The sequence below is a fragment of the Canis lupus genome, chromosome 10 (genome assembly GCF_003254725.2).
Source record: "Canis lupus dingo isolate Sandy chromosome 10, ASM325472v2, whole genome shotgun sequence".
NCBI lineage: Eukaryota > Metazoa > Chordata > Mammalia > Carnivora > Canidae > Canis > Canis lupus.
The window spans coordinates 2941412-3085590 of record NC_064252.1 but is presented as its reverse complement, the minus strand read 5'-3'; the positions used below and the strand labels follow the sequence as shown (position 1 = coordinate 3085590).

General features: G+C 39.8%; 1 protein-coding gene and 1 long non-coding RNA gene across 3 annotated transcripts; one reads left to right on the top strand and one right to left on the bottom strand.

Moving 5' to 3' along the window:
- Window positions 1-47291: 47291 nt before the first annotated feature.
- LRIG3 (leucine rich repeats and immunoglobulin like domains 3) lies at window positions 47292-95653 on the top strand. 2 transcript variants are annotated; one of them, XM_049115103.1, is made up of 19 exons: window positions 47292-47383; window positions 52286-52357; window positions 52545-52619; window positions 75121-75252; window positions 75795-75938; window positions 76952-77095; window positions 77410-77553; window positions 78019-78162; window positions 79328-79408; window positions 80316-80387; window positions 82874-82945; window positions 83441-83604; window positions 85609-85929; window positions 87135-87416; window positions 88565-89017; window positions 89781-89939; window positions 91578-91721; window positions 91814-92089; window positions 93312-95653. In XM_049115103.1, the coding sequence occupies exons 2-19, from the start codon at window positions 52329-52331 to the stop codon at window positions 93554-93556; spliced, it is 3081 nt and encodes a 1026-aa protein (XP_048971060.1). In that variant the 5' UTR covers window positions 47292-47383; window positions 52286-52328; the 3' UTR covers window positions 93557-95653. The 2 variants fall into 2 exon arrangements, with proteins under 2 accessions (XP_048971060.1, XP_035551976.1); XM_035696083.2 differs by lacking the exon at window positions 47292-47383 and adding an exon at window positions 49571-49828.
- A 4538-nt stretch (window positions 95654-100191) lies between these two features.
- LOC118350023 (uncharacterized) lies at window positions 100192-142714 on the bottom strand. The gene is made up of 3 exons (XR_007413341.1): window positions 142533-142714; window positions 107178-107311; window positions 100192-100295 (listed from the first exon to the last, which is right to left on the bottom strand). It is a non-coding gene; the product is annotated as an uncharacterized LOC118350023 (long non-coding RNA).
- Between the last annotated feature and the right edge of the window lie 1465 nt (window positions 142715-144179).

The window sequence follows — 144179 nt, the reverse complement described above, 5'->3', positions numbered from 1 at the left end:
CAGTAACATAACCTTGATATCACGTTAATTAGGCAAATGAAGCTGCTAGGATTGCTACAAATTACCCCTGGTGAGTGAATGTTCACATCAGTGAGGTCTTTATACCAACAAGAAATAAAGTGCATTAGAAGAACAGCATAAAAATACCCTTGTTTAGATCATTCTTCAAAAGACTGCAAGGTTCAAAACATCGACCTAGAGACAAATGCAAATTATTATTGGTATTTGCTAGCTTTGTATTTCTGCTTTCCCCTTTCTCATTATAGTTTCGAACTAAATTTGTTCATAATCTTTGGGTCTCTCCCTATACCACTCCCCTTTTTGTAGTACAAATCAGTTTCCATGTGGTACATGCAGCCAGGACAGGAAGACCTTCGGCTTCCCTCAGCTTTCTGTGTTCTCCTGATTGTTACAAACTACCCCAGTGAACTGGATTCCCTTGACCTTTAACTTCTCTCTTCCTGGTCTCCGAAACAGAATCACTTACAGATGAAGCGAGGCTGAAAAATTGCAAACATTTGGGTGCTAGGATGGCTGAGACTCCTTCCACAATAGTTCAGTATATTGTGTTTTCTTGTCATCCATTTGATTTCCAGCCCCTGATCTGGCCCAAAAATCACAAAAGGAAGCCAAGTAACTTAACAAGGAAAGCTGATTTCATTTTTAGGAAAGAAAAAGATGCTATTACATCACAGTGTTTTATTTTTGAAAATTAATTCACAAGCACTTTAGATCTCAGGTCTCAATAAAGCTTATTCTTACAAAAAGAACCTCAATAGGGCAGCCCCGGTGGCGCAGCGGTTTAGTGCCGCCTGCAGCCCGGGGCGTGATCCTGGAGACCCTGGATCAAGTCCCACGTCAGGCTCTCTGCATGGAGCCTGCTTCTCCCTCTGCCTGTGTCTCTGCCTGTGTCTCTGCCTCTCATTCTCTCTCTCTGTCACTATGAATAAATAAATAAAATCTTTAAAAAAATATTAAAAAAAAAAACAAAAACAAAAAGAACCTCAATAATTAAATGTAACAAACATTTAAAGGGTACCTAATTTGTGCAAATCACTACACTGAGTATTGTGGGAAGACTGTCAAATAAATAATACATAATTAATGCTATTTTCAAATTAGACTCCAGTGGTAGAGACAAATGCACACATGGAAAAAAATTCACATATTACGCTGAACAAATTCATCTTTTATAGAGTCCTGTGTGTTGTAAACACAAGTACATACACACATGCATACACACAGCTGCACATATATGTGTATGCACTAGTGCACGATTGAAATTTTCTGTAATTATCATAAATTCCTTGCAATACTCCATGTTATTATTAAACAAGAAGCTTAAGAATAATTTGCCCAAGGTCACACAATAAGTAAGCTAGTATGTGTCAGGGATAGACTTTGAAGTTCAACCTCCCTAATACCAAAGTCCATGCTCTTTCCACACAGCATCCAATCATAAGCAGTGTGCATTATAAAAGCCCAAGCAAAGTCAGATGAAATTGTAGGGGGAAAAAAAAATACAAAGCAGAAACAAACTACTATTACATAAAGATAAGGAAATAATTGATGTTTATGATGAATCAAAAACACACACAAAAATCCATTCATTCCCAAGTTCTTAACCTTTACCAAGCCAAGTAGAAAACTAAAGAAACAAGAAATTAGAAGACTAATTAATTTATTATTCTCACCTCACACATTTCAATTCACACTAAACATAAACTATCCCCTCAGAATTGTGGTGCTGGTCACTGGCTCATTCTTAATAAATTATTTGAAACTTTACCATAATTAAATATCCCTGACATAATATATAACCTGGAGCCAATATAAATTATAATGGATTCTTATGTGATATTATTTTGTGGACTAAAGTACTAATATTCCAACAAATATGATGTTACTCATCGTTCTCCTAGGTGAACTGAGGACTCCAAAGTTAAACAGCATCTTTTTTGACATTTTAAATAGGCCCACCCTAAATAAGAGGCCATAACTATCTCCTACCTCAAAAATCAGGTCTCCACTAACACAGAAAAATTAGGCATCGGAGCACTTACTGGAAAATTCAGGAGAGTCTGGAGAAGAATACATCCCAGAAACTAGGTTCAAGCCGATCTCAACCACGTATGTATGTGGGTCAGACATTCGATGCCTTCAGTGTTCACATGGATCCTCGAGAGAGAAATCTCCATGTGGCCATTTTCCTAGTCACCACCAATTATTCCAAATGAACAACTATCTATACCTACCTCTTTCCAAGTAACCACAACCACCTGATCAACTTAAGGACAGAACAAAAAGCCAGAACATTTAAGAAGTTTAAAAATAATCTTCTAAGACCAAAGACCATGGCTATTTGGATCCCTTATGGCTAAAGCTTTAAATGTTGATTCTCTCAAGATCAATAGGGTAGAAATATATACTTATCTCTATATATATATAGGAGCTTCAATGGCTCAGAACGCTATGGAGCCATTTGAAGAACACAATAGCTTCACGGAGCCTCAGTGGATGTTCCCAAAGTACTCATTTAGACACAAAGAATGACAAGGCAAAGGGAATGAAAAATTAGTTTGTCCAGTCCCAAAAATTCACTTTGAAAGCAAGGATTCCCTTCAGAGATGCACCAATAAACATAACAGCAAATCTGTGTTGTAACCTTAACCATATGGCATTGCCTCATGCTTAAGCTTCCCCAAAATATGAGTTTCATGTTAGTGCTGGTTTTCCCTCAATGCAAAGCCTCCTCAGAGGACATGCAGCAGGGCAGTCACCCAGTCTTACAGGAAGATCCCGTAGTGGAGAAACTCTATGAGATTGTTGCCTGACATGTCTTGTAGCAGAGGTTGGAGGGCAGGACATATTTCAGAAGGACCTGTTTTGTCACTCTCTGGGCTTCCACCAGGTTGAGTTGCCAATACATGCATCTACCGATAACAAGAAGGACCTACAGCTTTGGTGAAAGGGACAATTTTGTCCCTTTGAACTGAGCAGGGAAATGGAAAGTGCAAAGATAAACTTCCATGGAGACATCATAGCCTATTGCCAGAACCAGTGTTTCAGGAAAAGGAGAGGATTTATTTTGATAAAGGCTGAACAGTTACCTTCCCAATCCAAGGCATGTCCCCTTAGCCAAGTTACCAATCTGGTGTAGATCCTTTCAAAGTTTTTCCTATACATTTGCATACAAATATGAAATCACCAAGTATATATGCATTTTAATCAAATATCATATAATTTATTCTTACTTAAATATCCTCACTTGATCATATATCATGGATGGATTTACACGGCTAGAGTACATTATAGTTCCTTTATGTTTAGACACTCCCCTACTGATAAAATAGTTTCAGTCTTTCAATTAACTGCTCAGTGAACATCTTTGCAAATGTTTCCTTGTTCAAATCTCTCTGATGTCTACTGAGAAGTAAAACTGGTGGCTCAAAGGTTATGTGCAATTAAATGTTAATAAATGGAGCCACATTGCTCTCTCGGCTGTGAGTGTCCATTTCCCCACACTCTTCTTAAAATATGCTATTAGCAAATATTTAAAGACTGCCCATCTGGCAATTTAAAAGTAGCAGCTAGTTTCTGTTTTGTGTTTTCTTGACTATTAATGAAGTAAAAATATTTCTATGTCTTTATTACCTTTCTATACTTCCTTTTCTATACATTGACTGCTTATATATGTGTCCATTTTTCTACCAGCTAGTCTTCTAGTGAAATTTGGGCGTTCTTAAAATTTAAAATATAGACACCACAGCTCTTTGCTATGTGTTACATGTATTTATCCCATCTTTCACTTTTTTAACTTTATTTATTATTTATTTTTTAAATTGATTTTCAACTTCTTTATGAAAGCCTTCACTAGCCTGAGGCACTGATACTATTCTGTATCTTTTTCTTGAAATTTTTAATACATTGTATTTTTATTAAGTGTGGGAAATAGAAACACAGTTTCTATTTTCAAAGTAGAGTTATTCCATAATACTTGAAATGCCACATTTATCATATATCAAATCTGAATATACATATTATCGATTTTGGTGATTCTTTGTATCTCCCTGATTCATCTGTCTAGCCCCACACTGTTTTAGTTACTATTAACTCTTTGTATAGGTTTCAGTATATGGTAGAGCAAGTGTTTCTTTAGTCTTCTTTAAAAAAAAATGTCAATTCTTAGACATTTTCTTTTCTATATAAGACCTGGCTTGTGATTTCAATGAAAAAACAACTGTGAAATTGTAATATAAATAGTATTTATTTTAGAAATTAATTTAGGAAAAATTCACAACTGTTTCATGATTAAGACTCTATATCTATGATCATTATATGTCTCTGTATATTTAGATCTACCTCTCTAAGCCTTTATAACATTTAATTAATTAATTGAATCATTAATTTTCCATTATTAATATCTGATAGCACTGGGCTATTTCCTACTACTGCTCCATTGCTATTCTTCTTCAAAATTTTTCTACCGGTTCTTGTTCACCTATTTTACTAAATAATATTTAGCATACTTTCATTCTAAAATAAAAACTGTACTTTACCTTTCTCATTATGAAAAGGCACACATATTTCAAACAGAAGTGAGACATTGGGAGGAGTACATTCCAGTAAAGAGAAAAGCTTGTGCAGAAAGAATAGAATGTGACACATTGGTGATTAAGTGTGATGTTGGGAGCACAGGTTTGGGGAGTGGGAGATAACAACAGGAGGTCAGACTACAAATGTAAGAGTGTGTCAGCTCATGAACGACTTGCAAGTTCCACAGGATTTCACCAAACACTATTTCCTTAACTATGTGATGGCACAAATGTAAAGCTAGAATTCTATCACTAGCATAAAGTCACTATATGTTGAGATGTGATTTAGAGATTCCTAGCATAGATGTGGGTGGGATGCACACTCTCTGCAAATTAGGAGTGTGCTGGGTTAAAAGATCCATCTCAGGAAGGATGTGTAAAATTGGTAAATGACCATCATCAGAGAATGGAGAATGAATCAAGTCAGATGGATGGGCTTTTTTCTTTAATTATAGAAATTAGAGAAATAAATGCCCTAAAGATTAGCAAATAAGTTTATCCTGAACAGCAAAAGCAAATAAATTTTGAAGAAAGGCAAAGGTGAAGAACAGGAAGATCAGGGAATTGGGGTAAGACCAGAAGTTTCTGAGAACTACGGGGCAGTCAGAAAACTCAAGGGTGCACAGGTAGCCTCTTGCTTTTTCCACTTCCCTTGCCCTCCCGTAGGTGATTACTTCCACTTGTATCTAGGTTTTCTCTTGCCTCATGTTGCTGTTTGCCCTGACGCTGCTCAAGCAAAGTACCTTTCTTTACTTCACCCTTCTAGAGAAAAAACTCCTGGTCCTTTGTTATGGATTGTGTTCTCTGCTAGATGGCAATAAGTGGTAATCTATCCAGTAGATGAAGAGATCTTACTAGTGAATGATTTAGTTCTCTATGGCTGCTTCTTGAGACTTTTACAGTTTATATCAGATCAAATGTCCATGTTCAAGGACTCCAGAAGACAATTTTGGTCAGGGAGGCTTTTAGCATTGCTGTAATCAAAATAAGCCACTCAGCAGACTGGCCCTGATAGGAATGTTTGTACAGAAATATTGTCATGAGGAAAAAAAAAAAAAAAAACCCTGAAATCTAAGACACTGTCTTGCCTAATGCAGGACATCTGGTTACCTTATACTAATGTAGTCAGTACATAAGAAGAATAAAAAATGCAGCATACTGGTGGCCCAGTTAACTTTGCCATATGAAGCTTAACCCTGGAATTTCCTGTATTTGTATTTCGATTATAATTCATTTTCTAGGTTTATCCTTCTCATTCTCTGAAAAGAGGTGATGGAGGGGCAGGGAGGGAGGACAGAAAGGAGTGGGGAAGAAAGAAACAGGAGAAAATCTTTAAAAGATTTGTGAAGCAGGGGGACTTAGGTGGCTCCTTTGGTCAAGCTTCTGAGTCTTGCTTTTGGCTCAGGTCATGACCTCAATGGGTTGTGGGATAGAGCCCTGCCTCAGGCTCTTCACTCAGGGGACAGTCTGCTAGAAAGATTCTCTCCTTCTGCTCCTCCCCACATTCTCTCTCTCTCTCAACATAAATAAATAAATCTTTAAAAAAAATTCATGAAACTAACACTTAAGGCTCATTCCCTCTCACAAATGAGAAAAAAAAAAAAAAAAAACCCTTGGCCTGAAGAAGAGGTATTTTAAGCAGACACTTAAGGAATACCAGCAATCCAAACAGGTTTCTATGTGTTTTGATTATAGCAAACACCATAAAACACTGAAATGAAAACTCTCATAAATAAGACTACCAAGTCACCATTATCAGTTCTGTCTTCAGGGTGTTTCCTATCAAATGTCAGGATAGTGGTTTTAGCTCCTCTTTGGTTACACACATAGAAATAAGGCTTAATTGGACCAAGAGTAAGAGAGGGGATCAGACTATGTTAAAACATTACCTCAAAAGGCACCCAAGTCACCTTGCATGGCCCATAGGAGCAATGTCCTGGCTCCCAAATTTATTTTCTTCACAGTTATAAGAAGCTGAACTGGCTAAGATTTACAGAGTTGTGTTCATTCAGAGTTTGAACAACAGAACACTCATTATTCACTTGTGGTTTCTCCGGTTTGGTATGCCAAATAGCCTAGGAATACTCTAACTTCTTATAGGGAAGCCCCTTACACACATAATTTTGATCAAAAACACACAATTCTTTTTTTTTAACACACAATTCTTAAGAATCCGATTTATAAAAAAGTGGTAAAAAGCCTTTATCAAAAAAAAGAATTACATCTTGATCTTAATCTTCTTTTATAAAGAAAGTTTTTCTCAATTTTCTGAAGTACATACACAAGGATGTCTGTGAAATTCCTGCACTTCTCTGACTGAACCTGGGAAACATGCATTTTCTTCTCTGTTCATTAATCCGTGGCCCTAACTTTGCCCCTTGTTCTTCCTTGTTCCCCATTCATGTCACAGGCTTCATCAGTGTTGGGATAAAGCTTGCTTGTACTGGCTCGGGAGAGCTGACCTTGCCACAGCTCTTCCCAATTCCATATACGTAACCTTTGTAGTTTGACATCGGCCATGGTGGAAATATTTACACCACAGACATGGACAAACACTACAAAAATCAGAGTTTTTCTCTGGAGAGCCAGCTGTTAAATTTTTATCACACAACTGACAATGAAGTATGGTATCTGTATTCACTGTGTGCTGACAAGTTTCAAATATACTGTTGAAAATGTCTGACTTTGCTATTTCCTATATAGTTTGCAACCATTCTGACTTTGAAAGTGATCACCAAAGCAATCCACATGTTTATTTTATTTTGTTTATTATAAACCATTAAGACCATTATGGAAAACCACTAATGAAGAACTTGATTCCCCATTATTTTTTAAAACAATTTATTTTATTTTTTTAAAGAGTTTATTTGACAGAGAGAGCACAAGCAGGGGGAGTGGCAGGCAGAGGGAGAAGGAGGAGCAGGTTCCCCACTGAACAGGGAGCCCAATGCAGGGTTCAGTCCCTGGACCCTGGGATCATGACCTGAGCTGAAGGCAGACACTTAACCAACTGAGCCACCCAGGAGCCCCTAAAGCAATTAACTTTAAAATTGGGATTGATCTCAGACTAGGATTTAATGTGAAGTGACATGTGTACTTATTATCCATCTGGCCCACCATAAAACCCATTTACTTCTCAGTGTAATGGGGGATTTACTGATGGTGTCATTAAAGATCCTTAAAATGTATCTCACCCTATGCCTTTAAGGGTTAGTTAAACCTGGCAAAAGTCCCAGAAGGAGAAGCTAGGAAGTTTGTAGTATAGTTTTGAGTTTGGCTGGGTAATCTGCTTCTCTCTCTTTGGTCAGCAAGGATAACAGAATGGAACAGACCACTGTGGAATGACCCCACCTTTGTGCAGAGCTACAGGATATTCCTATGATCAGGACAAAAAGAGGGCCTCCTGAAAGGAATTGTGTACTTGCAAAACCACAAACCATGAACTTGAGTCTGTTTATATTAGAGAATTCTCTTCCAGACATTATGTCATTTTATTTTTCTTTTAATGTTGTTTATGAACAGGTCTGTAACTATAGTACAGGAAATGTGTTGATTATACTTATCACAATGAAACTGTTTTCCAAACACTTAACCATTTTCTTGCCAATAAAATAACTTAGAAGATCCTGGGTAGATAGACAATTTACTCATTAAACTGTTTATATATTATGTATAAGGTTATTTCCTATGTCAAATATTCAAATCTCATAATTAAACTATTCTCTCCCTTGGGATTAAAGCAGTCATTTTATCTAGTTTAGAAACACAAAAATGAAAATATATCAATTTTTCAAAGAAATGATCAAACTGTGTGAGGATACTTACAAATTACTTTTTCAAGCTGAAAAACTGAATCATGAAGTATTTCCTGAATATTAAAGGAATTTAAGTATATTTACATATGGTATAATAGCAATACAGAATCAATGGCTTCATCAATATAAAGAATGAAGCCTCAAAAAAAAAATCAAAGAACTACAGAATTCAGAAACTGGACCTTAGAAATCACGTCTGATTTCTTAATGTAACAGATGAAAGAGCCAAATGGTAAGATTCGTTGGGCACACACATCTGATTGGTGGCTGTACCCTTGGTACTAAATCAGGCATTCTCATTTTCAAGAGCATTTACCTTGGCACCACAGTCTTTCCAAGATATGCACTAAACACTTCAACGTAGCATTTGCAGTGTCACAGCTGCCCTCCATTTCTTCAAAGGAACTTTAGTAGATTTCAAATAAATCAGTTTACTTGGTCTCTTCATTCTTTTTTTTTTCTCAAGATTTTATTTATTCATTCATTCATTCATTCATTTATGAGAGAGAACTTTCAAGAGAGTGAGAGAGCAGAGGGCAGGGCAAAGGGAGAGGGAGGAGGATAATCAGACTTCACCCTGAGCGTGGGGCCCTTCTTGGGTCTGGATCCCATAGCCCTAAGATCACAATCTGAGCTGAAATCAAAAGTCCTATGTTTAACTGACTGAGCTACCCAGGTGCCCCTGGTGTCTTCGCTCTTGAAATTATACTTTACAATGAAGCATCTTTATATAATACATATGCTGAAATATGAAATTAACTCTTTTAATTTAGCCATGTTACATCCCATTTCCCAGGGGTAGGCATTATATTTCTGGAGATATGTTTTATTTTGTTCTGTTTTCCATGCTACCGTATTTATCTTCCACAGTTGCCCTGCAAGAGCTAATAACTCCATTCACTTCTGGCAAACCAAGAACAGAAACATTGGTTTTAAAAAGAATGAATGCATCTAGAGGGTGCTTATGTATCCTGAAGGCATGACAATAAAGCTCCTTATGGTTGGTCACAACCTCAGCCCAGAAGGTACTTCTACACCTTCAAATATCAACATTTCTGGAAAATTCTGAGGAAATTTCTCCTGATAGCAGTTCTTTACCCTATGCCTTCAAGGGCTAGTTAGATCTGGCATACGTTCCAGAAGGAAGGAAATAGGAAGTTTGCACCATTGTACACAAACCTTCGCCTTCCCAATCCTGGGCCTATCAAACAACTAGAAAGTAGCTTCTCTTCACTGAGCAGTGCAAAGGAACTTCCAAGCTCAAGTTGGAAAAGAGACAGGAAAGTGTGTGCTTATAGGTTAAATCCCAAGCATCACTTTCAGAGCCTCTGCTATTGGGGATACATTCTGAGTCAAGTATAGGACAATAAGTTTCAGTAAGAATTAGGATTCACAGTTAGAGAAATTATGCAAAAAAGGTAACTTAACATAGCCGAACCACAGTCATAGAATCAGATCATTGCTTTCTTTCAAATTAGATTGCTTTCCACTAAAGTGCACATCAATTTAATTTTTAGTAACACAGAGGAAAACCACAAGATCAACTCAGTGGCTCTTCAAGGGCTCTAATATAGGCTTTATACGGGGGGAAGCCCCCAGTATAATGGAGATATCACATTCTGAATTCAGTCCTCATGTAGGAAAAAACCCTATTACTCTCTAAGATGGAGGTTACTCTTTGAAGAGCTGACCTTTTCCAGTCTTTGAACTCTGTCCAAATCCCATATTCATCTCTTATGTGTGATTATTTTACTTGTGATGTTCACTTATTAGTTTTAGACTTTTAGAGTTGGAAAATGTCTCAAAGATCCTGCCTAATGCAGGATTGTTTGAGCACTGCAAATAGTCATGTGGTATCTTCTTAAATATATATATTGAGAGAAAATAACATTGTCCAAAATCTTACAAAGGTCCCATTGCAATGGAATAAGAAGGGTGTGTGTGTCACCTCTGCGGTATACTTTTCCCAAATTCATAACACCAGTCTACTTATAAGAAAACATCAGATAAATCCAAAATGGGGGATATCCTACAAAATACCTGACCACTATTTTTTTTTTAAATGGCAACATCATGAAAGACAAGGAAAGACTGAGAAACTACCACAGATTGGAAGAGACATGGTGACTAAATGCAATGTGGTATTGTGAGCTGGGTAATGGAACAAAAAGTACATTACTATGAGTGACATCATCAAGACGTCATAGGCTGTTTCTGACTTCACTCTTCCCTCACAAGAAGAACTAGTAACAACTATTCAAGAACAGGACACCAGTGAGGGAATCCCAGAACATGGCACTGAGGCTGAAGTACCTCCTGCACCATAAAGACCAAAACTAACTGCATTAAAAGTGTCAGAGAAGCAGCTACGTCTTGACTGCATTCTCCCTCCCCCAGAGCACCACACAGGGAGTCTCCCCTGGGCCTCCAATTTCTCCAATGGGAAAAAAAAAAACCTGCTTGGACAACCAACTCCCTCCCTGCAGCACGGTGGGCTGATTCATGAGAGCCCCATTCTGATCTCATACCACAGGAATGCAGGGGAATCTGAGGGACCCAACCACAGGGAATCTGACTACGATGGAGAAGAGGGTAAGAGTTTGCAACAATCAGCACATACATCTTGTAGACCAAATTCATACCTGCAGTGCTCAAGGGGTAATGCCAACTAGTGCCTTTGCTCATCTATAAAACTAATTGGGGGCACAATTCAACCAGGGAACTCAGTAAGGTGAAGATCTGCCTGATTTAGATCCTCAAATGAGGTTTTCTGACAGCACCAGAGCCTGATGCGCCAATACCAAGGCAAAAAAACTGAATCACAGGCCCACCTGCTGTGGAAAGTATCACTGGACTCCAATCTGACAAGAAGGACTGTGACAACTGGAAGCAAAGCAGCCCAGTGGCACTTAAGCTGAGATGGGGATCCCTGGGTGGCTCAGTGGTTGAGTGTCTGCTTTGGCTCAGGCATGATCCTGGAGTCCCGGGATCGAGTTCCACATTGGGCTCCCTACATGGAGCCTGCTTCTCCTTCTGCCTGTGTCTCTGCCTCTCTCTCTTTCTCTCTATCTCTCTCTGTGTATGTCATGAATAAATAAATAAAATCTTAAAAAAAAAAAAAAGCTGAGAGACAGGTGGGCAGAAGTGATTGCCCCCAGAGCAAAGCCTTGCTACACACAGGTGGGGGGATTAATTCATAACCAAGGCTGAGGGTAGCTCCCAGCCCTTTCTAACCTGAAAGCTTGTTTGGGAAATTGATAGTAAGTCTAGAATAACTCCTTCCTCTCCTGCCCTGGCAAAAAAAGCTAAGACACAGCTCCATCCCCTGTGGAGAGTGTCTTCCCACCCCATCTGACCAGAAGAGCTGGTGACAACTCCTGGAAGCTACACAGCCCAGTGGTACTTGAGCTAAGGGGTGGGTAGGCAGAGCTGATAGTTTGCAGAACAAAGCCAGTGGCCTTGTTCAGTCAGAACACTTGTGGTACAGGTCAGCTTGAGTTAACATGGCAGGGTTTTTTGTTTTGTTTTGTTTTGTTTTGTTTTTAAAGATTTTATTTATTTATTCATGAGAGACTCAGAGAGAGAGAGAGAGAGAGAGAGAGGCAGAAACACAGGCAGAGGGTGAAGCAGGCTCCATGCAGGGAGCCCAACATGGGACTCGATCCCAAGTTTCCAGGATCATGCCCTGGGCTGAAGGTGGCGCTAAACCACTGAACCACCGGGGCTGCCCAACACGGCAGTTTTACCAGCTATAGAGCTGGTTCTCCCACTGCACCTGGGCAAGGAATACAATTCATAGCCCCACTCATTGTTGAATAAAGCCTTCAGCCTTTCCAATTAGGGAACCTGACCAGAGTACATGGGAAGCTATGTAGCACATCCAAAAGCCCTACATACATACATACATACATACATACATACATATGTACATACATACATAATGGCACTTGAACAAAGAGTACAGCTCACAGGCTTCCTCCATCTTCAAAGCAAAACTAGTGGCCTCATCTGACCAAGGAATTCAGTGCACACTTTGGCCTGATTTGGATCCCCTAACAATGAGCTGTATAGACCCTGAGTACTGAACTGCTGACTTGCCAAGTCAAGGAAGCTAATTCATAGCCCCATGTACTACCGAATATAGTACCCAGTCCCATCTAGTGAGCCTGATCAGAGAATCCAGGCAACCTTAGAGCCTATCCTACAGATTCACTTGGGTTGGGAACAAAGCTACCAATCTTAACCAACTATTCTCAGCCAGTGGCACACCCTCCATCTCTATCCTCAACCTTGCACAGTTGCCTTGACCAAAAATAGACCACAATAGGAAGCCCAACCTGACCAAAGACATTACCAACAGACACAACCAGAAACCCAAACTGAGCAAACTGGTGAAGAACTGTCCCTGCCAAAGCAAACCTGCTAGGACTGGAAGAGGAGACCAATTATTCAAATGTATAGATGCCAATATAAGGATCATAAAAAGTCAGGTAAATATGACACCACCAAAGGAAACTAATAAAACTCCAAAAAGTGACCTTAAAGAAATGGAGACCTATGAACTGTCAAAGAATTCAGAATAATTCCCTTAAGGAAGTTTAGTGAACTACAAGAAAATACAGACAACCAAACAAAATTAAGAAAAAAAAAAACAAAAAAAAACATGTGAACAAAATGGAAGTTTGACAATGAAATAGCAACCAAAAAAACAAAAAACAAAACAAAACAAAAAAACTCAGAAATCCTAGACGTGAAAAATAAAATGAAGGATTCAATAGAATTTCAAAAGTAGACTCAACCATGCAGAAAAAAAATCAGCACCATGGAAGATAGGACACTACAAAGGAGCTAATTAGAGGAGCAAAAAGAATAGAAAAGAGTGTAGAAGACCTATGGGAGTTGTGGAGCACAGTAAAATAAAACAAAACAAAACAAAACAAAACAAACAAACAAAAAAAACCAATATTCATATCATGGGAATTTCAGATGGGGAAAAAAAGCAAGAGAAAGGGACAGAATGTATATTTAAAGCAATAATGACTGAACCTAGGGGGAGAACTGGACATCCGAATCCATGAGGTCCAAAGGATCCCAAAGAGGTTGAATCCAAATAGGGCTTACAATGGGACATAGTATAATTAAACAGTCAAAAGTCAAAGACAAAACATAGAATTTTAAAAGCAGCTAGAGAAAAGAGAGTAGGCATGCACAAGAGAAGCCTCATAAGATTATAGGCAGATTTCTCAACAGAAACTTTTTAGGCCAGGAGAGAATGGGATGACATAGTCAAAATATTGAAAGAAAAGAATTCTTAACTAAGAATTCTATATCCAGCAAAGCTGTCCTTCAGAAACAAAGGAGAGATAAAAACTTTCCTGAACAAACAAAAGCTGAAGGAGTTCATTACCACCAGACTTGCCTTACATAAATGCTACAGGGAGTTCTTTGAGTGGAAGTAAACAAATGCTAATTAGCATTATAAAAACATAAAAGATGGTGTAAACCTTACCAGTAATGGTAAATACATAATCATAGTTAGATTCTGTAATATGGTAATAGTGGTACATAATTAATTTACAAATCTAGTTTAAAATTAAGAGAAAAAATGTAGTATAAATAACCATAATATATTATTAGTTATATAACATAAAACATGTAAATTATAATAGCAATAACTTAAAATGTGAGAGGGAGAAGTAAAAATGTAAAGTTTGAAAATTATGTTGAAATTATTATCAGCTATTATCGGTTATTATCAGTTATTATTATAAGGTGTTATAAGTTTAAGGCATTTTTTGTAAGTCTCATGGGCACCACAAGGAAAAATCCTATAGCAATTATACAAAAAACCATGACAAAGAAGTCAAAACAAACAAACACCAAAACATCAAAATATTAAAAAAATAATAGGATAAGAAACCAGGATTGATGGTCCTACAATAATCAGTAAACAATTAGCAAAATGGCAATAGAAAGTCCTTACCTACCAAGAATTACTTTAAACATTAGGGGATTGAATTCTCTAATTAAAAGACATAGAATAACTGAATGAATTTAAAAAAAAAAAAAAAAACAAGATCCAACAATATGGTTGGAGCCTCGAAGACACACATTTTAGCATTTTAGCCTTGAAAACACACATAGACTGAGAGTGACGAGATGGAAAAAGACATTTCAAGCAAAAGGTAACCAAAAAGCAAGGACAGGTGTAGCTATACTTATACACAATAGACTACAAATGGTTAAAAAAAAAAAAGGCAAAGGTCATTATACAATGAAAAAGGGGCAATATATCAAGTTGTAACAAATGTAAATATTTATGCACCTAACATAAGAGCTCCTAAATATATAAAGCAACAACTAACAGAACTAAAAGGAGATATTAACAGTAACACAATAAAGATGGAAACTTTAATACCCTACTTTCAACAGTGGATAGATCATTCAAACAGAGAATCAATAAGGAAACTTTGGCTATGAACAACACTATACACCAAATGGATCCAATAGACATATATAGAACATTCTATGCAACAAAAGCAGAATAAAAATCTTTCTCTAGTATACATGGAATATTTTTTCAGATAGATCTTATGATAGACAACAAAACAAGTTTTAGCAAATTCAAGAAGATTTAAATCATACCAAGTATCTTCTCCCACTATAATGGCATGAAACTAGTAATCAATAATAAGAGGAAAACTGGAAAATTCACAAACACATAGTAATTAAACAATACTCTTCCAAACAACCAATGAATCAAAGAAGAAATTAAAGGAGAACTAAAAAGGTTTTTTGAGACAAACAAATATAAAAACATAACATACAAGAACTCCTGGGGTGTAGAAAAAGCAATTCTAAGAGAGAAGTTCATAGCAATAAACATCTACATGAAGAATCAAGAAAGATCACTAAAGAGTCATCACTAAAGATAACTACACCTAAGGAACTAGAACTAGAACTGGACAATCTAGAAGGAATGCAAAAATTCTTAGAAATATACAACTTATCAAGAATGGATTAGGAAGAAATAGAAAATCTGAATAGACCAATTACTAGTAAGGAGATTGAATCAGTAATCAAAAATCTCCCACCAAAGAAAAGTCCAGGACTAGACAGCTTCACTTGTGAGCTTTACCAAACATTTAAAGAATTAACACCAATTCCCCTCAAACTTTTCCAAACAATCAAAGAGAAGGGAATACTCCCAAATTCATTTTATGAAGCCAACATTATCCTGATACCAAGACCAGATAAGTACACTGTTAGGAAAGAAAACTATAGGCCAATATCTCTGATGAATACACAAAAATTCTCAATAAAACACTAGCAAACTAAATTCAGCAGCACATTAAAAGGACCATGAAATGCATCCCTGAAATCCAAGGATGATTCAATATAAGCAAATCAATCAATGTGATACATCACATTAATAAAACAAAAGAAAAGAATCCTAAGATCATATCAGTAGATGCAGGAAAATCACTTGATAAAATTCAAAATCCATTTAGGATAAAAAATCTTAACAAATTAGGCATGAAAAGAACATATCTCAACATAATAAAGGCCATATATGACAAACCCACAGCCAACAAAAGACTTGTTATAGTTGACAGTGAAAGGTTGAAAACTTTTCCTCTAAGATCAGGAACAAGACAAGGGGGCCCATTCTTACCACTTCTATTTAACACAGCAGTAGAAATCCTAGTTAACCCAACATGCGAGAAAGAAAAGGTATAAGGATTAGAAGAAAGAAATAAAATTGTCTCTATTTTCAGATAATATGGTTTTATATATAGAAAATCCTAAATAAAGACTTGGCCAAAAAAGGTGATCTAATCCATAAATTCAATAAAGTAGCAGGATAGAAAACTAACATACAAAAATCAGTAGCATTTCTATATACTCACAATGAATTTTCTGAAAAAGAAATAAATCAATTCTGTTTAAAATAGCATTGAAGACAATAAAAGACCTTGAATAACCAAAGAAATCCTAAGAAAAAAATAGGAGGTATCACATTTCCTGATTTTAAGCCATACTATACAGCTATGGTTATCAAAACAGTATGGTATTGGTAAAAAAAAAAAAAAAAAAAAAAAAAAAAACGATAAATAGACCAATGGAATAGAATCTAGAGCCCAGGAATAAACCGAAGCATACACAGTCAACAAATATTAAACAAGGGAGCCAAGAATACTCAATGGAGAAAAGATAGTCTTTTTCAATAAATGGTACTTGAGATAATTGGATAATCACATGTAAAATAATGAAAATGAACCCTGACATGGGCCTTGGAAATGATTTTTTGAATATGACACCTAAAACACAAGCCACAGAATAAAAAATAAACAAGTGAGACTACTTCAAGCAAAAGCTTATGCACAGCCAAAGAAACCATCAACAAAGTGAAGGAAAAGACAACCTAAGGAATGGGAAAAAATACTTGCAAACCATATATCTCATAAGCAGTTAATATCCAAACTTTATAAGAACTCACACAACTCAAAAATAAACAAAAAAACCCAAATAACCCAATTTAAAAAATGGGCAAACGACCTGAATAGACATTTTTCCAAAGAAGATATACAAAAGGTCAACAGGTACATGAAAAGATGCTCAATACTACTAGTCATTAGAGAAATATAAACTAAAATCATAATAACATATCACCTCACCCCTGTCAGAATGGACATCATAAAAAAGATAAGAGATAATAAATGCTGGTGTGGATGTGGAGAAAAGGTAACCCTTGTGCACATTTGGTGGGATTGTGAATTGGTAGAGCCACTGTGAAAACAGTATGGAGGATCTTCAAAAACACAGAACTGCCATGCGATCTAGAAATTTACTTCAGGGAATACATCCAAAGGAAATAAAAACACCCCAAAAGGTATCTGTATCCCTATGTTCAGAGTAGCATTATTTTCAATAGCCAAGATAGAGAAACAACCTACGCATCCATCAGTGGATAAAAAGATAGAGAAGTTGTGGCAATTATGAAATATTATTTAGCCGTAAAATATAACAAGGAAGTCATCATTTTAACAGTACTGCTGTACCTTGAAGGTAATATGCTAAGTGAAATAAGCCAGAGAGGCAAATACAATACGATCTTGCTTATATGCAGAATCTAAACAAAATGCATAAAACTCATAGAAAAAGAGATACAGGAAAATTTTTAAGAGTGTCGATCCTGTAAGATCTCATGACAAGGAGATTTTTTTTCCTTTTTTTTTTTCATTTTTTACTTTTAATTGTATCTATATGAGAAGATGGATGTCAGCTGAACCGACTGTGGTAATCATATCACAATATATGTAATTCAAGCCACCATGCTGTATGCCTTCAACTTATATAATGATATATTTTAATTATTTCCCAATAAAATTGAGAAAAAATACATTAATGGAAAACCTGGGGAAATCCAAATGGCAATTTCTTAGCTTTTGTGAATATACCAAGGTTATATACAATATTTCCACTAGGTATTCTATTACATAAGCTGTTAACATCAGAGGAAGCTGGGTAAAGGGTATATAGGAGGACTGTCCTGGCTTTGGAAAACTTCTCAAAGTATTAAATTATGTTAGAATAAAGATAAGTAAGTAGTATCCTACAAAGATATTATTTCCATTTTATGGTGAAGACACTGATTGACTAAGATGAGAATTAAAGAGTGAATTTTTAACTTCAGCCTTCCCTTATCTTTTTGTGTCTTAGTCATCAAATTCTGTTGACAGGCTACATAAGAACGAGTGTGCAGAGGCTTGCTTCGACCTCTTTGACCAGTTTCTGCTACTTACGAACTTAGGCAGATTTCCTGGGATATAAAGTGTCAGGGTGATTGGCACAACATGTGAGCTCAATAACTTAGCCACCTACTGCATACCCACTGAAGGCCCAGAAGCTGACTTAGCTAATATCCAAGCAGCCACTTTAAACAGCAGTTCCCAAACCTGGCTAAGCATCAAAATCAGCTGGAGAACTTTTGAAAAATATAAATTCCCAGGCCCCACTGCATTTTTATAAATCTCCCCCAGGTGATTCAAATGTGTAGCCAAATTCAGGAGTCATTGCTCTTTAGTATTTAGTGACTCACCGAAGGGAGTTCTTTACACAGAGTTCCTTAAAAGTCAAGAATTTAAATAGAAAGCTTCTGAATAAAGAACCAATAGATCCTTCATAATAGGTAACATTATACATAGTTCTACCTTCCCTGAGGGAGCATTGGAAAAGGGGCATTTGTGTGTTATTTAAGGAAAGGTATAACTGCAGGAACTTAATCTCCTAGCCAGTCCTAAGTGCTATTACATATTGATGTATTCTCATTGTAATCATTTTGTATTTAATCCTCTCGCTTTCATTTTTTTTTCAGTTTACCAGAGCCAGGAACATGTCCTTTCATTTAGCTTGAATTACTTAGCTGTCATCTTTCAGAAAATAGTCGTGACAAATTTGGGTCCAGGGGGGAAAACTTGCCTGGGACACAGGACAGTAAGAAAACACTGAATGAGGGAAGAGAGGGAATAAAGACAGGACACTGAGTAATGATTATATTTTCAGCTGGAGGTCAGGACTATTGGTTAATAAAGACAGCATATATTTAAATATCTGCAAATATGTATGTGTGTGCACATGTATGGCTTATATGTATAGACACACATCCATACACATGTGTACGTTTATATGTAAATGTATACAGGTATATAAAAACCTACATAGAACCAAATAAATGGCTTTCTAGCTTTTAGAGTCCAGGGAAGGATAGCCAGATAGAAAATATAAGAGAAGGCAAAGAAGAGAGCAGCATGGTGGTTTAGTAAGATTGGAGTCAGGGGGTGGGCCTGATAAAGCCAGGATGAACAACAGAAGTGAATCCCTGAGCAAGAATACAACAAGGAGCAGGTGAGTTACCAAAGGAAGCAGACCACATTTTGAGCTACTAAGTCACAACAACACAACATTAGACCTACTCACTTTAGTGGAACTGGCTTCTGCTGTGAAAATGCAGATGTTTGTAGAGAGCTCATTGTGCCTTTACTTCATAATGTATCTTCAAATTCCCTTATTCATACTAAACGCTACTTTAGAACAGAGTTCTATTTTTTGTTATTTTACTTTCATGTTACCAAGAGGTCTTTGTGAATTGTGATTAAAAACATTACATGTTGTGATTTTAAAGCATCTATATAGGTTTCGCAATCTCTGGCCTAATTTCTTTTCTTTCTGCTTGCCCCTAAAAAGCTGCTCTGAGAAGACAGCTTATTCAAAATCAATGGGCAATCCATGTGTGGATTAGCTCCAGGGGTTTCTTACAAAGATAAGGCAGTGGCTTAATAATGAGCAAAGGTCAGCCTGGAGTTAGAGAATGGCTTCCCATTGCTTGGACCCCTGCCTTCTCTCATCACATCATAAAAGCTTCTAAGATGTAGGTACTACCATTAATTAACTTTTAAAGAAGACTTGGAGTTTATTTGTAGATGTAATTTTTCTCCAAAATTGACTTGTACTCATTGTAATTTTAAAAAGTGTGACATTAAAATGTCTTTGTAGCAAGCTACTTCTGGAAATCTATCCTAAGAAAATGATAAGAAATCCTAGTATTTATGTAAATACTTAATATTTATGTAAGTAACTTAATCATAGCATTATTTTTAATATCAAAAAATCTGTAAATAACCTAAATGCTTCTCTTAAAAGGATATAGTCACATAACGATGCATTAGGTGACTAAATTATGTTTATGAAGAAATTGTTAACATGGGAAATCCTTGTGATTATACATTTGTGGAAAAAAACAGATGTTACATTGCTTCTACAGTATAATTTTAATTAAATATAAATGAACATATATATGAGATAGCAAAGGATAATGCTTAAATGTTCTGACTCTGGGGTAAGGCTGCTTAAATTTGAATTCAAATACTCCACCACTTGTACTCTGTATGCTCTTATGTGAGTTACTTAGCCTCTCTGTATTTTAGTTCTCTGTAATATGGGAACAGCAATATTACCTACCCTATAATATGCTTGTGAGGATCAAATAAAGAAATTTATACAAAGCACCTAGAATGTATAAAGCACTACTTTATGGGCTTATATTAATTTCTTCACTTGAAAAAGTCAATAAGCAAACTATGAATTTATTGGTTCATAATTCTCAATAAATGTTATTATAACTATTGGCATTGTATTATTATATTACGATGATGATTAACTTTTTTAAAAATCTAGGAGAAAAGAAGACCCAAATGGTTACAGTGGTTACTTCTCCACAGTAGGTTTAATATGGGACTATTAGTTTCTGTTAGTATTTTTCTGTTTTTTATAAATTTGGGACAAGATACATGCAAGTCTTTTGAAACCAAAGAATAAAAGCACCTGATATAAACATGAAAAAAATATCTCTGTGACAATTTTCAGGCCTTGAAATGCCAAAGTCCATGCACTATAGTGATACCCATTGCAAGTAAGGATCACATGTCAGAACTTCTAACACAATAGTGTTATTTCTAAGTGATGGACTTCAGCTTCTTAAAGTAAGAAGGGTTTTCCCAGCTGCTGCTGAGCTATAATTTAAGCCTGCTCCTGCCCACATAATTGTTAAAGTTAGACCAGCCCATTCCTAATTGATAAACTTTATATCTTCTCTTTGAAGGAATACCCTTAAATGTAACATAGGAATGAGTATTGATGGGTTTTACTTAGTTGTTGCTCTCCCTCTAGCATCAAAAAATATCATTAAAATGAAAGACAAAGGTCCAAGGAATAGAAAAGAACTTCCAATTCTGAAACAAAATGCCGTCAACCCAAACTAAGTAAGATTATTACCACAGGAAAGCATCAAAAAACTATCCTGGGATTTAGATACCCATAGTGACATATCTTAATTTGTTTTACACGCTGCCACCCTCAGGAGTGTAAATAAGATGTGATAAGACCTATAAGCTTTCCAAGTCTGATTTATTTGTCCCTTCAGTCCAACCGCCTGGCAGTCTGTGAAAGGCTCAAATTTCCACTCTGGGAATCCCATGTCATGTTTAATTCAATTGACACATGCAGAACCTCCTCCTCTAAGAAAATCTTAAAGGCTCAATTTTCAAAAAGAATCTTTTCACATGTTTTATATTTAAACCTATAAAACTAGAACCAACCAAATTCTGGTGACAAATCATATCAATTCTAAGGTAGAATCTTTCTTTTCTTTTTTAAAGATTTTATTTTCTAAGTAATCTCTACACCCAATGTGGGGTTTGAACTTATAACTCTGAGATCAAGAGTCATATGCTCTACCAACTGAGTCAGCCAGGCACCCCTCATTTTAATTTATGTGTTACTCAGGATATAGCACATTGTACCATGCAAATGGTAAAGCTGAAGACGTCCTTCAAATCAATCCTCCCAGCAGAGAATTGGGATAACTACAAAATAAAGCACTCACAGCTGGCTTATGAGATCACCAGGAAGGCAGGCCGAAATGGTTTTTCATTTATTTGGCAGCCACATCCTGTCACACACACAGGTAACAGAACTTTCAAGCAGACCTAAATCAGATTACCCAGAGCCATAAGAGGACGTGCCGGGATCCCTGGGTGGCGCGGCGGTTTGGCGCCTGCCTTTGGCCCAGGGCGCGATCCTGGAGACCCGGGATCGAATCCCACATCAGGCTCCCGGTGCAGGGAGCCTGCTTCTCCCTCTGCCTATGTCTCTCTGCCTCTCTCTCTCTCTGTGTGACTATCATAAGTAAGTAAGTAAGTAAGTAAATAAATAAATAAATAAATAAAGAGGACGTGCCTACTGTTGGCCACGATACAATAAAGTATGGATATACTCTTAGAGGAAAGGGTGAAAGAACAAAAAAAAGCATCCACATGTTTCATATAAAGTGCTGTGTGCCACAGGATAAAGCACTAGAATTCAGGGCAGGAAGCCTCATCCAGAGCTCCTGTTGCATCATTAACCAGCTCTAGGACCTCAAACAAGTTACCCTCATGCCTCCAGATCTCTCAGATTTTTCTTCATTCTGAAAATGAAGGTTTGGGGCAATAGATGGAAAATATGCAATATATGCTTAAAATACACAGAAGTGAAATTGATTTTTTTTTTCTCTACTGCTGCCTCGTGGATTTTCACTAAATTTGCAGGACACTTTGGGGTGATCTGACTTAAGATATAAGCTCCATGGAATATACATTGAAGGCCCAGTGACATCTCAAAAGGAAGGCAGTCTGCACTGCCAAAGGATTGAGCGGAAACAGACTGTGATTTCAAAGTCAAAAGGACAGACGATCTGAATATCAGGAGCTGATTATTAATAGAGCTACTTCTTACTTGGGTAATTCCAATCGCTAGCTCAAGGGTGAAGAGTGGTAGGAACTTATTAGTTTGAAGATTGCTAATTATTTTTCTGGAACAATGCCAGTCTAGTTGTAACACAGATTTAAGTTGGCACGGAGAGAGAGGGAGAGAACTATTGTTTTAACGTGTGTTTGCAAAGCACTTCAGGGTGGTCTCCTCAGAGCATCACGTATCACTATTCCCTCCATGGCAACTCCATCCCCAGTCCACACACCGTCTCTAGAACCTACTACTATTCTCCATATTGAAGTACTTTCAACCATTCTTTCTTCTCTGACTCCTTTTTAACATCCTAAAAACATGCCATTCATCTCTCCCTCCGTCTAAATGACTTAACACCTTACCTCTACCAACATTCTTAAGGGAGTAGTCTGTCTTTGCTTTTGCTACTCCCACACCCCCACTCACTACTCAACCTAACACAACTGACTTTTGATCTTCTACCCTGACCAAAGCACCAATGACTCTTCCCACAGTCAAATCAATGGTCACCTCTCAGCCCTTATCCTGGTCCTTTCGGCAGCATTTGATGCTGTTTGACCTATTCTTTCTGGGATATCGTACCCACTGCCATGATTTTCACCATCTCCACATTGGCCTTCATCGTCCGCCCTGACCTCACTCGTGTCAGATCTATCTGCTGACTGGCTAATTCCCCCTGGTTGGACCATAGACATTTAAGACTCAAAATCTAGATCCATGAATTTTTGCTAAATCTGCTCAGCCACTTTATTCCATTAATCATTTGGCAACACCAGCATTCATTCAGTTACTCAAACCAGTAGGTACTTTGAAGTTATCCTCATTTCCATTCTTCATCACCTAACACAATTCTACACCTAAATCATTTTTACTTTCTGTGTCAACCTCCATTCTCAATGTTCTCAGTAACTCACAGAAGAAATATAGGACCAGCCTCTGAAATGGACTCCATGCCCCCAGTCTTACCCGTTCAAATCCATTCCTTACACCTGAGTCTCTCAAGGTTCTGTTGTTGGCTCCTTTTTCTCCCTGAAACCTTTTTCCTAGAAGACTCCACTCTCAGAATTGCAGTCATTGTGTATCAGCAGGTAGCTCTCTCTTTTTTTTTTCAAAGATTTTATTTATTTATTCATGAGAGACACAGAAAGAGAGAGGCAGAGACACAGGCAGAGAGAGAAGCTGGCTCCACACAGGGAGCCTGACACAGGACTCGAACCCCGGTCTCCAGGATCACGCCCTGTGCCAAAGGCAGGAGCTAAACCGTCGAGCCACAGAGGGATCCCAAGCAGATAGCTCTCTTATGGTAATTGCACCCCTAACTTCTGTTCCAAACATTAGTATAAAATTCCAGTTGTCTGGTGGATATTCAGCATATAACAAATCAATGACAAAAACTTAACAGATTTTTCTACAGAAATCTCTTCCTCCTTCTCTTGCTAATCAATATTTGGGTTAATTGCAACACTCAACAATGTCCAAACTGAACTCAATTATCTTCCTCCCAAACCTGCTCTTCCTTTTATTTTGGAGAATGCATTTGACTCTTCAGAAAAACTAGGAATCAACTTCAGTTCCTCCTCTTTGACCATCAATCACAACTACAGGTCAAGAAACCTTGTGTATAACAGGCTTTAAATGTCTCTTTCAAATATATTCTTGCTTTTCTGGTTTGGTGTTCTATTTATTCATTCTTTTCTATTATAAAAGTAATTAAACTACATTATTTAAAATTCATAATTACAGGAAGAAAATATCTTCACAACTGGACAAAATCATTTGTTAGTTTTTGATGTATTTTTGTATTTTTAAAGGAGTGCCTTTAAAATATAGCATAATTATAAAATATATGCAACTTATAGTCTGTATATGCTAATTATTATTTTTGTCATTTTTCTTTATGATGCTACATAGACTTTATCATCTTAAATGGCTGCAATAATTAACTTAGTACCTAGTCTCACATTTATTTTACAGCTTCTCTAAAATGAATTCTTTTGGGGGTACCTGGGTGGCTCAGTGGTTGAGCATCTGCCTTTGGCTCAGGGCATGATCAGAGATCCTGGGATTGAGTCCCGCAGCAGGCTTCCCGCAGGGAGCCTGCTTCTCCCTCTGCCTGGGTCTCTGCCTCTCTCTCTGTGTCTCTCATGAATAAATTAAAAATCTTAAAAAAATAATAAAAAATAAAATTAATTCTTTTAGGACATCTTTATTCTTATAAATTTTATTCTGAACCTCCATAGGGAGTTGGAAATCTGACAAATATTCATTTTAAAAAAATCATTAGCCAACAGATAGAATATTTAAAGAATGTTTTCTTCAGCTTATCTAAATTATAACAGGCAGTGTTTCTTATCATAGTTTTCTGGTCACCCAGAGGACATAGATATTCCACTACATCCTCAAATCAAACTGATCAAGGTTAGTATCAAATGAATACTTAATCCTGGTCTCACAGTAGGATCTCCTATGCTGGGAGTCATTTAGTCTTCTTTTTACTCCTGAACCACAGTGAGAGATTGAAAATATAGGCTACGGAATCAGAGACCTAAGTTCAAAACCTAGCTAATTCATTCACTTAGCTTTTGATTTCAATCCAATTTATTTAGCTTCCTTTGGCCTCAGTTTCCTCCTCATACTGTGGTGATAATAAAGTAATTACTATACAGTGTTATCAGGAGGGTCAAGAGATGGTATGAGAGATATAAAATTCCTAATCAAGTTCCTACTATATCATAAGCACTAAAATGTATTGGCCATTATAATCATTTCTCAATCTTGCAGAGTGAAGTTTGGACTCTGTCATTTATGTTCCTATGGCTGTGGAGTTAATAAGCCTGAGCCTCTCTCTCATTTTTCATCTCATTTTTCTTTATTTACTAAGACACTCTTGGGTTTTCCTGCCTGTCATATTCCTCCATCCTTCACTGAGGACAGTAAACGGTCTGAGTGAACAGGGATTCCAGTTCAGGCCACAGCTCACCATTTCTTCTGTGGCCCATCAGAGAGAGCTGTGGGCATTGTAACCATCTGATCCACTTTCATGAGGATGTGTATCCTACCAACCTGACACTAAGATTGGCTCCTGTCTATATAACTCTTAAAAAAGCAAAACATGCGCTCAGATCATTTGTTTTAATTCAAAAGAAGTTAACTGGATCTTGCCAAATGGATTTTTTTTAATTGCTCCGATTGAATGCATCCATGCTTCTCACCTATACAAACACTGAGTTGGTCATCACCTAGCTTCTCCTAGTTCTGAAGGAAGTTGTGAGATACTATTGTGAAATTTTTCTAATGAATGCATTCATTGGCAAAAATGTCTGTTATTCCATGTGTATCTATTTGATCTTTTCCTTTTCTCATTAATTACTTAGCTTGTCATGTGAAAACCTATGTAAGAAGACCAAGTGAATGAAAACAAATTATAATTAGAAGTGATCGACCTACCACTACCCTCCCTGCACCCTCCAAAATTGCAAAGTCAAGTTACATCTTCAAGAAAATCTTATGTAAAACATACCAAAGCTACCTGCAAATTAGGTACTATATAAATGTTAGTTGGCTGATTAGTAAGTTACTATTAAAATATTATAAATATGATAAATAATGGATTACCTATTGGATCAGTTTGAGAAAATTACTAGACAGATTTTCAAGTTTTTCATAAAGAAGCAAAGTTTCCATTTCCTTTGTCTTTATTTTCTTTTAAAATATTTCTGAAGTTAACTTCTTAGAGTAGCTGTGTATAGCCCCAAGCTTTAAATAATCGAATTCAAAAGTCAAGTGAGATTGAAATAGTATCTCCATAAAATATAATTAATAATTTAAAGGCAATATTTCAAGTTTCACCTTGAAGGTTGTATGTTTTTCTCCCAAGGCAATGCATATTTTAAAAAACCTAAAGTAATCCCCATTCATGTAGCTAAGACATGACTTTATTGTACCTACTATTAAGTGGGGTAAAAAGTTTTGAGCCATTAAAGACTTAATGTTTCCAATAAAAAATAAGGCAGGAAATTCAACGCTTATCAGCACAATTTGAGTTGTATAGGCAATTGATTTAAATTATTCACTCTAAACGGTGACAGTCTTCCTTCTTTTGCAAAGACTCTTACTTTCCTCCCTTCACACATTCTATTTTTTATTGTAACTGAGCTTCCCACAGGAAAGAGAAGTTTACAACTCAGAATTTAAATGCATGTAAGCCCAGCTTTTACCCATTTATCTCTTGCAGAAGACTAGAAGTGAGGTGTCTGTTCAATTTTTTTCTCTAAGGATACACCCCAAATCACAGAAGTGTGAGATATGTTCTGTGCATTCATAACTAGTCTTACTCAGTGAATTCGTCCTTTCCAAAGTCACTGAAAGAAAAGTAAATGTATCAAAGTATGAACTAAAATAAATCCAGTGGTATTATCCAATGTTTCTTTAAAGTGATGGAGGAAAAGAATAATACCAGCAAAGCAGCAAAGCCATGTGGCTGATAGTTCCACTTGTAAAAAATATTATAAACACATCCAGATAATGTTAGAGGAAAAAAGTTACCAGTTATTTCTTTAAAAAGACCTAGTTATGTTTTTAAAAATATCATATTTTTGTTACCTGTCATCTACCAAGTTTTTATTGTGTGCAATGCAATACGGTAAGCTCATAAGAGCATTACATTATGCCCCACAAGCATTATCTGAAACAGATATCATTATATTCATTTTACAGATTGGAAAATCAGCTTTATAAACATTAAAAATGCTGCCAAAGATCATTCAGAATTGGAAGCCATGCTCTTAACCAACATAGTAAGATGATCACATTTCTTCACATATTTCTGTGTTCTAAGCAGCTACTATTTGTATGGAGCCAGAGGTTTGTTATTCATTAAATAATATGAACATGTCCTATTCTTTCATTATTTTATATCAAAACAAATGCTGTTCAACTCTACTTGGGACTTTTTACAACAAATTTTTGTTTGTTTCTATTTTGTGTTTTTTCTAGTAAACATTTCATTTAGACTCTTCTGGGGGAAATTACTCGGTTTATTCAAAAATTCTTCAATAGTTTTTTCCTTGTTTTCTTAAGTATTTATAACAGGTGCTCAGAAAATATAGACGAGAACCCAATTGTCAACAACACAACATCAACAACAAAAATTCACTAGGCTTATCCATCCTTCCAGTCCCCTCCGCCCAAGATCTTTATGTCTGTTCCCTATGCATGCAGTACTCTTAACTAATCCATCTGATACTTCTTCCTCCTCTCTGGTTTGTCCTGAGTACCTCCACCAGAATAATCTTCCTGAAATATTACCTAACTTGACCACATGCTGTAGTTTTTGTTTGTTTTTTAAGTAGGTTCCATCTACTTGTAACTAATGGAGCCCATGCGAGGCTTGAACTCATGACGCTGAGATTAAGACTAAGCTGAAATCAAGAATCGGATGCTTAACCAACTGAGACACCCAGGTGCCCTGATCACACACTGTAGTTAAATTGATATTTTATTACAAACTACCACATAGACAACATACACATTTAGCACTTAATGAATAAAATGAAACCTATCCAAAAGATCTACCAACTGATTTAAGAAATAGAGCAGCCCTAGTGCCTTAGAAATCCTTGAATGGCCTTCCCAGATCATATCCTGTCCCTCCTGAAAGAGGTGAACACTATCCTGCATTTTGTATAATCATTCTATTGCTTCTTAATTTTGTCACCTCATGGGTGATTCTAAAAAAGATATGTGTTTAGTGTTGCCTCTTTTGAACTTTATTCAGATGCGGTCATACTGTATTCTTCGGTGACCTACTCCTTTTTTTCAACACTATGACTTTGAGATGCATCCATATTTTTTCCTCTAGCTGTGGTTTGTCCATGTTCTCTGCTATATAGTATTTCTTTGTAAGATTATTTTAAAATACTCTACATTACAGATGTAGTAATGGACTCTTCTGTTATAATTTTAAAAGGTTCATATCAACATATGCTCCCTTGTGATTTCCCTTTTCTCTATACCAGGGGTCAGCAAACTACAGCCCACAAGCCAAATCAAACCAGTTATCTGTTTTGTAAATAAAGATTTATTGGAACACAGTCACCAATTGGTTACTTACTGTCTGGGGTGGTTTTTGTGAATCAAGAGCAGAGCTGAGTTGTTATAAGAGACCTTATAAACTGCAAAGCCTAAGATATCTACTCTCTGGATCTTTACAGAAAAGTTTGCCAACCTCTACTCTATATCCTTGTAAACACTTGGAATTTTCTGACTTTTAAAATCCTTGCTAATTTGGTACATATGAAATGTTTCATTGTGGTTTAACATATAAATATACTAAATTGAATTTTATTTCATTACTAATGATGTTTATTATCTTTTCATATGCTTATGAGCTTTTCCTGTTTCCTCTTATGTGAAATGTTTATTCATGCTTTTTGCCAATTTTTCTATTAGGTTTTGACGGGTTTTCTTCCCAATTCTCTGAGCCAAAGGAACACATTAGCAATCATTTCTCAGTGATATATATTGGAAACATTTTGTCCCAGTCCCTGGCTTATTTTTTACTATTTTTATTTATGGTATCTTTTGCTAAACAAAAGTATTTAATTTAAATGCATATCAAATATCTTAAGAGATACGCCATATATCAGAATATAAAGATACCCTGTTATACTATCCTCTCAAAGTATTTGTTTCAAATATTGCCTTTCACATTTAAGTCTTTAACCCATCTAGAATTAATTTTTGTGTTTGGGAGGAGACAAGCTCCAATTTTATTTTTTCCACAAGGAATTATGACTATGCCCAGCATCATTTATAACATTGTTCCTTCCTTTCCCATTCATTTACAGTCCCTGTTCTTCCAAAGGTCACATTCCAATTTGGAAAGGATCTGTGTCTAGATCCTTTATTTGGTCCATTGGTCTAACAGTCTTTCTTCTGTGACAATATATATGGTTATAACATCTGGTTGTGCAAGTAACATCACATTGCTCATCTCTGCTCTTCCACAGATATTTTAGAATTAGTTTATTCAAGTCTATAAAAAATCAAGTTGGAATTACTTTGAATTTTAGATAAAATTCAAGAGAATCCACTTCTTTATAATATAGGACCTGAGAACATGGTGTGTGTGTTTCTATTTTGATCTTATTTAATATCTTACAATAAAATATTATAATCTTCTCCACAAAGGTATCATATTTTGATAGTTTTTTGTTGTTGTTGTGGGTAATGGTGGTTAGTTGTTGTTATCAATTTAGGGATATTAGAAAGAACATGTTTTTCCATTTTATTTTAATTGCTTTCCTGATTTTTGTAGGTACATGGATACAGAATTGAGTTTTGTATTTTGATTTTCATACCAAATAAACTTGTAAAATTCTCTTACTGGCTTAACATTGGTTAGCATCAATGATAGTGGCCATCTTTGGCTTGTTCTGGATTATTTAAAAAATGCTTCTTACATTTCACGTTGAGTATTGACACTTGCTTACACTTTTGTATATGACATATTTCAGGTTAAGGAAGCTTCATTTTATTCCTAGCTTGCTAAGACCTATGATCATGAATGAATATTGAATTTTGCTAAACTTTTTTTTTACTATTTTTATTAATATAAACACTTTCTCTCATTTAATCTGTTAATGTAGTAAATCACACTGATTTTCTACTATTAAACCATCTTGTATTACTAGGATAAACAATCTAGCTCATTTATTTTGAGTTCACTTCTGATATAAGTATTTATGGCTATAAAACCCAAACCAAAAGTTACTTAAGTCTCTACACCAAATTTTTATTATATAGTATTTTTGTTACCAATTAGTTCTAAATATTTATAATTTCAATTATGATATTTTTAAATCTATTAGTCCTTTGAAAATGTGTTTTTAAGTGTTTTGTTTTTCTCCTAGATTCATACTTATTATCAATTTCTAACTTCATTGGATTTAGGAAATATGAGCTATATTATATCAATGTTTATTTTCCAATTGTAGAGTATAATGCTCCCTCAATGTTTAACAGATTAAACTTGTTAACTTTACTTTTCAATCTTCTATTGCTTTGCTGATGTTTTTGTCTGCTTTGATCTATCAGTTACTGAGAGATGTACTATAAGCTCTCCTAGTGTAATTTGAGACTATATTTTTAGGTGCATATAAAAATAGAGCTGTGAGGGGCACCTGTCTGGCTCAGTTGGTAGAACATGTAACTCTTGATCTCCAGGTCATGAGTTCAAGCCCCATGCTGGGTGTAGAAATTACTTTAAAAAAATAGAACTATTACATCTGAGAAGTGACTTGAACCCTCCATACTTAGGAATGCTTCTTGATTTTTAATTTACTTTTTCTTACAATAAAATAACTACACCAATTTTTTCTGTTTATCGCTAAATAGTAAATAAGATTTTTCTGTCCTTTGACTTTAAATCTCCATCCGAATGTTTTAAGTGTATATCTTATGAACTGAACGTGTCCAATTTTTATATTTGCTCTAAAATTCAACCTGAGATTTGTTTTTAACTGGAGAATTTAACTTATTTACATTGATTATGATATTATTACTACAATGTTTGGATTATTTCTATAATCTTATGCACTTTCTACTTTTTTTACTTTTCCTGTTTCTCTTCTTAAGGCAATCGACATTACTGAAACTTTTAAAAATAAAAAGAAATTTCAAAATTTTTTCCATAGGCAAGATATGCTCATCACAGAAAATAAGAAAACACAAATAAGAAATAAAAATTTTAAAATTCAATCACACTGGGTGTTATGCTATATGTTGGCAAACAGAACTCTGATAAAAAAATATACAAAAATATTTTTTAATTAAAAATAAATAAATAAAAAATAAAAAATAAAATGCAATCAAACTTTCCATATTCATTACTTTTGTGTATACCTGTTCAAAATTTTATTATTTTTCATATGTTCAATTAGATTGGGAATGATGATATCTGTACACATATATAGTGTTGAAGTTTTTAAGGTTGAAAATTAAACTATGAAATAATGTTTAAGATTTCCTTAGCAATATAAGATAGATTAGAGGAAAGAGATTAACATCATAAAATGCAAAATAAAAAGACTGCCGTAGCTTCTGAGTGTAAGATAAAAGCATGGTTAAAGGTACATTTGAGCACTCAGCATATACTTATCTTTGATAAATATGCCACTAAAATAAAAGCCAAAAAGTCATGCTAAGTTTAAAAGCAGATCTTCATATCCCCACCATTATTAATGTAAGACAGTGTTTTAAGTCATAATTCAAGCATAGTTTAAAGTCATTGAACCTTGGCTCTTTAATGATACCATAAATCTCAGTTGTGTGAAATAGAAATCAGTTCACTTTTGCAACATCTTGACAAGTGATTGGAAGGTGAATTAGTTAATCTGAGGTCTGTTCATCTACATGTCGCCAAATTAAATTGTGGCAATCGTTTCTCAATTAACCAGTTGTTTAAATGTTGCATAAATACAGCTCTCGTTTTAAAATTAAGACCTGGCAGCATTTCTTTTGAAGGTTGCCAAGTCTGGAGCTATTAAAGGCTGTCCCATCCCAAGAACTTTCCACTTGTAGCTGTCAAAGATCTTTTTTCTTAATTAAGTCCAAATAGCTTGATGTCTGAGTTACTTCCTGATTGCAAATTGTCTTTGGAAACTACTCTACATCTCCCAGGCCTAGAGGCCAATCCATGGTGTTCTTAAGATTTATGTGCACTCTAGTGGGGAAAGTAGGAGGGGATACCACAAGGAAAAAATGCACTGGGCAGTGAAGGCAGGTGGTACTAAGCAGGACTTAACCACAGGAGGATATGTGCCCATTGCTGGGTCTGTCCCTGTCACAGGCAGTTTCTGGAAACTGTCAGGCCAGCCCTGTTTCCACTGAGTGAGGAGCTTTTAGAAAGGCAGCCAAGATCCTTACCTTGCAGAGCTCACCATCTTAATCCTGAATACCCACCCTGATCTGTCCTCTGTTCACCAGCCCAGTTCTTCCAGTTCAGGGGTCCATGCAGTTCTCTGAAAATGGCCACATACCACATTTTTAGACCTGATGCACAGCATCCTTTTTATTTCCCCACTTCAAGTTTCTTCCTTTCCCCTGTATTCATTTCAACACACACACACATACATACAATCCTTTTCAGCATATATAATATGTTAGGTGCTAGACACATGGCCAAGTTCAGGAGATATCATGATAAACAATTTAGAAATAATGTATGCATTCTCAGAGCTCATGACTACATAAGCCCAGAGCATAGATAGCAAAGGCATTTTCCACATTCACTCTCAAGCCTTCAGCCTTCCTGGATAACCTTCGCATACAAACCAACCCAGGAAGCTTTATTTTTGCAATGAATTGAATAAATAGTCTTTCTGCAAAATGTGGGGAACCAGGATCCAGACAGACAGATGTCTTGGGCAAAGGCAGCAATCTGCTCAATCACATCACATCAGATGTGGGGGGTACAGGTGAAGGACTCTGAACATAAGGAGTGATTTCACTTTCTCTATGCCAAATACAGCTGCTTATATTCAGCGGCTGGGTGTTGTTTTTCTTTTCCCATTTTGGAAAGCTCTCTCTCTTCAATGAAAATTCAATGGTGAATCATCAAGACCCCACAAGGAGAGAATTGTGCTCCATGGAGGACACCTGGGGAGAGGGCCACCATGGCAGTTCCCCACAGAATGGGTCTGCTGGGCACACAGCCATCCCCCCCAGGCCGGCTCTGACCCAGGTTACAGTAATGCTAACGATTTGCTTTAATCCAACCAAAATAAGAGTAGGCAATCTTAAAGCTTTTAAAGAAAAAAAGTCTAGCTCTACCTTTGACCCAGGCTATTTTTCTTCAAATATTTAAAGTTCAAAGGCACCATGTGCTTATACTTTTATTTCAAACTAGAAAAATGACTCTTATTGTATTTGATCATCCTCTTAATTTGCAGACTTGCTTAATAATAAAGCATGTACTGCACCTTAGCCTAATATATCATGTATATAATAATATCAGAACCTTTTTTTTCACTTATTAACTAGGAAATACATAAAATACTGACCTTGTGGGTAAATGTCTTTAGCATCCATTTTTAATCATTATTATTTTATGAAAGAGTGGCAAGAGTGAGGTTTTAACATGGCTCCTGGGAGAATTATACCAGTCTTTATGGAACACATTGCTCACAGCTGTGGTGAAATAGCCATCACTAAGAATCACAGCACTTTTTATTCCATGTCAATGACATCATTGGTACAATTTAACTATAATTCACATGTGGGAAGCAGTTGTCTACCAATGTGAAATTATCCTCAAACTGAATTATAAGTGGGAGGGTGGGAGAGGACTGTAACATAAAGCAATTTCATTATTTCGCTTGCATTAAACATTAACATTATTTCCCAAACATTGTGGATAATATTATCAGAAGCCATACTTCCCCTCCTATAATAGCAGATGATATTTTTCAGATACTTCTTAAGGTATTAATAGGAAGACACCTTTCCATAAGACCACTGTACTGCTTGGGAGTCTTCAGCTTTTCAATAACACACATTCTAAAAGTATCTGTTCCATAAAGATAGACTTTCTGTTTAGAAATGTGACAATGAGGCAATTAGTGCCTAAATCTAAACTGGCGTCCTCAGAATCTGATAAGAAATCTGAAACATGTAATGGGAAGAATTGCAATAACAGGTGGATTATTATACAGAGTATTTAGATTCTCATTGGCATAAAGAGAGAAACAAGTGACAAAGGCCCATTATTAAGTCTCTGTTGTCTTATCTCTGATATTGCCTTGCTTCATGATAATTTGAATGTCACCATATATCCTTTCATTGGGCAAAATTAATTTTTAGATTATTTTATAGGATGAAATGAGCCCCAAATTGCTTTTTACTTAATAAGAACTAACTTCTCCTTAACTCTCTTTCATCTAAACAGGAGGAAACAGATCTGTTCTGATAGAAAAATATGATCAAGGAGGCAGAGGAGAGGACTAGATAAGGGCACTCATCTGCAAGGAGCACATTCTGCTTAAGGGGAATATTTGCAACTGGAAACACAAAGCTTCTAATAGTCATTCAGTAAGACACTCAGGTCCATATACAAACCTCTAATTATCTGATCTCTCTGGAGATACATTTAATGAAATTTCACTGATTACCATGTCATGCCAGACTTTGTTCCAGGCATGGAGTTTTAGTGGTAAACAGGACCAAGTTCCCATTCTGCCAAGAGGCTTACCTTCTTTTTTTCTTTTTCTTTTTTCTAAATTGTGTTTATTTATTCATGAGAGAGAGGCAGAGACATAGGCAGAGAGAGATGCAGGCCCCACTCAGGGAGCCCGATGTGGGACTCGATCCCAGCACTCCAGGATCAAGCCCTGGGCCAAAGGCAGGAGCTCAACTGCTAAGCCCCATCCCCGGGCTTACCTTCTGGTGGAAAACATAAGAGGAAAGAAAGAAGGAAAGAAGGAAAGAAGGAAAGAAGGAAAGAAGGAAAGAAGGAAAGAAGGAAAGAAAAGAAAGAAAGAAAGAAAGAAAGAAAGAAAGAAAGAAAGAAAGAAAGAAAGAAAAGAAAGAAAGAAGAAAGAGCAGAGAGAGAGAAAGAAAGAAAGAAAGAAAGAAAGAAAGAAAGAAAGAAAGAAGAAAGAAAAAGAGAGGAAGGGAGAAAGACAAAGAAAAAAGTAGAGAAGAGATGAGAATGTAATTTCAGGTAGTGATAATACAAAGAAGTAAAATAACAAGGGCAAGAACTAGAGCTTATCAAGGGGCAGGGAGGGAGGGGAGGGAGGTGATTCTGAAGCTGTGGAAGGGAAGTCTCTCTGGGAGGTGAAATTTGAGCAGAGACCTTAATGAGGCGAGAATGAGCTAGGGGGTGATCAAGGAAGCACAGTCCAGGCCCTGCTGAATGAACAGTTGAAACTATCCTCAGGTAAGAATAACTTTGGTATGTTCCAGAAACAAGAAGGAGACCAAGTGTGGTGTTGCCAGAGGGAGAGCGATAAAACTCCAAGCAGGGGAGTGGGAGGTAAGGTTGGGGAAGGAAGGGGCTTTGCAAACCACACCACGGTGAAAACTTTGATTTAGTTTCAAGTGTGAGAGAATCTGCAGATAGATATTGAGCAGAAGAGTAAAGGAGTCTGGTTTATGTTCAAAAAGATTTGGGCTGCTTTGTGGAGAACTGATAATAGGAATTCAAGAGCGGCATCAGAGATTGGGTAAGAGGTTTGTCTCTTACGAAGAGAGAAAGACAAAGAGAGCTGGAATAGGGTCGTGGGAATGGAGGGGTGGCAACTGCTGAGAATCAGCATATATTTCAAAAATAGAACTGACAGGACTTGCTGACGTGGGAGGCGAGTTGCAAATTGTGCGAGAAAGAGAAGAGTGGAGGAGAACCCCTAGTGACCAGGTGAGAGGTGATGCCACCAGCTGAGATGGGTCCTGGAGACAGTTCCTGTCCTCAGGAGACTCAAGGAGCTCACACCACAGAGAAGAAACCAACACACACGCACCTGACAAGTGTTGTAACAGAAATATGCTCAGGAATTTCCCCATCTCTGGATTTTCCATAACTTTTATTTAAGTGCTTCTTCTTTTGCCTTTAGCATAAATAGGTCACTGAATAGTGTGACTTGTTGAGATATGTGGCATTTCAGTGCTGGCTGATTATACAACTTGATTTGTACAGCAGCATATTATTTATAGTTACATATCACATATCTATTGCTTGGCACCACGGAAATAGCCTTCTTGTCCACGTAAATATATGGGAAAGTATGCCTCTTTTTTTGCCAAATTTCCATACTGGTCCTAGGCAACCATGATAACTCAAGAGAGAATCATAGTATCCTTTTCTGTATACTCCAGAAGATTCATCTATATTTGGCAGAGCAGGGTAGGAAGAGAGAGGAGCTTTATGCACTCATGGCAAGGATTTCATCACCCGTGGAAAGAAACTATATGAAAGGCTACATGGTAGTAGGAGAATTAATCCCTCACAATTCCAGAGTAGCAACTTACAAATTCCCAAACTTTGGAGGGTGTGTTAAAATGCAGATCCTGGGAACCCATCTATAGAATTTCTGATTCAATATGTTGAGAAAGGGGCTAAATAGTCTTTTTGTTTGTTAAGCCTCCCCTGGGTCTGATGCTAAAGTTATACTGATCACCCTTGGAGAAACACTATCATCTATAAATACTCTTGTTTTATCCTGTGCCTTCTAAACAGTACACAGAGGAATCATATTCAATACAAAGTTTTAGAACTAAGGATGACAAAAGATGAGAGATGTCTTAAAGATTCTCTGACCTAAACCTTTTCTTTTTTTAAAATATCAGTCTTAAGAAACAGCTCTTAATTTCAGATCTAGTCACACATAAAACACATCTTAAAGAAGTAACTATAGTTAGCAAATATGGATTGCCTTAGGATATTTTAGTTATTTTTAATGGAGGCAAGCATGCTACATTTGAGTGATTTTATAAAAGCTGATTTATTTTTTTTTTTTTTTGCCTAGGGCAAAAATTTTAGAAACAGCTTTTGTGACTGCAATCAGTATGTTCAAATTATGCATAATTTTGTTTCCAACATTCTCGTCTTGGATCACAAGAAGTCAAGTATAATTACTAACAAGATGGAGAATTCCACTCTCACCTTGAGACATTTAGCATGTACTCTCATTAAAACTGTAGGAAAAGATCCAAAGTTACAAGGAAAAAATATAGTACATTTTATTGTTCCCTTTACAAGCATATCAATTTCAATGAATAATCACAAACTTCAGGAAAATGCTCATCAACTTCTAATGCTACAAAATCCTTTTGAGACAGACCCATCAGTATTTATTATAATTAATTATTCATGTTTTCATTAACTTCCTATGGTATATACTCTCATTAGGTGAAATAAAGATTGTGTCCAAATTCCTGTTCTTAAGATGGGACTTGGCTTTTAAAAATTTTACCACTGCATCAAATAATTTAATGTTCTAGGAAAAACTGTTCAAATAAACTTTATTTTTAATAACATATTTAAGAAATGCCTGAAAAAAATCAATATACTTTTATGTGAATTATTTTTGTGTAAAGACTCATAAAATCATAGATGAGAGCTCTTAATATTAGATAATAATAAGAATTCAAAAATGAACTCACAACTTTTAATACAGGGGACTTTGTGTCAATATTAGAAAATATAGATTTTTATCAGAACTCCAGTAAGTTCATTTTCACGATGTCTATTACATTACTCAGAATAGAAACCATTTGTCATGGTGATGGCTTAATAAGTGGAAATGAAGACCATGAAAGTCCCTCTCTCATAACTTGAGTTGGGTCTTTGAATGTGAGAAAGACTCTAGCTCAAGCATCACTGAGAGGACTTGCACACAGTCCCCCACAGACTTGCACACATTGCCCACACAATGCTGCTGGGGCAATGGACTTGAAGGGCACCCTTAAAAAAAACAAGCTGTTTGGGAAACCAGAATTCAAAACTAGCCAATTTGGGACACTTTAAGAAAAGTTCTCCTTACACCGTACAAGAGTTAGAAAGGCATAAAAATTAGTGGTATCTAATAAACCAAAAGCTAAAAGAAAATTCTGCTACCACATGTAAAGCATCTCAACAGCTGAAATATAATCTCTAGTGTTAATATTTCATTTCTCTGGGCTCCTCAGAAAAATGCATTGCATTCATGGTTCCTGTAATTAGGTGCAGCCCCAGACAAAATTATAAAGAAAGCCAAGCCTGTCTCTCCCTTTCTGTATTTTTACCCTCTTCTGATTAGCAATCACCTAGGTTCTCCTGCAAGCCATTTGTACTTTTATAGAATACTGACTCTAAAATGCCAATGACACCTTATGTGACACTCCTGGAGGTGAGGTATACAGACACTGCAGAAGAGAACTTTAGGAAGACAGTCATGCCTGAGGCACATAGTTCATCTCTAATGGTTTGATTTCAAGGAGCACTTGGATCCCAGGCAGGGATATTAACCTTTATGAATCAGAATGTAAGGTGACTGATTTATACATCTGCATAAAGATGAATATTTTTTCCTAAACTTGGATCAATGAAGAAAGGAGGGGAGGAGGAGGAAAGGAAAGGAGGGGCAGTGACTGCAGTCAGCCACCTTCAAGAATTATCAGGCAAATTCCATGCATGCTGCCCCTGTTGATCCCAATCTACCACCTAGAAACCCCTCTCTGGAGCATTTGGGAAGGCTTTGGAAACTTGCTTCTTCTGACTCTAGTGGAAAGCAGTGTAGCATAGTGGTTAAGAGAGAGTACCGGGGAGTATGTTTGACTGCCTTACAAGCCCAACTCCAACAGGGGCAAATCCCATACCTCAGTTTCCTTGTCTGCAACATGGGGAAGATATCATCCAGGGTGATGGTAAGTAATAAATGAGTTAACACACAACAAATGTTTAGGGAATCTGAAGGATAGTGAAAGCTCAACAAAGGTTGAATATCCTCACTGTGGGGCCCCAGGAGTCTCTGCCTTCCACTTTGCCATACTCACCCATGCAAGGCAAATAACCAGAGAGGAGATGTGCTTGATCCTGAGAAAGTTAGAAAGAATTGCAATTATTTAATTTGCAGAAAAAAAAAAAAAAAGAAAGAAAGCTAAGGAATATTTCTGGGAACAGCTTCTATTCTGCCCAGAAGCAGCAGAAAACCTCAAATGACAGCAAGAGAACAGGAGAAATTTATTTATGTGGGCTGTAAAGACAAATGCTCCGACTGAAGAAAGGTGTTGGAGTCTGCAGGAATTGCCTTGGGAGTGGAGGAGGCTGCCTACCGCAGACACGGTGCGCCCGGGGCAAGAGGATACGCAAGGTGCCCTTGAAAGCTTCCTCAAGCACTAGGTCAGTATTTCCGAGGAAACCTTTGTGTATGGATGTATACACATGCTAGAAATGTGGAAAGCTGTGGGCTAAAACCTAAAGATTTTAGCAAGAAAGTATTGGTTCTGTCTTTACTGTGATGGGGGCACAGTGTCATGTTGAAACTCACCCCCTATAACCAAAATGCTTCTTCACACTCTATTTGAGAGTACCTGTGATGCGTAATGACATAGTGAACACTGTGGCTTGATAGAGATATACTTAGAGAAGCAGAGTTTTTAATGCAGGGGACTTGATTTTGAGAATATTCAGGACCAAATCACCTTAATAACTTGATAGACTTGGGTAAACATGAAAAGTGTAAGAGGAGGGCAGCCCGGGGGGCTCAGCGGTTTAGCACCGCCTTCCTCCCAGGGCCTGATCCTGAAGACCCAGGATCGAGTCCTACATCAGGCTCCCTGTGTGGAGCCTGCTTCTCCCTCTGCCTATGTCTCTGCCTCTCTCTCTGTGTGTCTCTCATGAATAAATAAATAAAAATCTTTAAAAAAAAAGCATAAGAGGATGAATCCATAAATAAAAGCAACAAATAACTCATTTATGAGTGCTCTCACAGTTTGGAAATGCAAATTAATTCTTAGAATACTGTATAGGCCAACTGTTGATCCAAGAAGTGGAAGAAAAATATTCTGTTGAAAACCTCCCGGGAGGCATATATGAGTCCTTTTAGTAAATATGCCTAATGATTCTTTTTGACCTCTTGGTATAAATCGTAACAAATTGAGTTCTGCAGTAACTTTTTGAGATGGCATAATAAAAGGCCCATTAAAAAATCTCAGGGTATGTGTAGTATGTTGTCATAACACAAAGATTAAGGATCTTATATTAAGGCTATAAAATGTTTTCTGTTTGTTTTCCATTTTAAAATTAAATATTATTTTCCTCAGGACAAATCGTTGAGGGTTTCCTTAATTCCAACATTCCATTGGTCAAACACCCAGCAGAGGAATGTTTCTCCAGTGAACTCCCTTTATCTCCCCGAAACATGAAAAGAAAACAGCAACTTGGGAGTTAAGTAACAGGAACTAGAACCAACACAGGACTTTGTAGTCACGCAATACTACTGGTCAGCAATATGTCAGTCTCCACCTGTTTTACAGGCCAACACCATGAGGTCATGTATGACCTCCCTGTCAGACGTGTGATTACCCCGCATCCTCCATAACAAACTCTCAATCACTTGGATTTCTGCATTTCTGACAGGGTGGGCTATTTTTTTTTTACGTGTTGAGATTCCCAGGAGAGTCTCACTTGGTCTTACTGCTGGCTACAGGAAAAGAAGGGAACAGACACTGAAAGTAAAGAATGTGCCCTGAAGTCCTTAAAGTAACCAAGAAACTGGAGACCGCTGGAAGGTTCTGTTGCTGGGGAAGGACACACACCACTGAGAAGAACCTGGGGAAGGCCACAGCCCTGAGTCTTCACCCATCCCGCACCCCCACTTCAGGGCTCCACCCCCCCACTGGCTCCTGGCTACACCTAGGTGATTTCCAGTGTATCCAGTTTTGTCCACCATATGAATTCTCCTCAGAGCACACATTATTGCCAGCGAGGGACTGGAGAAATGGGTAAAATAAAAGACAGCATATGTGTAATTTGTGGCTAAACGAATAGAATGTTCAGATAACATTGTTTGTTTTCAATTATAGTAATATCGCACAGTTGGCCAACTTGAGAGAAACAGATGGGTGGTTATCTTCATTTTTCTAACTGTTTTCTAAAGAGTTAAGACATGTTCGTAGCAGGGCTTTTATAAAGTAAGATTCTATTCTCCTGTTCTCTAAGTAATGCATTGCACTTTTTGTGAGAAAGAGAGGGTTATCTATTTCTTCTAAAATGCCTTAATGAATGGGAAAAGATATGGTTAGGTTACAGAGTACAGCAACATTTGCTTTTGGCATCATTATCTGGGGATTTTTGTGCTTTTCTTCCTCCTTTGCCTTATCTCTTTTCCCTTTTCACAGTTCACACTTACACAAACTGTGTCATTCATTGTAATGATAAAGCAAGTACTGAGTGTTTAGCTTTCATTCTTGCCCTGGGATGTTAAAACTGACAGCTTAGCACCTCTATTACTTTTTATCGGTGAGTCATTGCCCTTGCCAACACTCAAGATAAGAAAGTCTCACACTTGCCAGAGAGAGAGAGAAAAAAAAAAAAAACAGGAAAACTGAAAAGAGAACTGGGGCTGGGTTATACTAACCACAAAATGGGTGATAGGAAACTGTTATAAAATTGGATGGGAATTGCCATTCACCAGGACAAAGCTATTAATGAGAAACTGTCTGGTGTGATTTAGGTCATTTCCAATAGAGTCAATTTTCAACTCCCCAGTTTAACCAGTGTAAACCTCTGAAGCAGTACAGAAAGCCACCACTTGATCTCATTTTACTGCGAACGTTAGAAGACCTCCGTTCAAAATGAATCTGGCTACTTCACACTAAATCCTTATTTATAAGAGATTAGCCACAAGAACGGAGAAGCAACGTTTGATACTACTGTAGTAGTATGTGTGGCTGTGTGTGTGCGTGTATGTGTGTGTGTGTGTACACACATATAAACTACCTCATGAGAAAATCAGAGAATTCAAGGACACATTAAAACTGTTGATAGATCACTGTTATTCATTGATAAATTTAAGGAGATTAAACAGAATTTTATGTTCCTTTTCCACCTCTATTACAGACCCTCTTTCTTGGCACTCTGCCCCCATCCCTATTGTCTACATACTTAGAAAAGAAGCTGCACAGGGATGTAAGGAACCTGCTCATTCAGTAGACACCCCATGGAAGTTCCATCTTGTGGTTCATAAAGGGTTTGAGAAGTCCGTGAAAATATTTATAGTGATTTAAAGTTCCCAGGAAGAACTAGTTCCTCTCTCTATTGACTGAATGGTTGAGGTCATATTGAGATGAAGAATAGCCATATTTAATGTGTACTAAAACCATTTCATGTCATCATAGTTTGCTCTCTCAATGACCGTGTGAAGTTCTGAGCAAGCATAAGCCACATCCATAAAACATCCTCTGCTGATTGATTCCCAATTACAATTACTTTGAAGTGAAATAAGAACTTAAGGATGCTTGCAAAGCAATCTGTGTGAAGAAATCTCCTAATCTACAATTTCTCCCCAGTTATTCAATTGTCTTGCCCACAGCTAATCTGATAGCAGTGTTTTAGTGATTATCTTTGAAGAATCTTTCCCAAGCTAAAAATTCATCATTAGCTATCATTAAGCTATCAAATTCATTATTCATTATAAAGAATAAAGCTACTTTCTGGTTGTACTCAGATTTATTTAGTTAACATAATATTTAATTCACTTGTGTAATTATAGAGGTAAACAAACCTGTAACTACTATGCATCAATATCCTAATAGAAGGAGCAAACATGCAAAGGATGTACTAGGGAGGGGCCGGTAGCCTCTAGATTTCAGCTACTCGTAGGTATTAGTCAATAAATCTTACAGGGGGAATAAAGAGTGACAGCTAATTCAGTGAACTGACAGTGGAAATCTGACTTTAAAGATCTTTATTGTATCCCCAACTTAGAGATGGAGAAACTGAGGTACTAAAAATTTCAGTAACCTAATTAGCATCCCAAATCTGGTAAAAATCCTTAAAGGATACACAGGAAACATGACTATGTGGAAATTCTAAGCATTATGTAGAAAGTAGCAGAGTAAAAATGACCAATTACATTCCAGCGAATATCGGATGTGCTGGAAGTATGGAGGGATGGTTAAAATAGGACTCGAGGAAGCCTTCTCCAAAAGAGGAATGCCTAAGTTGAAGGGCAAACCAGCCAGACAGAAGAGAGACAGAGGCCCCAGGGTGTGAAGGTTCCTGGGTCAAAGGCAATGAGGGCAGCCTGAGAAGAGAACTGCCAGTAGTTTCTAGAATAAATGGAACATGATTAAATAAAATGAGTTAAAGAGGTGAGCAGAGGCCAAATACGAAGACTATGATATGCCAGAGAAATTAAACTTTACTCTGAGAACAGTGGGGATTAAGCATTTGAGTCGCAGGCTCAGATTTGAGCTTTTGGCTTATCACACGAGTGCACTGTGGAGAAAAGGACTGCAAGGCCTGACGGGAAGGAGGCTGTAGCAGTAATCCGAGCAAGAGCTGATGGTGGTCTGAGTTGGCGTTGCATCTATGGAGACGCAGAGGAGACACACATTTAGTTACTAGCTTCTTTAGGACTTGCTAATTGACTGAACGTAGAGGTGGTGGTGACAATGGGGCAATATTAAGGGCGAATGAGGTTTCTGGGGTAGATGTCATGTGGATAGAGGGAGGTATCATTCCTGGAGATGGTGAACTCACAATAAAAAGGATTAAGGCTCGGGGGTGATGACATCTAATTCTACACATGTTACATTTGAACATCCAGTTTGAGGTGACCTATTATGAGTGGTTGAGTAGGGAAGTCTAGAGCTTAGGAGAAAGATGTGGGCCAGAAATACGGATATGGTAAATATCAGCACATAGGTGTAAATACAATTCACGGAAAATGAAATAAGTGGAAAACGGGGAAAGAAAATGAGGGGATCCCTGGATGGCTCAGCGGTTAAGCATCTGCCTTTGGCCCAGGGCGTGATCCTGGAGTCCCGGGTTTGAGTCCCATGTCAGGCTCCCTGCATGGGGCCTGCTTCTCCCTCTGCCTATGTCTCTGCCTCTGTGTGTGTGTGTCTCTCATGAATAAATAAATAAAATCTTAAAAAAAAAAAAAGGAAAGAAAGAAAGAAAATGAGCCACACTTTCCCCAAATGGTAGCCCATTTCTGACTATTTCTGTCAAATGGGTGATATGTCAATTAGCTAGTCACCATGCTTATCCATACAGGCATGTGTGTAATGGCATACTTTCTTTTAAAAACTCCTAGGTGCACTAAGCCTGACTTTCCTTACATGCAATAGATGGAGAAGACTAACGGGAAAACCCATAGCACAACTGTGGTGTTTCTGGACCCCTCCAAACAGGAAGAATATCATTCAAAACCAAGGTGCCATTATTATGAATATTTCCTAATGTACATCATCAAAAAAGTGGTGGAGTTGACACTAACAGTGGCTGGAAGGAAGAGGATGGGATATCATATCTAAAGTGTCCTTCACCTTCGAAGTGAGTCTTTCTCTCCCACAAGGATGGGAGTGCTTCTACAGGTGATTTGCGATAGTAGAAATCAAAAAGCACTGGGATTGGAGTTAGAGTCTCCACTCTACAAACTATCTCCACTCCTCAATAATGAACAGGAGTGCTTTGGCAGACAGCATAAGAAACAGTGACTGCAGAAGCCAAAGTTTAAAGCAAGCTTTCTTTTTTTTACCATAAACAGGTTAGTTCCTCTGGGTCTATGTGCTCACCTGGAGGAGCAGGGTGTTCACTGATGAACTCTGGGGTTTCCAATCTGCTGTGGCCCCGATCACCTGCAAGAGTTAAGTCAGAATACAGAGTTCACTGGGAAGTCCCATATCCCCAACTCCACCCCCATCTGCCCCCGGGCCACCCCTTCTCCCTCCACCCCCAAGCAGGTAAGCAGGTAGCATTTCTAGCCTGGTAGCATTTCTCAATCAGAATTTATCATTACTCAAAGCCCAGGGAGACCATGGTCCCTACATGAATCTTTTCCTTCAAGGCCCTGCTTTTCATTTTGCCTTGAAATAACTCTAACTGGGCAGCCCCAGTAGCTCAGTGGTTTAGCACCGCCTTCCGCCCAGGGCATGATCCTGGGGTCCCAAGATCGAGTCCCACGGCGGGCTCCCTGCCTGGGGCCTGCTTCTCCCTCTGCCTGTGTCTCTGCCTCTCTCTCTGTCTCTCTGTCTCTCTCTCTCTCTGTGCCTCTCACGAATAAATAAATAAAATCTTAAAAAAAGACAGAACTCTAACTACTCTTCTTAGAGTACGGCATACACTTTATGATGGCCATCACGGTTTATTAGGTCATTGCACATACCCCCCTCCCCAGCTCTATCCAGCGCACTACAGCTGGCTGTTCGCAGCGCAATACACCATTTCCGTTTACCTTTAATTGTTTTTATTTCTTGAGCTGATATATATGGCCAAAAAAAAAAAAAAAGACCAGTAAGCATGTTAGAACTTTCACTGAAACCACTGTTTCATCTGTGGAGGGTAGGATCACGTCTGATTTTCTTTTTCTTTTTAATTTGGAATTCAAAGGCTCCCCGATAGCAGCGCTCACTGGACTTGCCTCCCGCGCGCCCCGCGCCTCCCACCCCGAAGGCCGCCCCAGGACGGGCCCGGCTGCGCGCACACCCGCCTCCTCGCTTAGCTGCGTCTGCTGTCGGCTTCCCAGGACGCGGCGGCGGCGGCGACGGCGGCCCGGGGGGCGGGGACGGGACCCTCGGGGCGGCCGCGCTCGGCTCCGCTCCCCCCTGCGCGGCCGCCGGGGCTCCGAGCCCGGCCTCCCCGGGGGCGGGGCGACCCCGGCCCCGCCCCGGCCCCGCCCCGGCCCCGCCCCCCGGCCCGCCCCGGCCCCGCCCCGCCCCCCGGCCCGCCGCGCCGGGGCTTCGCGCAGCGCCGAGGGGAGGAGGCGGAAAAGTTTGTTCGCGGGCGAGCGGGGCTTGTGCGCGTCGACGCTGCCCGCGGCCCTGCGCGCTCTCCGGCTCCGGCTCCGGCTGCGGCTCCGGCTGCGGCTGCGGCTCCCGCTCCCGCTCCCGCGCCGGGGCGTGCACCGAGGGCTCCCTGCGGGCGGCGGAGGGCGCAGGCGGCGTGTGCCGGGGCGCGGGAGGCCGGGGGCGCGCGATGGGCGGCCCGGCGGTGGCGGTGGCGGCGGCGGCGGCGGCGCTGGCCCTGCTGCTGGGCGCGGTGCTGGGGCGCCCCGACCCGCCCCCCGGGGCCGCCGCCGCCGCCGCCGCCGCGCGCCGCTGTGCCGCTCCGTGCCGCTGCCTCGGGGACCTGCTGGACTGCAGCCGCCGGCGGCTGGCGCGCCTGCCCGAGGCGCTGCCGCCCCGGGTCGCCCGCCTGTAAGTACCCCGCGGCCGAGGGGCGCCCCCCGGGGGCCGGAGCGGCGCTCGCTGCGCCCCCGGCCGCGCAGCCGCGTAGCCCCGTAGCCCCGTAGCCCCGTGCGCCCGCCGCACCTGCGCGCAGGTGGGCGGGGGAGCCCCGAGCGCCGGCCGCCCGCCGCCAGGTGCGGGGCCCGCCAGGTGCGGGGCGGCCGCTGACCCGCGGAGCCCCTGCCACGCGGAACGCCGCGCCAGCGGGCCTGGGTCACGGGCCTCGCCGTCGTAGCCTCCCGTTGCTCGCTCGCCCCTGCGCCTGCTTTCGCCGCAGGAAATCCCGTAAATGCGCGTCCACCTCGCAGCACGTCCTGGTTCCGGGGACGGGGAGGCGAGGCTGGGCCGCAGGGAGCGGGGGACGCGGCCGCGGCTGCTGAGGTTTCTGGGCGCACGGAGCAGGACGGAGGGCTCGGGACAACGGCTCGGGACAAGGGCTCGGGACACAGGGCTCGGGACGGAGGGCTCGGGACGCAGGGCTCGGGACAAGGGCTCGGGACACAGGGCCTGGGACGGAGGGCTCGGGACGGAGGGCTCGGGACGGAGGGCTCGGGACGGAGGGCTCGGGACAAGGGCTCGGGACAAGGGCTCGGGACGCAGGGCTCGGCGGCCTCGGCAAGTTGTTGGACGGGAACGGCAGAGTCTGAAAACCCGGAGCCCCTGCCAACTGCACGGAGGAACGAGGAAGGGAGTGCAGTTGAGTTGGGGAGGCTGATTCTTTCCAAGTGTCATCCCCTGCTCCCCAGCCCTAGTTGTGTTAAAAGTGGCAGACTTGTGGAAAATGTAAACATCAAAACTAGTGTATTTAAAAAAAAAAAAAAGTTTTCTAAAACAAAGTGCAAATAAATAAATAAATAAATAAATAAATAAAAGGGTCCATCCTTAACCCTTAGATTTGGGCCTAGCAGGCTTGCAGTGGAAATTCGACATTCTTAAAGCAATTCTACTAGACTAGCCTAATAATAGGAGGAGGAGGAGGTGGTTTGGGTCCATAGTTGAAGAAATTGTGTTTTTTTTTTTTTTTAAATCATCGTACTCTTTATTTGTGAATTGTGGGATTGTTGGCCTATTTGTGTTAATAAACCTTAGTTTAGTCCAAAAGTAGAATCAGAGGGTTTTTTTTGCAACCTCACTGAGGGATGTCTTATTTAATAGTTTTTGTTTTTGTTTTATAATTGAAGAGGGAGATAAGGGCTTTAACCTGAAGCAGGAAGACTTTCAATTAGTTGTGGCTAATTCTGTTCAATTGCTTCTTAGGGAGGTCATGCTGCCTTATTCATGAAATGTGAATGGCTCTATTGACAACATATGGAACTGAACATGTGAATGACTGGAGGTGAACATGTATGAATAATAGAGAGATGAGAAAAAGTAAATGAATAGCTCTTCCTGGGGTGTGTTAGAAAGGCTTGACTCATTCCCCAAATTTAGCTTATAGTCGTAGTTTTTCATTGTCAGGTAGCCCATCGGGTCACGCCAGTGTGAGATATATGTTGTTGGTGTGAATTTGGATGTCTTAAAAAAAAAAAAAAAAACCTATTGGTCGTGATTAGAAGTTGAATTAAACCAGAAGGGTTTTGAATACCTATTGAAATGTTGTCTTAAAAGTAGCTGACCTAATTAGGATTTTGTTTTGCAGATAATTTGGTGGCACACTAAAAACAAATTACAGTTTATTTGGTTAGCACAATCTTTAATTACATTTCCGCCAGCAGTAAATTGTCTCAATACAAGTCCACATTCCTTAAATATATGTGAAAATAAGTTCCACTTGTATAAATAAGCACTAAGTCTGTTGTCAGAAGCCCCACTGTGATCACTCAGTGGACAGCTCTGTCATTCTTGTACTTGTGTGACTTTTAACCAACTTTGTAGTTGTCACCAGACCATGTGGTCTAAATTCTTTATTGTAAATGTTTCTTTTGTTTATGCCTAAAGCTCTAGAGGTCTCCTCTCTCCACCTTTGGAAGCAGAAAAACACATGGAATTGGGCTTTAACCTCTCTGTTACTTGGTGTTTGGAACAAGAGGCTGTTTCTCGAATTTTACGTAATTGTAAGAGTGTTGAAGTAGACAGTTTCAGAGTTCAGAAAGAAGTAGAAAATTACACATTGTTCTTTCCAGTATCTTAACTTTTTCTTGGGTAATTAAGATAGTGAACATTTGCCCTAGGACTAATTTATGAGAGCACCATTCAGGAGAACTTTATCTTTGGTGTCACTTTGTTGAATTTGCAAGTTAAGAAAAATCAATTAATATACGTCCTGTATGTATTTCTTCCCGCGCTTTCGTTGTAGTTTATGGCCTTAATCTCACATGTGAAAAATTGTAAAGTTTAAGCCGTAAAATAATAATAATATCGTTCTTTCAAAAAGTGACTTGTAATACTTTAATGAAAGTGGCTTTTAAAACAGTAACTAGTTGAAGCTCTGCTTAAGGCTGCCTTTAAAGGCAGACTTGCGTTTACATCTAGAATTTGTGCTTACAGAGTTCTGAACCCAGAGAGGAGTTGCTTGCTGGAATAGGTTACTTAGCCAAAAGAGGGAAAAGTTGCTCAATTGCCAGTGAGAGCTTAATGTATTAAAATCTCACTGGAATTTCAGAATTATTTATCTTATCACGTAGAAATGTTTGCATGAGCTGGGCTGAGGCGAAAGTCCGAAAGGTACTTTCTGCTGGTGTGGCTTCCTTAGTGTTCGCCTGTTATAAATTGTCTGGCCGGTACCAGAATTGGGGCTGGGGTGGGGGGTCATGGTCCTTATGGTTTTCACAGCTGTTTTTCTATATTTTCCAGACTAAAACTTGAACATAGCAAGCTGATTTATGAGTCACTTTGGATCAGTGTCTTAAAACAGCTACAGCCTGGCTTTTTGTTTTTCAGCTTTCCAGATTTCTGCTGAATTAGCAGCTCTGCAGGCCCCAGTGGGATTGATTAAGAAGCTGTGCTGGATTTGCATTTTAAAATTTGACTTGGAAGTTAGATTTCCAAATGCTAAAAGGAACAAAATGATGGCTGGAACCAAATGTTGTAAATTAATTTTTTTTCGTATATATTTATTCACTTGCTAATGTGCAGGAGGAAAGACTTTTTTTCCTGCCATGTACAGTTTGATTTGCAAGCATTTGGCCAGCTGAGTTCTAGGTAAATAGTTAACACCTCCCTGCCTTACCACTTTTCCCGTTTATTAACCTCACCACACAGAGTTTTTTTGAAAAGGTTTCCTGGGGAAGATGTTCGTTAATGGACCTCTGAAAGTGAAGAATCTGCTTCTCTAACTGAATGTTCTAGTGGGTTTAAGAAAATATCGACATTGTACAACTTGTATTTGTTTTTAATGTGGTCTAGCCATACAAACAATATAGGGAAGATTTAGGAAAATGTGACATCCTTTAACTGGAAAGTAATCATTTCTGAAACATAAACTGTATTAAATCTAAATTTAGACACATTAAAAGTTTCATGGCTCTAAGTATTTAGCAGTAAAAGTCACTTAAGAGGTGATTTTTTTTTCTCCTACATATAATGTGGTTTTAATAGTACACAAAACTCAGGAATGGAAGTGTGTTGCAATAACTAAAATATTTAGGGTTGCCAGCTCCTGCTTCTGGATCAGAAACAACTGGTCCCCAGCATGTGCACACTTCTCAGAAGGCAGTTTCTCATTTTAAAGGTCTTTTGTTGGAGATCTCGTCCCATTACTGGCTGGAAAAAAAGTTAAAACCCTCTCTTTTCTCATAGGATTGCCCTATGAAATAATCATTAAAATGAAGTGAAGTGTGGTTTTCGGTTTTTTTTTTTTTTTTCTAATTAAAAAGAAAACCACCTGTATATAAATGTAAATGCCAGATTGGCTCCCCTTTTCCTTTTAAAAACTGAAACAATAGGGGATGCAGTTTTATGCTGGTTCAATGTTCTTTAGTTAAGTGGATCCAAATGAGACTTTCTGTTGATTCAGGCTACCTCCCAGGTGAAGGACTCTTTTCGCTGGTTGTTTTTGAAACCCTGTGGGAAATCTGTGACTGTCTGTGGTGCTAAAAGCACACAGGTTTTGTTTGAATCCTAACATGAGTTGTTGGGCTCACGGGTTCCTTGATGAACTCCAGACGGACCTGAGCTGGGCTGTGAGGGAAAGTGTCTGGCTCCAGCGTGGTGAGCATGCACAGCAGTGGTTGTAATTGCAGGATTTTTATAGTTTAAAGACTGTGCCAGATTTTTTTCATGTTATAACTCTACCAGAACAAATCTACTCATGTCTGTTACTGTCTGGTAGGTCTTTAGGCAAACATGTTTCAAATAAAACCTTTGCAGATTTATTTTATTTTATTTTTAGGTGCACTAGAGAAATCCAGGTTTAATTCTCAAAACAAAAATGCAGAGACTTGATTTCCAGTTGTTGACTTCGTAGCCGTGTGCAAAGTCACACTCGTTCTCTGGGTGTGATTTTTCTGCCTCTCATTTCTGGTTCATGCTTTGTGCCAATCCAGCTTGGTTAACTGAAACACTGGTTAGCTGAAACACTGGTTAGCTGAAAGTCTTCATTTTTGAGGGCTGAAAGAACTCATTTGGTAAGGGTTGGTAAACCCCTCTCTGGGGGAGAGCTTTTCAGCCGTGCTGTTTGTAAGTCTGGTTTTCAGTAGCTGTTCCAGCCATTTCACTTTCAGTCCACCCACCGCATGGTAGGCACACACTCAGTGTGTCAGCACGCAAAGGGACGTGAGCAAATATTTACCGGGCTCTCTTTAGTATTGTTGGGTCTTAAAAGCCAAGATGATGGCCTAGTCTAGAATGTTGCATGTGTAGGAGTTTTGTTTTGCTTTGTAAATAATAATCATCATCATCATCATCATGTCTATGGAAATTGTTACTAAGTTAGGCTGAGGTCTCTAAAGTCTCTAAGAAGCAGGTTTATGTAATGATTGAAAAGAAATCTGATCATGGGTTCCTATATAGCCTACTTTGTAGGTGGTTTATGTGGTTTAAATTATACATTATGTTATCAAATACTGAGATTTGGGGAATTCAGAAAAGCAGAATTCGGATGGTTTTTTCGACTCCCAACATATACACACAAGTGATACCTCAAATAATTTGGTGCCTAAACCCAGAGAAACAAATACGTATGAAAAGCCATTTCTGTTTTGTTCACTTGTAATACGAACACCGATGTTTAATTTTATGGTAATAATAAAAAGGTTTCTTTAGAGCTTTGAGTTTCAGCAGCCTGCCTAATTAGCCACTTTTCATAGGCCATGACTTCACCATATCAGGTTGGAAGTGAGGAGATGGTAGGGGATTGGGAGGGTGAAGCAAAACAACCAGTTCACAAAAGATCTGTTCACCCTGTGCCAAAAACCATCTCCTAAAAATCTGTGGGCTTAAAGCACTTGAATCTGCCAGTCTCCTAAGCTAATTTTGTCCTCAGAATTTGTATTTTTTACTTTGGCAGTTTGGTTGCCGTCTAGTTTGGGGGTAGGATAAACCAATTATTTCCTACATTGTCACTAGTGTTGATAGAGGTATCTCATAAATCCATTCTGTCTTGCACATCATTAAGCACTAGTAGTGACCTTTTGAAACTTTACTTTTGTTTCCTCGTAGGGACTTGAGTCACAACAGATTGTCTTTCATCAAGGCAAATTCCATGAGCCACCTTCAAAACCTTCGAGAAGTGTGAGTCTTACTTCTATTTGAGATTTGAATAAGAAGAAATATGCTACTTAACTGTGAAGAATGTTTGGATTACAATAAGTTATTTAAGACTTTTAGGTATCTTTAACTTTATAAAGTTTTCACACCTCTGAATTACAGGTGATCTAATCAGCCTTTTTTTTTTTTCTTTTTCTTTTGGCTCTTAAAGGAAACTGAACAACAATGAATTGGAGACCATTCCAAATCTAGGACCAGTCTCAGCAAATATTACGCTTCTCTCCTTGTAAGTGAATGTTAGGATTTTGCACATATGTTTGGGTAACAGGGACCGTGGGTAACAGTTCCATATGGGCTAGAATAAAGGTCTTAGAAGCAAAATATGAATATTTCCTCCTGTAGATAATGGAGAAGTGTTTTTTTAAATTGGTCGACTTGTTTTTCAGCCTCTTTCTTTCCTAGATCTTAAGTATCATTGTAACAACACACTCTCCATGTCGCTGTCATTGCTGAGCTGGTGTCCCAGATTCAGAGAAGCTGCCTTCATCTCCTAGAGACATGTGTTTGATTATGCCCTGCAGACTAGCACTAATTCTGGTGTTACTCAGTGGTTGGCCTGGGATCTGTGTGTTAGGTATTACATAGTTCCTAGAGGAGGGTGATTGGAGTTGTTAGAGGAAGTGGGAGTTGATAATAAGGCATTGGGAGTATTTTAAGTGTGGTACTTGTACACATCGAGGTTCAGAAACATCAGACCAAAATATCAACGTCATACAGTTAAATACGTGATTGAAGTTATAAATACCATTCCATGTTTTGCAAAGATGGGTTTTGAAATAAAATAGTGCTAAATTTTCTGTATTTTTAGGACAGATAACATGTTTATTTTCACACCTTGGAGATGTTTTGGAATAATTCTGACTTTCAGCACTTCAGGGTAGTGTTTGGAATGTGCAGTATTTGATTTCCTAAAATTTAAGTAGCTTACCACCTTGAATCTTGAACAATTTTAAAATGTATTTGAGGCACTGAGGTTAAAATGTTTTTCCTTCCCCAAACAAGTTAAGAAAAGCCCACCATTGTTGGTTGCTTCTGGGAAAGGTGTCGTGAGGGTTAAAATTATACAGTAAATTTCAGGAAAGCTGTTCAATTAATTAAAGTGATCACTACCCAATTGCTTACATCTGGTGATTTATAGAGGTTGGTTTTTACTGAGGGTCCAGGTCACCTAAGTCACGGGTGCAGCCGCTGTGTCTGCTTTCCTCTGTTTGAATAAGAACTAAGTGACATTTGATACTGATGTGGTTTTTCCAAAGATCAGAAACAGAAAGGAATGAAAGAAAAAGGAGTTGGTATTTGACAAATAAACACTGAATTTAAAAAACATTTTTATACTAGCGTTAATACCTGTTTTATTTTATTTATTTATTTTTTTGTCGTTCACAATTGCTTAAGAATTTAGAGTCTAAGTGGAGTACTGATTTTGTATCTTAAACAACTGAAGCTATTCTCATTTGATCCATGGGATCTTTCTAGATCCCAGGGAGCTCTGCCTCCCCCTGCTGTTCCTGCCCCGTGTGTTGGCAGATTTCTGTCCACATGTTCAAGAGAGTCTTAAGTAGAGGGTCATGGCGTGCTTCATGGCTGAGAGGGTCCACAGTGGAGTTTTGGAATCTGGGTAGGGTGGAGAAAACAGGCTTCCTCTGGGCTTAGCACAGAGTTGAAATACCAGGAACTCATAAGGAAATTAGAAACTTCTATTGGAAATAAAAGACCGACTGATTTTACACTTCCAGGATTTCATTTATAATTAAAAAACTTAAATGCAGTCTGTAAAGATAGAAACCTTCAAAATTTGAATGTTTCACCCTGTTTTCATTTGTTTCACTTTAGTGAGTGCTGAATAATCTTTACTGACCTTGAATAATCTCACTTTTTTTCTCCTTAATTTGTTGCATTGCATCTGACCAGGGATTATTCTGTTCATTTTATATAATGATAGATCCTATTTGTACCTACATTACATAGCATCTGCAAAGGGTTATTTCAAGGGTGATGAGACTGCCAATTCAGTAGGGGTAGTGTAAAATTGTCTTCAGATCTATGAAATGTATTGAAAAATATATTTCTCTGATTGTTTTCTTCTACAAATGTAGTGTTTTCTCCCATAGACCTCTTTGGATATTGCAGTACACAATCATTATTTCTAAAGCACCATTAATTTCTGTCTTGTATAGGGGAGAGCATTTTCTTTTACGCAGAAGCACTTGAACATCAGAGCTAAAAGTCAGTACTGATATTTCTGAAATTTCAAAAGAAATTGTTAGAAACTTGCTCTGGCACCACACTTAAAACACCATATCTTTCCAAGTAGGTCTCGGGACTATTTGACTTTTATTTGATCAATATTTTTTTTTTGACATTTTGTGGAAGAAAACAGATTTGGCGGGGGGGGGGGGGGTCATTTGCACAAATTAAATATTTGAAAATATGTTGAAAGGAAAATCAGCTGGAGTCTAGAGCAAAAGATTAAATGTTTGTGCTCCGTCCTGTCGCTGCTCTGCAGTGGTGACCATTCCCAGCTGGAGGGAGAGAAGACTACCTGGTGAGACCTTCTTTCATTTTCAGAAGCAAATGGCACCCCGTGTCCAAGATGAACATCTGGTAATGTCAGGGAAGCCTTGTAAAATACCAGAGTCTTGGGATGCTGATTGGATGAGCATTGAACTCCCCCATTAACAAAGCTCATCTCCAACCTCCTTAGGGGTCAGTCAGAATGCAAAAAAACCTGAATAGACTTGTTTTCCTTTGAATCCCACCCAACATGAGCTGAGGAGTCAACTGACATGCTAGGGGTAGGATGTAGTTTATAGGTTTTGCTTTTTTTTTTTTGTTTTTTTTTTTTGTTGTTGTTTGTTTGTTTGTTTTTTTCTCTATCTTGTAGCCTGGGCAGGATGCTATATTTTAAGGGAAGAAATGCAATAATATTTGGAATGAACATCTAATACTGTTGACATGTCATAAGTAAGTTGGTTTTACCATATGTGGTAGTTCCAGCTTCCATGAGGTGGAATGGAATGCTCAAGCATTGGACATTTTTGAAAACTGTGACTTGGGGCACCAGGGTGGCTCAGCAGTTGAATGTCTGTCTGCCTTTGACTCAGGGTGTGATCCCGGGGTCCTGGGATTGAGTCCCGCATCGGGCTCCTTGCACAGAGCCTGCTTCTCCCTCTGCCTGTGTCTGTGCCTCTCTCTCTGTGTCTCTCATGAATAAATTAATAAAACCTTAAAAAGAGAGAGAGAACTGTGACTTGAGTTAGGGCAAGTTTGAATCCACGAGTCATATAACATTATTTTTGAACGAAGGAGTTCTCATTGGTCATTAGATAGTGCTGACTCGGTCTTAGTCTTGATGGTTTCTATAATATTACCCAACATATAAGTACTTGCCTATATGTTAGCATTGAAAAGATGTGGGTCCCTGAATGTCAGAGGAGTACCCAGATTACTTGTTAAAAAACCTAGGTTTCCTGACCCCATCCCTAGAGATTCTGAATTAATGGGATTGGGTGGGGCCCAGGATATCCATTTTAACACATCTGCCTTACTGGTTCTTTTTAGTTATCACATAAATATTTCTGGAACTACTGATAGACTCCAGTTTGTTATAATCAAATAAACCTCTTCTCATTATTTATCTCAAAGGTAGAACATTTCTCCCAAGTCCAGTTGTGTTCTTCATAGTCTTTAATTTTTTCTGGAAATGGCAATGTCATCCTTCCAGAGGAGTTATTATAAATGTTAACCACTTTGCCGATGGGTCCCCAAAATGTGTGCTCTGCCAATGGACAGCCAGTGAAGAGATTTAAAGCAGAGTGAGGTGATCAGTTTTGCTACTTGAAAGTGTTATTCTGGCTTCAGTGGAGGATGTCCTGGCGGTGGCCGGAGGGTGCTGTAGAGGGCAGATGACTGGGTGGGGGGGTGGGGGGCACTGCAGTAGCCCAGGAGTGACGACGGCACTGTGTCACGGCAGCAGAATGGTGACTAAAGCAAAGCTCAGGTTGGATGGCTTGGAGTTGCCTGCTGGCCCTTCCCTCTGCTGGATTGAGATCTTGGGCAAGTTTCCGTCCGTCTGTGTTTCCTCATTGACAAACTGAGAAGCATAACAGTACCTACCTCAGGGTGGTGTTGGGAGGATTTGGAAGGAGAATACAGATAAAACCATCTGGCGTGTGCTGGGTGTTCAGCAGACATGAGCTGTGACCATGATGAGGATGATCATGCACTCAAGGGAAACTCATCGAACAAAATAAGCGGTGCCAGGCTCTGTTTCCAGGGCTGAGGACACAGCAGTGAACAAAGCCGACAGACAACCAACTGCTACCAAGTCTCCAGTCTAGTGAGGAGTCAAGGAACAATAGGTGACTTTTTTTTTTTTTCACAGAAAGATTATTTCACTTTCTTGGTAAATTCTCTCAAGGAAACAAGGAGGAAAGAAGAGCTCTGGTGGTTGCCCTTTACCGTGGTCCGAGACAGCATCTTTCTGAGTATTTACCAAATCCTACTCTGTGCTGGCTGCTGATTGAAGGTGGAGATTCAGCAGCGAACAGACAGACGAAATCCCTGCCCTCACAGAGCTGCCTTCTTGTGGGACGAAAAAGACCAAAAGCAAAATAAATAAGAGATGTGGTCAGAAGGTGGTGAGTGCTAGGGAGGAAAAAGCAGAGGGGGAGGCATAGGAGTGTGTATGGATGAAAAGAGGGTTTAGGGTTCTAAGTGGGGTTGCAGGGAGGGGCTTGCTAGGAAAGTGACACCGGAATTAGGAAAGGGGCAGGGAAGGGTCGCGTGCAACGTCCTGTGGGTGGAGGTGGTCTCCTTCAGCCTCCCCTACCCTGTCCAGGCCCATCTGGGACCATATACATCCAGCTCTTCACATGGTAATGAAATGGTTTATATTTTTCTCCCCTGCTATACTGGGGGGCTTGTGGCTGACTCTTGTTTTCCCCAGTGCTTCATGCAGGTGGATGGCATATAGTGGGTGCTAGGAATAACAAGGCATATATATGGAAAGCCACGTGCACTTAGCATTATTCAGGCAAATCTCCTATTAAGTTAGTCTATGCTAGTGGCTAAAAATTTACAGTGGGGACAAAGCATGCCTGTGTTTTACTTAACTCGTGTTCAACTATGCATGCTTGGTAAATAATAGTAATGGATTATAACAACGGCAACGATAATAGGTAAAAGAAAGAAGCGGTGTAAGTAGGGAAAGGGTCCAGCTCCCCCCTCTCACCAGTGGGCACGTGGCCTGCAGTGTGTGGGGAACTAAAAGTCCCCTTTTGTATTCGCCTGTTTCATTTTGCGTGTCTCAGCCCACTGGGGATGACTTCGGTCTTCAGAGATCCGGGGTTTTGGTAGACCCAGTGCCCAGCACACATGCGAACTACTCCATCGGGCCCTGAGCTACACATTCAAGATAAAAAGCTTCAGTAACAAAAGACAAAATTGATCTGCTCCAACACTGAAGGCCAGACTGGCCCTACGGGACTCAGAGAGGGAGAGAGGAGGAGGAGGGGTTTGCAGAAGAACTCTCTGCTGGTGTTTTAAGGGATCTTCAAGGGTTTCCCCTGGTGCACCAGCTTCAGCGCCTGATGCGGTGTGACATGTGGTCCAGCACACCACGTGTCCGCCTGTGTGAGGGATGCTCCGGGAGGCCGGGAAGCATGGGAGTTATGTCCTTTCCTATGCTACAGAGAGCAGTCCTGGGCAGCAGGGGGTGTTGGCAGCTCGGGTGGCCTGGACAATATTGTAGAGTTCTGAGAAGAGTGGGGTGACCTTTTCCCTGCAGTTTTGAAAGTCCCGCAGGTCCTCCAATGGCTTCTGTCCCATGCCTTAGTCCAGGGTAGAACTCAGGTCTTACTGAGCTGTCAGTCCCCTCAGAGGCCTAGTCCAGAAGTTGGTACATAGGAGGTTCTCATCGAACATCCAAGTGGACGAGAGAGAGACCCAGGCATCCACATGCTTGTGTCGTCTCACCCTAGTGACTTGTCTGACCTCAGGCAGACTCAGTGACCTCCCCTTTGTTTATCTGTAAAAATAGTGTGAGATGTCTGCCCCTCTGTCTCAGGTAGTCCTGGTACAGGATCGAAGGGCATAATGAACAGGAAAGGGCTCTGACCAGTGTGAGCAGCAGCCGTCGGGTTACAGGTCAGTAAGGCAGGGTTAGCATCCTTATCCTGGCCACAGTAGATGGGGGAGGGAGAAAGAACTTTGCATTCGGAGTGGAAAATGCTGGTCTGGAAAACTTTTGCTCTCTTCAAATAGTTCAAAGAATTGGCAAACGCTCAGTTAGAATTATAACTGAACAACATTTTTAGGCCAAGGGCTTGTGTATCTATAAGGTGGATTTTGAGCCCAGCAATGTCACCTACTATGTGCTAAGTGCTAGGGAATAGGGAAGAATAGAACTTGGCCTCTGCCCTCCGGGGGAGGGAGATTTGAATAATGAATAATGGGATGATAGACAATAAAGACACGCTCCAAATAGGGTGATGCCCTGGATGATGGGGAGACGCCTGGGGCTGTGCCGGTGCACCAGAGGGCTGCAGCTTCAGTGTGTGTCAAGTAGGAGGGTACGTGAGGTCCAGAGAAGGAAAGGATACAGAGGGGGATGTTGGTAGTCATGCACTCAGGTGTTTTAAAGTTTTGGGGGGAGTAATTGACGTTTTTGTTAAGCAGGGGAATGAAATGACTACATTTCACAGAAGCACAGAATCTTCTCTCCTTGTTTTTAAGTAGCCATGAAACCATGTTCATCTTCAAAATCAAATGCCATGAAGACAAGTAAATAATGTGCTTTTAAGATCATTAACAATTGCCAAATACCTGCTATCCATCCATCCTTAGAACAATCCTGCACTCTGAGCCTTGCTATATGTTAGGGCCACATCCCCTCCCCACCGCCCCAAAAGGAAATTGACCATAGAGTAGGCATCCTATTGACTTGTCTATGATGAAAAGGGTTGAACAAATGATTAGAAATCAGGCCTGCAGTATTCTGTTATCTACATATTAAACCCAGTACCATATTAAATGGCAATTTCATCTCCAAGCACCCATTTTTCATTGAACATTTCAAAAATCAGCCTAATAAAAACAAAATTGTCTTGGGAGACAGTGATTTAAGAGACTCTTACTTAGTTGCATGGCACAGCGTTTATTTAAATAATTCATCAAACTCAATTTCTGATTTTTAAAGCATATTGCTATTTTATTAGTTCACAGCTCAGAGATGAAGCTGCATATAGGGAAGGCAAGCGTTCCATAAGTAAGTTTTCAAATGATGCTGTAGCTAAGTAATTTTGTAACTGTGGTGGATTTGAAATAGTTGTTTGCTTTTAAACCAAACCTATATAAGTCAGCATTTGAAAGGAAGTTACCAGTGTGTCCTATTAATTAGGGAAGTGGGGAGAAGCTTTAGCCAAAATTAGAATTTAAGTTTCTAGGGAATCAGGGAGCTTTGTTCTAACTAAGTGGACATGAACTGTACCCCGTCTTTACCCATTTGTGGGTAGAATTTGACCCCCCCCAACTGAAAAAAATCCATCCCCCAGTGTATGCTCTACTAATGTGGATGAATGGACTAGTGTCTTTGTATTTAAAGGACATTGCATCAGAGGGCTGCAGCCTTCACCAGTATAAACAAACCAGACATTATTGTGTTTAATGGAAATGAGCTCATAAAGCTCAAGCCTTACAAAGTAAACACATAAACATCGTAATATGATAAGTTGTATTCTTTTATTGGATTTTAAAGTGTTTATATGTGATTTGTACATAAAAGAGTTTACTGTACACAGAGATGTATTCTTTACCCTCTGTGTGTATCTCCACAATTAATTATAGACCAGTCCCCACAATGCAAGTTTGCTAGGTGTTCGAGTTCTCCATTTAGATTCGAAACATGAATTTGTGATCCTGTCATGGCTCTTCCAACCCTTGGAGAATTTCCCACTGCTCTTAGGTCAAGAGCAGAATCCTTCACGAGACATGTAGAGCTCTGTGTGACCTGAATCCTATTTTCCCCCTGAGCCTCCTCTAGACCCCTTTCTCCCCTCTAGCCCCCTTGTGCTGCGTCAGGCCCCTCTGCATACTTCTCCTTCTGCCTACAGTACTCCCCCTTGCCCAGCGCTGGCGAGCCAGGCTTTGGTTCACCTGGCACATTTTTCTGTCGCCCTCTGTCCATGCACTATGGTACAAGCAGTGACCTTCGCCAGCTTTATATCTGTGGTTCTTTAATGTCCCTTTCCCCCACCAGAGGGAAACTTCCTAAAAGCTGAGAGCATGTTTTCACCCCCATCGTAACCCTAGCATGAAGCTCAGTGTCTGGCACTTGGTAGACCGTGCACGGTTGTTGAGTGAATGACTGAATGGATAGCCCGGTCCCATTAAATCCTGTAGAGAGTTAATTGTAGGAAAAAACTGTTCAGTTAACTGTTCTCTTCATGCCTCTCTATGTATACACTTAAAATTGTTTTCATTATGAAAACTTGCTTTTTACAAAGTAATAAGATTCTTAGATAGGACATAGGACGTGGCAAACCAGCAGACAACTTCCTTCATTGGTGGTTCTGGAGCCCCTAAAATTGACCCCTTGAACTTGACCTTCCAGCATAGCTTGCCACAGAATCTCCTGCGTTGCCAAGGTCTGTCCTTCACCTCTCCCCTCGACGTCACGCTAGCCATTTTGATCGCTGCTTTGAAGAATCAAGTGCAACTTCTGCCAGAGATGATTCTGTGCTGAGCAAGGCTTGTGCTGCCAAGACAGACAAAACAATAAAGTTACAGCCAGTTGCTTTTCATGATAGGGGTGGCAAGAGTCAACACGTCTCTCTCCTGGCCTAGTTACTTTTCCTTCTCATCCTTGTTTTAGTATCTCTGCCATCTTCCATAGATGAGAGGCTCAGGGCTCTAGGTGGGTAGAGAGACCAAAACAAACAGGGTGCTAACCAGTACCACCGCTTCTTTCCTTGGCTGAAAGGTGCCTAAGTACTAAATTCAAAACATGAAAGGAAAGGCAATTATAAGTATAAGCGCTTCCTTTTTAAAATCACCTGCCTGACAGTCTCCCTTCCTCCCTGTGAAGCTTTAGCCAGCAGATAGAGCAGTTTCTAGAATGGGGTTGAAGGCAAAATGAAATATCAACGTACTCTTCATGCTGCAAGTACCCTACAGCACAGGATAAGCATGGTGCACATTCCTGGACCATCAATTTTACTGTGCATGAGCAATTTTAAATGTTTTTATTCCCAAACAAATAATTGGAATAGAATCAAAATGAGCATTTCTTTTCTAGAAAAAAAAAAAGAAAAAGATGCCTTTTGAAGTTAATCACTAATTGCCATGAGATATCCTGCACAAGGCACTGGCCTAGGAATAGAGGCAGTATTCTTTAAAGATGAATGGGATGTTTACAGAATCAGGAAATGTAGTCAATTGTACAAATCCCTCTTTCTCTTATTCTCTTCCTCCTCTCTCTTTTTTGCTTTTACTTCGTCACCATCATCCCCATTTAAGTATCAACTAAAGGATGAGGGGAATTAGAAATGGTTTGGTAGATTGTATAACTGGTCAAAACCCATTTTTTTTGGTTGGTGTTGAGTGTCCGCATGTAATCCTGGTAACTTAGAATGGAAAGAGACATTCTCCCTATGGAGAGATGTCTGGAAAAAGAGGTTATCTAGCCTCCCTCTGAGCACTTTCAGGGACAAAAGCTTACTTCTTGGTGACAAACCATTCCATTGTGAGTAGTCCTAATTACTAGGACTTTTTGTTAAGCTGAACTCTTCCCTTAACTCTTAGTTCTGTGTGTTGGGGAGAACAAGTTTGTTCTATTTTCTGAGTAATACTCCCTATAAGTCATAAAATACAAGATTTTCTTCAAGCCTTCTCTTTTTCCTGGCTCAAATTCCAATTACCCTTACCTATATGATACGCAGTCTAGACCAGTGCTCCACAGTGTCACTTTCTGCAATGATGAAAATGTTTTATATCTGTGCTGGTCACTGTGGTAGCTACTAGACATGTGGATATTGAACACTTGAAATGTGGTTAGTGTCCTGAAGAACTCCATTTGTATTTCATTTAAGTGTAAGTAGTTACACATGGCCAGTGGCTATTGTCCTGAAAAATGCAGGTCTAGACTTTTAAAGTCCTCCCATACACACTTTATCTGGCATGAGAATGTATGATACGGTGCCCAAACACGATACGCTAAGCAAAGTAAGTTGGTCAGAGAAATACAGATACCATATGATTTCACTCTTACGTGGAATTTGAGAAACAAAACAGCTAAAGCATGGGGGAAGGGCGGGAAAAATAAAATAAAATAAAACAAAATAAAATAAAATAAAATAATAAATAAAATTAATAAAAAAATAAAATAAAATAAAACAAAACAAGAGGGAGGCAAACCATACGAGACTCAAACTGAGGGTCCCTGGAGGGGAGGTGGGTGCGGGGCTGGGGTACCTGGGTGATGCTCATTAAGGTGGGCACTCGGTGTTACAGGCACCTGATGAATCCCTGAATTCTGCCCCTGAAGCTAATAATACACTGTATGTTAACTAAATTGAATTTAAATTAAAAAAACATATGGTGAGAACATGCTAGTCACCAGAGCACTGGACATCAGTGAAGCTTAAAATCATGTTAGCCTTCAAGGCCCGTGTCGTGTTATTGGTGCTTACTGAGCTGTGGCCCGCCAAGCTCCCCAGATCTACTGTCATTTTCATAAGAAGTGCTTTCACATAAACCTTTTTAAAATTGACTAAAGATTCAAAACACTGCCTTATCCCAACTTAATTTCTCTGATTGCTTCTAGTCCATCATTTTTGTACATTGAAATGTTTGAGATCGCGATTCGTCTCATAGATGAGCCATACGTATGGCACTTGATTATTCCCACCTCTGCGCATGCTCATAGAGGGGTCGATAGCACAAGGACTATACGCAGACCCAACAGCAGCCACTGGCAACTTCCTTGTCTTTTTTTTTTTTTATTTTAATTCTACTATAGTTAACATAGAGTGTTATATTGGTTTCAGGTGTATAATTCAGTGATTCAGTTCCATATTATCCAGTGTGCATGAAGATTAAGTATACTCTTAATCCCCATCACCTATCACCCGTCCCCCAACCCCCCAACACCCACCCCCCCGCCCCCGCCCCAGTAACCATCAGTTCTCTAAAGTTAAGTGTCTGTTTCTTGGTTTGTCACTCTTTTTTCCCTTTGCTCATTTGTTTAGTTTCTTAAATGCCACATATGAGTGAAATTATATGGTATTTGTCTTTCTCTGACTTATTTTCCTTAGCATTATACTCTCTGGCTCCATCCATGTCATTGCAAATGACAAAATTTCATTCTATTTTATGGCTGAGTAATCTTCCACTCTGTGTACACACACACACACACACACACACACACACACACACACACACACACACACCCCTCATCTCTTCTTTATCCATTTGTCTGTCGAAGGACCCATGGGCTGCTTCCATAATTAGGCTGTTGTAAATAATGCTGCAATAAACATAGGGGTGTGTATATCCCTTTCAGTTAGTGTTTTCATATTCTTTGGGCAAATATCCAATAGTATGATTAATTACTGGATTGTAGGATAGTTCTGTTTTTAACTTTTTGAGGAACCTCTGTGCCACTTTCCAGGGTGGCTGCATTCCCACCAACAGTGCACAAGGGTTCTTTTTTCTCCACATCCTCACCAACAGTCGTTGTTTCTTGTGTTTTTTATTTTAGTCATTCTGACAGGTGTGAGATGTTATCTTGTTGTGGTTTTGATTTGCATTCCCCTGATGATTAGTGATGTTGAGCTTCTTTTCATGTGTTTGATGGCCATCTGGATGTCTTCTTTTGAGAAATGTCTGTTCATGTCTTCTGCCCATTTTTTAATTGGATCATTTGGTTTTTTGGGTGTTGAGTTGTATAAGTTGTTAATATATTTTGGATACTAATCCTTTATTGGATATGTTGTTTGCAAATATCTCCTCCCATTTGGTAGGTTGTCTTTTAGTTGTGTTGTTTCTTTCCATGCAGAAGCTTTTTATTTTTGATGGAGCTCTAATAGTTTATTTTTACTGTTGCTTTCCTTGCCTCAGGAGGCATATCTAGAAGATGATGCTATAGCCAGTGTCAGAGAAATTACTGCCTGTGTTCTCTTCTAGGATTTGTATGGTTTCAGGTCTCACATTTAGATCTTTAATCCATTTTGAATTTATTTTTGTGTATGGTGTAAGAAAGTGGTCCAGTTTCATTCTTTTGCATGTAGCTGTCCAGTTTTCCCAATACCATTTGCTGAAGAGATTGTCATCTTTCCACTGCTTATACTTACCTCCTTTGTTGAAGATTAATTGACCTTATAATAGGGGTTTATTTCTGGGCTCTTTTCTGTTCCAGTGATCTTTGTGTCTGTTTTTGAGCCAGTACCAAACTGTTTGGATGATTATAGCTTTGTAGTATATCTTGAACTCTGGGATTGTGATACTTCCAGTTTTGATTTCTCTTTTAAGATTGCTTTGGCTATTCAGGGTCTTTGTGGTTCCATATAAACTTTAGGATTGTAAGCTCTAGTTATGCAAAAACTGCTGTTGATATTTTGATAGGGATAATATTAAACCTTGTAGATTGCTTTCAGTAGTATAGATATTTTAACAATATTTGTTTTTCCAGTCCATGAGCACGAAAAATGTCTTTCCATTTCTTTGTGCTGTCTTCAGTTTCTTTTATTAGTGTTTTGTAGTTCTCAGAGAATAGTTCTTTCACCTCTGTGGTTAAGTTTATTCCTAGATATTTCATTATTTCTGATGCAATTGTAAATAGATTTATTTTCTTAATTCTTTTTGCTGCTTCATTAGTAGTGTTTAGTAATGCATCATATGTCTGTACATTGATTTTGTATTATAGCAGCTTCCTTTAAAGGTTCGTGTCTGTGGATAAAGATAAGGGATGTAAGCATACCTGCTTGTATGATCATCACCACATTATCTGTGTCTTATTCACAAGAACAATTTAAATACGTGGTTAAATCAAGAAATTTTGTATCTGTGATGTTCCTAGTCAGTTGGTCTGTGGACCATATCAGAAAATAAAGTATCAATTTAACCTGATGTGTTCATACAGAATTAATCTTCTGTATGAGAACAATTTATTAATTTGAGGCTCAGAATAATGATGCCATGTTTTCTGGTTTGTGCAATCATCTAAAATGAAAATCCCTTATATGGGCTAATTTTTAATTAAAATACACAAATCTAAGTTGGGTGACTTTTTTTCAGTAAAAAAAAATTACAGTAGCTCTTTTGAGGGAAGGTTTTGTGGTTTATGTTGGTTTTTAGAGAAAAGCCATTTTTATTCATTGATTGGCTTTCTATTGAAAACTTCGGATTAAGGATGGTGGACTGAATATAATGTATTCATCTCATTCTGTTCTTTCTTAAAACTCCCTTAAAATGGAAGCAAGGGCTAAAAAAAATGCACACAGACAGAAACAAAGTTGAAATAGGAAAGAAGATAGTCCAAATAAGAGATGTCGTAAAAATTTTGCAAGCAAACAAATTGTAACCGACTTAAAAGAGAGAAAATGGAGTGGATCCCAAAAGCAGCAGATTTTTTTTTTTTTCCCCTGCAGTTCCATTCTGAGTTCAGAAATTCAGAGCCTATAAGGGCAGGCTTTTTTTGTGGCGAGGGGTGGGGGAGTCCAATCTCTTTATTGTCTGAGTACCCTCCCTGGGACCCTCCCCACTACAAACCTACTGAAAAACTCCAAGCCTGGGAGTGTTCTGGGATGGGAGGTAGAGTGTGGGGAAACCTGTGTGCTCTGCCCTCTGGCCAGGGCAGTACCAACAGGGAGGGCGCGTGGGGACGGGAGGCGGATCACTCCACCTGCAGAGGTTGTGGCACTGGCGGGATGTGTGGGGGAGGAGGTGCCTGCTGGTGCCAGCTCTCCTGGGACCTGCGGTGCACAGGAGGACTCCAAATGGGGGATAGGTTAAAACTCTTTTATAAGAAGCGATGAGACCTCCTGCTTTCTCCTCCATATTCATCTTCTAAAACTCAAAGCCTAGTGCCTGACATAGGCAGAAGACTAGAAGTTACCCTCTGCAGAGCTGAGGCAGTAAGTGTCTAGAATTTGAGACATAAGCCCAGCTGGGCAAGGAAGAGGTGGGGCTTGAGGGTAGCATATTCTGCAATCAGGGAAATTAAATCTCATCTGAACACTAAGGATGACACTCCCTTGTTCCAGCTGCTTTGCTTGTTAGCCCTCCCGGATATCAGCGATCATGCTGAGACCCACCAGGCTAGAGATTGGAAGATTGGAGCAATAAGACATATGGAGATCCCATCACGTGGTGGGACTCACCAGTCAACAAATCTATTCCCCACACAGCCCTCAGTAAGCTTGTGACTGTTTTTTATTAAACATGAATAGTTAGCCCAGTGATCACCAGACTTTTGTAGAAGTTTCTAGTAAGATCACTGTCTGCCGGGTGCTTGGATGGCTCAGTCGGTTAAGTATCCAACTCTTGGCTTCAGCTCATCTCATGATCTCAGAGTGGTGAAATCAGGCTCCACATTGTGCTCCACACTGGGTGTGAAGCCTGCTTAAGATTCTCTCCATCTCCCCCTCCTGCCCTTCTCTCCCCATCTCAATGAATGAATGAATGTCTGAAATGAATGGGAAAAGAGAACCAGTGACAGTGGAAGAAAAAGGGAACCTCAGAACAACCTAATATGTGCAGAAAGCAAAGAGATGTGATATCCACAAAACAAATGAAGAATGGTAAATAATAATAATAAGGGATATTGAGAAAATAAGGATGAACTCTTAAAAGTTAAAAATATAACAGATGCTTTAAAAGGCAATAAAAGTGTTGGAAGAAAGCTGAAAACTTGCTCCAAAAGAAGAACCGAAAGACAAAGGGATGGAAAATGGGAGAGGAAATAATGAGAAAAAAGGAATACCAGGCTAAAGTCTAACACTTACCTAACTGGAATTCCACAGAGACGTCTGCGGGAGTAGAAGGAAGGAAATCATCAGAGATACAAAAAAAATATCCCAGAACTAAGAAACACAGGTTTCTATGTTGAAAGGCCCTACTGAGTGCCAGCAATTGAAAGACCTACTCTGTAGACATTTCCTGGGCAGTTTCAGAATACCAGGAGTAAAAAGAAGCTCTGAGAGGAGGAAAAAGATAAAACACAAAACAGGCCACCTGTAAGGGTTGACAGTGATTCTTCTTGTGTGCTGCCAGCAGCATCAGCATCACCTGGGAACTTGGTAGAAATGCAGGTTCTCAGGTTCCACCTAACCTGCTGGAAGAGAAGCCCTGCCCCCCGGTTCTGATGCCTGTCCAAGTTTGAGAAACACAAGGATCGAGAATCAGAATAGCCTCTGGCTCCCCGGTGAGTACCTCCATCAGTGCTGTGGGTTAGAGTAAAACAATGTCTTCAAAATCCCAAAGGGAGAATGACTGCTAAGCTCTGCCTACACTCAAACCATCAGTCTTATAAAGACGTTTCCAAACCTGGGGGCTGAGGGAAGCACCTCTGTGCGTGGGAAGCTAGTGGAAGATATGCCCCAGGAAAATGAGGGAGTAAACCAAGGATGAAGGCGGGCAGTCAGGCAGTGGGACTCCCAATGGAGCTGAAATCCCCCCAGAGTGAGGCCAGGTTCTGCAGGAGGCTTCATTTTCTGTGTAACGATGGCATGAAGCCTTTTTTTAAAGCAAATCTGGCCTTCTGCAGGGCTTGTCCTCCAAATCCAGAATCACAGCTCCTAGACATGCATGAGATCATCCCATTCAATGCCTTCCTGCTTGACAGGTGAGAAAATCAAGGTCCACAGAGTCAAGTAAATCAAAACACAACCAAGAAGAGAACCAAAATCCCCTTGGTAGGAACTATGATTTGAATTGCTTCATTAACAAGATCCTACTTTTAACAGATGGGCTAATGTATGGGAGGCAGTTTTACTTTTTGGGGGCCAGTAGCTGTGATGGTCATACCATTTTCTGATGTACATATGCATCTCGAACCACACTTCAAATAAATCCTTACCAGCCAGCTTGATCTAGAATTTCTGGATGAAGCACTGGTCATTTATGGCCTCAAACCCAATCATGGAATCCCGAGTTTCGGGGAACCAAAGATGAATTAGTCTTTCTACTCACAAGTAAACCACAAGGAAGGGGGGAAACACAAACTCACAGCTGAACTGTAACAATGGTCTGGCATATGAAAATCTGTATAGAAAGCCTCTGCCCCACAAAAAAAAAAAAAAAAAAAAAGAATGAAAGCCTCTGCCCCAAAAGAGAGGCAGGGAAAAAATTTAAAGTCTACTAAATGAGAGTTCATTTGTATTGTACATAATTAAATTATTTCAGATTAAAATAATTATTCAGTAAGTATCTTTGGCATCTTAAGTTTTAAGGGGTTCACCCTTAAATTTCTGTTTACGGAAAGAACTAACCTTGAATTGACACACTTGGTGATCCAAAAGGGTTGTTTTCTAATGTGATGTAATGGATTTTTGACCCTTATTTGTTTTACGTTTATAACACGTATTATAATTAGCACGTATATAGGGCCCTGATTGTCGTAGAACCTTTTTATTAAAATATTACGACCATCTTCATTCATGTTCTTGATCCAAAAGACAATTCTATTTTATGGTGACATGGCTTTTTTTTATCTGAAAGAATGGGCTTTTTGCTCCTTACAGTGGCCCATTTGCTGCTTAGTATCATTAGTTCTTAATCAAGAATCTTTCTCCTTGCAGAAGTTTCCTAGCTGGCGTTATTCTTTGATGCCACGGTACCACTGGACCAGTCTGAGCATGTGTTCTTTTAATGAAACTTCTTAATTATCTTTTTAGAAAAAAGATGAGCAGAGACAGTTTATTTTTATCTGCATGGGAGAGGTTCTTTGCTTGCCAAGTCTCTCTGTTAAAAGAAGCCTAATATTATGGGGTGTTAGTTATTCTGGCCAAGGGAGTCTTCAAGGAAGCATTTTGTTGGGGGAAGAAAGCTCTTGTTGGAAATGCAAGTGACCTTTATTTGCAAAATGTAGTGTTTTCTTTAACAACTTGTAATTCTTTTATACATGGGTGCTAACGTGGTTGCTTGCAAGTTTGAATGTAGAAATCAAGTTAAAGGTAGAAATCAGTATTTCCTTGGGGCTAGGCCGACTGTCCCAAGTCAATACAGTTACTGTGCTTTATCTGTGGTTGTAGAGGATGACCACAGAGTCAGCCGATGTGAGCTGACTAACTGAACCAGACTCCAGGGCTGTGGTTGGAGTGATGCATTCTAAGAAGAGAGGGCGTTGCAACATATAAAAAAAAAATGGTTTCAACATCAACTTCACTGCACACCCCTCCTCTAAAAGGTAAATGCCACAGGCACGCAACCTTCTCTTAAATAGCCCAGATTGCACGTCTCTCTTTACACATCACAGTGGTGAAGCCTTAAGCTGCCTGTTACCTTGTGAAATAGGTAGGAGACAGTTGAACCTATGGACAGATATTTCTTATTCATCAGGAAGCTACAGTTTAATTGGCTCAGGAATTCCAGAGTGAAAAAACCTGATATTCTTGTTCCTCACAAAGAATATTTCACTCTCCTTTCAAGGCTTTGGAAATAAACTGACACCATTCATATCCACTTAAGAGTCCATGAAATTCTTCTGCGACTCTTACGCATTGTGGAGATCGCAGTGAGTCAGACGTAAAACCAGTCTTCATCTTACCCAGCGCTCGTGTCACTAACCTCATGACTTACGTTTTACTGTTATAACTTAGTTTACGGTCGGTGCAGGCGTTCAGAGGATCCGAACAAATGAACACGGTCTTGTGTATGAGAACAACACGTTTGTCCATTTTCCCAGTCATTACATTAAAATGGTCAGTAGCATCTCACACCTGAGCCAGCTGGGATCCTCGTGTGCACCCCACGCTTTAGAGGCCTTCCTGGCAGCAACACACTCATAAGTGGTAACGGAGAGTGGATGGGGACTCTCGCAAACTGAACTGGGTTCTGGTGTCCAGAGGCTATAGACCTGGAAGCCTGAACCTCTGTGTCAGGGGAGGAGAAGAGCACAGCCTGTGCTCTAGGAAACCAGATGAAGAGTTGGGGCCTCACCCCCCAAGTGGATGGCTAGGCAAAAAGTCATCATTACCCCGACACACTGTCATCAGTCCTCTGCACCTCCTCCTGGCACCTGGACACGCCTGGCCCCCACCCGTGTTCCTTCCCACTACTGCCAGAGCAAGCTTTCTCAAATGCATGTCTGATATCATCACCCCATATTGAAAATCCTTTGCCCTCCTCCTGCAGCTGATCTTGAGATAAAGTCCCAATGCCTGTGTGGTTTACCGGGCTCCACTTGACCTCCCCTCCTCCCCTCCCGGCTACCTCACTCTTGGACTTCATCTCTCCCCATTCTTGACTCATGAACCCTCGACTCCAGCCATCAAGGCCTGTTTTCATTTCCTCAAAGGGAAGCCTTGCCTTACTCGCACTCGCTTCTGCTTGGAGCACTGGCCCGTCTCCTTGCCGTGGGAAGTTTTGCTGACCCCTCCCACCACTTTTTGGGAAGCTGTTCTTCCTTCTTCCACTGCCCTCTTACCACAGCGGATATCTGGTGACCCTTTCTGCCTGCCTGCCTCTTGGCCCCACTAGAATGTAAGCTCTATGAGGTCAGGGACCATATGAAGGTTGTTCCTCGTTAGATCTTCAGCACTCTCTGAGCAAATACCACCCTGAGAAAATAGTAAGCTGCATTTGCCTCTGCATTTTAAAGGTATTTGGGAAAGTGGGTTGAAAGGGGAAGTTAGCAGCAAAGTGAAACCATTATGGTTGGGCCCAAGAAGCCCAGGCTGGACTACCTGGGACTCCTCTGTTTTTCCTGTGGCCTCTTGGAAGCCTGAGGGACCATCTGTGCTCCAACAGACCAAGCCCCCAGGCCTGTGTATGTCCACAAGGGACTAATTATACTTGACCTCGGCAGTGGTTTGACCATGGAACACCTTGTACTGTCAACAAACGCAGATGACCAGCATGTCCACGGTCTTTTTGAGATGGATTTGCACAAGGTTGAAATGCCTTCCGATACTCACACTGCTTACACATTGTGACTTTTGAACAATGGAGAGATGATATTTCTGCATTAAGTCATGGAAAGAGGTATTCACGCAGTTTGTTTTGTTAAAGCATTGCACATCCTGCCAGAAATAAATATTAATCAACCGCAGCGCTTTCAGTGTGTTCATCAATTTTGGCATTTGTCCACATGTGGAGAAAAATTAAGCTGGGGTTGAATTGAATCTTTGTCTTTTAGAAGTGGCTATTTGTGACCAGCTCTATTAGAATTGTGTTTATTTTGAAGGTTTTAGGTGATTAAAAGGATTTTTCAATCTAGTTTTTAGTGGAGTTGTCTCCTGTTTTTAAAAACTCTTGCCTGATATAAAGCAAGTTTGTTTTGTTCAATCCGGTACATATCAGGTGGTTATTTGTCAGTTTGTCTGAGCGCTCATATGAAACTGGTATTTGGATTTAATTCAGTTCCATTAGAACAGAGTTAAAATTCTGTGATACAGGGCCTATTATCCTGGCAGTTGTAAGGGATTTTTGTGCAAGGAGGCAGGGCTGACAAAGAGGGCACTGTACACGCTCCGTCTGTAACTGAGCACTTTCACACTGCAATTTAGGAAGTGTGCAGTTCAGGAAATTGCTGGCTTTGGCTGGAGCATACTTTAACTGCAAGGAAAATTTTATTCGTCACTCAAGTAATTGGCAGTTTTAATACCTTGTTCATAATTACTTAATAAACAAATGAACGTATAAACCAAAGATTGTATGCCCTGTTATCCAAACCGTAGCCTTATTTGACCAATGTGATAGACACCTGTGGGTCTCCTTCTCCTTCCCACAAAAAACCAGTTTGTTCCATTTATTAAAAAAATCTATAGCCGAGCATTTTCTTTGTGTTGTTAAATGTTACGTGTGGCTGTACTAGCCTCAGACAGCCTGGGGGCCAAAGCCAGATGCAGAGTTCGATGGGAGGTAGTGACTGGGGACCGGGGAGGGCGATGGGGGAGGGGGGCGCATTTCAGGGTTCCTCTGCTGTTTGTGGGAGGACATCCTGGTAATGCAAACATTTGGGTTATGTGTTTAAGAGCGCATTGCTGTCCCCTAAAGTGTGGTTTTGTTGTACCCACACACCCTGACCCTAAGGCCCTGTGGCTTGTCTCTTGGACTAACTCCATCTCCGGGATCTAGAGATTGACTAATTGTCTCGCTTGCATTACCCTGTACCTCACAACTAGATCAAGGAGTTTATACACTGGCAAATCCAGATGTGGGAAATGGTCAAAATCAGAGGTCATGGCTGACTTGACTCTAAACAAAGTCTGTAAGACTTTATGGGAGACTGAGGGCCTTGATATTTGTTACTTGTACATAGGAGTGTAAAACCTTTTTTTTTAAAAAAAAAAAAAACCTTACTATTATCACAGATAAGTTCAGCTCCTAAGATAGACATCACCTATGCCCGTTACCTTGTATAGGGCTGCTTCAGAATGTAGAGATTCCCTACAGTCCTTAAAAGTAAGATATGGAGAATTCTAACAATATTTTGAGAGAAGTTTTGTTTGTTGTTGTTTAAATAGAAAAGGTCCAACCTGTTTTCTGCCCTTATTATTCTTGCTGGTGAATCAGCACCTGACCTTGGCACATATTCAGGAAGTTGGTCTTCTGCTCTGGTGGATGGCAAACACGTACAGACCCCTGCGTTGTCTTCCTGGGGTGCAAGCAAGACTGGGGAGACCCTGTTTCCAAGGCATCCTTAGTGTTGGCATAGGGATGGCTCCAAGAGCCAGTGTTGATCCCACATTCGTATGAAACCAGAGGTTCAGCATTTTTGAAAGGGTGGGAAGTAGTGGCCCTTTCTGGGGGCGCATCTCCACATAAGAACTTAATTGACAAAATATAATTGACGCTGTATTCTGTGAAACAAGCCTTCGGCGACTGCTTTGGGACCCGTGTGGCCTCATTAGGTTAAAAGCTCTAGTTATCCTAATTTTACAATTACCTATAATACATATACTAGAGAAACGTTATTCTGATTAAGTGGTGTAATCTATGAACAATGCTTAGCCTCGGCTTGACGTTTGAGGTGTTCTCAGCATCATTGGGCTTCGTATATAGTCCAGGACAGAGGGGTAAAGACCTATCCCCCTACATAGAGGAGCTCCTAGTATGGCAGAGAAGACCAGCAGGGTGAGAGTGCCGTGTAGGAACTCAGCATGGGATTTTGTGAAAATATGGATGAGGTGCGTAACTCAGGGACCTTCTGAGACGGTGAGAGGCGAGGCCTGTGTGTTATGATAATGCAGAAGAGCTTAATAACCTCAAAGCGCTATAGAAATAAGTCATTGGTAGAAAGATACACCTATGAGATCTATTTCCCAAGTTTTCTCATTAAATGAGGCTTAACTGTAGACTATGTAGAAAAACAGCAGCATGTGACGTATCACGTATAGAGGTCTCCCCAGAGCCTTCGGATTGTGTCATTGTTCCGTCGGTTATAAGGAGACCTTCTTTGTAAGAGGACTCTGTTTCCGTCCTGGCCTTCCTACCTGGGCATGTTGTTTTCCCCTGCCAAATGATGGTTTAAGAAGTCCAAGCTACTTGATCTAATATGACAAATAAGATGGCTTGCACATCAACTTGATTCCTGTTTTCTGGCAAGATTGTCATTTAATGCTGAATATCCCCCCTTGAAAGCTGTTGTATTGATGACCTTTTAAGAGATGTGACTTGGCCTCTTTTTTTTGTTTCTCATTTGTGGTCTAGTATAGGGCTCACCAGTGGAACTTTCACTGATGAAATGTTCTGTATGTGCACTGACCCATATGACAGCCACCAAGCACATGTGGGTATTGAGGACCTGAAATGTGGCCACTGTGATTAAGGAACTGAAATTTGAACATTTAATTTTAATTTAAAATGCTACGTGTGGCTACCATATTGGTCATCATGGTCTGGTGTTTAAGACTGTTAATGTTCAACTTTATTAATGTAATTAACTAGAGATTATTTAGACTGGTGTGATTTTATGTGATATTTTTATAATACTCAAAGCCCTGGAGCGTATCTACTGGTTTAGAAGACTGTGGCAATACATTGAAACTTGCTCTTTCTTAAAGAAAAAGAGAGCTCTCTAGCATGGCTTTAAAAAAAAAAATCTGCTAAGTATTTTAAGTTCATTGTAGTATGGGTAGTCTCTCCAGGAGAAGAATTAGAAATAGATTAGGAATCAGGAAAAAGAATAGGGCACTCACACACCGGTGCCTGGAATGCCAACTCAGTGCTAGTCATTTTACATACCATTTAGTAAAAATGATAAGGAAGGACTGGTAACAAAATAACATAAAGAAAAATCAGACGGTTTAAGCGCATAGCACTTGGATAATCACAGCTGTTAAACACACCCGGAGTTATACAGGAATGTTTTTCATGCGTTCTAATATCATAATTTACTGCTTAAGATGAAACTAAAGTGACATAAGAATTGCTGTTTAACTTTTAAAAGTAGAATTCAGAGCAAACAGTTTTCCATATTTCTGAAGAACAAATTAGGAATGGAAAATATTTATCTTTCAGATTGTTGTACTATTAACCCTGTCATCTGTGCTATCTTTAAATTCCAGAGCTGGAAACAGGATTGTTGAGATATTACCTGAGCATCTGAAACAATTTCAGTCCCTCGAAACTTTGGACCTGAGCAGCAATAATATTTCAGAGCTTAAAACTCCCCTTCCTCCCCTACAACTCAAATATCTGTAAGTCAAGTCTTTATAACAGAAATATTCACCTATAATGAAAATAGCAAGTCATAATAAAAAATCAACTTTAAGATATAACAAACTCTGCTTTTTTTTTTTTTTTTTTTACCTGTTGGTGGTGAATCAGCAGTGTAACTTTCTTATTGGTGTGTAATTTACTGTAAACCCAAATAATCAGTCCTTATTGTTGCACTTTTGGATTACAAAAAATTAGATATCCTTTGTTAGAAAAAGTATATGGAGTGAAAAATGCTTCTTTAAAAAATTAAATCATTGCTCGTTCCATTAATAAATGAGTTTTTTCAAAGTTGGATAAGTATCTCTACCAAGTTTTTATACCCTTCAAATATTCCAGTCCCTCTTAGCAGTATGTGTGGATCATAGTCAGCCTTGACCTGCAGGGACCTAAAGATTCCATTTTTAAGTGTCCACTGATATAAACGATGCTTAGGTTCTCTGGAGATGATAGTGGAGACAATGTATGTGCCTTAACTTTCCAACAAGCCAGAAGGAGAAGCTCATCTTCACACTTTTAACAGGTATATCAACAGCAACCGAGTCACTTCAATGGAACCCGGGTATTTTGACAATCTGGCCAATACACTCCTGGTGTTGAAGCTGAACCGGAACCGGATCTCCGCTATCCCACCCAAGATGTTTAAACTGCCCCAGCTGCAACACCTGTAAGTAAAATGTTCTCTTAGGTGGTGTTTCCTCACCTCCTCTAAACCCATGGTGTCTGTTGCCTAAAACCCACAGTGTGACCAGAGGAGTTTAGAGGCAAGGATGTGGCTGTCATCCCGCTGGGAACTGGAATGGTTAGAGTTTCTGAATTGGACGGAACCTTCACAGTCACCTAGCGCAAACTCCTGCCTGACGGGGCAGGTTCAGGTCTTACCGAAGGAATGAACAGTGTCATCATCGAACAACCTCCATACAAAGGCATCATTGTGGCACTGGCCAAATATGGGGACTCCCAACAGCTGTGGTTTATGAAAATAATACCAACAACTCCAGGAGGCTCTGATAGCTTAAGTGGCTGCAGAGAGCTGTCTCGTTAATAGTGGTGGAATGATCTGTGAACAGGCTCCTACAATTTGGTGGTTTTCAACCTCGGCTGCACATTATAGACACTGGGGAGCTTTTAAAAATCCCAATGTCCAGGCCACACCCCAGACCAATTATATTAGAACCTCTGGGGGTAAGATCCAGGCTATGGTAATTTTTAACCTCCCCCCCGCCCCAGGTGACTCCAGTGTGCAACCAAGGTTGCAAATGACTGCCTTAAAGAGAAAGCGTTAAACGTAAAAAAGAATCGTCAAAGAGAGGGCAACTTTTGTAAGCAGGGTAAGCTTGACGGCCCTGCCCCTGAACAGACCTCATGTTTTAACATAATATTTAATATTCTCACTCTGGACAATTTAAAAACAAATATACTGAGTAGATAAGTGTTTTAGACATTAAAGTGTAGTCTGATTTCAATATTTCATTATTCTGAAAACCCGTCACACGTCTCAGAAGGAAATTCACTCCCTGCTAATAAATCAAAATTCTCCTCAATAAAAATGTTTAGAAACTAAAAACATTCTGTGTAATTTAACACCGGCTGGTTTCACTATATTGTAGTAATGTCACATTTTATTACTACCTCCAGAATTTGTCATTTAAGCTGGTTTAACTGTTCTGTCCAATGCAGTGAACTGAACCGAAACAAGATTAAAAACGTAGATGGGCTCACATTCCAAGGGCTTGGTGCTCTGAAGTCTCTGAAAATGCAAAGAAATGGAGTAACAAAACTTATGGATGGCGCTTTTTGGGGGCTGAGCAACATGGAAGTCTTGTAAGTGTAGCTTACCACAACTCCTGCTTTGGTGATGCGATCATGGTGTGCTCGGTGAGCATGCAGCAGCTTTATTTGAAATCCTATGTGAAAATGTCATAAGTTACAATCTTATAATGTAATACTCAGTTTTATCTCCAGTAACATGCCTGAGACCCTACAGCCACATGGTAATTTTGCTGATGTCTTTATATAACAAAAGCCAAACATCTTGTAACAATAGGAGTATGTACTAGCTTGTAATCATACGTCTCCTTTGAAGAGACTAGATAATGAACTTTCAATCCTGCTTTTGAATCTTACTGTGAATGTAGGCAGCTGGACCATAACAACCTAACAGAGATCACCAAAGGCTGGCTTTACGGCTTGCTGATGCTGCAGGAGCTTCATCTCAGCCAAAACGCCATCAACAGGATCAGCCCTGATGCCTGGGAGTTTTGCCAGAAACTCAGCGAGCTGTGAGTTGCCTTTCATTCTCCTCAGGTTCGAGAGCAGGGATCATGCCAGCGCATGAGCTGCTTACCACTGATCTGTGAAATGCTCATAACAAAGTTTCCAAGGTGACAGCTTTTTTCACATGCAACCCGGTCCTATTTTTGTTGGGATAAGTTGAAGCCGGCTCTGCCGTTTGAGTTCTAGGCCACATGGGCTAGATCCGTGGTGGTTATTTTCAAATAAAGAGAATTTTTTTTAATTGCCAGGATTAGCAATAATGTTTACCCGAGCATTATTAAGAAGGCAGAGTGTTAAAGTAAGGATTATCGTGGTTACGTATGTTACCCGTTGTTTGGAAACACATCCTTGTTTTGAATTGGAAAATAAAAGCTGTTATTTGGTTTTTGTTCTTTTTGTTGTTTTTTTTTTTGTGTGTTGTTTTTTTTTGTTTTTGTTTTTGTTTTTGTTTTTGTTTTTGTTTTAAACAGGGACCTAACTTTCAATCACTTATCGAGGCTGGATGATTCAAGCTTCCTGGGCCTAAGCTTACTAAATACCCTGCACATTGGGAATAACAAAGTTAGCTACATTGCTGATTGTGCCTTCCGGGGGCTTTCCAGTTTAAAGACTCTGTAAGTTACACATTTTGCTCTCTGTACACGAACCTAATTGGTTCCTAAATGTGCCCACTTTTCTCCAAGCAGATTTCCTTTGTTGTGAAGGAAATGTGTACAGCCTCAGAAATAGTGTCTTAATCTTTCCCAGATCAGTTTGATTAAAATCAGTCCATTTTATCCATATGTGTTTCTTAGGGGGATTAAAAAGGACAATGATCAGATTGGTTTGGTGATTACACTTAACCTTCTCGGGATCTCCAGGAAGTTGGCAACTGCTCGAAAGGGAAGCGATTTTAAATCCACTGATTTTTTTCTTTATAAAAATGCAGATTAGAAATTACCCGGAGCAAAAAGATAGATACCAAGGGCAGGGAAGGAAGATGCCTGTTAGTCAGACCAGGTGTATCCAGACCTGATCTCTGTCCCAAGAGAAAGAAGAGAGAGTTGGATGAATTGACCCTTGAAAAATCTCTGAAATGTTTGTTTTAACATTGTGCAATGGGCTTTTGGTTTTTGCCTGTCAGAAACTTTTGCTCTGTTCACTATTTGAAGCATTACATAATTGAAAGACATGCTGTGTGCTTCGGCCAACTCCGACTGGTGTGGTTGGAGCAGGCGTGTTAGAGTTTTGTTTTTTTCCTAAGATTTGATTTATTTATTCACGAGAGACACAGAGAGAGAGAGAGAGAGAGAGAGGGGCAGAGACACAGGCAGAGGGAGAAGCAGGCTCCCTGCAGGGAGCCCGACATGGGACTCGATCCCGGGACCCCAGGATCACACCCTGGGCCAAAGGCAGGCAACAAACCACTGAGCCACCCAGGCGTCCCGGGGTATTAGAGTTTAGTGTATGTTTCAGACTGTTCATGCCTTTCAGAATTTAGTCCTGTTGATAGAGGAATTAATAGAACACAATCAACTGTCCTGATTTTGGGCAAAAACTTAAAGTGTTGTTGAGGGAGGAGGCCAGGCTGTAAGGGATGCATGGGGGAGGGAAAGAATTTTCTATTGTTTTGAAAGGGGTGGAGATGATGTGGGGGATTATGAGGAATTTATTACGAATTACATGCCACCTGGGTGGTGATCTTATTAGCTTTCTGAGCATATCTCTGAAGAGAACGCTTCTGTCTTTTGTTAAGTACTTGGTACCAGTTTCGGTAACATTTCTTTTTTTTATAATCAGGGATCTGAAGAACAATGAAATTTCCTGGACTATTGAAGACATGAACGGTGCTTTCTCTGGGCTGGACAAACTGAGACGGCTGTGAGTAGGATCTGCTCCATGGTTGCCTCACTCTCTGACCTCTACTCCGTGAAATCCACTCTGAGATTTGAGAGAATTTAGGACTAGAGGCTCAATCTGGTTGCTTCCCTTGGTCATTTCCCCAAATGAATGTTGTTCTACAAGATGGGTATTAATTAGCTTTTCTTCCTTGGTATGGTGGTTTTATTCAACACTTTGGTGAGTGTTTTATTCAACATTTGGTGAGTCGTATGTACTTATGTTAATATCTAGACAAAAATTTTTAAATTGTTCTGAGTGCTTAGAATCTTGGGATTACCATTGTAAAAGTACATTTCCTAATTTCACCATTTTGAAACTTTCAGTGTTGCATCCTGCTCACAGGGATTTTTAAGTGACATGATCCAGAGTCTGCTGGTGACACTGCAGTAGGTTCCAAGCAGTACAGGAGAAAAAAAAAAAAAAAAACTTGCTTCTGTTCAGCCTTAAAGTGGCCTTGTAGATGCCCAAAGTCTGTGTTTTAAATTTTCAAGCTGAGTTCCATATAACCCTAAACTTTCAAGGATGATGAAAGTGTCCATGGGGAGGAAGGGAAAGGAGAAGATCTGAACTATTGTTGCACTAATTACAGTTCTAAGACCATTTACTTGGAAGTTTCTACCTCTTCCTAAGAGGACTTTGAAAAGCACAGCTTCAGTAGCCACCAGAGTAGCTTATTGAATACCTGTATTGGCTGGGTTTCTGTTGAATGCTTTGAGACCATGCTGACCTGTATCACTGAACGAGATGGCATGAATACATTTTTACATATTGTTTAATTGAAGAAAATAGAATCATCCACAGTGACTTTAAAAGCAATTCTTTTCATGAGAATTCCACCTCCAAATGACTTTAACTGTTCCAATGTAACTTTTTCCTTCCCCCCCAGAATACTCCAGGGAAACCGGATCCGATCTATTACCAAAAAGGCCTTTACTGGTTTGGACGCATTAGAACATCTGTGAGTGACTGGAATTTAATTACCCTAAAAGAGTCTGGGATGGTTATCTACTTATGTGCCATGAGAGATAAACTAGAATGTAGATTTGTTGGCATCCTCTCCATACCATGAAGTATATTTTCATACCCGCTTATCCTCTACCTACCTGTTTATCTACCTGCCTGTATCTGTATGGAAGTAAATAGGTAAACATTTTCCTTTGCATTTGAGGACATCACTACACATTATTGGGTTTTCTTTGCGTTATTTTTCTCAAGTAGTGACACATTTAATTTTTTAAAAAACCTACCATTTATTGTGCACTTACTATACATCAGGAATTATGGCAGGTATTTATGTACAGCCTCATTTAATCCTTGTAAGAAAACTAGTCAATAGCTTCTGTTACCTTTATTTTTAAGTAAAGAAGTGAAGGTGCTGGGTGTCCATTGATTCCATTGACTTGCATTTTATTTTTTAATTTTATTTATTTATTTTTAAAATATTTTATTTATTTATTAATGAGAGACACACACAGAGAGAGGCAGAGACACAGGCAGAGGGAGAAGCAGGCTCCATGCAGGGAGCCCAATGCAGGACTCAATCCCAAGATCCCGGGATCACACCCCTGGGCCGAAGGCAGATGCTCAACCACTGAGCCACCCAGGCGCCCCTGACTTGCATTTTAAAGATTAAAAAAGACAATTCTCCGTGGTCCTCAGGAGTGACATTAGGAGAGTAGTAGCACTGCTTTGAGACTGATTAGTTTGTCATTGCTGCCATTGCGTTATAAATCACACACCTGTTTTTCCATCTTTGTTCTTTCTCTTATTCAGTTTTGCTACCAACCCATCGGGTCGCAATTGACAGAGGCAAGACTCAAGCCACGGCTGCCTCTGCCACAAGTATCCTTGTGCCACACTAGCTCCGGTCCCCACAGTCTCTGTGCCATCCCCTCTTAGTAACTCCTGGCACATATTTTTCAAATGACATTTAGGGATGCCGATCTTTCCAGCCACTAGAAGTGCAAGCTAGACAGTCCTGATAGGAGGCAAAACCTGCAAAACCTGCACTGAGGCAACCAGCTTCTTACAATCATGCGTACATGTCTTACACATGTGTGTGGCAAGAGTACAAAGTCAGAGAAAATATCTCCACCCTGACTATTAGAGAATGTTTATAGCCAAAAGCTTTAATATCCATTAACTTGGACAAAAGAAGTTCAAGGCTTGAATGCACATTGAGTACCAGGAGAGAAGATTTCGCCGTTGTGTGCGACCACCTTGCTGTCTTCTGACTCACTTATTAGTTTGAGGGAGGCCTGGATTGCCAGCCACGCTGACAGAGCAGTTCAGGCCGGAGTCGGATGATTCTGCAAAGCAGAATTTGGAAGGGCGGACCAGTGTTGCTGGACTTCTTGAAACAAATTATTTTCAAAGGGAAACTAGCCAAAGGGTTTGTCATCTGACCCATTCCATTTCTGGGAAAGTGGAATTAGTGGATCAGTGGAGTATTAACCTCTGCTTAGTTTCCTAAGCCTTCTTGACTCTCCCAGCCTCTTTCTCTGCCCACATTCGGTACCTTCACTCTGACCTCTGTTGCCCCCATCTCATTCAGAATCCTTTTTTGTATACCCTGACCCTGGAAAGGAAAACAGAGTAGTAATCATTGTGGAGAGTGCTTTAACTCAAACCGCTCACAAGTACTAATTAAAAATAAAGTCAGCCTAGAATATTCTCCGGTTTTTTAAATGCCCTGCCTGAAGTGTGTTTTAGCAAGTACATCTTGTCTGAACATCTTATTGTCTCCACTGGTGAGTTGTGTGGAGCAGAATGAGCTACTGACCAAGAGCATAGGTTTTGAAACTGAAAATAATGGAGTCCACCTTTTATCTGCCCCTTTCCTGGTAAACAGAGTAAAACCATCTTCTTTTGGGTTGCTGTGAGGAATAAATGTAATACTATGTCAATGTAAATCCTTTAACCCAGTGCATGTCCTAGAAAGTATTTTATACACGAGAGTTTTTTTTTAAAGCATAACTATGAGAAATTTTACTTGTGTATTTAAAAGTTACTATTGCAAATTGAACACCAATAAAAAATACATTTATAAAAAAAATTTAAAAAAATTAAAGTTACTATTGGTTACTAATTTGAATATTGAAAACACAGTAAAACAGTACAGCAGAACAAACCATAAAACTACAAAAAAAAAAAGAAAGAATACAGCAAAACAGCTTAAATCCTCATGAGTCAAATAACCTGTACGTGATGATATAAAACAGGTCTTTTTTTACTATGACAGAACCGGCCTCTGATACAAATACTATTGTTCTTTGGTCCAGACTTCCCTAATGGGTTCTTTTTGGAGTTGCCAGGTCGGTGCATTTCAGCACATGGAGTAGTTTGGTGAATGGGGGGTTGGGGGGACACATACGGGTTCAGCTTCTGCAGGAGGCCTACGGTGACCATGATTTGCTCTAATGTGTTCAATTTGGTTGTTTTCAGAGATCTGAGTGACAACGCAATCATGTCATTACAAGGCAATGCATTTTCACAAATGAAGAAGCTTCAGCAACTGTAAGCTTTCCTTTCCTTTCCAAGAGTTTCAAATAAAACACGGTGTCAGAGGAGCTGTCCTGGGGCATGTCCCACGTAGATCACGTGTCTATAAAAAGCATCTAGCATGTTCTCAGCATACTTTTTATACTAGGAAGCAAAGGGACTTGGTGATTTGTTCCCTTTGTTGAGAAGAGGAGTATCTTTTGGTTTCTGTTACGAATTTGCAGTTTAAATCTGTGGGACCTAATGCAGTGCAAGGCCCAGCATAGTAGCGGGTCTTGAGGAGTGAGGTGTTTTCAGGACATCAGCGGCTCTCCCTCAGGAGGTCAGCAGGAACAACACCACGGTGCTAGCACATCTCTTACATTTTAAGATGAACTAGAGAATACTTATTGCATGGGGTGTGTATATTTTGTTTCTGCATTCATTGCTTTGTTAATATTTACTTGAGTTAGTTTACTCGTAGAATCTGCATTTCATATAAAACAAATTGAACATAATTACTCTCCTCAGGCATTTAAATACATCAAGCCTTTTGTGCGATTGCCAACTAAAATGGCTCCCACAGTGGGTGGCGGAAAACAACTTTCAGAGCTTTGTAAATGCCAGTTGCGCCCATCCTCAGCTGCTAAAAGGAAGAAGTATTTTTGCTGTTAGCCCAGATGGCTTTGTGTGTGGTGAGTGTAACTGTTGCCTCTGCCTTCATTTTTCTTTTTTCCCCTCCAATGAGTGGTCTTGCATAAGCTTCTGTTCTCTTAATGAAGCTTTTATTTCTGCTGAGGTAGATGAAAATGGATCTCTAGCATGCTGATGATTTTAATGTGACAGAGGAGAAGGAGTTTCCTAAAATGTCTGTGTTTTGACACCAGGGTGGTTTGGTGGAACAAGAAAGACGTTGGATCTTGAGAGAACTGATGGGCATTCGCGGCCCTCCCAACTTCCCTAAATCTCAGTGTCTGCGTCTATGGGAAGGGAAGTCTGCAGACCGCCCTCCCCAATTTCAGGCTTGTTGAGAGGCTGAACTACCCCTGTGTAAATGCTGTGTGTTGGGGTAGAAAGAGAAAATTATGAGCTAAAAATTGTGCTCCTGCTGGGTAAAGCATTACAAGTACTGGAAAGTTTGAATTGATTGCAAATCAATGTAAGGTCCATTGTTTTAGCGTCTAAGAATCTCAGCGCTAGAAATCCCAAACCTCACATACCGAGTCAGCAGATCCAGGTCAAAACCCCAGGTTTTCTTCTCCCTGGTGCAGGCTACTGTCTGCCGCACTACCCTGCTGTTTACTACGCACTGCCATGGAGACCTGGGTAAAGATAAATGTGCAGATAGAACACGAAATCAAAGTTTGCTTTAACTTCAGCATATGTTTTAAGATATTACAGAACCCGATTTTACACTGGCCTTTAAAAATTTATTTGAAACTGCTTTGCCTGTGATTGTTTAGTCAAGTACAAGAAAAATATATTTTTTTAGGTTGCAGCACTAAACGGTGCCAACGGTTTCTGGAAATAAAACGTCTGATGTAGCTTTTGGATCTAAATAAGCTTTTGGCATTCACTTAGAAGGGCCCGAGCCATGCCTTTCCCATGGTGCTTATTTCGCAGTTCTCTAGTCCCAAGATAAGAACTCCGTTATTTTGAGACGTGTGTATGGTATCCGTAGATTTTTCTTTCAGTCCCTCCGTTGTGAATCTTAAACATTGATTTACCAGATGAGAACTTTAGAACAGTCGTACGGAAGAAGAAACCGTCTTGATGACAATGTGATATTGGAAGTGAGCAGCGTCGGGGTCACCAGAGCATTCCCAAGCCCCATTCACCCACACACGTGCATGCTCACACCAAACACATGCATGTATGCACTCGGACGATTTTTTTCCAGAGCACCCAGAAACTATCTTTTGGTAGATCTGAGCTGTTTCCTTTCTGGGTTTAGAGCATCTCCAAGAAACTGCAGTTCAAAAAAGGTGACTTTTCCAAAAAGTAACAGAGAACTAAAAATAACCATTTGGAATGAAAGAGTTGTCCAGCTCTAATTACCATGTAGCGCTGACAGTGTAGCATAGCGGCCTGATTGATTGTCTACCCTCAACCCCAGGCGGAAGCCAGGGTCTCACAGGGACTTTGAGAGATGGTTTTTCTTTTGCTACAGGATTATTTGTTTCAACTCTATCTAAAAATTACTGCTCTTTAAGACAGGTTCTGTTTTTGGTAAATGAGGTGTTAATTGCTGTCTTTAGTGATATTGATTTCTTAATTTTGCTGCTGCTTATTCGTGGATAATGTGGGAAAAATTGCAGTTCCTACTAGTAGCTTTTAACGATGATCCATGAGCCTAGAAACTTCTTAACTGATTTCTTTTATATATATATTTATATATATATATATAATCTTAAAGCCTAAGGAGCCTAGGATAAACTATATTCCAAAGAAAGAGTCTCCTCTCAGTTAATGACCGATAAATAGGTCTCAGTGTCTATTTGAAGTGAAGAAATTCGTGTATAAACGCTCTCCTGGGCTGTCCTTTCCACATGAGGACCGTTAGTCCCATCTGGGAAGCCTACACAAAGGGTCACACGCAAGCCGTCGTCTGTTTGGAGTTTCTTGGTATGAAAACCTGAGTGGCGTTTGGACTCTCAAGCCTTAAAATGGTTTTGTTTCCTCCTCTCCTTCTTAAACAGATGATTTTCCTAAACCCCAGATCACCGTTCAGCCAGAAACACAGTCGGCAATAAAAGGTTCCAATTTGAGTTTTATCTGCTCAGCCGCCAGCAGCAGTGACTCCCCAATGACTTTTGCTTGGAAAAAAGACAATGAACTACTGCACGATGCCGAAATGGAAAATTACGCACACCTGCGGGCGCAGGGCGGCGAGGTGATGGAGTACACCACCATTCTCCGGCTCCGCAACGTGGAATTTGCCAGCGAAGGGAAATATCAGTGTGTCATCTCCAATCACTTCGGTTCATCCTACTCTGTCAAAGCCAAGCTTACAGTAAATAGTATGTGACCTGACTTTTCCATTTGCATGTACAGACGCCTTTTAGATTTGGTTTTCTCTCTTTCTCTTCCTTCCACCGCTGTCTCCTGCTCATGGTTCCCCACCTAACCCTGCCTCTCTCTGCCTCTCAGTCCACAACGTTAAGATCCTTGGTACCTACGTGAGCACTTCCCGGGTGCAGGACCCCGTCTTGGTGGGTAGCACGGAGAGGAACCACACGTCATTTGTGTGGTCCACTCTTTGGGAGTTTGCAACGTGTTAGTCTGATGTGGGAGGCCATGAAGGGTGGCTTTGCAGCACCCCACCTTTAATTCAGAGATCTGGCTTTGGAGCCTGCCACTCCTGCTTACAGCTGAGTGACTCTTAGCAAGATGCTTAACCTCCCTGTGCCTCCATTTCCACATCTTTCAATTAGGAACAGCAGTACCTACCTCACGGAGGTATGATAATAATTGGTGTAAAGGACTTAGCCTGGAATACAGTGAATGCTGACTAAATGCACCAAGTATTAGCTGCCGTTAATAAAAATACATAATTGTTTGCTTTGTGTGACCCGAATACGTTTTTTTTTTTTGTTTTTTGTTTTTTTTAATGACAGGAACCTTACCACTTTATGATTTAATTATTTGTACCTTCCAGGGTAAAAGATTTTGGTGTATGATTCATTAATGCATTCATTCCACAAATGGCTGCGGAGGCCTGATGCATAGAACGATTTTGAGTTTAAAATTGTAGGACACAAAGAAAAAATAAATAAATAAATAATAAAATAAAATTGTAGGACACAACACGTATCTGAAGTCACAGAATGTTAGAGCCAGGAGGGACTTAAAAAAAAAAAAGATGATGATGATGATGATGATGATGATGATGAAATGAGTGGTCTGGGTACAAAGAGGTGAATTGATCTGCCCAAGATCTCCCAGATAATTACTGAGGAAACTAAAAAGTAAGTGGGAGAAAGTAGAAAGCTGTATAGTCTGTCCATCAGGTGACCCGTGTGTCAGCCTGACCTCATCCTTTCTGTACCTGTGTGTAATCTTGAGGGGATCTCTTCATCTCAACTTTAGATTCTTTGTCTTGCAGTCAGAAATAACCTCTGCCTGACCTATGGCAGGGGCATTTGTGAGTATACGTTAAAAAAAAAACAGAATGAAAATCTTTAAAACTCTGTAGCACTAATACACACTCTTTATCTGATTTCAGTGCTCCCTTCCTTCACCAAGACCCCCATGGACCTCACCATCCGTGCCGGGGCCATGGCGCGCTTGGAGTGCGCTGCCCTGGGACATCCAGCCCCACAGATAGCCTGGCAGAAGGATGGGGGTACAGACTTCCCAGCCGCGAGGGAGAGACGCATGCATGTTATGCCTGAGGATGATGTGTTCTTTATTGTGGATGTGAAGATAGAGGACATTGGGGTTTACAGCTGCACAGCCCAGAACAGTGCGGGAAGCATTTCTGCTAATGCAACTCTGACTGTCCTGGGTAAGTGGCTATTGTCAGATTCCGTGATAAAAATTAAACACGCTAGCTCGGCCAAAGGCCTTAAGTGTCAGAAGTTGCGAGGGTGAGAGGTAATGCATAGGACACTGCCCTTCCCTGGAAAGAACAGACGGCTTCCCAGGAGCGCCTTACATCTGTGTGTGTGGCCGATGGGACAAGTCTATTCCTCTCTTTCAAGGGTCAGGGAAGAGTAAATGCTGTGTCGCTTCCCCGTTTTTGCAGGAATCACCTTCCTCTCCCCTACTCTCCCCATCGCATAGGCTCTACCCGCAGTCTCCACCCTATGAAACACGTATAAGAAGATAAGTCATGTGAGCACTTTGGGAAGGACCTATCCTCTCTTGTCTTGGTCTACTGTACCGTTCTGGAAACCAGAGTGTGTCTTTTACCTTTTGCCTAAACAGGAGCTTTTGAAAAAGGTGCACGTGTTCATCGTATACGTATCTTTGAGGGAGTTGAGCAAAGTAGCCTATGAACACCAAAGAATAGATGTACCTTCAGACTTTAGCATATAGGTTTGGACATCCAGCCCCAGAAAGTTCCCCCTTAAAAATTTAAACATTCTGACTTTTTTTCATTCATCGACCTACCCCCCTGCTTAAAATTATTTTTAGGCACTTTTTCCATTTCTAAGAGATACCTAGAATGTTTTGCATTGCCCCTCTCATTCCATCCCAAGGGTGGGAGAGACTTGGCAGCCCAGGTGGCTCAGCGGTTTAGCACTGCCTTCGGCCCAGGGTGTGATCCTGGGGTCCCGGGATCGAGTCCCACATCAGGCTCCCTGCATGGAGCCTGCTTCTCCCTCTGCCTGTGTCTCTGCCTCTCTCTGTCTCTCATGAATAAATAAAATGAATTAAAAAAAAAAAAAAAGACTGGGAGAGACTGAGATTGAAAAAAAATAGTAAACATTATCCTTAACAGGTGTTACAAGTGACAGCCAGGTAACAGAATGCAATCCCGATCGTGGTGTGTGTGTGTAGGCTCTCAAAGGAGCATACGCGTGAGGCCGTGGAAGGGTACGATGGGTACGAAGGGTTCCATTGGTGTGCACTCGGGGGGTGGGTCTTCGGACCTACCTGCCAAACCCAATCTCATGGAGGGGCTTAAAAGCACACCCCTTGTTATTTCAGAAACACCATCGTTTTTGCGGCCCCTGCTAGACCGAACCGTGACCAAGGGAGAAACTGCTGTCCTGCAGTGCATCGCTGGAGGCAGCCCCCCTCCCAGGTTGAACTGGACCAAGGACGACAGCCCCTTGGTGGTCACCGAAAGGCACTTCTTTGCAGCAGGCAATCAGCTGCTGATCATCGTGGACTCTGATGTCAGTGATGCCGGGAAATACACATGTGAAATGTCGAACACCCTGGGCACCGAGAGGGGCAACGTGCGCCTCAGCGTGATCCCCACCCCCACCTGCGACTCCCCTCAGATGACCGCCTCGTCACTGGACGATGACGGGTGGGCCACCGTGGGCGTCGTGATCATAGCGGTGGTGTGCTGCGTGGTGGGCACGTCGCTCGTGTGGGTGGTCATCATATACCACACAAGGCGGAGGAACGAAGATTGCAGCATCACCAACACAGGTGTGTAAACAGAAGCTTGGCCCCGGGGGGCCGTAGTCATGTGTGTCTGTGGTCCTGTGGTCATTTTCTTCCAGAATGTGTGTGTCTCTCACAGCCTGAGGCCGTGTCAGAAGGGTGACTCATTTGTTTCAAACGGCAGGAATATGGTCAGCTAAAAATAACACCCCGGCCCCTAATAAAGCTGGTGGTGTTTAAAGATTAATCCTTTTTGTTAAGCCCCCCCGCAGAATGCCCTGCTGGCTGTGCGATCCGGTCCAAACACAGAGTCAAGCAGTCCCACTGCTTCACACGGGGGTGACCTACGAGGCCTCCCCCCCGTGTAGCTCTTGTCTCGTCATGGGTGTGCCCGTGTGCGTGTGCAGGCGTGCAGGGAGGATCCCGTTACTGTTGGGAGGGGCCGTGACTTGAGGAACATGTGTGAACTCCCACACCCATGCATCCTGAGTCCGAAACACGGCAGAAATCAAGCTTAATTGGGGAGCTTAGCTACTACCCCACTGAGACTCCCAGGCCTTTATGTTTTGGAACATCACTTTCAGAAATTCGGGAGGGGCATCCAGATAAAAGTAGAAAATTGGCCTGTGCTGCCCCCAGCAGCAGAGCCCCAGTCTTCCTCACCTGAGGACTGGACAACCGAGATGGGTTTTCAGGAGTAGACTTCTTTGTTCTGGACACAAACGGAGACCGTGTACGTACTGTCCATCGGGGAAGGTTGTAGGGCCGTGTCCAGTCACTCCTGGTTAACACTGCTGTCGGGTTACAGATGAGACCAACTTGCCGGCAGATATCCCGAGTTACTTGTCATCTCAGGGAACCTTAGCCGACAGGCAGGATGGCTACATCTCCTCAGAAAGCGGAAGCCACCACCAGTTTGTCACTTCTTCAGGAGGTGGATTTTTCTTACCGCAACATGACAGCAATGGTAAGTGTTTAAAATGAACCCTGGACCCCATGGTTGTCTTGAAACAATCTGATGGAAAGGCTCGGATACAGTATTAATTTTCACCAGAAATAGATACACTCCTAGATCTAGGGACTGACCCAAGATCACTGGCAAAGCTGAAATTAAATGTGGTTATGCCTTTCTCTTAAATACTAGAAAAATCTTTGTTTCTGATAATAAGAGAAGACAAGTAGGAAAATTAGAGCTTAATTTCTCAAAAAAAAAAAAAAAAAAAGCCTAATTTCTCCATGCAGCATGATACTTTCTTTATGCTCGAAGTATTCCTTGGCACTAAAAGTCCTCCTTTCTTAAATGGCATTAACTGGTTTCACATATGGTCGTAAAACGTCAAAATGATTTAAGATTCTATTAGAGAAATCAGATTTTTGACTCTTGCTTTAAGAACTGCACGGTTTTAAGAATGCTCGTGGAGGAGCCATAATGCAGGCACACGGGCTTGGTCCAAGACCCCCTTCCGACACTTGCTCCCTGTGCATCCTGGGCAGTCATACACTATTTCCTTATTAGGTGGTTATGAAATTCAGTCAAATGATATCGGAAACCTGTATGGTGCTTGGCACACATCAAGGGCTCCCAAAGTAGAAACTGTTGACATTCTTTTCAAACATTTTACCGTCTTTTCCCACAAGCACTTATTGACTATCTGCTCTGCGGTGGATCCCGGAGTCAACGTGTTTTCGGACTCCTAGTGTAGGCAGTGGTGAGACCAGGAAAAGGCAACAAATGGTCACAAAGTGTTTGGCAAGGCAGGTGATAGAGGGTATACAGATGGAAGATTTGCACACACACACACACACGGGGGGGTGTTCTGGTTGCAGCCTCCTTCAAATGTAGCAGGGTCTACTGAAGAGACATTTATGAAAGCTTAAAGCGACAGACCCGGAACATAATAATGCCGTGTCACTTGGATGCTGGGGCTGGCGATTGATCCTCTGGGAGCAGCTCTAGAGGCCACCAGCCCTGACTGAATCACGTCTTGCGCCTTCTTTTCTGAGACTGCCCAGTTCCCGCTTCCCAGGCACATGGCCCATCGAGGCCTCTCTCACCTGTGCTACATCTCTTGTCCTCGTGGCCACGACTAACCGGCACATCATTTCTGGGTTGTTTGGCTCAGATACTCACAATAGAGTGGGCGGGGCGGGGGGGGTTGTTGTTTGGGCTGAGCTCAGCTTTGAGCTGAGCATTCAGAGATCATTTGTTGAATGCCACTTCCTGGTCCTGCTCATCTGTGACTTTCGGGAGGGAGGGGGCAGCGCTGATGGCCTCGTGTGTTTCAGGCCACGGCTGCTTTGGCTGCAGTGTGCACGTGCAGGTCAGTTCCTCTTGGATGCTCCTGGGCGCCAGCACCCAGGTGAACACATGTCGTAGAATGGTTAATCGCGTCCTCTTCTTGGAAGATGGCACAGATTTAGTCACTAATCTGTAGGCCTCAGTAAATGTTTTAAAACCCTAACATAAATTTCTCTAGTTTTTTTCTTTTGTATGCCATTCTATCCAAAATTTTTATCTATAAATATGGAAAATGCCCAAAGTGGAGAGAATGTTGACAGGTACTTGAATCAAATTCATTCAGTGACTACAATGTCTGTTTTGAAGGGACCTGCCACATTGACAATAGTAGTGAAGCCGATGTGGAAGTTGCCACGGATCCGTTCCTTTGTCCCTTTCTGGGGTCCTCAGGCCCTGTGTATTTGAAGGGGAATGTGTACAGCTCAGATCCATTTGAAGCCTATCATACAGGTATGTGATTCTCTTACCTGAGTTCTCTTCTGTTTCCTGGAGACTTCCAGAAGCACTAACTCCATCTCTGATACTGTCCTCAATTTTCAAAGGTTGTGGTCCTGACCTGAGAACAGCCTTGATGGACCACTGTGAGCCCAGTTACATAAAGAAAAAGGAGTGCTACCCATGTCCTTATCCTTCAGAGGACTCCTGCGAACAGAGTGTCAGTGATATAGGATGGCCTTCACATGTGAGGAAGTTACTCAACTCTACTTACTCTCAAAATGAAGGACCTGGAGTGAAAAGTTTGTGTCTAAACAAGTCCTCTTTAGATTTTAGTCCAAGTCCAGAGCCAGCATCAGTTACTTCAAATAATTCTTTCATGGGTAAGTTTATTAAATTATTAGACACCTTGACTCAGGCAGGACTCCTGTTCCAAGTTGCATGTGGGAGAGCAATGAGCCTCAAATGCCAAACTTGTTGAAAAATGTTTTTTTCTTTTTTTTTAAATCATGTTGTCATGACATCCTATGAGTTAGTATACGTGTTTCTAAAGGCAAAGTCAGACATGGAGGATTTTACTTGATTATGTATTTAATCCGTAACTAAGCCTTAGGAGCTTTCTGGTTAACTCTGTGTGTGGCATCATCTAGAGGACAAGTTTTGGGAGTGACTTAGGAGCTCCATTTGTCAGCCATGTGGAAAAAGTGGTTTTGGGCTACAGCAGCTTTTGGGGTGGAGTTGTATGCACTGCATGATTGTGGTTTGGGATGTCTGGTGGGTCACCCTTTGACTCTGGTCAAAGGGTGGACAGCGTCCCACCTGGCAACAACCGCCTGTCAGCCAGGCCGGACTGCTTTGGCAGAGGAGACCATCAGAGCCTCAAAGCCCAAGTCGATGGTGGTAGACTCTGGCTAGCGCCAAGACTCGTTTGTGGATTTCTTTTTGTCTAGTGCATGGGGACAAAGGGTGGAAGAACTGAGATCATCTTTTCACTAAATGGAGATATGGGAAAATGAACCACAAATTGTCTTGTTTTAATAATAAAAAAAAAGAATCTTAAAATATTTTACCCAATTTTGAGAAATTGTATGTTTTGTCACAGTATAATTGCTTACTCCTTTTTCAAAAAATGAAAATGACTTTTTTATGACTGTGACAAGAATTTGAGGCAGTTAAATAATATTTTGCCAGTAAAGAAGAAAGGGCAAGGCATCAGGATTATTTTGGAAGAAACTTTCTATACCCAGGTGCAGTTGATACCTGCTAACCCACAATCCAGATCTCCTTCATGGAGAATTGTAGACTGTCAAGTACTAAAGCCAGGGTTTGGAAGAACTTACACTGGGGAACCTCATTGCTCAATGATTACTATTACTGTAGAGGATGAAATGTGATAAAGAATGGGCATACGGTATTCATTACCCAGCTCCATATTGTAAGTTCTCTCTCCATAACTGGATGCACACACGCCCGATACCATAAATGACTTGTAGAAAACATTTACTCGTGTTCACGGGCTAAGATGCTCCTTCATTGGAAATGTGTTTTGATTTACATGCTAGCCAGTGGACCCATTCGCTCAAGGGCTTGCTTGCTTGCTTTCAGGAACATTTGGAAAGCCTCTGAAGAGAGCTCATCTGGATGCCTTTTCAAGCTTTGGACAGCCAGTGGATTGTCAGCCAAGAGCCTTTCACCTGAAAACTCGTTCTTCCCCAGACTTGGACTCTGAGTCAGAGGAATATGGGAAAGAAAGGACAGATTTTCAGCAAGAAAATCACACATGTACCTATAAACAGACCGTAGAAAACCACAGGACTCCAAATTTTCAGTCTTATGACTTGGACACATAGACAGAATGAGAGCAAAGAAGAGCTCTAACATACTACCTCAAGTGGACTTTTATTTAAAAGAGAGAATCCTATGTTTTTAAATGGAGTTATGAATTTTAAAAGGATAAAATGTCTTATTTATACAGATGGACCAAAATTACAAAAAGTTATAAAAATTTTATACTGGGAGTAACTTTCATATAAGAATACCTTTTTAAAACTATTTTAACTTTGTTTTATGCAAAAAAAAAAATCTTATGTAAGTTAATGGTGTGAATCCATGACCTTTTTATGTATTTTTATAATGCCAGATTTCTTTTTATTGAAAATGAGTACTAAAGCATTTTAAATAATACCTGTCTTGTACCCTTTTTGAATAGAGTTCACTTAATTTTATTTTGCACATTGCATTTAATAAAATGTGTCATTGGGATCCCATGCCCCATCTATACAACTACAGTTTTTATTGTTTTTGACACATTTTAGGCTTAATAATTTCATATTATCATGTCTCAAATTGATGGAAATTAGGCTCAGCACATTAAAATATAAGCAAAAAGATGACCACTCTGCCTATCACACAAGGTTGAGGTAATACGGACTCTAATTGGATTAGTGTATGTGAAAGCACATTATAAATGTAAAAGAACTACAAAGATTTGAGGTACATTAATTTATTCCTAACTTTACAAATAAAAAAAAAAGATTTGTTGGTATAGTCTGCTCTAATGCAGTACAGCCACCATTGCTTAAATCACTGTTCAAGCCATGTTTCTTTAATTATAATAATGCCTTATGTGGTCTAATGCCCTGTGCTTTTCCAAATAGTTTCACATTCACCATCCCTTTAATTATAACAAGAGCGTGGTTTATTGCACATTTCTATAGTTAAAATGGCTATAACCAAGGTGGATTTTCATCCAGTGTTCCAGCTGAGAATGGGATGTTGATGGAATTCTTGGTTATTCTTACTGATTTTCTGCTGGATGAGCAGTTCTAATAGAAAAGCTACTTTTAAACTATTCTGCAACATTCCTTAAGAATTAAAATACTTTTCTAATTTGGTCAAACTGAGTATCAAATCTGTTACTTGAACGATTTAAAATACTTGTTTTAAACAGTACTTAGATAAAAACGGCATTACATGACTGGCGTGTACACACACAAAATGAATATAGTCATTTTAAAAATTAAGCGACATTGTCTTAAGTAATTGAAATAAACTTAAGCTTAACAATTCACATGATGAAACGGGATTGTTTTAAAACAAATTCTTGTTTTCATATGTAGTGTAAAGACAAATCCTCTTGCCCAGAAGTTAGATATGCGTGGGAAGAGTTAACATCACACATTAAGCTTCAAAATCTAACTTGATGAAGGTGTTAATTTATGCCATTGTCAGTTCTTTGAACTAAAGTGAAAGCAGATATTAGAAAAGCAAATTCTTCTCAGAGGATCTGTTGGGGGTGACTTTTCCTGCTTAATCAGTGTATAGCTTTGTTGTTTGTGAGCCAGAAACCTGGAACTCAGATTCAGTAAGATTTTCCTCCTTTAGTTTGGACACCAGAGGCCAGGAAGTGGATCCTTCCCTGGACCACCAGTAACTAACTGCAGAGAAGTGATTTTATATGCTTTGGCTTTATCCTATTGCCAGATTCTCAAAATCGTATTGTTAATCTGTCTTCATTATTGCCAGATGCCATGCAAGCATTGATAGAGATCTATTCAATGATTATCAACCTCTTATAAGGATTTAGTTTTTCCAGAGTTAGCCCCAAAGGGTTAAATCATTAACACTTGAAATTCAAAAAGTAGATTTACTCTACATTAATACGGTCTTTCCCTTTCACTCTGTGCTGAAACCTATGAATTACATATAATTTTGGCTGTAGGGAGAAGCAAGCAATTTCTCATTGACATTTGCAGGAAAAGAATATATAATATTGAGTCTCCATATTAAAATGAATCTAGTAGGTATTAAGATATCCTAAAATAATAGACTACAGAAAAAAATAGATGTAAATATTAAATCATTTGGCTTATTTGAAAAGAAATGCTTAAAATTTTCAGTTTAATCTTTCTATACTTTCCAATAAAGACCAATTCATGTACAACATATCTTAATGTCGTAGATGTGATGTTCACCCAACTTCGACACTGTTTTTTCTTCATTACTAACGCTAATGATAACATCGTTACTATGTATAATCTTGGCTGATTTTTAAGATATTGGGAGATAAATATTCCTTACTTGTGGCCAACAACATTTTATGAAATACAATCCGTGGGACGTTAACAAACTTATTTTCCCAGTCTCTTACAGAAAGAAACCAAAAATTATTTCTTAAAATATAGCCAATGGTACTATTATTTTTAAAAAAGGAAAGTGATTTGGTATTTGTACACACCTGAGGGGTTTTAGTCTTTTTGATTTAATGTGATAGGAAGTAATTCATAACCAATATTACAATAGATGTGCTTTGGTGGTATTTTTGAAAGAGAATGAGAACCAAATGTTACCGCAGAGTGCCTGTTCTGTGCCTCCCACTCTTGGAATCTGCAGTGGTTGGACTTGTGTAATAGGATAATTTAGAACTCACTATTTTTAAGACAGTATTCTATTAACACATTGAATAACTCAGTGTCCTGCCAAAAAAACTATTAGAGTCTTCAAAGAGGGGTACAGTTTCTTCACGAATTGAATAATTTCAATATTCTAGAAATATCCAGTTACCAGAACTTATCTTTTTCATGAGGCATTGCTTAAACAAATGTATAAAAAGTCTTGAAACAGTCTCAAGAGGTTTTAGATTTGTCCAAAAATGGCACAGAGGTACTTTAGTTGGGATTTTCTTTTAAGAGAGAAGAGGGTTCGCCAACATATATTTACTGAGTTATCCCAATATTTGGGGTCTTTGGTTCTATTTTTTTAATTTAAATTCAATCAATTAAAGTGTTATTGGTTTCACAGATAGAGGTCAGTGATTCTCTGATTTCGTCTTGCTTTATATCTTCTTCTTTTGCCCTACGATCCCGTTTTGTTTCTTAAATTCCACAGATGAGTGAGATCATATAATTGTCTTTCTCTGATTGATGTATTTTGCCTAGCATAGTACCCTCTAGTTGCATCCACATTGCAAATGGTAAGATTGCTCTTTTTGATGGCTGAGTAGTATTCCACTGTGTACATATGTATCACATCTTTATCTGTTCATCTGTTGATGCACATCTGGGCTCTTTCCACAATTTGGCTATTGTAGACATTGCTGCTATAAACAATGGGGTGCAGGTGCCCCTTCGGATCACCACATTTGTACCTTTGCAGTGAATCCCTAGTAGTGCAATTGCTGGGTCATAGAGGGTAGCTCTATTTTCAGCTTTTTGAGGAAGCTCCATACCATTTCCCAGAGTGACTGCACCAGCTTGCATCCCCACCAACAGTGCAAGAGGGTTCCCCCTTCCTGCATCCTTACCAACATCTGTTGTTTCCTGACTTGGTAATTGTAACCATTCTGATTGGTGTGGGGTGGTATCTCATTGGGGTTTTGATTTGTATTTCCCTGATGCCGAGTGACATTGAGCATTTTCTCTTGTGTCTGCTGGCCATTTGTATGTCTTCTTTGGAGAAATGTCTGTTCACATCTTCAGGCCATTTTTTTTTTTTTTTTTTTGAGAAACCTGGTAGTGATGAGTGTCTTTTAATATAGATGTTTGATTTTACTTGAGATATATTATCAAGATAAAACTCCCTTGAAAATCTATATTATAGGTTGAAATGTATACAACTCAAATTCTCACTAGTATAAGAATTGTAATTTCTTATTCCTACTGTATTTAGTGTCAAGAGTCTGAATTCTATATCCTCCCATGTGGTTACTGATATTCATGAATACAGAAATTATAACCAGCATTCACATGTAGCTTTTTATTAGAATTATATTTTTTAATTAAAGAATTTTTGAGATACATTTTAAGGAATAAGGCAAAGCAATTCATAACTATTACAATTTCACTCTTGGATGTAATTTTCTCATATCTTTATTGAGTTTCATGGTTGATTTTGGCTTTTAACAAGTTTAACTTTTTTTTAAATCCTGTTTGAACATAACACCTAATGCTTTCATGAGATTATTGCCATTGTTTGGGTAGTTACTTTGATGTCTCTGCATATGGCTTTATTTTGATCTACAGCTCAGAGTTGAAATTTGATAACACACTAGCAGTTATCACACATTTCATATATGCTTAGTTGTATATTTTGAATAGGTGATATAGAAAGGAGTAAAATGATCTTTGTCCTAATCATCAGTGGGACAGGAAGCAGGTTCATAAATATTTATAATACACTGTGTTAAATGCTATAACTTAGTAGGGTCCCTGTAACTGACACTAATTTTGTCTCTAATTCTAATTGAACTCCCTAAAAGTGTTACATGCAGTTCACATATCCTAGAAGAAGTTGATTATCTGGGTTTTTCCACCTGTATCCCAGAACAATTGTGCTTCCGATACTCCCGTCCATGTTTAAGTATCAATAATCACCACTCCTGTAAATTTGGCACCTGAAATGTCCTCAAGATTATTTATGCCTTCCTTCTTAGCCCATTGCTACTGCCAGGTTCAGACCCTGACCTGTCTCTTAAATCAGTGTCTTGTCCTTTGTCTCTCTCTTAGCCAATTCATTGTTTCAGAGAATTATTTTTCTAAAATAGATCTGAATTGGCCACTTTCCTGTTTAAAAACCATTGATGGCTACACTTTAAGTCCCAGTTATGATGTATAAGACCTTTCACTCATTGATCCAGCCTACACTTCAAACCATACCCTCCATGTAACTGCCATTCCCCACTTTTCACAGTATGGTACAGTACCCCTCACCAGATCCTATGCACCTCTGTGGCTTTATGTTGATCTGTGTACAGCTCAATGTTGAAATTTGGCAACAACACACTTGTCCTTGTGTATATTATTTCATTTTTGTTTCAACGAGCATTTTTTTTTTTTTTTTTTTGGTATCTACTGTGCTAGGTCCTACCATAGACTCTTGGGCTATTAACAAATACTAAAATAAATATTCTTCAATATTCTTCCCCAAGGAAACTCCTAAACACATGACAAAATTATTACCCTGAAATGTTCGTTTTTCTTCTTTTGAATCCAGAACTTTTTTCAAAAGCAAACCTTTCCTTTTTGCCCCCCACATAGCAGAACTTTATATGAACCACCATGAGAATATCAGAGGGAAGCTGTTGGTTACAAAGCCAGCTGTGATGTCATTGTATGAAAAATACTAAGAACAGTTAACCTATATGTCAATGGGACATCTTCTAGGAAGAAATAAAGGAAGTCAAAAGATCTGTATTTTTTTTTTTAACACTCACCAGATGATGTGGTCTAGCAGTCAGTAGGAAAATCAATTCCTGTTCAGTTTATGAAAAGTAAACAGATGGCCAGGTGTGTCAACAGATTTTTTTTTTATTGGAGCTGTGCACACAGCTGCACATATTTCTCAGTCAGCTTGCATTTAGGTGTGTCTGTAGCCAGGTGACTTTTGCCCCACTGGAATGTGTGTAGAGGTGTAAAGTGCCGCTTTCAAGCCTGGAGCACGAAACCTTTACACACACCCTTCCATGTCCTTCTCCTGCAGCGACCTGGTTGATTAGAAAGCTATTGCCTAGAGCTGCTCTTGCCTTGACCTCGCTTGTAGAAGACACTGGGTCTCTGAATGGCTCTATGGAATATGGGCTTGCTACCAACCGAGAGTATTTGCTTTGAAGCCCAACTTAATATAAGTGAGGAAAAAAGTGTTGATTGCACTTGAACATTGTCTTTTGAGTGTACTTACAACAGCTTGTCCTGCCCTATCTTGAAATAGTAATTTTAATGTGAAGAACTGCCCAAGATTCTGATTGACATTGTTCTTCATTGATTTATAAAGCTCCCTTTTAAAAATAAACAGCTTGGCCTCAATGACCGGCCCTAACACAGATGCCAGAACCTGGGCTCCACTGTTGTGGCCGGCCTTAGGCCTTTGACCCCCACTAGCATTTACTGAATACCTTCTTGTACTAGTACATCCTGCAGCCGTTACAATTTCGTATTTCCATTTCACCTGTAGACACAGTTTTAAAGGAGACTTATTAGTCATCCAGATTTTTGCAACTGTGTTTCAAGATCAATTAATTCAAGATTAATTCCTAACAACACATGAGTACCTGCAATGTGATAGGCTCTTGGGATATCAAAAATGAGTAAGACATGGCCTGGATCACTGAAGAATTCTTCTCTTGAGGAAGTTTTACCCTGATAAAACGATGGTTTTCTTATGGCAAAATTCACAACTAAAGTATATGTTAATATAATCAATTAGTAGATGCGATTTGCCTTTCTCAGGACACCACGGGTTATAAGCTGATCACTACCAGGAAAAAAAAGTGCTGTGGCCCACACAGCATTGCTCCTTTGAGTGGCCTTATAATTTACATATTACGTGGATGCTAATAATAATAACAGGTGTATAGGAAAAGAGAAGCTATTGAAAGTATGCAAAATCTCATGATTAAAAGTTGAATTTAATGAGTAATGTTTAAGTTTATAGCTATGCATTTATAACTTTAAAAACTTTACTATTGACATTTTTTTTCATCTGAAACCTACCAGCTCTTCAGCTTTCCCATTCTTTTCCTCATTGAAACTTAAGTGATTGTTGAAATAATCATTTTCAGATGTTAGACATTGGGAATCACAAAGGCAACAATCCCTAAGAAAATAAAAATTAATGAGGTGAACCCTATAATAGCAGGCTATGGCTCAGGAAGAGGGGGCCAAATGGAGCCCAGCCATCTATCTGAGTCAGGGAGACAGAGCTGGAAGGCTAGGATATTACATAAGAGAGGACTACACAGAGAATGCCAGAGATCTGCAGAGGGTCCCCCTTGAGCCATTAGTTTGAACACCCATTAGCATGTGCAAGTGAGGCAACTACCCAAGGCCAGGAAAAGAAGAACCCGACTAAAGGGTTAGAAGAAACAGTTCCCGAAGTTCCCACAGGGCCAGTAGGTGGTCCAACTAACCAGAGTGGAAAACCTCATAATTCAGTGGGCATCACGTAGATCCTCGGGACATAGCCTCAGTAATGCGGCAAAACTAGCCCTAAGGACAGCTCTGGCCCCACCTAAAAGTATCAAGGCTCAAAAAGGATCAAGCTACTTCTAAGTAACTTATCTGTCTTTGAGAATAAAACTCAAGAATATCTACAGAAATACCAAAATGTCTTGCACTCAACAAGTCCAAATGCATAATATTTGATGTAGAATAAAAAAAAAAAATCACCACGCATGTAAAGCAGCAGGAAAATGTGACTTGTATGATGGAGAGAGATATCCACAGCTAAAATCATACCTAAAAATGACACAGATAATAGAACTAGAAGACAGAATGTTTAAAAATTTATTATAACTATATCCCATATATAAATAACATATTTTTCTTGTTACAAAAGAACAGACTGTATTTACAAACTCAACGAATGCAATGGAATGAGGGTTTGGTTCTCCTAGGAGGGTCAGAGAAGATTTAATAAAGGAGGGAATATTTGAGCTAAGTCTTAGGAGATGAGTAAGAAGTGGAGAAAGAGGGAAAGGAAATTTCAGGCTCTGGAAACAGTAACCGTTACCAAAGAGAGGTAAAGGTATGGGAATCTGTTAAAGAAAATGCGATTTATGCGGGGCTAACCAGATACAGCTGGAGAGAGAAGGCGCCACCTTTCCATCTTAATCTCTTTGCCCCCAATTTATAAATATGGTTATATGAGTCCTATAAAGCAACATTCCTCTTCCCTCAGCCTCACCTCTAGATTATCATCTCTCCTATTTATCTCAAACTTCTCAAAAGCACAATTCCTCTTCAATCTGAGAGATGGGAATTTGCTCAAATTCAGTTGAAATAGCTTTTCCCAAGATCACCGACGGAGATCACCAATACTCCAGACTTCCAAATTCCCTCATGGGCTTAGGTCCCCATTTGACTGAACCAACACATTGTTTCATAATCATTACTTTCCGAATCTCTGCATTCTTCTCATTCTGCTCCTGTCCTGCCAATCTTTTTTTTTTTTTTTTTCTTGGTCTCCTCAATGAATATGTCTTCCATGCCCCACTCCTTACAAAGCAGTGTTGCTCAGCAGTAAGCTGATGGGAGTGTCTAAGGTGAATCTATTCTGCACCAGCTAATTTGCTACTTGCTTTGTGTATCTCCTCCAGTCCTGTCATTTTTTCCATTTTTCTGTGTGATTTTAAAAGTATGATTTCACTGATCTGAGGTATCTAAAGCAATCAAATTCATAGAAACAAAGTAGAATGATGGTTGCCAGGTTGCTAGGAGGAAGGGGAGCTGACAAGATGAAAAGGTTCTGGAGATCTGTTCCATAACAATGTGAATACACTTAACACTATTGAACTTACACTTAAAAGCGGTTAAAAGGCTAAATTGTGTTCTTTTTCCCACAATAAAAAGATGCATCTTTTATCATCAGAATGTGCCTCAAAGTTTTCCCCAACCTGATATATATATTTATTTGAGAGAAAGAGAGAGAATGAGAAGGAGCATGAGCAGAGGGAGAAGCAGGCCCCTTGCTCAACGTGGGGCTTGATCCCCAGACCTCAGGATCATGACCTGAGCTACCGACTAAGCTAACCGACTGAGTTACCCATGTGCCCCTGGTTTTGGTTTTTAATAGAGAAGTTCAACCATTATTATTTGAGGTTGCTAATATATTTGGAATTATTTTTACCATTTTATTTTATTCTGTTTCCTATTCTTTTTCTATGCTCTCTTCAGTTTTTTCCTCTCCTGACTTCAGGTAGATTGCTGACATTATTCTTGTTCACTTTTCTTTTCCCTTGCTAATTTGAAACGTATTGTTTGTATTTTTATTCTTTGGGAATTTACTACTAAAATTTTAACATTCATTTCTCTCTCTCTTTCTCTCTTATTTTTCTTACACGAGGTAAAGCTTCTCTCTCCTCTTAATGACTTTTACACATTTTTCCTACACACTGAGTTCCTACTACTTCCTACCACTCCCTCTATCTACAGTGATGCTTCCAGAATTCTCTTCCACATGGTTTATAGATTGCCCAACATATTTTACCATTCCTTCAATCATTTTTGTTTTGATGTTTGATTTCATTAATTTTGGTTCATTTTTCTCATCAATGAAATATATCCATTAAGAGTTCTGTAACTTTTTTAAAGATTTATTTATTTATTCATGAGAGACACAAAGAGAGAGAGACACAGGCAGAGGGAGAAGAAGGCTCCATGCAGGGAGCCCGACGTGGGACTCCATCCCAGGACTCCGGGATCACGACCTGAGCCAAAGGCAGAAGCTCAACTGCTGAGCCACCCAGTTGCCCCTTCTTTAACTTCTTGAATGGTACATTTTCATGGCCTCTATGAGTCTAAAAACACCTTCATCTTGTCCTCACTCTTAAATTATGGTTTATCTTGGTATAAAGTGTCAAATTGATGGTAGTTTTCTCTTGGCATTTCAGAGATAGTATTCCATTGTCTCCCAGAATCATTTGTTGAAATCAATTCTAATTGTCATTCTTTTGCTGCCAATCCATCTTTTCTCTCACAGCTTTTGAGACTTTTTACTTTATCTTTTATGCTTTTCAATTTCACCGTGATGGGTGTAGATGTGGGTTTCTTTTTATTTACCATACCTGAAACTAAGGATGTACTTTTAATATGAAAACTCATGTCCTCAAGGCTGGAAATTTATTTTCTAGAAAACTGCTTATATGTCTTCTAGTTTGTTTTTGAATTCTCAAATCCTTTAAGATGTAATTTGGAACCTCAAATTATCTTTTACATTTTTCATTTACTCTCCTGTGTTTGTTCTAGGCAAATGCTCAGTAGTGTCTGAATTCTCTAATTCTTTGCATTCTAGAAGGTCCTCTTTGTTTAAAATCAAGGATTCTCTCTATATATACATGATTGCTAGTTGTATCTCTTTTTAACCACTTCTTCTTGATTTATATCTGCTGTTTGGCATTTCACAATTTTTTCCCCTGGGTCTTACTTTTTGTGTCTCCAAGAATCTTAAACAAAAGGATTTCAAAATCACATATAGATTGTTCCATTATTTTTATTTCTTTAAGCCTGACACAGTCTCCTACTCATCGATATTATTGACTGTCTCTTTTAGTGTTAGTTTTAGTTATATGCTTTGGAATTTTTGTTTGCAGGCTTATAATTTTTCTTTGCTCCCTTTAGGACCACTTTTTTCTCTATAGTGTTTTTTTATGATTGCTTTGGGGGCGCTGCTGGACCCTACTCCAGACACTGGGTTTATAGTAGAAGCTATGGATGATATGCGGCCCTCAGCAAATTCAGTTATGGGAGTTGGCTGGCGGCTTGGTTCAAGCCCAGTCTATCTCCTTGAAGCACCGCAAGTGTATAGATTGACAAACACCTTTGCCCCGGTCAGTAGCCACTGCTTTTTCCTTTGTACTCCACAGGTGGAGAGCCTTGCCTCAGTGTCCAGTTTCATGCAGTGAGCCTGGCTTCATTCCCCTGTGACACCTGAGAAACTTTTGGCTCTTGGTCAAACTTCCGGTTCTATCTGCCAGTTTTCTGACTTAGAGCTTAATAGAACTGTGGCTTTAGCCTCTGTAATTGTTGTGTGCTGTGTGTGTGTGTGTGTGTGTGTGTGTGTGTATCTCACGCACATACAACCATACATACATACATAGATGTTATATTTGCTAGGTAAAGATTGAAACAAGAAATCCAAATGTCATCCCGACCAAAAAGAGGTCTTCTGATTGATGTTAGAAGTAACTATCCTAGAGAAACTGAGGAAGACACCAGAGTTCCAACTTTTGTGATTAGATAGATTGTAGTACCATTAACTGAGCTGCAGAACGTGACAAGTTTGGAAGAATGCAATGAATTTTATTTTTTACAATTTGAAGACCTTATTAGAAAACCCCATGGAGTTTGCAATGGGCAGTTAGAAAGAGAGTAGAAAGGTCCAGAGAGTGAACAGTGCTCCTCCTGAAGAGACGTGAACACTCCGCATGCATGTTAGAGTCCTGAGAGGTAGGAGATGAAGAGTTTATAGTGAGATTAAATCAAAGAGCCAAAAGTGTAGGGGAAAAATAGGTAACGTGGGATTAGCAATGAAGCCTCAAAAGAGTTTTCAGAAGATAAAACAAAAACAAAGAGCAGAAATGAAATTTACAATGCAGAATTTGCCTAATATTCATTCATTCGGCAAACAGTCATTGAGGACTTTTCAGACGTCAAGCATTGTTCCACTTGCAGGCACTACAAGGACACACCAAATAAAAATAAAAGCGGCTGCCCTCATTGAACTTACTGTCAGGGACAGACAATAAGCAAAGAAAAAAAAATGAGTACAATACATGGTGTGTTGCATAGGGGCAAATGCTAAAAAGGAAAACAAAGCAAGGAAATGTGCTTAGCAGCAAGACAAAATAAAGGATCATTTGAGCTAAGTGCTGAAAAAAAAAAGTGAGGGATTCAGCATTGTTGCTCTCTGGGAGCACTCCACAGGGAGAGGGAAAGTGCAAGTGCAAAGGTGTCAAAGCAGGAGCATGTAGCAGGAGGGAGGTGGCCACAGGAGGAAAGGGCCCAGATAACACCAGAGCGTTAATACAGCTCAGACTGGGGGCCTTAGGAGTCATTGCAAAGACTTTGCCCTTTTCCCAAAGGAGGAGGCACAGACTTTGAAGGGTTTTTATCAGAGGAAAGACTTACATGTTAACAGGTCTATCTGGTATCTACGTTGATAATAAAGAGGGCAAGAGATTAATTATGTGACTATTTTAAAAATCCAGGCGAGATGACCTTTGGACTAGAGTTGCAGCTATGAAGGAAGAGAGGGTTATTATGTACTTTGAATTTAGAGTCAACAGGATTTGCTGATGTGTTGCATGTGGGGTACAAGAAAAAGCAAAGTCAAGAATGACCATACGTTTTAGTGTGAGCAACCTGAAGAATGGAGGTGTCTAACCTCAGGGAAGACCCGAGGAAGGTCAGCTTAGAAGAGACTGTCAGCTCAGTTTGGGACAGTTGCATAAATACTGAGTGACATAACAGTGGGAACGTCAAGCTGGCAGATAAATATATGAGTCTGGGAAGAATTTATAAAATCAGGAGTCATTAGCATAGAGATGGTTTTTAAAGAGTCCACGTCAACGTTCTGGGACACAGATTCTGTTACTGTGTGTATCAACCTGACTCTGGGTCCTAGCATACTGGCTAGCTGATGCCTCTCTTACTTGGCTTCTGGAATCCCACCCGTCTCTCCACCTCCCACGAGTACCCTACATGCCAAGAGATTATTTCTAATCATCATTACTTTGTAAATAGAAGTCACATTATAACCACATCAGTGCTGTGACCCAGATGAGGCATGACTCAGGCACCCAGTTACCCAGCTGCAAATGGCCATCAGTATACAGTGGCTAAGGCATGCTAGGCACTCTGAGACCCGAGAACACAGAGACAGAGGCCCACACTCACCAAGGATGGCCATGACCCATCCGTGTAGACATAGGCACAAGAACACAAGCACACTGTGGCCAGGATATACTATGACCAAAGCATATGGTGCCACGACAAAGGCATAGCACGTTGGAGGGGTTCTGTGGCCAATATGCTGGCACCGAGACATGTGGGGATCAAGAAGCACTGTGGCACAGGCCTGGTGTGACCAAGGTACATTCTGACCAAGGCGTGTCAAGTCTATGGAGTGTAACTGAAGCAAGTTGTGATCAAGGTACGTGGTGCCCAAGGAGCACTGTGACACAGGCACGCTCGGAACTAAGGATACCATAGCCCAGGCACATGGAGATCAAGGAACACCATGAGCTGCCCCACCCCTACCACCAGTAGAGGCACCACCTCTGCTGACCAGCCAGGAGTTCTCTGAGGACAGTCGGAAGAGGCCTTTCCTACAGTTACTCTCAGCTGTGGTTGCCCCATAACCAAGCGCCTAGACCAACCTAAGGAACTGCTGCCTTTCATGATATAGCTTTACGGTCTCCTATCTCCTATCATCCTCGATCCCCGCCCTATGCCTCTTGCAAAAGCTGCATAATGGCAGTTTGTGAATCATTGCAAACTCGTATGCCCACAGAGGCCAGGCACATAATGTCATGTGTGCAGTGAACCAGATAGGATAGACTAGGAAGTGGCAGGGGTGTCGTGTCCATCAAGGATGCAAACATCTAAAATGAAATTGTCCAAGGTGCCCTGGGAGCCCCACCATTTGGGAACTCTTATGTAAACCGTTTGTACCCAGGAACCAATGCTGTAGTGAGTGAGTGTCTTGGGCATTCTCTCCATGATCCCTTTTGCTGATCCCTCCAGGATCCCTCAACTTGGACTTAACTTCAGTCCAGGTGTTTCTAAATGAGTCATATAGATTTATGTTTCTAATCCAGGAGGAGGGGGATCTAAGTGTAAAAAAGAGCTATTAGAGCTAACTACTTTATTTATAAATGAAGGCTGACAGGGGAAAACAGTTGGAAGGTGTTTCTAGGTTTCTTGATCCACCCCCCACCCCACCTCCCACCTCGTGCCTCGAGGGGAAAATGCAGCTCACCTTTTAGGGCCAGGTGTTCTTTACCGTTATGTGATGGGACCTGGCAGGGAGAAGTTAAGCTCGATGAACTTTTTCACAAAGTAGTAAAAGTTTACACTGGTTTTTGCTCACATCTGTAATCTTAAACATGTTGCCTAAAAACAAAACAAAAGGAAAACACCGTATCTGTGTTCAGTTCTGTTTGCAAATCTCTCATGTCCACAGGACACTCAAACAATTGGGTAGGTGGGGTGGGTCCAGGCTCACCCCCACCCTCATAGCACCTCGATCCTACAGATGCTAATATAAATCAATTAGGGGCTGACACAGCAATTGGCTGCCTGACAAATGTTCCATAATAATGCAGCTCAGGAGAATGTGGAATTTCTGAGGTGCTGGTTATAACGCTTTCAATACAGCTGTAAATTCCATGCCATGTCAGCACAGGTGGAAAGCGGAGTCGTAAATAAAATGTTTCCCCAATTCCTAAAGAGCTCCCTAGATCATTGGCCAAAGCGAGTTGTGATTTAATTTAGCCACTTAAACTTTCGGGGAGTAAAAACCAGACTTTCATCAAATTCAGACCAAAAACAGGGGTGGGTGGGGGTGGGTGGTAGGGAAGGGAGAGAATGTGTATGTAGAGAATAGAGGTAGAGGGAAGGAAGAAAGAGAAAGAACACTGGCAGCCAACCATTAACATGAGCAAGGGCCGCTCCGACTGAGGCAATTAGAGCTCTCATTATTTGGAAAATAGCAAAAGAAAAGACCATGGCTAGACATGTGCTCAGTTCCATGGGACTAATTAAAGGAGGCCTCCCCAAGCCCCCCACCCCCAGGACCACAGCATGTCATGCATGCAGTGACTTAAATTTTCCACTGTATTTTAATGGCTAATGATGGAAGCACTCATGATTCATGTGGCCTACCAGATGCTTCTTTCACCCGGAGAAGCCTCGTGGACCTCAGCCAATGACCTTATTGAGTGGGGGATGACAGGAGACCTGGAGTCTTCCTGAGCTCCCTCTGGGGATCTTCCCAAGGGTGGGGACTTCTCTTGGGATCCTCCACAGCTCTCAGCACGACTCTGAGAACACTGCAGGCGCATCCAGGCCACAGTGAAGGAGGAACCAAGTCAGAGGGGTGTTGTCCTCAGGGCTGCGTGATTCCAGGACCCACAGGATGGGTGGGACCCTGCTAGCAAGTTTAGTCGAAGAGCGGCAATTTGAGTACCCCCCAAGTGCGACTTTTAAAAAAATGGAGTCTCATCACTTTGTCCTATTTGCTCTTAATTCTCTGCAGTTTAAGATGTCATTATGTCCAAGTATCTTTCGATTATTTGTGGGAGGGATAAAACCTTCCCAGAGATAGAAGTATTGGGACGTGTTACTATCTGAATGGATGCTAATGATACTCTTATTTTTCAGAGATGCTAAGCAGAGTGAAAGACCTCTTATTGCCAAGATAGTAATTGGTTTTATTTTTTGCTCCTCCCTTTCACATTTTATCTAGCTTCCCCGCCAAAGTCATGAATATCTGTGTTTGTGCACAGATGGGTGTTTGTGTAAATCTGAGCACCCTCTTCCTAAAGATCCTGAGCATCATAAGGCGAGCATTAAATTCCTCTCCGATGTAAGAGCCATAGAGACATTACAGAGGAGCGGAAGATCATGCGGTCTATTATTTCCAAAATGATTCACACTTTTCATATCTGTGAGTTGCAGATACGCTCACTTTTCTGTTCACGGGTCTAATTGTGGGGACATCGGGAATTCCCAGTGTTTCCGATTTCACAAGTATCTATAAATCTCTTAACCCTTGGACTGCACTTCAATAATCCTAACTCACCAAGTAGTCTTATCATCAATGTTAAGACAATGTTTGACAAGACCAAACCCCTATGAAGTATAAGGCCTGGAAAGTCCGTCTTTCGCCCACCTACCTCTACCAAATCAATGCCTATGTGTGGCCCATCTCACACTCTAGCCAGGAATATTTATATGTGTTGTTTTTCCTGGTCCCTAGGTCTTATCACATACTATATTCCTTTTTCCAGGAGATAGGTCCCCTGCCCATTTGATTAATTCCAGCTCATTCTTAATGTCTCAGTTTCCAGATCCCTTTCTCCAGGAAGCTTCCGGAGGCTCCCCAGACAAGATGAGCGCTCCCAGCTCCCCAGTCTTTTTATGCCTCCCACTCTCCTGGATGATAATTGCAACCTCCTCGTTTACACAGCCAGAGAACTAGGTTCGTGCTGCCACCACCTCTGCCGTTACAGCCCAAGAGGCCCACTCTGGGCACCGCTCCCAGCTTCCAGGGTCATAGTGGGCACAACCCAATGGCAACTTCCTTACTCCTTTGCGATGTGTGCACAGCTCTGGCCTCCTACCCTGGGCTTTCCGATGGGAGGTGTGAACTGTTGAACAAACTCTGTACCGTTTGGGGACTTTACTAACTTCTCTGACATGGCATCTCTGAGGCTGTCCTGCAAGACTCAGCAATCAGTTTGTCACAAAGCTGTCATCAGATCGGTGATACCCTCTCACACTTGTTTTCTTTCTTTCCCCACCACACACCCTTTAGCCTCATCTCTGCCTCCTTGTGATTTTACCCTCCCAATAAAATGTGCACATGTGAAGCTTTGTTTTTCTAGAGAACCCCACTAAGACATTAGATCTTCCCTTGCCTTCTCAAGGCCCGTGATCCAGTAAATTCTCCTCTCCTGCATCATCAATTTTTCTCTCTATTATGGATTTTTAAAATGACCACTGCTATTTCGCTCATATTAAAAACAAAAATCTGAAAAAATAAAAATAAAAAAAATAAAAATCTGGATGCCATCTGGACACCATTTCTTTCTCCATATGCTTCAATCCCCCCCCCCCCCGTTTTTTTCCTTTTTCTATTTTTTTAAACCCCAGAACACTTGGAATAGTTGTATCTAACTCCTCACTTCCTGATCTTTCAGGGACCCACCCCCTTCATCTTTTTATACCTACCTCTTCTATACAATTGCCTTTGTTAGGGTTTATGGTCACATAGGACTTCCATGTTTCCAAATCTAGTGGCTATTCTCAGTCCTACCAGTGCCCAACCTACCAACAATATTTGAGAGTTGATCAATCTCGCTTCCTTAAAGCATTTTCTTCTCTTGTTTTCTGGGATGTTGTCCTTCTACCCCAAGGACTGCTCCTTCTCACTCTTCTTTGGTGACTCTACCTCATATTCCTTGTCTTTTCACATTGGAGTCTGAACCTCTTCTCTTCTCTGTCTACACCCAGTCTTTCTGAGTATTGTCCTATCTCATCCCTTTGAATACCATCTAAATGCTGAAGATGCTCATGTCTGCACCCCAGCCCTACTCTCTTCCCTGAACTCCTATTCTTATGCCTCTCTGACATCTCCTTTCAGATGGCTTTCAGGCATCTCAGCCTTTACATGTCAAACACTAAACTTATCTCCTACTCTCAAAAGTTGCTCCTCCTATTGTCTTCTGCATTTTATTTAATGGCAACTCCATTCTTTCCTTGCTCATGTTAAAAAAAAAAATAGTCACTCTTAACTTCTTTCTTCCTGTGATGCCCTATTTCCAATCCATCCACAAATTCTGTGGACTCAAGAACATATCCAGAATCCAGCAACTTCTCACTTTATCCCTTGCCTCCAACCTGTTTCAAGCTATGTCCATCCTCACCTAAATCATTGCAATATAATCATAATGGGTATCCTTGCTTTTGAATTTGCAAGAAAATAACAGAGTGATCTTACTATAATATACAGGTCATGCCCCTCCTATGCTCAAAACACTGCAGTGACTTCACAATAAAAGGCAAAGACTTTTACATTTGGCTATAAGGCCAATATAGGATCTGGACTATTGCTGTTACCTCTCTGACACCATCACCTGCTATATGCTCTCCTCTCTCACTATCTCCAATCACACAGACCACTTACAGCTCTTGGAAAGTACCAGCATGTTCTCACTTCAAAGCCTTTGCTGTTACTGGGCCCTCTGCTTCTACTTTGACTCTTTTTTTTCCCTCCTCTTCTTTTCCCTCTTCCAAAATGATCCCACCCTAAATATTCACATGACTCACACCTTTCACTCCTCTGGATCTTCAGTCAAATATTATTTTCTCTGGAAGGCTCCCTTTATCTTTTATCTAATTACAATTGCTCCCTCACCCTTTTTCCCGCTTTATGTTTTATTTACAACTTCCCACCATCTTACCTACATTGTATTATCTTTCTTTTTTTTTTTTTTTTTAATTTTCTCTCTTCCTTCACTAGAATGTAAGCCCCACAAAGGCAGGTAAGCCCTACAAAGGCAGGGATCAGTAGGTTCATGGCTACATCCTCAGTGTGTTTGGCAGCACGTTGCACATAGCGGACAATTTGTAAATATCTGGTGAATAGCAGCAGGGGGCCCTTCCCTCATAACATCTGCCATACTCTACAGCCAATGTTTGTTAAGTGTCTCTCTACTTCACCTGAGGGAGAGTTTGCTAGAGCAGGTCAGAGCCCTGACTCTTTCCTGTAGTATCCCCAAAGCCCAGCAAAGCGCTGGCAGGGAATAGGATGTTCAGTCAATGTTAATTCAGAAAACCAAATGCAATTTTTCTATTATCCGCATGAGTTACTAATTCATATCCATTTGGGTGGGTGATTTGCTGAAGTTTAAGTGATGTCAATGGTAAAGCCAAGAAGTTGGCTTTTGTCTTAGCTCAGGACATTCACAGCCTCTGCCTCGGTTTTAAAAGCCATTCAATCTAGTTAGTAATAAACCCATGAGCAAGAGCTGAGTTGGCACCCATTACTTGGGTGAGGTGCAGCCCTAGGGATAATGCTCCCATTTACCATGTTAGAATTTGAACCACAAGGAAATCTAAAACCTTCTTCCCCTACCTGCCTCTCGCATTCCCCATGTCTTCTTTATCTTTTTAAGGAAAAACAACGACAATGCAGTTATTATTGTTTTTCTTATAAAAGTAATCATTGTAAAGTTTTAGAGACAATAGCTAAGAAAGAAAATTCAAATAATTTCTCTGCCCCTTGTTCAGTGGATAAACCCATGTGTACATCGTATTCACGTATGATCTATATGTAATCTGATCTACTTCTATGTCTCATTTTCCACATAGAACATCACATATACAAATTATATATATAGAATCAAATATAATCTAAACATATATATACATTTATACATTACATGCATATATTTAATACAGGCATACTTTTAAAGAATATAATTAGATTTACTGTGGTGAGCATTTACCAATATATTCAAATAACAAGTCATTATATTGTATACCTGAAACTAATATAATGATACCTCAATAAAAAAGAATATGTGTATCATAATTTAACTATTTTATATTGCTGTTACTTAATTTTTTCCTAATGAAAATAACACGTTAACAAACAGTACTCATTTGCTCAGAAGAAATATCTAGAAGAGAAAATATTAGAGCAAAGGATTTATAAATTTTAAAGCTTGATATATTTTGTCCTTTTGAAAGAGTTCATCAATTTACACTCAACTAGCAGTGTATGTGAGACTAATATCCCAGTCCTTACCAGAAGCATTATGATGTCTATAAATTTTTGACAATCTGAGAAGTAAAAAATGAATCCTCATTGCTATTTTAATTTACATAAAAAATCTGCAGTGTTTGCTGTAAAAAAAAACACTTTTTAGAGCACTTAAAATGAATTATACTATTTGATCCTCACATTAATCCTATGAAGTGGATACTATGAAGAATGCTCTATTCATACTATCATAATACAGGCAAGGCACATGAGGCACAAAAATGATAAGTCCACTTCATAGGTTAAAATGTTAAACTAAAAAAAAATGTTAAACTAAATAATTTATCCTAGGCCAAAAAAAGTTTAGCTTTGTAGCCACCCATGGGTTTGAACAACACAGTCCAACTCTGAATTTAGTTAAATCTCTAGGATAGTGAAATTGCATTTTTTAATGTTTATTGGTTCTTTCTTTTACTTTTATGGATTTGCTATTAAAGACATTTCCCCATAGTTCTTGTAGGGTGTCCATCTTTTATTGGGATGTAAGAAATATTTATATATCAACCATAAAAATATTTTGTGATATAGTTTGCAATGTTTCTCTAGTGAATCGTTCAGCTTAATTCTGTATATGGTTATTTGGCTTAAAGAAGTCTTATGTTTTATGTAATCAAATATATCACTTGCCTTTTTAAAAAATACATATCTCTCTACTATCATCACTTGCTTCTTTCATGGCTTTTGCTCTGCTGTTATATTTAGTGAGTGATCTTCACACCAGACGTACAGAAATAGCCACCTCTTTTCTTCTAGTTCTTTCAGGGGTTCGCCTTTTACATTGAAATTGTCAGTCCATCTGGAATTCATGTTGATACGAGGAGGGGACCTACCTTTTTTTTTTTTTTCAGATGATTTAACAGTGTTCCAAGCCCATTCATAAACTACCACTCCTTTTCTACTGCTTCCTTTATCATATACTAAATTCTTATGTCCACTCGTATCAGTTTCTGAATATTTAACCTCCCTTCATTTTGGAAAGGCATATTCCAAAGTGTCATTTTATGAGTTCACTTAGTGCTATGATTTGGAAAGAATATGGGTTTTGGACTGACTAGACTATAATTCTAGCCAAGCAACTTCTTGGTTTTCTTTCTTTCGTTTTGGTTTTTATTATTATTATTTACCATACAACAGAATTATAAGATTGTTGATTATATACCCTACACTGTACTTTTCATGCTCTTTCTTTTGTAAAACAAGAAGGTAGCATAATATTTGCCCAACCTACGGCTAAGATGATTTGTGCAACTGAAACAATTTTTTTGTGAAAAATGTTTGATTAACCAATAACCACTAAGCAAATGTTTTCACTTGCCATAGTATGTGACAGGCATTGAATCATCATTTTAAAACACTGATGGTGGGAAACCATTTCTTTACTTCAATTAATTGAATAAAAGAGAAATTATTTTTGTCGATTCACATTTAATTTGTAGTGCTACCTCCAAAAAAATCAATATTTTCATTCTTTGAAGGAATTAAGACTTTTTTTGACACATGGGAGCAAATCTGCCCCACATCGTTCAGTAGCCGGTTCTCCCTATGCCCCCTCTTCAATAACAAACGTGTTCTTTGAAAAGTCAGCGGAGTATTTTTCTTCTGAATATGAAAGCTGATGTAAACATTTTTCCCAAACAGGTAGGCACTGATGCCAGATCACTAGCAGCCCTGAGAGGGGCTTGTGAGCTACAGAGCCCATGGTCTTATCCACGTGCATGGCTCAGACGCACACAGGTTTGCTCAGATGTGCATTCCACTGTTGACAGGGAGCAGAAGTAAGGATTCCTAGTGCTCCAATGAGTCTGGCCAGACACAGTGGCAGTCACCCGAGGAGAAAGCTGTCACATATCTTGGCGATTGTCCTCATCTTCAGTATTTCCTCAGGTTTTGGCCATAGAGCTTGAAATTGCACCACTTCTTGAGTTTCGATGGCTCTTTTTTGCAAAGAACCTTTAAAAGAATTCTCAGCCTCAGGTGGTGGTGCCATCTCAGGCACTAAGACAAAACAAGTGTAGGATATATATGTATGCTGATGCCTAAGACACAAAGTCTTCCTTATCTGAAGAATAAGGTGGGTCTCACCTGAAATCTCTCTTACACAGGTAAGTGCATGCTGCCCTAGATTAGAATCCTTTGTGTTCCAGGTATCTGTTTTCTCAGAGGAAGGCCTGGAACATAGTTTCGTTACCTGGCCCAAGGCCTTTCAGAGTAGCTCCCCAAGATACGTGAGTTAGTTGAAATACAAATCAATATTTCTGGAAGTTATAAAAGACAATAGGAAAACCAACTTTCCAAAGCACAAAAAGGAAAATAAAAAATATTTTGTCATCCTTTTGTTTTTGTCTTGCAGAACCCAGTAAAGCAAAATGTACTTATTATTACTCCGAGTTCTCCGTACTCATGCCCAAAACGGGCTTCTGGTGGCTGCCCCCCATTATCCCAGAATGACTTCTACATCCCCTCTGGCACAGTAGAGGTGGGAATCTATCACTGACTCTCATTACAGCCTTCCTCTCTCTCCTCCATGCATCAAATGCTGCCCATTCTAAAAGCTCCACCTTACAGCCAATTTCTCCTAAATCATATATTTCCCTCACTCAGCTGCCCACATCTGTTGCCTTTATGCTCTTCATTACTCATTTAATCTAATTTACTGAATGGTCTTGTCAGTTCCTTTTTACATGCTTATGTTCTGTCTGTATAGCTGGACATTCATTCTTTGAGGGAGCATGCTATGTCTGGGCCTTTTAAAATCATCTTTTAGAACTATCCCAGTGCTTCAGTTAATAGTACATAAATATTTGCTAAATTAAATTGCCTTTCTAGCACACACAGTATGTCTAAGAGTCTTGATAGGCAGCTTAAACACTCTCTCTGGAACCTGCCCTTCACTTTCTCATTCATTTCTCCTTTCTCTTCTTCCTGTTACAGCCCATTGTACCCAGGGGCTGCTCAACAAATGTTAATGACCATGATCTTTTCAATCAGCAATTTGTAAAGTGGGTGATTATTGTCTATAAGTGACAAGGGAAACACTATTTTCTATTCATGCTAATAAAAGACTTGACTTATGAAGACAGTATCTACAAACAGCGAATGATAAAACTAAACTCCTTAGCTCTCCCAAAACAAATAGGGGCCAGATTCAGGAGGAAGAGTGACACCTATTGTTCAAGAGATGCTCGTGGGTGTCTCCTGTTGTTACCACCTGCATTGATTTGTGCGTGTGTCAACAATATGAGCTATAAATAATACCATGTCTAACGCAAAGTGTACTTGCTGGCTCTTTGTAGCATGGGACATGCTTTGGTTTGTCAGGTTTATTGGCAATTCACACATCCAGCAGCAGTTGTATTTTAATCCGTGCCCATTTGAATAGAAAGTCAGTAAGGATTGAAGAAGGCCTACATGAAATTACAACTAAGACATGTTTTTAAAATACTAAGGTAAACTGTGAATTATGATTACATAATTCCATGAAGGGCTGCCTGATGAAATATGACTGTTTTTGGATTAAATCATAGCCCTCTAATTCTAAAGAAAAAAATGAAAGTTTTATGTTACATATGACCTATATAAAAAATAACTTCTCCTAAAAGGTCATTGTCAACAGTCAAGAGGACACTGACTTTTATGTGATCAATCTGTATCTTTTTGAAGATGGAGAATGGCCCAGTGGGGGTGGTCTGTCATCCACCTTCACCTTCAATACCTCCAGTGGCAGGAATTTTACTCTATCTTGAGGCAGATACAACAATGTAACATGGCAACACGTGCCTTAGCTTTGCTATAGTGCAGCTGAACACATCTAATGGTAAAGTATGTATGAAAGCAATTTGAAATGTGTGTAGTTCTCCTACAAGGCATAAGGAAGACGATGAAACCCATGTCTATCTAGAATTCTAGATGGATTAATCTGTATGATGTTATCATGTAACCTCAGAATCTGACAATTGCTTTACATATTACACAGTGCACAGTCCCAACTGAGATTGGTATTTCTAAAGTATATAACTCATTTTGGGGTTATTTTTAAAAATTTGCCCCAAAGGTAATTTAATTTAATTTCTATAAATGGCTCACCATTAGCATTTTATTTTTTCCCACCCTCAGCCCTTTATATGAAGACTCTCATTTATATATGTTTTATACATTACAAAATATTATTTACATTTCACACAAAACATTTGCTATGTCCTAGATGTAGCAGATGTAGTGACACAAATTCCATACCCTAAGGACAGCCTCAAAAATAAGCTGATTTTAAAGGAATAAGGAATAAGCACTTTGGAGAACAGAAGACGGAACATTTAGACCCAAAGTTGCAGAAGGTATAGGGGAAAGATTCCAGAGGAACTGCTAATATTGACTGCTTTAGGAGTCGATCAGGTGAAAATGGAGGGTGAAGGATGAAGGGACAAGGAAAGGAATTGTAGGCAAGGAAATCGCATAAGCCAAGACACAGAGAATAACCTATTTTACAAAGATTGGTTGAAGAGGGAGGAGAGAAACACAGCTGAAACTATGGCTGATGTATGTTTCTGTTTTGTTTTATCATGTTTAAAGGTTAAGAGGAGGAGCCAGGGAAGATCCCTGGGTGTAGAAAATGAACAGAGACAGTAGACTAGAGGAGATAGAGGGAATCAATGTAATAGAAGGAATGAAATCAAGTCAAGATAGAGTTCGGCCTTAAATATGAGAAGGGACACCTTATGGTCTGAGGAATGAAGAAGGAGAACAGATAAAGGTATATTTGTGAGAAAAACAAAATTCAAGGAAGTTCATATCTGTTCAACTCTAAGAATATTTGCCATTTCTTCTTTTATTTGGTCAGCTTTAGTGAAGTATAATTCACATATAATAAAATTCACCAACTTGTGTGTATAATTTGAAGATTTTTTACCAATGCACACAGTAGCATAATCATCACCACAATCATGTCATAGAACATATTCATCACCCCCCAAAATTCCATCGTGTGTCTTTGTAGCCAATCCTTTCCCTCTATAACCTAGCCCCCAAAGACCACTACTCTGATTTCTGTTGCTGTAATTTTGCTTTTTCTAGAATTTCTCTCTTTTTTTGAAATATTTTATTTATTTATGAGATAGAGAGAGAACAGATGCGCACACATGAGTGGGGGGAGGGGCAGAGGCAGAAGCCGACTCCCCGTTGAGCAGGGAGCCCAACATGGGGCCCAGTCCCAGTGGTTGAGACCATGACCTGAGCCAAAGGCAGATGCCTAACTGACTGAGGCACCCCGGAACCCCTTTTTCTAAAATTTCTTATACATGGAATCATACAATCTTTTGTATCTGGCTTCTTTCAACTGTGTTGTGTGTTAGTAGTTCATTATTGCTAAGTAGTAGCCTTTGCATGAACACAGCACGATTTGTTTATCAGTTCACCTCTTGGTTGACATTTAGGTTCGTTCAGATTTTACGTTCTTATAAATAAGGTTTCAATAAATAATCAAATACAAATTTTTGTATTTTTATGTTTCTTGCATAAATACCTAGTAGATTTGGTGGAGCGTATCAAGTTTCTTTCTTTCTTTCTTTCTTTCTTTCTTTCTTTCTTTCTTTCTTTCTTTCTCTCTCTCTCTCTCTCTCTTCTTTCTTCTTTCTTTCTTTTTTTGAGGAATCTCCACAATGTTTTACAAAGTAGCTGTACCAATTTACATTCCCACAAATAGTGCACAAGGGTTCTATCTTTTCCAAATCCTCACCAACTCTTGTTCTCTTTTGTCTTTTTGATGATTGCCATCCCAACAGGCATGAGGGGATACCTCATTGTAGTTTTGATTTGCATTTCCCCGATGAGTGATGTTGAGTACCTTTTCACGTACCTGTTGGTAATCTGTATGTCTTCTTTAGAAAAATGTCTATTCAGGGGATCCCTGGGTGGCGCAGCGGTTTGGCGCCTGCCTTTGGCCCAGGACGCGATCCTGGAGACTCGGGATCGAATCCCACCCACGTCGGGCTCCCGGTGCATGGAGCCTGCTTCTCCCTCTGCCTGTGTCTCTGCCTCTCTCTCTATGTGACTATCATAAATAAAAAAAAAAATTAAAAAAAAATTAAAAAAAAAAACTTAAAAAAAAAAACTTAAAAAAAAATAAATTAAAAAAAAGAAAAATGTCTATTCAGGTCCTTTGCCCATTTTGTAATCAGATTATTTGTTTCTGTTTTTATTTATTTTTTAATTTTTATTGTTTTGCTACCGAGTTGTAACTGTTCCTATTTTATTTATTTTGGAAAAGTTGAGTTAGATGGAGGTGAAAGATCTCTGTTTACTTTGAAGTTCTGAGAAAATTGGTGCTGTTATTTCACCATTATTATTTTTACCAGAAAAACAAGAGGATTGAGTGGAAACTCTCTTAAGTAGTAACTAAATCCTCTCTTCCAACACTGATTGATTTAGACATCTAACAGACATGTTTTGTTTATTACAACAATCTTTATAAGCCTAAATTCACATCAATATTTTATTTCTTTTTGTTGATCTTGAATGTCTCTGAATATTGTGGGGTGGACAGCACAGACTTGATAAAGTGACTGCTACCTATGAGCTGTGTGGCCTTGGCCACCTTATTTTAAAAACTTTGGTTTCTTTTTCTGCAGGATAATGGTAGTAATGTAATACAATATACCAGTAGTAGGGCTGTTATCAAGCTTAAATGAATTTATGTATTTTATCAAAAGTAGAGATTAAGGATGCAATATTGCAACTGCTATTCTTTTCCTGACAAAATCAGGAATAGATAAGTGGAATAATAGGGGGGAAAGGAATATTGTCATGTAAGAATATAACATATTCCTTTAACTTTCATTTACTATGTACTTCAAAATCCCCTCTCAAAAGTGTGTGTCTATTTGTCATCTTAAAATAAAAAGAGACTTTATAAAAGATTAAACAGACAAAATAGAGCAATATAAATAATGAGATCTAAAATTTTCTGCATGTATCAGGAATTTCACCTTTATTTTATGATTTTTGCACCTAGTAGCATGAACAATTTGCACCTAACAAAATTAAAAGTGCCTTCAGGACTATCACAATTACATGCTGGAAGAGAATTTACCAGCAAGAATTTTTATTATGAAATGGGGTTGCACTGCAAAAATACTTGTTTCAACTATAAATGGGAAAATAGCTTCAATTAGTTCTCTGAGGAACCTTGATTTATGTAGATTAGGTGGTGAATCAAAGGAGTTTAAGTTACTGGATTTACTAAATTCAATTTAAGATACTACTTTGGGACAACACATAAAATGCTTCACTCAGTATTTATTAGTAAGACAAAATGAAATAATCACTTTATGCTTCTAGAAACTATCATGATTTTATACTATTACCTGGAGAAAAAAATAAAATATTTAAACCCTCTATATACATAATATGAATTGAAATCCATAACTGTGTTAAAAATTTATAGAAACCAGAAAACCTGATACATTTGATGTTTGCATTTAAATGCTATCTTTTTTTTAATCCTCAATAAAGCAGCTTAAGAGTTCAGACAGATATATTTCCATACTTGTAAAGCAAGAGTTTCTCTCTGCAGTGCTAATGTTCTAGAAGCTTCCAACAGACAAAAGGACCCAAATGTTGCTGGCACAGACATGATGCTGCAGCTCTGAGAAGCATTTCATTCACAGAAATGGCCTCCTTTCCTTAAAAGGTAGGTATGTAACTAGGGCAGCACAGTCCTCAGGACAGGGTGGAAAAGAAAATAGAAACAGAGGCCTGGTTTTTCTTACCTCTCCTCCCGCCAGTCTTCATGTTGGAAGCAAGGCGGTGTTACAGTGAGAAGACTTTGAGCTGCATGTAAGAGAAACTCAATTCAAGATGATTTAAACAACAAGGACTATTTACTATCTTACAAAACAAGGAGTTCATGGGATGCCTGGGTGGCCCAGTGGTTGAGCGTCTGCCTTTGCCTTGGGTTGTGATCCCAGGGTCCTGGGATCGAGTCCTGCATCCGGCTCCCTGCAGGGAGCCTCCTTCTCCCTCTGCCTGTGTCTCTGCCTCTCTCTCTCTCTCTCTGTCTCTCATGAATAAATAAATAAATAAGTAAATAAATAAATAAATAAATAAATAAATAAATAAATAAATCTTTAAAAAAACAAAAAAACAAGGAGTCCTGAGAGAGGGCAGCTCCTAAATTGATCAGTTTAGTGGGTTAAACACACTATCCAGGAGCCAGGCCATTTTCACACTTGTAGACACAACATAGCAGGAGATAAAAGAGTGTTCCTTTCAAAGGGTGGAAATCTGCCCTCAAAGCCGCACGGCTGTCTTCTCCACAATTTTCTCACTGACAATTTATTGGTCATACGTCCTTTCCTAAACCAGTTACTAGCAAGAGGAATGGGATTGTCCTCTTTGCCTTAGACCAGGGGCAAGTCATCCTTCTCTGGAAAGGGCTAGATGGTAAATAGTTAGGCTTTGTGGGTTATATGGCCTCCGCTGGCTACTCACGTTGCAGCTGTCTGCAAAAGTTGCCCCACATGACCCTGAGGATGTGGCTGTCTTCCAACAAAACTTTATTGATAAGAACAGCTGGAAGTACACATTTGGCCGATGGGCCACAGTTTGTGGACCCCTGTCTTACAGCCATGGGAATTTACTTCTGACAGCACCTGGAACACAGGAGAAATCTGGACCCAAACAAGTCACTTATGTTCTTCTCCTCCAGAGGCACACCCAAGAGTCTAGAGATCTGTGAGTTCTGAGCTTCATGTTCAACCTTTTCTTTCTTTTCTTTCTTTATTTTTTAAAAGATTTTGCTTATTTATTCATGAGAGAGAGGCAGAGACATAGGCAGAGGGAGAAGGAGGCACTGGAGAATCTCAATACTCATTTTCCCATTTTTCTTTCCCAAGACTTGTGTAAAAAAAAATTATACTTGAGAGTTATTTTAAGGAAAGGCTCTTGGCTCAAAAAAATTCTTTTACTTAGTTTCTAATTCCATCAGTTAGTTTAATTTAGATTAACAATAAAACATCTCTAATAGTAGCATCACCTACTTAAAGCTTAATATTTATCAATTTAGTTTGGCTATTTTTCTCTCTAAACTCTGATAAAAGGTCTGTGGTGTCACAGCCATAAAGGTAGGAAAAAGCAGTAAGAATTAGTTAGGGAGTGGGTTCCAAGTTCAAGATTGTGACCGGAGCATATTGTCTCCTCCCTTCCTCTCCCACTCTTGATACTATATTCAAATGAAAATAATGGAATGAAGATGTTATAAATCCTCCACAATGAAGAGAATGGAGAGAACCTTCGGCAGATAAAGACATGAACAAATTTCTGGAAAATCCCTTTTTAAAAAAACTGATGCAGCAGAGCAGAGGAATCTAGAATCACCTCAACATGTGAAGAAAAGGAGCTAGAGGCAAGGAAGGTGTCTATCTGCCCAGCTCAACCTTGAAGAGGCTTCCCAGTCAGCATGGGGAGAGAGTTGGTAACATGAAGACCAGAGGCAATAAGGGGGTGGTGACAGCAAGGGGACAGAATAAATATGTATGCTCAACCTTGACTCTTTCTGATTCCCCTTTAATCATTTCTGCGTTCATAATGACTCTGCACTTACCCCAGGCAAAATTTGGGAGGCTTCATCTCTGAAAGGAACCTTCTTCTAGTGTGTCCACATGGAGTAGAGCCCTGTCATCAGTGTTCTTCCCTTGCACACAAAGTTCTATCACCTCGTTCCTTCATTCATTGACTCACTCAATTAATTTGAGAATTATTTATCAAGAATTTCATCAGCAGTGGAAAAAGAACAGTCTCTGTTCTCCTGTAACATACCATTTTAAAGGATTGCCAGACATGTGAGAAAACCATGAAAGACCAAAAATTTTCATAATCTCATATAAGATGCATTTTGGGTTCTCTACTCTATCACTAGGCTTGGGATCAAAGTGTCCACCAACTTGAGTCCTCATCTGGATGTTCTTGGGAAAAGTCTGCTTCCAAGCTCATTCTCGTTGACAGGATTCAGTTCCTTGTAGTTGTAGGACTGAGATCCCCATTTCCTTACTGACTGAGCTGGGGCCACTCCCACATCTAGAGGCCGCCTGAATTCCTTACCAGTGACCTTCTCCATCTTCAAGCCAGCAACGGAGTATTGAACCATTTTTGTGCTTCGATCTCTGGCTTCCTCTTCTGTAACCAGCAAAAATGCTCTTTGCTTCCAAAGGGCTCATGTAATTAATTCGAGTGCCCCCAAAGTCTCCCTATCTTAAGGTCAACCGTGCCATAAATATAACCCCATTAATGGGAGTAAAACTCATCACATTCATAGACCCTGGAATTATGTAGGGCATTGAGATCACAGAGGTAGAAAATCTTGGGAGACATCTTATAATCCTGCCTACATTAGACCTTTCATACAAAATTTCAAAACACCAAAACAATTAAAAGATTCCAGAATAGAAAAAGCATATCACATACCATGGGATGAGAAACAGACCATTATCAGACTTATCATCAGCAACAACAGCTTTAGGAAGGCTTACAACAATGCTTTAGAATTTCTAAAGGAATTCTTCTCTCAAGCCAAAATTATATTTCTAGCCAAAACATCACTCCAGTAAATAAGCAGAATAGAGATGTTTTTAGATATGGAAAGAGTCATAGAATTTTCACTTCCCATGTGCCCTTTCTTAAAAAAAAAATAAAGGAGATGGAAAAATCAAGAAAGAGGATGACACCAGATAAAGCAGACAGTAGGTCCCACCCAGACGGGCAGCGAAGGGAGCTCCCCAGATGGAAGGTGTTTGGCAGGTTCAGAGAATCATAGTCTAGACTGCAACAAGAAAAGTATTTTTAAAAAGCTCCAAATGAAGTCTTAATTCCTTCCACCCTAAAATGACCACAATAGCAATACCTATTTCATGAAGTGATTGCAAAGACTAGGTACATTGGCACTGGCCAAATGCTTAGAAAGGTGTCTTACATTTATAAACAATTCAGAAGTCTTTGTGAAATAGATTTGGGGGAAACTGTAAGAAAATCTAAAAGGAGAAGTGGGGGCAGCCCCGGTGGCTCAGTGGTTTAGCGCCGCCTTCCGCCCAGGGCCTGATCCTGGAGACCCGGGATCGAGTCCCACGTCGGGCTCCCTGCATGGGGTCTGCTTCTCCCTCTGTGTCTCTGCCCCTCTCTGTGTGTGTGTGTCATGAATAAATAAATAAAATCTTTTAAAAAATAAAAAAATAAAATAAAAGAGGAAGTGGTTCCCAGGAGACCAATCAGAGGCTTTGCTTTTTCCTTGAGCTCTTTCTATTCCAGGCAGTTTTGAAAAGTGGTTCTGATTAAAAAAAAAAAAAAAAAAATCAAATATTTCAGGAATAGTAAGAAAGGGAAGGTCTGAGATGTATCCACTGTATTTTGTAGTAAAGAGGTAGTTGATAATTTTAGTTATGGCAGTTTTAGGAAAATGAAACAGTGAAAACTAGAAAATGTATTTGGTTTAAGAGTAATAGGAGGTGGTAAGTAGTCCAAGTACTTCTTCCAAACGTTTGACTTTGAGGAGGAGAAACAAAATGGGACGGCAGCAAGAGAAGGAAATACAGCTCAAGGACATGTTTCTTAAAAAGCTGAAGAAGAGACAGAAGAGAAACAATGCCATTCAAAGGGTGGACGGTGGGCCAGTGTGGGCCGAGCAACCATTCGTTTCCCGTCTGTGAGGTAATCGAAGGTGGCCATTTGACAGAGTGACTTTATACCTTTGACCCTAATCCCAAAACGGTTGAATCTGTGTGCTGCACCTTCTTTTTTGTTTTTTTTAATTTCATTTTCCTAGTAATTTTTCTTTTTACGAATGCTTCATCACAAAAGTAACAAATTGGAAGTTTGGAAGGTCTTCCACAATGGATAACTGCAGAAGCCCTGCTTCAGAGCACCTTCTCCAGGCCTGGAGAGGACTTGGGTCCTAGCTCCCTACCTGCTGCCCAGGGACCCCTGGTCCCTGGCTTCTCTGAACACTTCACGACCTCATCTTTCACACAAGGGCAGTACTTAATGCCTCAGAGAGCTGCTTTGGGAGGGAAGTGAAACAGAGCATTAGGCATTGATTGGTGCTGATAAAAGGGGAACCATCCCAGGGGGACCAGAGTGTCATAGCTTCCCTGTACATGACTCAAGAAAGCATCTCTGCAATTTCCATGGGAAATAGCCCTTCCTAAAAATGTTCTGTGTCTTCACTCATTTGAGGGTTCTTTGACAAAGAATCTCAGTGCCACATGGTTTGCGTTGACCTGTGTAGTGACAGATTTCTTTTTATTTTATTTTATTTTATTTTATTTTATTTTATTTTATTTTATTTTATTTTATTTTATTTTATTTTTTTATTATTTTACAGATTTCTTTTTTAGAGTGATTAGTGAACGGCTAGCACTGCTCACGTTTTTATCTCCTTTGCATTGTCTTGCTGCTTGTTAGCAGCACCTTGCCTCGCTAATTTAGTGGATAATGAATGAAACACGGTTGGCAAACCCTATAATGTTGGATTATAGTGTCGTTAATCTCTCATATCCCTTCCATAGACTCCTCGGAACCTATGCAAAATGAGTGGACCCAGCTTACCTTCAGAGACACCAAACGACCTCGGGGAATGCAATTGCTTTAAGATCTCTTTTCTATTTTTATATAATCTTGCATTTCGGCAACTGACCGAATTGGATCCGTGCATGAGAGGTTTACAGAATTTGTGCCCAATTAGCAAGGGCTACTTTATCCTCTGTTTGATAGATGCATTTTTTGAAACTGTCAACTGTAAGTTTGCATGAATTCATTCTTTCTTAACTCTTTTCGGACTTTGTGTTCAGGCTAGAAATTGCCCTTTTCGAGAAGTTTTACCTGTCTGAGTGTAAATCTGTACCATCTTGGCAGTAAAATAGCCCCAGAGGAATAATTTTGTACAACCATTTCAATCTTTGTACCAATTAAATTGGTATGATCCATGTCACCGACGTCACACAACACAGGTTTCTAGGCCATCCACCCACCTCTTACTCAGAAAAAGCCATCAAGTTTATTTGGTCCTACTCAGATTTAAGATCATATATCTTTTTTTTTTTTTTCCTGGGGCTTTATGGCTTCTACTAACAACAAAAAGGCCTGACACAAGCCTATTTTCGTGGCTGCCTTTCAATCACTATGGAACACACTTCCCGTTTTGTCTTTACTAGAAATAAATTGGACTTTAAATCCCTGCTCTCCTTAAATATGTCAAATATGTGGGATATGATATCATCTCTAAAGTAGAAACTTCTTGAGGCAGCATTGTTAAGAAGGCTTCGAAAAAGTATTTTGCAAGCCCATAACATTATTCTAGAACAGGTTTTATTGCCTTGGAAGATACTGGCATCCTCCTGAGATTAAGAAATTGCTCTAATTGCTGTGTGAAAGACCAGGCAGAGAGATGGTTTTTGCTGATAAACTTTAAGATGCTTTAGTGAAGAAAGATAGAGGAGCTTTAAATAAATAACCCCTTTCTTCATTCTTAATTGCTCAAATCCTAGTCCTCCACACCCTTGCCCCTCATCTCCCCCCCCCCTCCACTAATGGCTACAGCTCATGTCAGCGACTTGTGACATAACTTTCATAATATTCATGCAGTGGAATCACGTGGAGAGACACCTGCTGCATCCCCAAGGAAAGAGGCTACCATAAACAGGGCTGAATTTATTGATTTGGAAAGCCACGGGGTTTTATATGTCAAGGTCTAGGGACAAAGAAGCATGAAGTGTGGCTATAATTTATGCCATGCCATACAGTCCCTACTCTACACTTAATGCTTAATTAATTGCTTTTATCAGTTATACTCACCAGCAGCCTTTCACCTTTTTTTTTTTTTAATAGCTGCCCATTGTCCCTACCCTTCCCCTCGGTTTCTTTAGCACTCTTGAAAGGAGGCTGTTCTTCTTATGTGACAGATGGACATAGCCTTTAAGAAGGTGAGTTAGTCGTTAACATCCACATACACAGACTTCTCTTGCTGAGAAAACACCTTAGGGAAGGACACAAGAGCAGTCTGGCTTTCGAGAGCAACCGTATCTCATAAGTTGAAATGGAAAACTGGTTTTCATGAGGATCCTTTGTGAGGGGCAAAGATGCATAAGCAGAAGGTAGGTCGTGGAACAAAAATTTTCCATTATGACCTTTCAGAGTCTAGAAGTGGTGGTTGGCAGTGGCGAATGGGGCAGAGGAGTCAGGGATGTGAAGTGTGTGTGGAGGGGGGAGCAGTGGCTATGGATTCTGGAAACCCTGGGCCACTACCAACAGGGCCTCATTTATCTCTCCACTAGGTATGGCTGCTTCTGAGGGAGAACTGACCAATGTCAACTTACCCTATTGACCAGGCACGTCCTATGTTCATTCTTCCCTCCTGCTCCGGGTCAAACCTTACCCTCTCTCTCTCTTTGAAAGGAAGCAGATGGTCCTCAGTGTCATGAAGGACATCATTAAATTTTTTCATGCAAACTATAAAAGTCTCTTCTGTGCACCTACTCCTGTATTTCCATCAATCCATTCTGGGTCGTTAAGTGTGGATTCATCCCTTTATTGTAGAAATGTCTATTGAGTGGCTCCTTTGTGCCACAGACCGGGTTGGGTGCAGGGGGAAGCTCCATGCCTGACTGCAGAAAGTGTACAACCTCTTGTGCTTCTGTGAGAAATGTAGGCAGTAGACAAGAAATGAATTGAAACTTAGGGGCGCCTGGGTGGCTCAGCCAGTTAAGCGTCCGACTCTTGCTTTCTGCTCAGGTCATGATCTCCTGGGTCCTGCCATCCAGCCACCTCTGCGCTCAGCAGGAGTCTGCTGGAAGGTTTTATCCCTCTGCCATCCTCACTCTTTCTCTATAAATAAATAAATCTTAATATAAATAAATAAATCTTAAAAAAAAAAAAACCTTAAAGTGTGAACTACAATCACAGAAATCAGTGAATGTACCTTATAGTAAGTCCCTGCTGTGGGGCAGTGTGTTGTCCTTTGAAGCACTTCTCTTTCATAATGTCGCTTTTTTCTCTCAACACAAAAGTGCGGTTTTCAGTCTTGCAGGTAATGGCACTAAGGCACAAAAGATTAGGTGGTGTCCCCAAGGCTCACTGTACATCCGTATTGTTCTCTGTCGTTAAGGCACATATGTTTCTTGATTATCACTTTACATAGTAATTTGGTGAGGTTAAATCAAATACTTTCTACTTTGTAATTCAGAGTGGAATTCCATTTCTTATCATTCAGATAGTGGTAACGCTATGTGGATATGATGTTTTAAAACATTCTTTGATGTAAGTTTTTAGCAGAACATTTCAAAAATATAAAATTATGGGAAGTTGTGAGTAGCACAACATAGAATTTGGAAAACAATTCAGAGATGAATGGTTCTGAAATCGCATAAGTGACCCTTTAAAATGCCTGCAAATCATACCAAGTTTCTAACTGTATAACAGCTGCCTTGAAAATTCCCTAAACAATTTGAAGGCAATAGGTTAACAGTAGGTTCCAACTTGAAAGAGCTGGCTCGAGCACACCTCTGCGTGGCTGGGGTGTATATTTTGTTAGCGAAACCTTTCCATAGCTTTTAGTTTTCCTCTTTTTATCTCATAAAGGGAAAAATAATTGAAACCTTAATTAATGACAAATGTTAGAGTGATACGGGTAAGCTTATCTCATTGTTAATGAAGGTGTATTATCACTTGTGATGATATTGATATTCACAGTTTGACAGTCATTTTTCTTAACCAAATATCAGGTCCCCCCTCTCTCTGTGTTTGAAGATCTAAGGAATCTAGGACAGTCATTGAAATATGTATCATCTTTGGAGGTTATTTGAGTTTATAAGTTGAAAGTTCGTTCTCAGGGCCAAGTGCAGTAGGATAAGGGACCGAGGTGGATTGTGATGCGGGCTCCACCAATGAACAGAGTGCTACATTTGCACTACTTCAACTTCTCTGAGGCTCAGTTTCCTCCTCTGCAGAGCAGAACCCAGGCTGTTTATTTCTCAGGATTGAGGCTGTCCTATAAGATTTACAGAACCTTTTGGTGGTGGGACACCACCTGATGACGTGTCCCACCACCAAATTCCTTCCAACCCCACAAGACAGCACAGGGGGTTGTTCCCCTAGACGAGGGGAAGAGAGAGCAGCTTTCATAAGGGAAGACAGGAGGGTGAGGTTTCACTGACTGTCTGCAGATGGACTAATTTGAATAATTTTTCTTGGGCTTCAAGGTCCTAGGGTGGTGTCTGGCGCAGGGGCATGGAGTGTAGGGCATGGATGCGTGGTGACCTGGAGTGTAGGAGGTTACGGCAGGGGCTGGGGTGTGGGTTGAATCAGCTGTGCAGGCCCGACTGAACCTTTAGCCCCGTTCACAACTGAATCGTGTCAACCTTGAGTACGTGCACACGGAAAGAGGGAGACAGAGGGAGGATGACAGTGATAATGCGTGTCAGGTGCTGGCAGGGCACGTGGCCCAAAGCTCACTTCTGCTCCTCCTGCACCCTCTTTTAAAAGACTCCCATAAATAAATAAATAAATAAATAAATAAATAAATAAATAAATAAATAAATAAATTTTAAAAATAAAAAAAAATAAAAGACTCCCACAGAACAGTTCATCTGTGAGTTGAATGTTGGGTTAACAGTGGTTCCTAACACTCTGGCATCAAGGGATCATTGAGAATCCTTTGAAAGCTATTGACAGGTGCCTCCGAAATGTGTAAAACTCATGCACAGAGATTCTTGCTACAATTTCTTTTGTTGCTTTAGAACCTGCACTCTACAGAAGGATTTATTTTGATATGAGACAGCTCAGAGCACCCTGCCTCTACTTTTTCTATTGGAACATCTTGGTCAAAAGAGATTACAGGCCCTCGGCAAAAGCACTCCAGTCACTGCAAGGCGGCAAAACAGAATATTACCAGATTCCCATGGCTACAATGATCCACCAAATAATCCAGGTCAGTAATGAGCCCTTGCCTGTCAACCTGCTTAGAACAGACTTTCTTTAATCCTCAACGAAAGTGTCACTTCTTTGTCAGGGTCAATGAAGGCATTTGAGATTTGTCTTTCAGAAAATCGTAGATTTTTGCACATGATGAAAAAGAAATTTATATTATTTCCATTTCTTAGAAAATGCTTGAAGAAATTCTATTTTTCATGAAGGTGACAACATCACAGCAGTAGACAAGGCTTATTTCAAGATTATTTTTAAAAATCTTTGATGTCCATACATTCTGATATATTCATAATAATTAATTTAGTGAATATTTATTAAGTACCCACTACATAGCAGAGCTTCTCTTAGACCTTGGGATATGGCAGAGAATAGTTAAGATAATTATTGCAATGAACTATGATGATGTGTAGAGCTTCTATCTTCAGCCAACAAAAAACCCCAGATGTGCTGCCAAACATTTCAAATGTTCTACTTAACCATAATGTCCCAACATTTTTCTTTCAGTCAAAGACACTGTATTTTTCTTTTTTAACAATTCAGAGACATCAACTTCCTTGAAGTTTCCAGAACAGAACATTTAATAGGAATGCATTTTTGGTGGCATCACAACTTACGTATTCAACATATATGCTGAGTACCTACTATATGCTATTCATTGTGGACGTAGCAGTATAGACCCGATCCCATTCCCTCTGGTAAACTGGGAAGGAAGAAAGTTAGGAATTATCTGCACTTGGAGACATCAGTCATTCCATCCAGTTTATGCTGAAGGAAAATGGCACATCTGCCAATTCGTCTAAGACCTCCTTCAAAATATTAAATGAAATATCTACATTTCTGGAGTAGATGATGTAGACAGAGGCATAAACCACAGACCAAGGCACAGACCACTTTCTCATATTTCTAAAGCATGGATTCCTTGAAGCCTTTCCAATTTATGTCACATCTCTACTTGGCAGTATAATAATAATAATAATAATAATAATAATAATAATAATAAACAACCAGAGAACTTTAGTTTTTATATTGGGACTAAGAATGAGCATATTTATAGGTTTGTCTGCCTACCACACCTTTCTCAAAATTCTTCTTTCCTGTAAACATATGGTTGAACAGGACCTACCATGATTCTATAAAATGATCCTACTCAATGGCTACAACCATTGAACTAAGGGGTAGACACCTGATCCAGACTGGACAAATAAATCTTTTCCATAGAAACATACAAATTTAAGAAAGAAATATCAGAATTACCTAATCAGAGTCTATTGTCTTTGATTTAAAAATATAGGGGCGCCTGAGTAGCTCAGTGGATGAGCATCTGCCTTCTGCTCAGGGCATGATCCCAGAGTCCTGGGATCGAGTCCTGCATCGGGCTCCCCACAGGGAGCCTGCTTCTCCCTCTGCCTGTGTCTCTGCCTCTCTCTCTGTGTCTCTCATGAATAATTAAATACAATCTTTAAAAAAATAAATTAAATATAAAAATATAAACGTAAATCAGAACCTATTTTTCCAATGATTAAAATCCCACCATGATTTGCCATTGCTATTAAAATACAACCAATACAAACCCATGTCTTTATGGCTCTCCAGGACAGCACCTGCCTACCTTCTTGACTATATTTTTTATCATTCTCCTCCTCATCCAACTCCACTGGTCCTTCTATCTCTGAAATATGGCATGCATTATTCTTTTCCTTTTCTGTAGTATCCTTACTACTACCTAATATTATATTATTTTGGCGTTTTTTGTTGTTGTTGTTGTTTGTTTTGTTTTGTTTTTTTACTTCTTATCTCCTTTCCCCTCAGTTAGAAGGCACTCTTCCAGTTGATTTGTCTGGCCAGTTCACTGCAATAGCTCCAAGGCTTAAATGGGTACCTGACACACTATGACAATCAATAATCAAGATCAGTAACTATTTGCTGAACAATTGATGGATTGAATTATCCTGTAAGATGTGACACTGGGGGACTGCTGTCATCTGTATTTTCTGTCAGCTGGACCTGAGAAGTAGGGGAAGGTACAGAAGGGAAATGAGGCAGATGTGCTGAGATTAGCTTTAGTGGGGAACTAAGTCCTGAGAGCACTGGAATCTCTGGTTCCAGTTCATTCCTTATGCTCATACACATTCCTCTTGTCTTCCCCCCAATTCTCACAAATTCCTATAATCAATTCCTTTTTTTTCCCCTGTAGCTACGTTGAGTAGGATTTGTTATATCTACTGAAAAAAAATATTTTTTCTTACACTGAAGTGTGATTTATGTATAATAAGATGCACAGATCTTAAGGATTCAGTTTGATAAGTTTTTACATTTGTAAGCATCAATGCAGTAACTACCGAAAACAGGATTGCCGGTTTGCAGCTTTAAGGTTCCCCAAGTAAACTGTCCGCTGTATGCAGAGGGCAAAGGGAGACCAAAGAAAAAGTCAGGTCATATCAGACAGGTAGGTGGCAGGTTAAATAAGTGAGAGGAATGAACTTACATATGAGGCTCATGTTGGGTGGTCACAGGATGAGTAGCTTCTTCACCTACCCTCCAGAATTTTAGAAGTTCACATTAAGGCTTTAACTGGGTTCAATCACATAAGCCCTCCAGGCGATCTCCACAATACGTCACTCTCTCAAGACTGTGTCCTTGGAATAATTCATTACGTGGGAATAGTTGCCAGAACATACAGTCCAAGGGCCAGAGGAGGGCGTGAGGAGCCTCTGATTGCTTTAGTCCAGGCCTTGGGTCAACAGACAGTCAGATCCTCTTTTTTTTTAAAAAAAAAAAAATATATATTTTATTTATTCATTTGCCAGTGAGAGAGCACAAGCAGGTGGAACAAGCAGAAGGAGAGGGAGAAGCAGGATCCCCACAGAGCAGGGAGCCTGGTGTGGGGCTGGATTCCAGGACTCTGGGATCATGACCTGAGCTGAAAGCAGATGCTTACCCACTAAGCCACCCAGGCGCCCCTAGTCACATCCTCTCGATGACCTCCTCCAACAAAGACATATTAACTTGTGTCCCTTTTGGGCAAGTTCTCCATTTCCCACTCCGAGACAATCACCTTTGACTTCTTCTACCATAGATAAGGTTTTTCTGATCCTCTAATCAATATAAATGAAGTCATGCAGCATGTGTGACCATGTCTTGCATGGCCCATTCAGCATGATGCTTTTGACGTCCATATTTTTGCGCCACTGAGTTAAGTCTTCATTACGGTGCTTCCTTTTTATTGCCGAACAGTATTCCATGGTATGAATCAACATGACTTGCTTTTCCAAGAAAGAATTTTAAGTGCAGACATTGCCCACTGACTGAATGAAGGGAGGGTGGAAGGGTGATGATCCCTTGGCTGAGACCAGGAGAAGAACTGATATCCTGGTGGTGGCAGAGCAGTTGGTTATCCATCTTGTATCCAGGATTTTTAGGGGGCTTGGTGACAAATGTCAGAATATTGTAATATGTTGGCTACTTCATTCAGCCTTCATTAGAGGTTTTTCACAAAAGGGATGATGTGCAGTTTGAGGCGGCTCACATGAAGGCAGCTCAAGGACTGTAGTAGATATTGCTAACCTCTGCCTTTGACCAGCTGGGGATCAGATAATATTTTACCTTGCTTGAACTGCAAAAATCAGATCCTCCATTGCACTCTATTCTGAAATTAAAATAAAGAAACTCTGTTCTAGAAATCGGAATAAAATATCTGAGAGGTCCCAGAGAGCTTAAGATGCCCCTCCATAGCGCCAATACTACAGGGGTGGACACACTGATGACATTCTCTTGGTAAAGTATATTTAGCTAGAGTTGGAATTCAGTTAGGGGTTGAGGGCTCATTGCAGAACAAAGGCACAAACTTCCCTTTTCCAACCTATTGTTTTTCATTCATGAGAAATGACTGAGAAAGAAAGGGAGGGGAAGAGTCCTAAACACTGGTGTTTTAAGTAGAATTCAAGAACATAAGACCCCGTTCTGGCTACAGGTTACATTCAACACATTTCTTTCATTGGTTATTTAAAAATAGAATTCTCACAGATGAAATTGACAGATAATTGAACATTTTATGGTAGTTGTGTTCACAGAAAACCCAATAAAGCAAGCGAATATAGACACTGATGGAAAGTGAATTACAAAGGTGATTTAGGAGAGATCTTCCCAAATTCCAACCTCAACTGCAGCTCCCGAAGAACACTTATCACAGGAAACCCTCCCAGTCAGTGGATGGAATAATCAGGGAGTACACTTCACTTCCAAAGAACACAGTTAACAAATGCATGTCCAAGGTGTTTGCTCATCTTATAATTTACCTCATATCCCTTTCCATCAGGATATGTGAAGAATTAGCCGCCAATATACATTGCAACTTTTTCATTCTTTTAACTAGATATAAGTTTTATTATAATTAAATTGTTTTTCTTGGATATATCACATATTATAAAGAAGCAGGTAAATAAGTGATTGAGACTGAATAAAACAGGACAGGGCTGCACTCATAAAGCTTGGCCACAGAGAATTACCGCCTCAGCCATTCTATCAGAATTCAGGGCAAGTATGATTTTGGGCCAAAACCAGAGTTCACCTGGGAAAGCTGGAGAACTTTAAGCATGACACACTTGCAGTTGTGTGTAGAGAAGAACACTGAACATGTGCACTGGGACGCCCAGGGTGCACAGTACATTTCTATGTGTTAATACCAAGTAATACCAATTCCTTTTAAGAGCTTACATTGTACCTTTCATCCACTGGTGACAGTACGAATAGCTGTGTTCCTACGATGTTAACTTTGGCCATGGTTGATCAGCCTATGGATATACACCTGCCCCAAATTAGGTCAGTTGGATCCCTGCCTGGGATTTTTCAGACTGGTACTTTAGGGAAAAAAAAAAAAAAGAGATCCTAAAAAAAAAAAAAGATCCTTTCTGGGTTGCTGAATTTATTCATGTTATGAAAAAATATAGGTGTGTAGGTGTGTTGGGGGCCATATTTTCCTATCATGTAAACCCATAGACCAGAAAAATGGTGGAAGCTGATCTTCAGAGAGAGAGAAATAAAGCAAATGGACAGAAATGAACATAGTAAGAAAAAGAAAGTGTCCAAATAGTCTCTCTTGTTCTAGTTGTTTTCTGGGGTCCAAGTAGTTCTTGATTGAAGTTCTGTGAAATAACCTAATATAAGGATTATATTGGGGCACCTGGGTGGCTCAGTGGTTGAGAGTCTGCCTTTGGCTCAGGTCGAGATCTCGGGGTCCTGAGATCAAGTCCCATGTCGGGCTCCTCGTAGGAAGCCTGCTTCTCCCTCTGCCTGTGTCTCTGCCTCTCTCTCATGAATAAATAAATAAAATCTTTAAAAAAATAAGGATTATATTGGGTGATGCTTGTAAATGAAAGTGTAAAGTTCCAAATTTTCAAATTGAGCTTTCTTCTCTTGAACCCCACATTGTTTAATATACATTAGAAACATGCTTAGTTGACTTTATGCTTCTTTTGGCAAGAATATAACTACTCAAGAAGCACTGTTTATGTCCCAAAACTTTTGGCAAAGGAAGTAAAAGCAAAACATCTGTAAGTTTCATCGTACCATTTTTTTCTTTGACATTTTCTAACTTGAGCTGTGCCTTCTGTGAGAAGTCTGTGAAGAGATATTTATAGTCATCATGATAGGATACATTATTTCTTAATGTTTATCAAAGAAAAATTACTCTGGACATCATAACATGGCAACAATGACAAGTACTGTCTACGGTAGCATCTCAAGCTACTGCACAGTTGCTGTAATAAATACTTTAATAAGTGGGCCTGAATCACTTGACAATAGTTTGTCCAAAAGATGGTTTTCAATGCAATAAAGACAAAATGAAAGAAAATTTGTTTAGAACCTGAATCCTATCCTTGGACCTCTTCGGAGACCCACGTTCCAGGCCCTTAGAGGATGTATTTTCCTTTCATTCCCCAAGCATTCATTTTAGATCCTTACTCCTTCCCAGCCCAGAAAGTGCCTTGGCTCTCCAGGCAGACAGAGTGGTCTCCCACTGATCTGGAATATTAGTAAGAACAGCGGTCTGTGGGATGAAGGAAAGCATTTGCCTTGTGAGTCATACTCTCCCTCCCTGCGCGCCGGATACACTGGAACCATGGGTTACCTCTGCCACCCCCAAGGCTGTGGCTTGGTTCCTTCTCGAGCTTTACTATGTTCCAAAGTTTCAGTTTTAAATGCATGGTTGCTCATTCCAGTCTAGGGTGTGGGGCAAAAAACAACTCCAGTTTTTCTGGTGTGACTCCACATACATCCAAGAGCAGTAATGATGGTCCCCTTCATTTCTGCCTTTCTTTTTCTCAGTTCATTTGCATTTAATCTAACACATAATGCATTATCACAGAGCATTAAAGCCAGCAAGCTCTTCCTGATTATCAGAGCCCTCTGTCATCTTTTTTAGACCACACGGCTGAGTTTCAGAGAGGTCAATGAATTTGTCCAAGGATACACAGTGAGCTAGCAGTGGAAGCGAGGTCTTGTGGCCCGGACTCCTGATTCTAAAACTGTTGCTTTCTTTTGACACCAGGTCTATTGCAGATAATGAAGGCAGAAGGATTTCCAAGTTTCTTTGTAATGTCAGAAATCAGCTGTGTAATATTTTTCTAGGCAGCAAGCTCTTACTCATTACTTTTTTTCCTGAAATGTTAAAGTAATTCTCATGAATTATTCTAAGCACATGGAAATCAGGCATCAAAGGAGAAAAGCAGGAATAATAGAACACAAAGCTGCAAGCAGGTGCCTGTCCTTTATACCAGAAATATTTATTTAATTTCCAGTTACTGGTCTGCAAGAAGACATCCAAAATGTCTCAACTTGTTACTATCCAATACGAAAACCTCCCTGCTGCTTCTGCTAGTCAACATTTCATTTCTTCTTGTAACCACCTCTGCATTTATTTAAAAAAAAAATCCAGGAGATAATCCTTGCCTTGATACTCACTTCTATGTGTTGTTACATCAAGCAAAAAGGTGTAGCCTGTCCCTGGAACATTATTTTCTTGCTTGTACACTTTTTATCATTTCTTTGGCTTGAGTTGAGGTATTGGGAATTTCAATCACTGTAACATGGGAGGTGAACACTACTGTCATGTTAAAAAAAAGATAGAAACACGAAGCCGATCCCTGAGGCTAGATTAGAAAGCCCCAAATGAGCAGAGTATTATACTGTCACCATGTTTTCAGGACCACACCATTTCTCCATCTTTCAAAAGTTAGACTTGGATACTTCCTATGTGCTCCAAAGGACCCTCATATTAATAAATAACACTGTCCTGATAAATTCCTGGTGTGAATCTGCTACATATTTCAATGCAAGATGCAAAATGACAAGCGAAGTTAAATACTTATGGAAGTGGAGCTGTTAGGTTTATCAAGTATAATTGGCTTTATCACCAACCTTAAGGATGGGAAGAGTTTGGAGTCAGCGAGGGCAGCTCCAGGACCTCTCTACAAATGTCCCCTGCTGGTGTCATCAGACAGTGAGGACTAGGCTAAAGGAATCTTAAGACCTGTCAACATGGCATTCTCATGTATATATGGTCATTTTCCATTTTAATGAAGTATTATTATTTCACAGGGTAACAACAAGTTATCACACTTCTTGCTAATAGGAATTGGTATAGCCTTTCCAAATTATTTTTGCATTTGCACAATCAATCTCAGCTTACCTCAAAACCGGGGAAATGCAAGCCTTCTTTGTATCAATTAATCTTTATGTTAATCTCTGAAAATAATCAATAGAAAGAAGGAGCAACCAGCAGCTATGATAGGGCAGACAAAAAGAGATGTGACTGAAGCAGCAGAAAAACTCTTTAAAAAAATAGGCTTATTTCTGACTTAAACGTTGCCAGAGAAGCAGATTCCTAGATGTATCTTGGGGCCTGCAGCTGCCAGGAATGTTTTCTGGGTGGTCACAGAGCTCATTAATCACTTCTCTGTGTGCACCAGCCTGGTGGCACATTGATGTGCAGAAGCCTGGAGGAGTGGGTAAACCTGGCAAATCTCATCATTTCATTGGATTGCCTAAATCCCTTCAAAGCCCAAACTCGTCTGCATGGCACATGAGGCATTTCCTGATGTAACTCTAAACTTCTCTTCCATTCCGTCTCCGACTATTCCCTTTGTCCTATCCTAAACTTTCTGTTATGCTTCTGTGCCTTTGTTCTAACATCCCACCTCCCCTTGCCAACCTGGGGAATGACACTCAGCTCAAGCTTCACTGGCCACAAGCAGTTGATTATTCCCTTGTTCTAGCCTGATTGTGGGAGTTTTGTAACTTGTTTACTATTATTAGGATCCTTTGCTATTACAACCACTGTTTACTGGTGTGACGATTCCGTAAGCACAGGAACCAACTCATTCATTGTTTTATTTCAGCACATAGCAAGAAGCCGGTGCTTAATGAATGTCTGGTGAATAAAGGAGTAAATGATCCAGCCAAAGGATTGTCTGTCTACACTGTAACCAACAATGCCAAAGTTAATCATATTTCTGTTGTAGAATCAAACTGTCCACCAAATTTGGTGTTCTCAGTTCTAAGTTTCTAGAATTTAGGTTTGGAAATAAGATCAAGTCAGACCCAAAACTCCAGCTAAGCATGGAATTGGAAGAAAGGTTCCAAGCCAGAGACTGGCCTTTCCAGAGAGAGAGAGGAAAAAGAGAGAGAGAGAGAGAGAGAGGCAAGAAACAAATCTAAGTCACAACTGAAAATGGAGTAGCACACAGAGAATGGAAAGAAGATAGTCATGGACAACAAACGGTCCAAATTATGTTCAGGTCCCAAGTGCCTGACTATGCAGAGCCTGGTTACAGAAGACACTTTGAGCTAAGGAATAGAAAATTCAGTCATGGAGGGCAAAATAAGAATCCAGTCTATAAGTATCTCAGGACCAAGGAAGAAAATCCAAGAAGATCTAAGGAATAGGTCCACAAGAACGTCTCGTGCCAAGTCATTTCCTTGCTTGTCTCTACTTATATTTTTTTCTGCTGTGAACGAGCCCCAATCACAGAATTTCTAGGACTACCCATACCTACCGAGTGGGAGAGCGGGGTTGGATATTAAGCTGTGGAGTCAGACTGCCTGGGCTAAAAGCCTGAGTCCTTCAAGTTCTAGCTGGGAGGCATTAGTCAATTATTTCACCTCTATGAGCTGTACGATGGGGCTGAAATAACACCTCCTTCAAAGAACTCTTGGGAGGATTGAATGAGTGAGATCTCACGAAGAACTTAACTCAGAGACTGGAAGATTCAGAGTGGGGAACCAGGCAGTTAATTCCATGTTTAAGGAGGCTCAGGGCAAGAAACTCATATTTTACTTCTTTACGTAGAACTATAATGAGTTCTCTATTTGCTTTTATCAAATAATTATCACAATGTCCTTTAGAAGAAAAACAATCTTCCATCTAAAAATGATAGTCTTTTGAGTGGAAATAAAAACACAGAAATGTATAACCAATCTGAAACTTTACAAAAGCAGAATTTTAGTTCCTAGTTAATTAATGTTAATTTTAATGAAGGATTGGTTACACTTATTTTTTTAAGTCAGTTACTTAAAAAACATAACAATGTACAATATCACATAATTTTGTGTACATAGGCAATTAAGAGCTGGCCCCATCACTTTGCAGTCTCTTGGACCCCAGGCTGCTTGGAGCTTTTGTTCCTCCATCCCTAAAGTGAGCCATCATGGTCCTTAGAATTCAAGATAGAGGTCTGGTCATCACATATGCATTCCAAGGAGCAAAACAAGAAGGAGAAGGAGATACACTTCTCTAAGAATACATCCCAGAGGGATGCCTGGGTGGCTCAGGGGTTGAGCATCTGCCTTTGGCTCAGGTCATGATCCTGGAGTCCCAGGATCGAGTCCTGTATCAGGCTCCCCACAGGGAGCCTGCTTCCCTCTCTGCCTGTGTCTCTGCCTCTCTCTGTGTGTCTCTCATGAATGAAGGAATGAATAAATAAGTAAAAAAATAAAATCTTAAAAAACCATAATTACAACATTAATACTAATAACCACAATGATAATTGTAGTCCTGGTACTAATGGTAAGTACTACTATTTTTCTTGAGTGTAACAGTAGTGATTGAATCAACATTACTAATCATCAGGAAAATACAAATTAAAACCACAATGGGATATCACCTTACACCAGTCAGAATGACTAATATCAAAAAGACAAGAAATTATAAGTGTTGGCGAGGATGTGGAGAAAAGGGAACCCTCGTACACTGATGGTAGGAATGCAAATTGGCACTGCCACTGTGGAAACAGTATGGAGTTTCCTCAAATATTAAAAATGGAACCACCCTGTGATCCAGTAATTCTACTACTATTTACCCAAATAAGCAAAAAATGTGTATTTGAAAAGCTATGTGGACCGCCATGTTTACTGCAGTATTATGTACAATAGCCAAGATATAGAAGCAAACTAAGTGTCCCTGGAGAGATGAATGGATAAAAAGGATACGGTGCTTATATACACAATGGAATATTATGCAGCCATAACAAAGAATGAGATCTTGCCTTGTGTGCCAACATGGAGGGACCTACATGGTATAATGCTAAGTGAAGTAACAAGTCACCAAGGATAAATACCATATGATTCGACTTAAGTGTGGAATCTTAAAAAACAAAACAAACAAAATGGAAACAGACTCATACATACAGGGATTAAACTGGCAGTTCCCAAAGAAGAGGGGCATGGGGGGTGGGTGAAATAGATAAAGGGGATTCAGAGGAACACATTTCAGTTATAAAACAAGGAAGTCACAGGCATGAAAAGTACAGCATAGGGAACATAGTTACTACCTGTAATAACCTTGTGTGGTGACTCATGGTGGCTACACCTACCACGGTGAGCATTGAGTAAGGTAGAGAATTGCTGAGTCACCATGTCGTATACCTGCACGAACACAACACTGAATGTCAACTAGACCTCAGTAATAAGAAGGAGAAAAATAAGAGTGGCTGAGTGTCAGGAACTTGGTATACATCATGTTGTACCTCTACAAAACCTTTTAAATTAACTACTATCCACATTCTACAGCTGAGAAAGTTGAGGCCCAGATAAATTGTATTGCGTGCAAGTGGTAGAGCTGTTTACTCCAAAATCTGCTTCAAATTCTGTTGCTTTATTAGCACTTCACTCTCCTGGTTTAAACCGAGAGCACTACCCTCTTTGGACTTTTCTCTTTTTTTAAGATTTTATTTATTTATTTGACAAAGAAACACAGCATAAGCAGGGGGAGAGAGTGAGGGAGAAGCAGACTCCCCACTGCGCAGGGAGCCCGGTGCAGGACACACGCCCAGAACCCTGGGATCATGACCTGAGCTGAAGGTAGATGCTTAACCCACTGAGCCACCCGGGCGCCCCAGGCATCTTCATCTTCTTTTAAATGCAAACCCTCCCGAGAGATACTATCACTCAAGTCCCTCGCATACAGGTGAGCTTCATTTTTTACACCCCATTCATTCTGATCAGAGGAGCAAGAGAGGCATAAAAGCACTGACGAAGGAGAAAGGGTTGGAAGGGAGAGCGGAATGGCCTACGTTCCAGTTTCACAGTCTGGCCTGGAATTAACTTTCTCCAAATGATCTGGCTACACCTATAAAAAATATTGTTCTTTCCTCCTGTGCCAGCTTACTCGAAGTCCCACCAACTACTGCCTGACTTGTGTGTTCTCTTCATTGTCAGTCTACGCACACGCCACGTTCAGGCACGCATACACCTGACCTCTTTCCCACATTCACGGCGAAATAAAACCAACAGGCCAAGAAAGACTTTGCTTCTCTGCTATCGAATCTTCACTCCTTTCTGCAGCCTCACTTTTCCTCTCCTCTGCTTCCCTTCAGTTCGGGACATGAACCCTCCATTTGTGTCATACCTCCCCCATCTCACACATTTTTTCTAGAACCTCAGGCTATTTCTTGTGTTTTGACTTCTTGGTCTTTTCATTTCTTTCTATTACACCCTTCCCACCATCATTTAAACATATTCACTTTCATCTTGAAAAGAAATCACCATCTTTGGACTCTCCTTCCCTTTTGATCATTGTATTTTTCCCTTCCTTTACAAAGCCTTAAAAAATTGCCGGTGTCACTGATCACTTACCTGCCTTTCCTCATCTCACCTCAATCTGTGCTTCTCTCCCTCTCCTTCATCATGAAGCCAATGGGCATTTTTCTGTTTTCCTGTTATTCGACCCCTTCCTGGGCTTCTGTATCACCAGACCTCCTCCATTCTCTTTACCTCTGGAACTAATTCCCCTGAATGTCCTTTGCTATATCACTGCCTATTATTTGGCTTTTAATCTCGGCATTCAAGGCTTTGAATTTGTTCCTTTCCTCATTTTACTTTATATTTTCTCCCTCATGACTTCATCCGTGCCCATATCTTTAAATGCTCTCAAGTGAGCATCTCCATTCGAAACTTCCCTCTGAGCTCCATCACACGTAAGAAACTGCCAACTCAGCATCTCCAGCTGGAAGTCTCAAGTTAACCACAAGTTTAACCAACGTAACCATATCCATCACTGAACTCACGGTCTCTTTCCTCAGACCCAGTCTTCACCAGTGTTCTCTTGCTTCATAAATGACATTATAATCTAACCAGTTGTGCAAAGTAGAAACTCAGAAGTTATTTTCCTTCAAGAAAAGAGAACAACGGGTCTGTGTGGCCTGACTTCCTATCAACATCAGGTGACTTTGGCACATTGTGGAGGCAGCGCCTAAGATGGCCATCAACGATCCTGCCCATGGTAGCCATTCTCTTGTGAACCCCTGCCTCTTGAGACTGGGTTGGACTTACTGATTCACTTCCAATCAATAGATTGGGGCAGAAGTAATGAGATGTCCTTCCAAGATTAAGTTACGAAAACACTGGCTTACATCTTAGATCTCTCTCTCTCTCAACACTTGTACTGAGAAAAGCAAGCAGCCCTATCAGGAGGTTATTCAGAGAGCCCTGTAGAGAGGCTCACACATGGAGGAACTGAAAGCTTCAGTTGCAAATGGAATGTGAGCAACGAACAACAACATCCCAGGATTGTTTTAATCTGTGTTTCCCTGTTGACATACAAACTGGAGCATCTTTTCATATGCTTATTCATGTGCTCTGTATCTTTTTGTTGAGGTGTCTATTTGGGTCTTTTGGTCCATTTTTAACTCTTGAATATATTATAGAGTTATATTAACTCTTGAGTATATTCAAGAGTTCTTTATATATTTTGGATAATGTGCCTTTATCACATTATCCTATGTGATAGGATATCCTATCAGATATGTCCTTTGAAATATTTTCTCCCCATCTGTGCCTTAACTTTCCATTCACTTAACAGGTCTTTCCCAGAGCCCTCCCCAATAATCCTATGAGTGAAGTTGCAAGTCTTCAGTCCTAATTAAGCCTTGTGATGATTGCAGGCCTGATAGCTTGGTTATGAACACATGAGAAACTCTGAACTAGTTAAACTGTTCTTTTAATTTGCTAAGTCTGGTTAATTTGAAATACAGCAAAAAAGATAACTACTATACATTTGAAGAAGGAGAACATGCTCTTGTGAACTCAGAAAAAACAGATGGTTCCCTAAATGCAATAACTCTATCTTTTTGTAGACATTGCAAAACAGACTTACACTTATTTAGAGTATTGCATAGGTACTGACCTAACTAAAAACACTTAATTTACATTTTCTTATAAAATAACTTAGAGCAAAAGTTTGGTTTTAGTGGGGGTTTTTTTAAGACTTTTTTTTTTAGGGACACCTGGATGGCTCAATTAAGTGTCCAGCTTTTGATTTCAGCTCAAGTCATGATCTCAGGGTCCTGGAATAGAGCCCCGAGTTGGGCTCCCTGTTCAGTGGAGAGTCTGCTTGAAATTCTCTCCCTCTGCTCCTCCTTCTGTCCCTCCTCCCCACTCCTGTCCTCTCTCTTTCACTCATTCTCTCTGAAATAATCTTTAAAAAATAAAGACTTTTTAGAGCAATTGTAGGCTCATAGTAAAACCTGTTATCTAATTTTTTTAATGGGTACTGAGCGGGTAGAAATGCATAGAAATAATTACTACTAATATATTAGTCAAGCGTTGCTGGAGAGAGTACTATTTAGAAGAACTCATTAAAGCAAAATGTAAAAAGACTTTCCTAGTACAACTAGGTGATTCAGTATAAAATTTAGCAGGTACTACTCTTAGCCACTCATTTTTTTCATGAGCTCCTGTTTTTTTGGTTTTTGGTTTTGTTTTTTTGCAGATAAATACAGGTTTAATGATCCATTGTTCTTCACATGGTTGGCTATGGAGACTGATCCCAGGATATATAACCATGCAACACAAACCAATCAACCAAATCTAAGATAAATTTGGCTTCTTACAACTATCCTGTAAACCCTGCAGCCCTTGTTCCATCCAAAATGAGCCTCCTCTCACATGAAAAGTTATCATAGGGGAATGAGAAACCTA

What these genes read in the sequence shown, in the direction of transcription:
- LRIG3 (XM_035696083.2), top strand. Translation starts at nt 49,755, where the DNA reads ATGTGCAGGAGGAAAGACTTTTTTTCCTGCCATGTACAGTTTGATTTG. An exon ending in CTTCAAAACCTTCGAGAAGT is followed by an intron (nt 52,358 to 52,544) that starts GTGAGTCTTACT and finishes TGGCTCTTAAAG; the next exon opens with GAAACTGAACAACAATGAAT. An exon ending in CTTTCCAGTTTAAAGACTCT is followed by an intron (nt 78,163 to 79,327) that starts GTAAGTTACACA and finishes TTTTATAATCAG; the next exon opens with GGATCTGAAGAACAATGAAA.